The sequence below is a fragment of the Mustelus asterias genome, chromosome 11 (genome assembly GCF_964213995.1).
Source record: "Mustelus asterias chromosome 11, sMusAst1.hap1.1, whole genome shotgun sequence".
Lineage (NCBI taxonomy): Eukaryota > Metazoa > Chordata > Chondrichthyes > Carcharhiniformes > Triakidae > Mustelus > Mustelus asterias.
This window is the reverse complement of record NC_135811.1, coordinates 34,023,845-34,139,615: the sequence shown is the minus strand read 5'-3', so window position 1 is coordinate 34,139,615 and position 115,771 is coordinate 34,023,845. Positions and strand designations below refer to the sequence as shown.

The 115,771-nt window shown below is 40.9% G+C and overlaps 2 protein-coding genes across 3 annotated transcripts; one reads left to right on the top strand and one right to left on the bottom strand.

Moving 5' to 3' along the window:
• The first annotated feature begins 3,687 nt into the window (after nt 1-3,687).
• On the top strand, nt 3,688-25,113 carry mmp21 (matrix metallopeptidase 21). Its single transcript, XM_078222903.1, has 7 exons — nt 3,688-3,837; nt 4,629-5,325; nt 5,572-5,711; nt 8,788-8,929; nt 10,678-10,935; nt 11,015-11,187; nt 24,814-25,113. Exons 1-7 carry the CDS (start codon nt 3,688-3,690, stop codon nt 25,111-25,113), a joined length of 1,860 nt encoding a protein of 619 aa, XP_078079029.1.
• Nucleotides 25,114-25,561: 448 nt separating this feature from the next.
• On the bottom strand, nt 25,562-98,790 carry edrf1 (erythroid differentiation regulatory factor 1). Of its 2 annotated transcripts, XM_078223408.1 has the most exons (25): nt 98,443-98,706; nt 93,017-93,219; nt 91,157-91,223; nt 86,036-86,161; nt 83,413-83,537; nt 81,313-81,472; nt 80,023-80,124; nt 79,698-79,819; nt 76,092-76,203; nt 73,829-73,976; nt 72,092-72,203; nt 65,815-65,926; nt 64,863-65,129; nt 64,490-64,561; nt 62,891-63,041; nt 62,049-62,240; nt 57,070-57,270; nt 55,974-56,192; nt 52,517-52,743; nt 46,321-46,479; nt 45,448-45,597; nt 43,209-43,362; nt 36,565-36,680; nt 32,729-32,883; nt 25,562-28,220 (listed from the first exon to the last, which is right to left on the bottom strand). In XM_078223408.1, the coding sequence occupies exons 1-25, from the start codon at nt 98,536-98,538 to the stop codon at nt 28,049-28,051; spliced, it is 3,720 nt and encodes a 1,239-aa protein (XP_078079534.1). In that variant the 5' UTR covers nt 98,539-98,706; the 3' UTR covers nt 25,562-28,048. The 2 variants fall into 2 exon arrangements, with proteins under 2 accessions (XP_078079534.1, XP_078079533.1); XM_078223407.1 differs by lacking the exon at nt 80,023-80,124 and having other exon boundaries at nt 98,443-98,790.
• Nucleotides 98,791-115,771: the final 16,981 nt, after the last annotated feature.

Sequence of the window (115,771 nt, the reverse complement as noted above, 5' to 3'; positions counted from 1 at the left end):
ATTGGTCTATGGTTATACAGAATGATGAATTAAAGCCATATGGAAAGCAGAAAGATGGGCTGAGTGTGCAGGATGCTTGTATCCTTTGAGGGCCCAGGGTGGTCAACCCACTCCCTGGTCATTCACAAGTTTTGGATGAAGTTCATGAGACTCACCCGGGTGCCTCCCAAATGAAAAGTTCAGTAATGTCATACATTTGGTGGCCTAATATGGATCAGAGCTTGGTGGACAAGGTGTAATTCTGTTCTTGTGTCAGATCAACTAGAAAATGGCACCGCCAACACACTACATCTGTGGGAGTGACCTGATTGTCCATGGTCTAGATTTCATTTGGACTTTGCAGTGCCTTTTATGGGTCATATGCTTCTAGTCATCGTGGACATGCACTCTAAGTGGTCCAAAGTACACATCATGAGCAATATTAAGCTCCCATTATGATAGAGAAGCTATGCCAAGTTTTGGCAACTCATGGTTTTTCAGATTCTCTTGTTTCTGACACCGGTACAACATTTATGAGTGATTTGGTCCAAGAATTAATGCAAAGGAATCGAATATGCCATGTGCATAGTGAGCCTTTTCATCCAGCTTCAAATGGTTTAATAGAGCGTGCTGTTCAGAAACTGAAAGAAGGGTTGAGGAGAATGACTGGAGATAATTTGGGAACAAAGTTTTCACAGTTCTTGTTCCAGAATCGTATCACACCAGAAACAACAACAAGACTCTCACCAACTGAATTACTGATGGGTAGGAAGCCAAAGTCTCACCTTGATCTGTTACATCCAGATGTCAAAGTGAGTGAGAAGGAAACAGGAAAAACAGAAGGAGACACATGATTTGGAGACACCGAAAGTTCCAGATAACAGAGTAGAAGAGAATGCTGCTGTGGACATTTAACAGGAAATGGTTCCTGATGTACAAGGATTTCCAGTGGATTGTACTCCAGGAGAGGATGAGGGACATTCATGCAGATACTCAACCTACTCCTGTGCTGACAAGTCCAGGAGTCACCCATGGCACTGCGCAGATCACAGCATAGTTGCAAACCTCCTGAAAGATTGACATGGAGTTGAGAATGAGTTTCATTATTATTCTTTCCTATAAAGTACTCCTTAAAACCTAATTCTTTATCCAACCCTTTGGTCATCTATCCTGATATATCCTTATGTGGCTTTATGTCATGTTTTGTTTTATTCTGCTCCTGTGAAGCAACTCAGAACATTTCATTACATTAGGGGGTGGTTCATAATATAAGTTGTTGCTGTCATGGTTCAAGGTGCCGTCTTTGAGAAGTGATACTAAACTGTGGTATTCTCAGTATGCTTTCCTGTTTATGTGGATTTTAAAAACTCCACCGCACTACTTGAAGGCAAGTAGACCAGTTCCTTTGAGTTTCTCATCAACATTTATCCCTTATTTAATGGTATTGAATCAGATTCAAATCAAGTATCTCATTGCTGTTTTTGGGACCGTGCTCTTATAAAGAAAGACTTTGACTTTTATAATACCTTTCACAACCTCAGAACATCCCAAACCAGTTAACAGCTGATGAAACATTTTTGAAGAATAGTCAATATTGTCATTTAGAAAACACAACAACCAATTTGCACTCAGCAAGTTTCAGCAATGAAATGACAATGACTATTAAAAAAATGCTAAACAGTATTTACACTTCAAAGTGTTACGTTGGCTGTGAAATGCATATTTATTTTATGTTATCCTGGTTCATCAATATTTATTCATTCATTTTAGCTCTTTTTCCTTTTGTAAAATCAATTAACACCAACTTTCATTCAGCTATGTGTGTTTAAGTTAGAGGTATACAGTAAGGCCAAACTATTCTCCAGCAGTAGATTTTGGAGAGTACCAGGACAGCATGGCAAAAGTTACTGGTAAGCCCCAGAAAGAAGAAAAATAATGGAAATAGAAATTTCAAGGAAGTGGGAAAGAAAGGTAAATTCAAAATGGAAAGGAAGTTCAGGGCAGAGAAAGTAAATGATCTGAAGCTGGAATTGGCGGCACAGTGGCACGGTGGTTAGCACTGCTGCTTCACAGTGCCAGGGACCCAGATTCGATTCCCAGCTTGGGTCACTGTCTGTGTAGAGTATGCATGTTCTCCCTGCGTGGGTTTCCTCCGGGTGCTCTGGTTTCCTCCCACAGTCCAAAAGACGTGCTAGTGAGATGCATTGGCCATGCTAAATTCTCCCTCAGTGTACCTGAACAGGCATCGGAGTGTGGCAACTGGGTGATTTTCACAGTAACTGCATTGCAGTGTTAATGTAAGCCTACTTGCAACTAATAAATAAATTTTTAAAAATATCCACTATGGAAGCTCAGCCTTTATCATTAGGCAGTTAGACAACCTTTGTTGTTAGGGAGTCAGAAAGGAATATTAGAATAAGAATAAACATTTGTGATAGCATATCCATGCTCAAATCTTTTTTCCACGTTTTAAGTTATCATAGAAACTCTACAGTGCAGAAAGAGGCCATCTGGCCCATCGCGTCTGCACCGACCACAATCCCACCCAGGCCCTACCCCCATGTCCCTACACATTTACCCGCTAATCCCTCTAACCTACGCATCTCAGAACATTAAGGGGCAATTTTAGCATGGCCAATCAACCTAACCCGCACATCTTTGGACTGTGGGAGGAAACCGGAGCACCCGGAGGAAACCCACGCAAACACGAGGAGAATGTGCAAACTCCACACCGACAGTGACCCAAGCCGGGAATCGAACCCAGTTCCCTGGAGCTGTGAAGCAGCAGTGCTAACCACTGTGGTACCGTAAAGTTCTTTACTTAGAGCAATGATGTACCTCATTGATAATTCTACCCCCATAATTTTCCTATTCTCTTATTTTTCGAATATCTGAACTTTTGATTTAAAATCTCGCATTGTTGCCACACTGAGAAGCCTGAGAAGAAAATCACAATCTTGTAAGCGACTTTTACTGAAGGTGAAAAGTGAAATTGGATTGATTTCCTGACACCTGAATACTCTAACCTTTAAATTGCAGTCAACATTAAAAATTTACACGTTGCTTTTATCAACATCCTGAAATACTCTCTAGCTTTATTCAGGTGGCAGTAACGCTTTACCGAAAAATTGCCCTTCCTTCCGCTCTGCAATTTTGAAACCCCTTTTAGCTCCGTCTCACTGAAAGGCAAATTGAAAATTAAACTTAATTACTTCAAATTGTAATTATCAATTACTGCCAACAAGAACACGAACGGGGCAATTTTAATTGTTTTTGTTTAAAAGGACCGATTAAAATACATAAAATCATGAAAGTAGAAAATGCGAAATTTTATTGATTTCAATTAGGTTCAGAACCCATCAAATGGGTCCAAATGGCAATCAAATTTACATAACTTAAATATATGTTGTTTACCAACTGCAAAAGTATTAACAAGGGATTGATCTCAGCCTGGTTACAAATCTCAGCATGTCACCCTTGCAAATGCAGAAACGTCTGTGTGTTCTTTCTACGAAATTGTATTCCTGCAAATATAACATTGTTCTGTTAATAAACAAGCCCAGAACTCAAGAGGGTTGACAGTCTCTGCAGGTGTGATTGCCTAGACTTGAAGAGATCATTTGAAGTTCGTTGAACGTGGGTTGTGACAGGCCGTAGGTAGATAAATCTGGGCTAGAACGGTGTGACCGTGTACAACCCATCAGCAGCATGCCGCCCGTCTTACTTCTCACTCTGCTCTGGCTCATCGCCGTTGTCTGGGTGGATGGCGAGAAACTCTTCCATAACCGCGATCACTCGGATATCGCCTCGTCCGCAAAGCGTTGGGCACGCCCCATCCTTGACCAGATCGCAGCCGAGGTAGGAAAACACTTCTGTCAGCTGTAGGTAGTTGAAGGTTTATTTTAGCTCCATTGCTCATGCTGAAGTGTATTGGAGGAAAGAGCGTTTCTTTACTTGGAGAATAGTCCCATTTATAGAAACCCTATAGTACAGAAAGAGGCCATTCGGCCCATCGAGTCTGCACCGACCACAATCCCACCCAGGCCCTATCCCCATATCCCTACATATATACCCACTAATCCCTCTAACCTAAGCATCTCAGGACACCAAGGGCAATTTTTAGCATGACCAATCAACCTAACCCGCACATCTTTGGATTCCTCTGGGACCTGTGCTATTCCTATTGACCTGTAGGCAAAGCTGCAATTTGGGGTCAGATGTATAGAGATAGACGTTTTAAAGTTTGTTTATTAGTGTCACAAGTAGGCTTACATTAACACTGCAATGGGGTTATCGTGAAAATTCCCCAGTCGCCACACTCTGGCGCCTATTTGGGTACACTGAGGGAGAATTTAGCATAGCCAATGCACCTAACCAGAGAAGTGATGAAGAATAGGTAACTTGACTATAGTTTAAGTCCAGTCATCTACAGGAAATGCTGTACAATGTGATTTTTAGTATTTTGTGAATCTTACCAGCCAGTTCTGACAAAGGGTCATCGACCCCGAAAATATTTCTCTTCACAGATGCTGCCCGACTTACTGAATATTTCTAACATTTTCTGTTTGTATTTTATCTGCAAGTTTGTCTGTTAAACTTCTGCATTTAATATTTCTTGAACCTGGGGAATTATTTTGCGTTTTTTAAAGCAATATCTGTCTAAATATGGATGGACAGAAGAAATAAACTGGGAGAACATCCAACACCAGAAAGTGGAGAACATTATCGGTGACCATCCAGCTCCTAAAGACTTGTTGCAACTTATCAGAGAAGGGTCCTCGAATTCCAGGCAAAAGGGACCACCCCAGGCTGAACCCACTAGAAGCATAGCCTATATTGAAGCATTAAAACAGTTCCAGAAAGCCAATGACATACCTGTGACAGGAGAACTAGACACAGCCACTAAAGGAGCCATGGACAAGCCACGATGTGGGGTCCCAGATAAAGTTTTGTCGGAAGAGACCTTGATGGATAATGAGACAAATGATATTGCCAACCAAACAACTGGCTTCAGCAACACAACGGCTGATAACAGCGGTGATACCAATGTAACTGTAAGTTCCAAAAGTCGCAAGAAGCGTTTTTTGCAATTGTTGTTTGCTCCCGGGAGACAGGTGTCTGCTAACCCTGACTTGTTTAATAAGCTACCAAAAATGGCCTTTTCCAAAGCGAAGCTAACGTGGCGCTTAATGGGAGAAGGTTATAGCAATCAGCTCTCGATCGAAGACCAGAAACATGTGCTGAGAATGGCTTTAAGGATGTGGAGTGAAGTCATACCTTTAGAGTTTGAAGAGAATACGCAATCTCCTGCAACAATGGTTGACATCAAAATTGGCTTTGGAACAGGTAATGGTGACGGCTGTACAAACGTGTGTCAAGTTTTACAAGTGCAGACTATTCAGAACTTAATTTAGTGCAGAACATGAAATATCCTATTTATGTGTCAGTAAAATAGTGATTTGATGAACAAAGATGAAAGTTTGATTTTTTTTTTGCCATACAAAAATATAACTTGTTTTATGTACATCAATTGCTACACAAATTATTAAATCAACTAGCATGCTGGGCTGTATATCGTTACTTTTGCTCTAGGTCGACACATGGGCTGCACTCGAACATTTGATGGCAATGGACACGAGTTTGCTCATGCTTGGCAATTAGGTGACATTCATTTTGATGATGATGACCATTTTACCACCCCAAGCAATGGAAATGGAATCAGTCTGCTGAAAGTAAGAATCTAAACGAGCATCTCTTAATCTCACTTAATTCTTCCTTTTGCTTTCTATTCTTGTTGTTGAGAACAACTAATTCCAAATGAACCAAGCAGTAAGATTTTGTAGAATATTGTGTTACAGTTATTGCATGATCCTTTGACTTTCACCCACTATTCTCCCACTCCCGAAACCATTGATTTGCATGGGGAGCAGAATCAGTTCTCCAATACCATGTCCAAATGGCATTGCCACATGCTACAATTATTTGACACCGGTGCCTCCTTTTAGAGTGGTACAGAGAGCAGGGAAAACTGTGTTGCATACTCACATTATTCTCTAGTCAGGGGAAGCTGAACTCCATCTACTCAAAATGGAGGGAGCTGATCAAGAAAATTGACAAAGAAGCTTTGCGAATCAATATCCGTGGTGTTGCTAATAGTGTTGGTGAGCTGCAGGTACAAAATGCCCCATAGGATTTTGATGTGGCCTGGAATAAAGCCAGGAACTGATTCTTAATATTTCAGGTTGCCAACTATTCAGGGATAATTAGTGAAGCAAAGAACAAATGTTGTGTGGCAGTATTGATTATGAATGATGTTACAGTTCAAATTAGAATGGATATGCTAGATGGATCTCGGACTGAATCTATTTAGCACCAATTAAGAACAGAGTGGGATGAGTTACATTGCTGGGAGTATTTTTCTTAATGCCCCAAATATCGAGATAATCAGTCATGCTAACACTGGTGGCTGGGAAGTTATTGGAATCCATTATTAGGGACATAGAAACAAAGTAAATGGGAGCAGGAGTAGACTATTCGGCCCCTAGAACCTGCTCCACCATTCAATATGATCAGAACTGATCATCTATCTCAACATCTTGTGTTTCTCAAAATCTATTTCCTTCTTAAATATATTCAGTACTTGCCCTTCATAGCCTTCTGTAGTAGAGAATTCTGAGTAAAGATGTTTCCCCTCATCTCAGTCCTAAATGGCCTAGCCATATCCTGAGACTGTGAACCCTTGTTTTAGACACCCCAGTGAGAGCAACAGTCTGCATACAGTCTGTCCAGCCCTGTTAGAATTTTATACATTTCAATTAGATGTTAGATGTCTGATGTCAGATGTCTGACTCCTATTTATTGACTACAATTCAGCCTTCAACATGATTATCCCAATGAACCTCATCTCCATACTCAGATAAAACAAAATATTGCAGATGCTGGAATCCGAAACAAAAACAGAAACAGAGCTCTGATGAAGGGTCTAGACTCGAAACTATTCTCTATTCTCTGCCAAACAGATGCTGTCAGAACTGCTGAGATTTTCCAGCATTTTCTGTTTTTGTTTCATCTCCATATTCTGTGGCCTAGGGTTTGGCTCCTCCCTCTGTGACTGGATGCTAGACTTCCTAACTCATAGACCGCAATCAGTAAAGATAGGCAACAACATCTCCTCCATGGTTATCCTCAACACCGGTACCCCACAAGGTTGTGTCCTCAGCCCCTTATTATACTTCTTATACACTTATGGCTGTGTGGCCAAATTCCCCTCCAACTCCATTTTCAAGTTTGCTGATGACACCACCGTAATGGGTCGGATATCAAACAATGACGAGTCAGAGTACAGGAAAGTGATAGAGAATCTGGTGAAATGGTGTGACAACAATAATCTCTCCCTCAATGTCAGTAGAACAAAGAAGATAGTCATTGACTTCAGGAAACACAGTGGAGAATATACCCTGTCTACATCAATGAGGATGAAATGGAAATGGTCGAGAGCTTCAAGGTTCTACATGTCCAGATCACCAGCAACCTGTTCAGATCACTAACAATCTGTCCTGGTCCCTCCACGCTGACACTATAGTTAAGAAAGCCCACCAATGCCTCTACTTTCTCAGCAAGCTACAGAAATTTGGCATATCTGCTACGACTCTCATCAATTTTTACAGGTGCACCATAGAAAGCATCCTTTCTGGATGTATCTCAGCTTGGTATGGCTCCTGCTCTGACCAAGACTGCAAGAAATTATAAAGGGTTGTGAACATAGTCCAGTCAATCACGCAAACTAGCCTTCCATCCATTGACTCTGTCTACTCTTCCTGCTGCCTTGGAAAAGCAGCCAGCATAATCAAGGACTCCACACACCCCAGACATATTCTCTTTCTCCTTCTGTCAGGAAAAAGATACAAAAGTCTGAGATCACGTACTAACTGATTCAAGAACAGCTTGTTCCCTGCTGCCATCAGACTCTTGAATGGACTTACCTTATCTTAAGCTGATCTTTCCCTACACCTTAGCCATGATTGTAACACTATATTTTGCACCCTCTCCTTTCCTTCTCCCCTATGTAATCTATGAACAGTATGTTTTGTATAGAACGCAAGAAACAATACTTTTCACTGTATCCCAATACATGAGATAATAATAAATCAAATCAAAGATCCCCTTTTCATTCTTCTAAATTCCAGAGGTTCACTTGACACAAATGGCCTCCTTCTGCTCTGTAGGGATTCTATGATTCTAATGCAGTATATATGGACTTTCATAAGGTATTTGACAAAGTATCACATGGCCACTTAAGAAGATGGAAGCCCATGAATTTAAGCGAAAAAATTATGATATGGAATTGGTTCAGTGTCAGGAAGCAAATGGTGGATGGATATCTTTTAGATTAGGAGGTTAGCAGTGGTGTTCCATCCAGGCTGATTTTAGATTTGATTTATTACAGTCAAGTCGAATCCGTTCCTTTTTCAATATTCAGTCGCATTTACCATCAGGGACAGTTAAAGAGCGGAAACTGAATTTTCCACTTACCTCAGGATGACTCCACTGTCAGGTATTTGAATCAGCTAACGGAACAGATCAAGCACTTTCCTGGTTTAGGTACCAGGTATTGCACCCACCCACTTTTCTGGATTTTATAGCACCAGGGAATTTATTAAAGCAACTCAGAAAAATGCTGCACCTTATTTTAAAATAATTTAGCCAGTCAGTAATGAAATATTAAAGGAAACCAGTACAGTACGTGAATGGCAAATTGTCCTTTGGTTAGTTCATTTCATGAGTTTTTCAATCTGCCCAATTGTATAGGTGGCTGTCCACGAACTAGGTCACGTATTGGGTTTGCCTCATATCTACAGAACCGGTTCAGTAATGCAGCCCAGCTACATTCCACAAGATTCAACATTTGAGCTGGATTGGCTTGACAGGAAAGCTATTCAGCAACTCTATGGTAAGAACAAAACATCCAAATTTAATTCCAGCAAAATCTGATTCATGCTTTATGAATAATTAAAACATTCCAAGGCATTTTCCTTGTAAGATGAATAATTGCAGCATGCCCTGTTATAACGCAGCCAGTGATCAGTAAGGAGTGATTGATAAGTTATACTAATATTGCAGCTGGCATTAAGGACTGTTTTTTAAAGTGATGTGGCCAAACATCATGGAAACTTCTACACCTTAGTCTCTCCACCATCTAGTCTGGGAAAACAGAACTCTGTATAACAAAATACTGTATAATAATACTCTGTATAATGAAATAGTTGTATCCTTGGTATGATTGACAACAGAAGGTCTGACTTTAGGGAAGAGCTGATTAAACAAACTATTTCTAGGATTAGAAGCTAAAGGGCAAATCAACATTTAAAGTTTTTTTATTAAAGTTTATTAGTCACAAGTAAGGCTTACATTAACACTGCAACTAAGTTACTGTGAAATTCCCCTAGTCGCCACACTTTGGCGCCTGTTCAGGTCGATGCACCTAACCAGCACGTCTTTCAGACTGTGGGAGGAAACTGGAGCACCCGGAGGAAACCCACGCAGACACAGGGAGGATGTGCAAACTTCACAAAGCCAGTGACCCAAGCTGGGAATCGAATCCAGCTCCCTGGTGCTGTGAGGCAGCACTGCTAACCACTGTGCCATCAGAATTAAAATGAAAAACTTTGAGCTATGATGTTTATTTTTCTACCATCACAACAAAAGGCAGTTGTAAAGTACTTTAATATAGAAACAATGCTCCCCCCACACACACGCAATAAGAATAAACAGATGCCAAGTCAAAAGAGGCAATATTAGGTAGAGTAACATAGAGATGGGTATTAGGGAGGCTCTTAAGTGAGAGAATGGGAGAAATGCACAGAGGTAATTCTATTCAGCTGAAGGCAATACTCCCAATAATGGGGTGAAGGGAGGGAGGATGCAAACATACAAAAACAATTGCCAGGGGAAAAAAAGCTGCTTCATCCATCCTGTCCCCCACAGTTACAACACCATTAACATTGTGATTCATCGCACTGCACCACAATCAAGAACCTTCTGGAAAAGACCGAAAAAAAATTTAATTATGCATTGGCAACTGGGAGGTGGGAAAGAGAGATACATTTTGGGGAGGAGTTAAATGAGATATCTTCAGTTTTCCCAATCCTCAACTGGAGGAAGCTCTGGCTTATCTACAAAAACAATCTGACAACACAAATGTAATTATGCAAATTGAAGGTCGTCATTAACAAAAGGAATGGTTTTATAATGCTGAAAATGAGACGGTATATTCCTTCTTTGTGAATGCAATCTCTTGTTGACCAAATGTGAAGATAAATGCTGGCGTAGAGCAGGTGAACCGAATGGTTCTATGCTGTAAAATTCTATTTAATTCTACACAGCAATGCTGATGACAAAATCAATTCAAGGACTAAAATGATCCAAGGGCCAATGTCTGGTAACAAGCAAGCTAGAATTGAAGCAAGCAAGGGTGTAGGAAAAGAAGTAAGAGTTAAAAATACTTTAAAAGAAAGCTATCAAAATACACACTTTGCATTTGGATGTGGAAGTTTTGGAAAGGATGCAGAATAAAATCCACCATTGCATGAACATGCGACCCAGTGGTCATATTTTGAAGTATGATGACTTGTAATCTATGATTATAACTGAACATTTTTTGTAAAATAGCAACTGATTGATTTTGATTATTCTTTTTAGGTGTATGCGAAAGTCCTTTTGACACAGTATTTGACTGGATTCATAGGGAGAAAAACCAATATGGGGAGACGATGATTCAATTTAACACATATTTCTTCAGAAATGAATTGTATTGGCTTTATGAAAATCGTAACAATCGAACACGCTATGGAGATCCCATTGCGATCACAGTTGGATGGCAAGGAATCCCAAGTGGTAGCATTGATGCTTTTGTACATATATGGACGTGGACAAAAGATGTCATCTATTTCTTCAAAGGTGATTTGATGTTCAACAAATTTAAAAGCAGTTAATTAGTAGAATGTTACCTTCATTGTGAACTTGTTTGCTTATACAGGTACTCAGTTTTGGAGATACGACAACGAAAATGATCAAACATACACAGAGGACATAGAGGGAAACAAATATCCCAAACTAATTTCTGAAGGTTTTCCAGGTGTTCAGGGTCCAATTGATACAGCTTTCTATCATAACAGAGACCAAAACATATATTTCTTCAAAGGTTCAAATGTAAGTTTTTCTTTGTTCTTGGGTGACAAAAAACAAGGCATTTTCACTTGTTTCTAGTTAAGTTTCGGCTACATAGGGCAGGGTTTTCCTGTGGCAGGCCAGCTAAAAGTTCACTGACCTTCAACGGAATGGGAAGATCCTGGCAGCAGGTTGGGCTGGAAAATCTCGGCCATAGTGTGGGACTAGACTTGCATTGCAAGCCAGATCAGTTAAAGGTAACAGATTCCCTGACTGATGTTAGGGAAATATTGAGAAACAATGATCGAGGATAACACTTTGGAAGGATGCCGACACTTTTCAAGGGGTTCAGAAAGGATTTATGACAATAATTCATGGAATGAGACACTTCTATTATATGATTAGATTAGAAAAGGTGGGGTTGTTCTCAAAGAGGTGTGGCCGGTGGTTGAAAGGAGATTCAACAGAGGTGTTCAGCATAATGAAGGGTCTAGATTGAACAGATATGAACTATTCCCATTTGGTGGAAGGATCAAGAACCAGAGGATGCAGATAGAAGGTGAATAGAAAAAAACTAACGGCAAAATGAGAAAAATCTTTTTCATGTGGTGAGCGGTTAAGACCTGGAGAATTTGGTAGAGAAGATTCAATTGAATCTTTCAAAAGGGAATCGGATACACTTGGATAGAAAGGCTATGAGGAAAGGGTGTGGGACTAGTTGCGTTGCTCTAGCATAGACCTGCATAGACACTCAGGCCAAATAGTGCCCTCCTATGATTATAACCATTCAATGAAAAATGACTTGGCTAATGAATGAAAGGCAACAAGAGAGAGAGTTGATGATGGAGGGTACTGTAATGTGATTGATGTGTAGATGGACATTGAAAAAGCATTTGACAAAGTATCACACAACCAATTTGTAAGCAAAATTGAAGTCAATGGGATTAAAAAGGACAGTGGCAGCATGGATACAAAATTGGTTGAGGGACAGATAGCAGAAAGTAGCTGTGAACATTTGTTTTTCAGACTATACAGTTGTGCTCCTTAGGGGTCAGTAATTAGGACCACTATTCTTTATGTATATAGGTTGTTTATGTATTTAAGGGTTGTGTTATACAAGGAATCATTTTAAAGTCTACAAATGAATTGAAACTCAAATGCAATAAACAATTAGGACAGTAACAGACCTCAGGAGGAAATAGGTTGGCGAAATAGGTGAGCATATAGCCAGTGCAGTTTAACACAGATATGTGAAGCTATACATTTTTGTTGGAAGAATGAAGAGACTAAGTATGAACTAAATGGTACAATTTTATAAGGGACGATCCAGACTTAAGAACTGGGAGCAGGAGCAATTTAGCTCCTCCAGCTTGCTCTGGCATTCAATACAATCATGGCTGATCTCATCTCAGTCTCAACTCCACTCTCTTGCCTGTTCTCCATAACCCTTCAACCCATTACTAGTTAAAAACCTGTCTCTCTCCTCAAATTTACTCAATGTCCTGGCATCCCGCACTCTAGGGTAATGAATTCCAACCCTTTGAGAGAAGTAATTTCTCCTCATCTTTGTTTTAAATCTGCTACATCTTATCTTAAAACCACGATCTCTTGTTCTAGATTGCCCTACAAGAGGGAACATCGTCTCCACGTCTACTTTGTCAATTCCCCTTATCATCTTGTACACCTCAATTCGATCTCCTCTCATTCTTCTAAACTCCAGTGACTATAATTCTATTCGTTTTAAGAAAGCTACGGAGATTGATAGGACTGTCCCAAAAATTAAAATTCTAAATTGGGGCAAAGCCAATTTTGATGGTATTAGACAGGAACTTTCAAAAGTTGATTGGGGGATTGTGTTGGCAGGTAAAGGGGCTCCTGGTAAGTGGGAGGCTTTCAAAAGTGTGTTAACCAGGGTTAAGGATAAGCACATCCCTTTAAGAGCGAAGGGCAAGATTGGTACAAGTAGGGAACCCTGGATGACTCGGGATATTGAGGTCCTGGTCAAGAAGGAGGAGGAAGCAGAGGCAGCTGGGATCAAGTGGATCCCTTGAAGAGTATAGATGGTGTTGGAGTAGAGTTAAGAAAGAAATCAGGAGGGAAAAAATGGGCATGACATTGCTTTGGCAGATAAGGCAAAGGAGAATCCAAAGAGCTTCTACAAATACATAAAAGGCAAAAGAGTAACTAGGGAGGGAATAGGGCCTCTTAAGGATCAACAAGGTCATCTATGTGCAGAGCCACACAAAATGGGTGAGATCCTAAATGAATATTTCTCATCAGTATTTACTGTTGAGAAAGGCATGGATGTTAGGGAACTTGGGGAAATAAAAAGTGATGTCTTGAGGAGTGTACATATAACAGAGAAAGTGGTGCTGGAGCGCATCAAGATAGATAAATCCCTGGGACCTGATGAAGTGTATCCCAGGATGCGTGGGAGCTAGGGAGGAAATTGCGGGTTCCCTAGCAAAGATATTTGATTAAAAAACAGCCACAGGTGAGGTGCCTGAAGATTGGAGGATGGCAAATATTGTGCCTTTGTTTAAGGCCTGCAGGGAAAAGCCTGGGAACTACAGGCTGGTGAGTCTAATGCCTGTAGTAAGTTGTTAGAAGGTATTCTGAGAGACAGGATCTACAGGCATTGAGAGAGGCAAGGACTGATTAGGGACAGTCAGCATGGCTTTGAGAGTAGAAAATTATGTCTCACGAATTTTAGAGTATTTTTGAAGGGGTAACTAAGAAGGCAGATGAGGGCAGTGCAGTTGACATTGTCTACGTGGACTTTTGCAAGGCACCACACGGTAGGTTGTTGCACAAGGTTAAATTTCACAGGATCCAGGGTGAGGTAACCAATTGGATACAAAATTGGCTTGATGACAGGGTGGTTGTAGAGGGTTATTTTTCAAACTGGAGGCCTGTGACCAGCGGTGTGCCTCAGGATTCGGTGCTGTGTCCACTGTTTGTCATTTATATTAATGATTTGGATGAGCATTTAGGAAGCATGGCTAGTACGTTTGCAACCGACACCAAGATTGGTGGCATAGTGGACAGTGAAGAAAGTTATCTAGGATTGCAATGGGATCTTGATCAATTGGGCCAATGGGCTGATGAATGGCAGATGGAGTTTAATTTAGATAAATGTGAGGTGATGCATTTTGCTAGATCGAATCAGGGCAGGACTTACTCAATTAATGGTAGAGCGTTGGGGAGAGTTATAGAACAAAGAGATCTAGAGGTACAGGTTCATAGTTCCTCAAAAGTGGAGTCACAGGTGGACAGGGTGGTGAAGAAGGCATTCGGCATGCTTGGTTTCATTGGTCAGAACATTGAATACAGGAGTTGGGATGGCTTGTTGAAATTGTACAAGACATTGATAAGGCCACACTTGGAATACTGTGTACAGTTCTGGTCACCTTATTATAGAAAGGGTATTATTAGACTAGAAAGAGTGCAAAAAAGATTTACTAGGATGCTACTAGGACTTGATTGTTTGAGTTGTAAGGAGGGGCTGGATAGACTGGGACTTTTTTCCCTGGAGCGTAGGAGGCTGAGGGGTGATTTTATAGAGGTCTATAAAATAAAGGGAGGCATAGATAAGGTAGATAGTCAACATCTTTTCCCAAAGGTAGGGGAGTCTAAAACTAGAGAGCATAGGTTTAAGGTGAGAAGGGAGAGATACAAAAAGGTCCAGAGGGGCAATTTTTTCACACAGAGGGTGGTGAGTGTCTGGAACAAGCTGACAGAGGTAGTCATAGAGGCAGGTATAATTTTGTCTTTTAAGCATTTAGACAGTTACATGGGTAAGATTGGTACAGAGGGATATGGGCCAAATACAGGCAATTGGGACTAACTTAATGGTAAAGGCTGGGCGGCATGGACAAGTTGGGCTGAAGGGCCTGTTTCCATGCTATAAACCTCTATGACTCTATGAATATAGGCCTAAACTGCCCAATCTCTCTTTCCAAGTTAAATCCCCTCATCTCTGGAATCAATCTCGTGAACATCCTCTGAACCGTCAACAATGCAACTACATCCCTCTTGAAGGGGACTAAAACTGCACACAATATTCTATGTCCAGTCTCATTAATGCTTTTGACAGTAGCAGCAACACTTCACTATATTTATATTCTATTCTTTCAGCAATAAATGCTAAGATTCCATTTGCCTTATTACCTGCTGTACCTGCATACTAGTTTTCTGCAAGGACACCCAGATACCTCTGCACCCCCCAAGACACTCTGAAGTTTCTCTCAATTTAGATAATTTGTCTTTTTCCGACCAAAATGGATAACCTCACACTTAATGACGTTAAACTCCATCTGCCAATTTTTTCCCCCATTCACTTAACATGTCCACATCCATTTGTAAATTTCTAATTTCATTATTGCAATTTACAATCCCACCTACTTTAGTGTCTTCTGCAAATTTGGCTATGGTACCTTCTATCCCTGTATTTAAGTCATTAATATAGATTGTAAATAGTTGGGGCCTGAGGACCAAACCCTGTGGCTCTCCACTAGTTACATTTAGCCAACCAGTAAAAGACCCATTTATCCTGACTCTGTTTTCTAATAGTTAGCTAATCCTTTATTCAATAAATTACCCTTAATCCCATGTGAACTAACCTTGTGTATTAACCTTTTTTGTGGCACCTTATCAAATGCCTTCTGGAAGTCCAGATATACTACATCTACAGGACCCCCATTATCCACCTCGCTTGTTTCATCTTTGAAAAACCCAAGCAAATTAGTTAAACATGATTTATCTTTCATAAAGCTATGCTGACTCTGATGGATTGCATTTTGACTTTTCAAATGTCCTGTTATTACTTCCTTAATAATGGACCCTAACAATTTCCCAATGACAGGCGTTAAACTAATGGGCCTATAGTTTCCCACATTTTGCCTCCTTCCCTTTTTAAATAAGGGTGTTATATTAGCATTTTTTCAATCCACTGGAACCTTTGCTACATCCAGGGAATTTTGGAATATTGTAACCAATGGATGCACTATCTCCAACACCACTTCCTTTAAGACCCTAGGATGCAGGCCATTAGGCCTTGAGGAGTTGCTTGCCTTCAATCCCAATAGTTTGCTCAATATTTTTCCCCTAGTGTAGATAGTTTTAAGATCCTCCCTTTCTATAACCTTTGCATTTTGTTACTATTGGGACAAAACTCGTTTCCTCCACTGTAAAAGCTGTGGTGGTCAGCAGTTTAGCGAGGATAGGTTTGAAGGAACAAGAGATTGGTCTCAGAGGGCATGAAGGGAGACAGGAGAGAAATTAGAGAAAGATGCAAGTTAGGGCCAATGGGACGGAGGAGTGCATCAGAGGTAGTTGATCAGATTGTCTCAATCTTGGTGACAAAGAAGTCCATGAGGTGCTTGTTCTTAGAAGCGAGGGTGGAAGGGCCAGGAGTGAGTTTAAGGCGGCAATTTGCACGAGAAAGAAGCCAGGAGTTATCATTTGCATTTCAGAATTATCCTCAAACAGTTTTTTTGTAGACAAGAGCAGGGCCTGATAGTATTTTAAGAGGTCCAGCAAGATTCGGAGGTGGGTAACCAAACAAGTTGTCCGCCGTATACTTTCAAGCCTCTGTCCTTGAACTGAAGGAAATAGAGTTGAGGACCATAACAGCTAAGGTAAGAGTATTTTTCTTGGAGATGACTAGGGCATGAAGGATGGAGGTGAGGGTACAGTTGAGTAAATAAATAGCTTTGGGAATGCTATCGCAAATGGAGGGTCAAAACTCAGTTGTGAATTGGAAGTGCAGTTGCAAGTGAATTGGGAGTTAGATTTTTCAGGTATGGATCCAGGAGGTGGTAGGGTTGGGGCACGAGGGGGGATGTGGGTGGCAAGTGATATCCAGAATGATCAGAGATACCATTTAATTGATACAATGGGACTAGCAAGTCCATATGAGATGGCACAGTCAGGAGGTGCCTGTGAATATGGGTTTGATAGTTTACATGGAGGGAGAGATTTAGGGAGGGTAAGAAAGCCATGTGCTCAAAGGAAAGAAAACATGATGAGTTGAGATGGAGATTGATAGCATCAAGAATGAGACGTCAGAGGGGTGGAACAAGATGAGATGTTCAAAGGAGGGGCAAAGTGCCAGAGGAGTGGGGGAGGGTCAGGCCAAGATGTGATCTGGAAGTAAGTGACGCAGCACCACTATGATAACCTTCATGAGGCATATTGTGGAAGATGTAGCCAGGTTGGGAGACTTCATTAAGGGGGAAAGGTATCATCATGCCCCAGGAAGATTTCCATTAAGCCCACTCACAATCCATTTAAGAACTGGGAGTTAGAAATATCATTGGTTTTGATCAGGTGTGACTGAGGGATAGCACTTCTTTCATTTAGCCACTTCACAGTCCCCCATGCTCAATTTAGCAATTTTGACCATAATCTTTGTCCCCTTTTTGTTTCATTTTCTTTATATGTTTCTTTTTTTCTCAAAGTTACTTTGATAGCATCACATCTGCTCTGGGCACATCAATTGTTTCTTTTCTTGCCTCATCACCATTCCCTTTGGCAGATTTAAAATGATTAATAAAAGAATCAGAGGTGACAATGAAACATTTAATTTTGATTCTTCTTCTTCATGGATGTGATCAGCACCTGGAAGAGTAGTGGAAACCGTTTCAATTGTAACTTTGTAAGAGAATTGGATAAATACTTGACGGGAAAAAAAATTAAGGACTGTGGGGAAAGGGTTATTTGGGTAGTTTTACCAAAGAGCTAGACCAGGCACATATGGGCCAAATGGTCTCCTACTGTGCTAAATCATCTTATGATTCTAAAAGGACAGATATAAATATAATTAATGCTGGACCAAATGGCCTCCTCCTTGGCTACAGCATTCAATGATTTTAGAAGGACAGAGTTAAATATAATTATCTTGGGAAAACACTCAACATGCCTTAAGAAAGGCTGGCACTTAACACAGAGAAGGAACACAGAGCAGGCACAGTTTTAAAGAGCAGGAAGACAGAGCAGCGACATTTAAAGGAGAAGGAACACAGAGCGGAGACAGGGTTTTTTTTGACTGCACAGGTGCCTGAAGTCAGCCAGTAGTGCGCGTGAGGTTTAAAGAGGAGGCAGCACTATCCAGCGGGCAGCATCGTTAGCGGGCAGCGGAGTGAGCAGGTAGCAGAGTGAAGGCTGTAGGGCTTTGGCTCAACGGGCTTAGGCGGGAACGGGCGAGTTTAATTCTTAGTTGTTTCCTGCGTTATTTGAAGAAAGGGGGAATTATGAGTGTGAGGCCAGTTTGTTGTTCTTAGTGTCGGATGTGGGAGGTTCTGGAGTCTCCCAGCCTCCCGGACGTCCATATCTGCGCCAGGTGCGTGGAATTGCAGCTCCTAAGGGACCACGTTAGGGAACTGGAGCTGCAGCTCGATGATCTTCGTTTGGTCAGGGAGAATGAGGAGGTGATAGAGAGGAGTTACAGGCAGGTGGTCACACCGGGGCCACGGAAGGCAGACAAGTGGGTCACGGTTAGGAAGGGGAAGGGGAAAGTTCAGTATTAGAGAGTACCCCAGTGGCTGTGCCCCTTAACAATAAGTACTCCTGTTTGAGTGCTGTTGGGGAGGACAGCCTACATGGGGGAAGCAACAGTGGCCGTGCCTCCGGCGCAGAGTCCGACCCTGTAGCTCCGAAGGGTAGGGAGAGGGGGAAGGCAGTACTAATAGGGGACTCTATAGTGAGGGGGTCGGACAGGCGATTCTGCGGACGCAGACAAGAAACTCGGATGGTAGTTTGCCTCCCTAGTGCCAGGATCCGGGATGTTTCTGATCGCGTCCAGGATATCCTGAAGTGGGAGGGAGAAGAGCCAGATGTCGTGGTACATATTGGTACCAATGACATAGGTAGGAAAAGGGAAGAGGTCCTGAAAGGAGAATATAGGGAGTTGGGAAGGGAGTTGAGAAGAAGGACCGCAAAGGTAGTAATCTCGGGATTGCTGCCTGTGCCACGCGACAGTGAGAGTAGGTATGGAATGGGGTGGACGATAAATGCATGGCTGAGGGATTGGAGCAGGGGGCAGGGATTCAGGTTTCTGGATCATTGGGACCTCTTTTAGGGCAGGTGTGACCTGTACAATAAGGACGGGTTGCACTTGAATCCCAGGGGGACCAATATCCTGGTGGGGAGGTTTGCTAAGGCTATTGGGGAGAGTTTAAACTAGTATGGTTGTGGGGTGGGAATCAAATTGAAGTGACTGGGAGAGAGGAGGTTAGCTCACAAATAGAGAAAGCTTGCCGACAGTGTGAGAGTACATAGAACATTACAGCGCAGTACAGGCCCTTCGGCCCTCGATGTTGCGCCGACCAGTGAAACCAGTCTAAAGCCCATCTAATCTACACTATTCCAATATCATCCATATGTTTATCCAATAACCATTTGAATGCTCTTAATGTTGACGAGTCCACTACTGCTGCAGGCAGGGCATTCCACGCCCTTACTATTCTCTGAGTAAAGAACCTACCTCTAACATCTGTCCTATATCTATCACCCCTCAATTTAAAGCTATGTCCCCTCATGTTAGCCATCACCATCTGAGGAAAAAGGCTCTCACTATCCACCCTATCTAATCCTCTGATCATCTTGTATGCCTCTATTAAGTCACCTCTTAATCTTCTTCTCTCTAACGAAAACAACCTCAAGCCCCTCAGCCTTTCCTCATACGATTTTCCCACCATACCAGGCAACATCCTGGTAAATCTCCTCTGCACCCTTTCCAACACTTCCCACATCCTTCCTATAACGTGGCGACCAGAATTGTACGCAATACTCCAAGTGCGGCCGCACCAGAGTTTTGTACAGTTGCAACATGACCTCCTGGCTCCGAAACTCAATCTCTCTCCCAATAAAAGCTAACACACCGTACGCCTTCTTAACAACCCTATCAACCTGGGTGCCAACTTTCAGGGATCTATGCACATGGACACCCAGATCCCTCTGTTCACTCATACTACCAAGTATCTTACCATTAGCCCAGTACTCTGTATTCCTGTTACTCCTTCCAAAGTGAATCACGTCGCACTTTTCCGCATTAAACTCCATTTGCCACCTCTCAGCCCAGCTCTGCAGCTTATCTATGTCCCTCTGTAACCTGCCACTTCCCTCCGCACTGTCTACAACTCCACCGACTTTAGTGTCATCCGCAAATTTACTAACCCATCCTTCTACACCCTCATCCAGGTCATTAATAAAAATGACAAAACAGCAGTGGCCCTAAAACAGATCCTTGCGGTATACCACTAGTAACTGAACTCCAGGATGAATATTTCCCATCAACCACCACCCTCTGTTTTCTTCCAGCTAGCCAATTCCTGATCCAAACCACTAAATCACCCTCAATCCCATGTGTCTGTATTTTCTGCAAAAGCTTACCATGGGGAACCTTATCAAATGCTTTGCTGAAATCCATATACACCACATCAACCACTTTACCCTCATCCACCTCTTTGGTCACCTTCTCAAAGAACTCAATAAGGTTTGTGAGGCACAACCTACCCTTCACAAAACCGTGCTGACTATCCCTAATCAAATTATTCCTTTCCAGCTGATTATAAATCCTATCTCTTATAATCCTTTCCAATACTTTGCCCACAACAGAAGTAAGGCTCACCGGTCTATAATTACCAGGGTTGTCCCCACTCCCCTTTTTGAACAAGGGGACAACATTTGCTATCCTCCAGTCTTCTGGCACTGTTCCAGTAGACAATGACGACCCAAAGATCAAAGCCAAAGGCTCTGCAATCTCCTCTCTAGCCTCCCAGAGAATCCTAGGATAAATCCCTTCCGGCCCAGGGAGGATAGGCGGGAGATAGAGAAGGGGAGCGTTCAGACCGAAGGTTTGAGATGTGTCTATTTTAACGCAAGGAGTGTTGTGAACAAAGTGGATGAGCTTAGAGCGTGGATCACTACTTGGAAATATGATGTGGTGGCCATTACAGAGACTTGGATGACTCAGGGACAGGACTGGTTACTTCAAGTGCTGGGTTTCAGAAGGGACAGGGAGGGAGGCAAAAGAGGTGGGGGAGTGGCACTGTTGATCAGAGATAGTGTCACGGTTGCAGAAAAGATGGACACCATGGAGGGATTGTCCACGGAGTCTCTGTGAGTGGAGGTTATGAACAGGAAGGTGTCAATAACTTTACTGGGTGTTTTCTATCGGCCGCCCAATAGTGACAGGGATGTTGAGGAGCAGATAGGGAATCAGATCCTGGAAAGGTGTAATAATAACAGAATTGTAGTGATGGGAGATTTTAATTTCACAAATGTCAATTGGAATCTCCCTAGAGTAAGGGGTGTAGATGGGGAGGAGTTTGTTAGGTGTGTTCAGGAGGGTTTCTTGACACAGTATGTAGATAAGCCTACAAGAGGAGAGGCCGTACTTGATTTGGTATTGGGAAATGAACCTGGTCAGGTGTCAGATCTCAGTGGGAGAGCATCTTGGAGATAGTGATCATAATTCTATCTCCTTTACAATAGCGTTGGAGAGAAGTAGGATCAGACAAATTAGAAAAGTGGTTAATTGGAGTAAGGGGAATTATGAGGCTATCAGGCAGGAAATTGGAGGCTTAAATTGGAAAGAGGTTTTCTCAGAGAAATGTACGGAAGAAATGTGGCAAATTTTCAGGAAATATTTGTCTGGAGTTCTGCAGAGCAACGTTCCAATGAGATAGGGAAGTTATGGTAGGTTACAGGAACCGTGGTATACAAAGGCTGAAATGAATCTAGTCAAGAAAAGAAAAGCTTACAAGAGGTTTAGAGAGCTAGGTAATGTTAGAGATCTAGAAGAGTATACGGCTAATAGGAAGGATCTTAAGGAGGAAATTAGGAGAGCCAGGAGGGGTCATGAGAAGGCCTTGACAGGCAGGATTAAAGAAAACCCCAAGGCATTCTACAAGTATGTGAAGAGCAAGAGGATAAGACATGAAAGAATAGGACCTATCAAGTGTGACGGTGGGAAAGTTTGTATGGAACTGGAAGAAATGGCAGAGGTACTTAATGAATACTTTACTTCAGTATTCACTATGGAAAAGGATCTTGGTGGTTGTAGTGCACACTTGCAGTGGACTGAAAAGCTTGAGCATGTAGATATTAAAAAAGAGGATGTGTTGGAGCTTTTGAATAGCATGAGATAAGTCGCCGGGAGGCGAGGGAGGAGATTGCTGAGCCTCTGGCGATGATCTTTGCATCATCAATGGAGACGGGAAAGGTTCCGGAGGATTGCGGATGTTGTTCCTTTATTCAAGAAAGGGAGTAGAGATAGCCCTGGAAATTATAGACCAGTGAGTCTAACTTCAGTGGTTGGTAAGTTGATGGAGAAGATCCTGAGAGGCAGGATTTATGAACATTTGGAGAGGAATAATATGATTAAGAATGGTCAGCATGGCTGTGTCAAAGGCAGATTATGCCTCACGAGCCTGATTGAATTTTTTGAGGATGTGACTAAACACATTGATGAAGGGCAGTAGATGTAGTATATATGGACTTCAGCAAGGCATTTAATAAGGTGCCCCATGCAAGGCTTATTGAGAAAGTGAGGGGGCATGGGATCCGAGGGGACATTGCTTTGTGGATCCGGAACTGGCTTGCCCACAGAAGGCAAAGAGTGGTTATAGATGGGTCATATTCTGCATGGAGGTCGGTCACCAGTGGAGTGCTCCAGGGATCTGTTCTGGGACCCTTACTCTTTGTGATTTTTATAAATGATCTGGATGAGGAAGTGGAGGGATGAGTTGGTAAGTTTGCTGATGACACAAAGGTTGGCGGTGTTGTGGATAGTGTGGAGGGATGTCAGAAGTTGCAGCGAGACATTGATAGGATGCAAGACTGGGCGGAGAAGTGGCAGATGGAGTTCAACCCAGACAAGTGTGAGGTGGTTCATTTTGGCAGGTCAAATAGGATGGCTGAATATAATAATGGTAGGACTCTTGGCAGTGTGAAAGATCAGAAGGATCTTGGGGTCCGAATTCATAGGACGCTCAAAGCAGCTGTGCAGTTTGAGGCTGTGGTTAAGAAGGCGTATGGTGTACTGGTCTTCATCAATCGAGGAATTGAGATAATGTTGCAGCTGCATAAGACCCTGGTCAGACCCCACTTGGAGTACTATGCTCAGTTCTGGTCGCCTCATTACAGGAAGGATGTGGAAGCCATAGAAAGGGTGCAGAGGAGATTTACAAGGATGTTGCCTGGGTTGAGGAGCATGAGCTCGGCCTTTTCTCCTTGGAGAATGAGGGGTGACCTGACAGAGGTGTATAAGATGTTGGGAGGTATTGATCGAGTGGACAGTCAGAGGCTTTTTCCTAGGGCTGAAATGGTTGCCACAAGAGGACACAGGTTTAAGGTGCTGGGGAGTAGGTACAGAGATGTCAGGGGTAAGTTTTTCACTCAGAGGGTGGTGGGTGCGTGGAATGGGCTGCCAGCAATGGTGGTGGAGGCGGATTCGATAGGGTCTTTTAAGAGACTTTTAGATAAGTACATGGAACTTAGTAAGATAGAGGGTTATAGGTAAGCCTAGTAATCGCTAAGGTAGGGACATGTTCGGCACAACTTTGTGGGCTGAAGGGCCTGTATTGTGCTGTAGTTTTTCTATGTTTAACAGTTGAATGACCATTTCAATAGATATTTGTTTTCCTGCAATGTCAATTGAAATTGCAGGAAAATTGTTGAGGTTTTAAAATTTCTCTTTTTTTTGCTCTTTGCCCAATCATGCTTTGCATGTGCTATCTCACACTCTGTGCCTAATTGGAGTGCAAATTAGCTCATTCCCTTCACTTTTGTTCTTGTTTCTTTCCTATTTAATCTCATTGGTTAAGGACATAGGCCTGCCCACCTGTTCACTAAAGTCTCAGGGACTGATTACAGATGGCAAATCAATATTAATGTAGTTGCTTGATTGGATCTATTTTAAGTTTAACATCGCTAGTCATGTGTGGCTACATGCACTTACTAATACAAAACATCTACTAGTACTGAATTAGTACATTATTGTATTATGATCTTATGTACAATTTCTCAAAGGCAATTATTGGATGAGCAATAAATGCTGGCCTTGCCAGCAGCTCTCATTCTTAAAACAGATAAAAACACTTGAACCACTTGACAGATGTTCAAGTGACCAATTTTCATTATAAAATTTAAGTCACATTTTGTAACAGATGTTTTTTTAAATTACAAGTTTGTGAATTGGCAAAGTGGTCAAAATAAACTGTAAGCAGGAGACAGTAATTTAAAATTTGATGGAAACTTGAATGAAATAGTAACTTTGGCAATGGTAATAGAGGTTCTCAAAGATATTCATTAGCCTGGTCCAATTATTTTTCCTCTCCCTGGAGATCACATGGTCTGGAATGGGGGGGTGGGGGTAAGTTAATAGGTTGTAATGAACAAAGCATCGTAGCTGTGAGGGACAGCTCGGTGGATAGGATATTGGTATGTAGATAGGCTGGAAAATTGGGCGGGGATCCTGGATTCAGGATTCAATCCTGGACCGGGGAGCGGCGCGGGCTTGGAGGGCCGAAGGGCCTGTTCCTGTGCTGTATTGTTCTTTGTTCTTTGTTAATTATAGTATAGGAATACAGAAACAAAAAGTGAAGTTGTTCAATATCTGAAATGGTCACATCCTTTGTCTTACTACATTCATTTTCTTTATAGGTGATCATTTTCAATGTGAATACTAATCAGATAAATGGACATCCAAAAAGAATTATAGATGTATTTCCACCAGTGGTGCAAAATGATCATCCCATTGAAAATCTAAATGCTGTATACTACTCATATCACTACCAATCCATTTTTTTCTTCAAAAACAATTTGTTTTGGAAAGTGGTCAATGATTGGGATAAAAGGCAGAATTCTTTATTGCCATCGAATGGACTAATGTCCAAGAGAAAGATATCAGATCAATGGTTTGACATATGTGAAGTTCATTATTCAATGTTGAACAAGAACTAAATTTGTTTCAAACATTTTTATACACAAGTTTCTAATTTCTGAAAGAGACATTATTAAAGCATATATGACAAAGGCTATTGGATTGCAAATACATAAATAGCCTGCTTTTTATGTTTAATGGTACAAGACTTTATCCTAGCCACATGCAAAAATTAAGTGACTGGATTTTAAAGTCAAAAACATTTGCAACAAAATCTGTGCCAGACTGTTAATTCCATATATGTAAAGATTATTTTTATTTGCTAAATTATAATACTGCATATGAAGGTTGATATACTTGTAATACTGAGTAAACGGTAATAAAATAGTAAACATATGTGGTCAAAAAGATTTGTCTTTTTTCCCCCTCATCCTACAGGTATAATACCTGTCTCTAATGTTCTAGGTTATACATATTTGCTCATATCATGTACACGGACACTGATTGACCAAAGGACAACACATGCCAGATGGTTACTTTCATTTTTTATTAAATATATTTTAAAAAAGTCACATGGTATTTGTTTGTTGGCATCAGGTGGAACATTCTCCCAAATGAAATGTAATGTTTCTGAACAAACTCTGCAGAGCTCTCAGATATAGATGTCTTTTTTATTAGGAAGGAATTGTGAAAAATCAGACTTTCAATTATAAAAGTCACAAGAATTCAAATTTTAGATGTTGAAACATTTTTCTAGTATACTATAAATAAAATATCCAGCTTCATTTAGCTTTCAATATTTCTAATAAGGCTCCCTTTATCCTGTGAAAGCTAAGTTTTTAAAGCTGTCTTCCACTTAACATTTTTTAAAAACCTGACAAATCTTGAGGTGGATTTATAACTGTTTTCTCTAAACAAAATTCTCTCATTGAAGCACAAAACTTTACAGAAAGACAAAGGGATAAAAGTTGACCTAAATTGAACTGTCAGAATCTTCATTACCAGACAAACACTCTAGACCCAGATTCTGCACGTGTTTACATATTTTCCATTCTGTACACACAGTTTAAATTTACAGTACATAAACCAATCTCTAAATTGAACCCTGATTTTTAATACAACTCCAACTTACCTGGAGAACATTGCACACTTTGTTTCAAAATATACACACAATTATAGTTACAAAACTTTTGAGTTGTTAGCAAAAATCCTGCAATTCCATTATATAATATACACACTTGTAAATTTTGAAAGGTTTGAATTCATGCTATTGAATTCACTTTATTAAAATGCAATCTGGTTCTTGTGGAACTGTAGATCCTTAACCTTCCGGAGTGTGGCGACTAGGGGTTTTTCACAGTAACTTCATTGCAGTGTGAATGTAAGCATACTTGTGACTAATAAATAAACTTTACTGACCATTGAAAAGATGTTTTCATGTGTATCCTGTGTAACACAATGTTTTCCTATCATTTGCAGTCGTAAAATAAGCTAAATAATTTAAAAAATCTCATCCAAATGGTGTGTTAACTGCATGTTTCTTTCACTAAGTTATCAATAGTAAAGAGCATGAAAAATGTGTACCTTGAAAATATACTCAGAATTCCTACCTTCCATCAGAGGATTCTTTGAATGTCAAAGCAGCATTTCATTCACTATCTCAAACATGCACCAATCTCCACTTCCAGAATTCAGTATATACTACCTACAGGATGCACTGCAGCAACTCATCAAGTCATCTTTGCCAGTCTCCCAAAGTTGATGACCTCCAACTAAAAGGACACCAAGTGCACGGAAGTATCACCTTGAAATTCCCTGCCAGGTCATACATTCCTATTCCTTCATTCTTGCTGAATCAAAACCCTTGTTAATATTGCTGTGGGAGAAGCTGCACCACAGCAACTTCAAATGAGAAAGAAGGCACCCCACCATTGCCTACCCTTAGTTGCCCATGAGAAGGCAATAAATGATGACTTTTCCAAAAATACCCACATTGTAAGAAAAATGAAAAAAATTATTCCAACGTCTAATTAGCTAGTCAAGATCATAGACCTTCAAAGATCTAGATTACTTGGAACTTTGAAACTAGTCTCATAACATTTTGTTCACTTTGCTCAGATAGATGAGTTTAAAGTGAATTTTTACCATTCATTCACTGTAAACAGAGGGAAAATGCTGGCTAACCTATTCATGTATGAATATTCTGTTTAATAAATAACTAAAATGTAACTCCAAATCCCAACTTCTGATGGGCTGTTTAACAGGGCCATTAAAAAGATACTATCTTTTTAAATCAATAATCACTTTAACCTAAAAAGTGTCATCCATATTGCCAGTATTTACAACAGAGTATTTCATGTATCAATTCATTGACAAACATGTGAATGTAATTTGAATACATATCGCAATTCACAAAAAATAAACAATATCATTACCAACTTAAACCAAAGTTTATTTTGGTTACCAATTTTGTCCTCTTTTGTCTTGATAGCAGTGACTGCTGATGATTTCCACAGTTCCTCATCAAGTAGCCATTCAAGCTGAGGTAGAGTGTTTGAAGAAATTATTTAAATCTGAAGATACCACAGCCCTTGCCAGACAATGCACAATTCTACCCCCCCTTCCGAGTGAAGGTAACTATCAGAAGCAAGGGTGATGAATAATCTTCTTCCCCTTTAACTCAGGGATGCTAAAGTTGCAGCATCTTTACTGTACTTAGCATAGAGTTTGAATCTGGGAAATTTTTAGTTTTTATGCCTCAGTATGACATTCACTGTTAAATTATTGCTTTAAAAAACTGGCTTTTAATTAGTGCTAGTTATTAATTCCTGAAGTAAAGTCCATGCTGATAACTCTTAAGATTTATGCACCTGCAGATGATGAAAGCCATTTGAAGTATGCCACTTTACCTTTGAACAGGTTACTTTAACTGTCTCAAAGACGACTATAGTCAGCACAAATAGCCCAAATTTTATAACAGTGCTTTCAGTATAACAGTGGGCGGACATCTGGTGGTCACACAGATCCAGTTTCATCAACTGATGATTTAGATGATAATTGTTTCAGTAAGTTCAGTATCACTTCCACTCTTTGTATTAGAGGGATGTCCTTATCTGCTGTTGCCCGCAGTAATGTTGAATAAGCATGCTTGTAGTTTTTCAATATCATTCGATCATCACTAACGCTGCTGTAAAAACACACAGCAAAAACATTACTTTAAGAAAGGCAAAGTTAAAACAGAATTTGATTAAAATCTTTGCTTTTACAATGATTCCCACAACACTTTCACCTTCAACTGGAATATCACTTTTTTTTTGCCATTTGATAAAAGCCAGCAGCATTGGGACAAAAGCTGCCAAAATTAAAGTTAGATCTCATCTCCAAGTTTACAATAAGTAGACGAGGAGACAGGGAACAGAATAGCTCATTCAGGAGTTCACCCTTTCCATTCCAGCAGCAGACAGAATTAAACTCAGTCCTAAAAGGCATTTAAATTTTGACAGCATAAAATACCCCCAAACATACCCCCAAACTGCAGATGGATTGTAGCACGAGAAATTCACTTTGGTAGTAAGAATAGAGAAACAGAATTTTTTGAAAATCCATGAAACTTGTAAATATTAATGTTCAGAGAGACTTGGAAAAAATACAAAAAGTTAGTATGCAGACACAACAAGCAATTAAGAAAGAAAATGGCATATTAACCTTCACTGCAAGGGGATTGGAATGGACATAGACATTTACAGCATGGAATCAGGCCCTTCGGCCCAACTTGTCCATGTCACCCTTTCTTTTTTAAAACCCCTAAACTAATCCCAATTGCCCGCATTTGGCCCATATCCCTCTATACCCATCGTACCCATGCAACTATCTAAATGCTTTTTAAAAGACAAAATTGTACCCGCCTCTACTACAACCTCTGGCAGCTTGTTCCAGACACTCACCACCCTGTGTGAGAAATAATTGCCCCTCTGGACACTTTTGTATCTCTCCCCTCTCACCTTAAACCTATGCCCTCTAGTTTTAGACTCCCCTACCTTTGGGAAAAGATATTGACTATCTAGCTGATCTGTGACCCTCATTATTTTATAGACCTCTATAAGATCACCCCTCAGCCTCCTACACTCGAGAGAAAAAAGTCCCAGTCTATCCAGTCTCTCCTTATAACTCAATCCCTTAAGTCCTGGCAGCATCCTAGTAAATCTTTTCTGCACTCTTTCTAGTTTAATAATATCCTTTCTACAATAGGGTGACCAGAATTGCACACAGTATTCCAAGTGTGGCCGTACAAGACATTCCAACTCCTGTATTCAATGTTCTGACCGATGAAACCAAGCATGCCGAATGCCTTCTTCACCACTCTGTCCACCTGTGACTCCACTTTCAAGGAGCTATGAACATGTACCCCTAGATCTCCTTGTTCTGTAACTCTCCCCAACACCCTATCAATAACTGAGTAAGTCCTGCCCTGGTTCAATCTACCAAAATGCATCACCTTGCATTTGTCTAAATTAAACTCCAGCTGCCATTCATCAGCCCACTGGCCCAATTGATCAAGATCGCGTTGCAATTGGAGATAACCTTCTTCACTGTCCACTATGCCACCAATCTTAGTGTCATCTGCAAACTTACTAACCATGCCTCCTATACTCTCATCCAAATCATTAATATAAATTACAAATAACAGTGGACCCAGCACTGATCCCTGAGGCACACCGCTGTGTATATAAAATAGAAGTGTGTCACTCGGCCCTTCGAGCCAGCTCTGCTATTCAAAACGATCATGGCTGATCCTCTATCTTAACACCCTACTCCTGCACTCTCCCCATACCCCTGGACACCCTTAGTGTCTAGAAATCTATTTCCTTCTTGTATGTATTCAGTCACTTGGCCCCAAGAGCCTTCGGTGGTAGAGTATTCCACAAGATCACCACCCTCAGTGTAGATGTTTCTCCTGGTCTCAGTCCTAAATGGCCTACTCCATTATCCCGTATCCTGAGACAGTGACCGCTTGTTCTAGACCCCTAGCCACAGGAGACAACATCCCTGCATCCAGTCTGTCCAGCCATGTCAGAATTTTATATGTTTCAATTAGATGCCCTCTCATTCTTCTAAATACCAGTGAATACAGGTGCAATCTGAAAATCCTCTAATCCCGGGTATCAGTCTGGTGAAACTTCGCTGCACTCCATCCATGGCAAGTACATCCTTTCTTAGATAAGGAGACCAAAACTGCACACAGTACTCCAGATATGGTTACAGGTGCGGTAAGACATCCTTGCTCCTATACTCAAGTCCTCTTGCAATGAAGGCCAACATGCCATTTGCCTTCCTCACTGCTTGTTGTACCTGCATGTTTGCTTTCAGTGACTGGTGTACAATGACACCAAGGCCCTTTTACATCAACATTTCCCAATCTACCACTATGTAAATAATATTCTGCCATTCTGTTTCTCTATCCAAAGTGGATAATTTCACATTTATCCACATTATACTGCATCTGCCATGTATTTGCCCACTCACTCAACTTGTCAAAATCACCATGAAACCTCTTAACATCCTCCTCATCACTCACATTCCCACCTAGATTTGTGACGTCAGCAAACCTGGAAATATTACTTTTGGTTCACTCAGCTAAATCATTGATGTACATTGAAGATAGTTGGGGCCGAAGCACTGATTTCTCTGGGATTTCACTCATCACCGCCTGCCACGTTGAAGAAGATCCATTTATTTCTACTCCGTATTTCCTGTCTGCTAACCAATTCCCAATCCATGCCAACATATTACACCAAATCTCATGTGCTTTAATTTCGCACACTAACCTCTTATGTGGAACTTTATCAAATCTTTCTGAAAATTCAGATACATCACATCCACTGGTTCTCCCTCATCAACTCTACCATGTCCTCAAAAAACTTCAATTGGTTTGTGAAACACAATTTCCCTTTCAAAAATCTATGTTTACTTGTCTAATCCCGTTGAAATTTTCTAAGTGCCTTGCTATAATCTCCTCTGTAATAGACTTTAGCATTTTCCCTGCTACTGATTTTAGGCTAATCAGTCTGTAACTTCCTGTTTTTTCCCTACCTCTTATGTGGGATATGTTTTCCATCTTCCGATCTGCCAGTACTGTTCCAGAATCTACAGAGTTTCGGAAGATGACAATCAATGCATCCATGATTTCCATGGCCACCTCCTTTAGTACCCTAGGTGGTAGATTTTCAGGCCCTGGGGATTTATCAGCTTTCAGTCCTATTAATTTCTCCAGCACCACTTTCTTAGTAATACTAATTTCCTTCAATTCCTCCTTCTCACTTGACCCATGATTCCGTAGCATTTCTGGGAAGTTATTTGTATCTTCCTTCATAAAGGCAGAACCATGCAATTGTTTAATTGCTCTGCCATTTCCTTATTCTCCATTATACATTTACCCGTTTCAGGTTGCAAGGGACCTACATTTGTCTTCACTAATCTTTTTCTCTTAATATACTTAGAGGTTTTTACAGTTCACTATTATGTTACTTGAGAGTTTACTCTCATACTCTATATTTCCCCTCTTAATCAATGTCCAGACCCTCCTTTGCTGAATTCTGAACTGCTCCCTATCCTCAAGCTTGCTATTTTTCTAGCAACTTTATATGACTCTTCTTTGGATCTAATGCAACCTTCATTTATCTTGTAAAAAATAGATTGGGCTGCTTTTGTTGTGATTTTGTGTCAGAAATGAATGTAAAACTGTTGGAATGCATACGTTTGTTCCTTAAATATTAGCCATTATCTATCCACCTCCATGCCTTTATGAGAATAAGGAAGTCTTGCTACAACTGTAAATTAACTGTACAATGTCAGGAGAAGGGGTAAGCTATTTAAGACTGTTTTGAGGAGCAATTTATTCACTAAGAGAGTGGTGAATCTTTGGGATTCTCTATTCAGAAGGTTGTGGAAGCTGAATCGTTTAGCTGGTTTAAGACAGAAATTGAGACATTTCTGGAGACTAACGACATTAAGGGATATGGAAGTAGTGCAAAAAAATGGCACTGAGGTAGCTGATCATCCACGTTCTAAATGAATGCATAAATATGTGAGCTACTCCTATTCCTATGTACAGGTTTTGTTGACGAAAGCACTGTTTTAATCTCCTTATTGAAGGAAGGATATACTTGCCTTGAGAGGATGGTCCTGAGACGAAGGGCTGAGTTAATTGGGCCGATACTCTTCAGAGTTTAGAAAAATGACAGTTCTTCTGAAACATAAAAGATCCTGAAGGAACCTGATAGGGTAAACAGAGATTGTATTCCCTGGTTGGGGATTCTAGAACACAAGGACATAGTCTCAGTGTAAAGGCCCAATCATCTGCAACTGAGATGAGGAAAATCTTTTTCATAGTTGATTCTGAATCCTTGGAACTCTATCTCACAGGGTTGTGGATACTCCATCATTGAACACAATTGAAATAAGGCTGAAATGGACTCACTTTTGGTCTCCCTAGGAAGCAATGGGGAAAGGGCAGAAAAATGGAGTTGAGGTAGATTAGCCACAATCATATTGAATTGAGCAGCATGGTCTACTCCTTTTTTCTATAGCCTTAGGCGCACATTTGTGTTTTACAGATGTCAACATAACAATGCAAATCTACCTGGGAGAATGGGTACAAACTAGTATACTGATGGATAAAGAAAGGAAATGCATTACCTGCTTTTCCGTTTTGAGGTCAGTAGTTTGATAAGTTGAAACAACAGAAAAGAAAGTCGAGCTTCAAACATGTTGACAAGGTTTATGATCTCTTCTTCATTAAGGCTGGATGAATCATTTTCAGGCATGCCATGAAGTGCTTGACAATTTCCTTGCTAGATGAATCAATATGAATTTTAGCTTGAGATCACTTCTGAATACTTGTTACAATATTTGTCAATTATTTATATAATGAAATTAAAAATATGTCAACAGACAAAATGGGCTAATAGAGAACATGATCATGATTTTAAAATGGGCCAGTTTTCAGTAAATGAGTTTCAAGTGTCGGTTCAAAACCAGCATACTGCATTCAAAAACTGTATTTTAATGCCTGAACTTACCTGCGGAGTTTTCACCAAACTTGCTGACCCAGCAGTAAGCACACTCAGTGTGCAGCTTCCAGCAGAGTCTACTTAAAGCAGGAATGCACGTCAAAGTGAGTTGTATTCACTTCTGTAAGTCTTTACTGTTGGAAATGGGTAGCAAGAAACTGAAACAGCATGTGCCTAAGGCAAAACTCCATATTCTCTGATCTCCCTGGAGATTCTGCTGGAAAAGGTTAAGTTCAAGTGCTTTTCACTATTTTGTGCGACCTGTTGTAGTGTAGTGTAGTTCAGAGGATATGAGGATAGTGAGGAAAAATGGCGTAGAGGATGATGATCAGCCATGATTTATTTATTTGAATGGCAGAGCCGGCTCAACAGGCCAAATGGGACACGCCTGCTCCTATGTTCCGAACAATGGAACTGATAAGCCTCAGCCCTACAGGAGTGGAAGCAGCAAACAGTGAGATACATGCTATTGTCTCAGGTTGTCAACATAGGCATTGCTCCACACCCTGTCGACTAAAATCAGCAATGATGCCAGAAATTCAGATGGGCCAGACCTCCCCAGTAGCAGATAAAGTGCTGCAGTGTGTGCAGCTGGACTCTCATAGGCCTGGGCATCCAGATGTCACTGGCCCCAAGAGCTACCTGAGAGCTCACACAAGTAACTGTAGTGGTCCACCAGCTCTGCTGAAGACACTTGAACAGCACCTCTCTGGAGTAATGGAGTTTGTAAATTTTGATGAAATTACTTGGGTAACTAAAGAAGGGCGGCAAAATGGTTTCAATTTTTAAAAATGCAAAATCAAGGGATTGATATTTCTAAATGAGCCTTTGCAACTTTTCAGACAAAGGATTGAGGAAGTTGCCAACGTGCTATCTATCAGCTGCACCCTATCCTGCTCAGCTGCAATGAGCTCTGCTGCTTTTCCTTCTTATGGTTCTCCATTTTCAAATAATTGCTTGTCTAAGGCAACCTTTTTTCCTTATGTTATGCCTTCTTCAACTCCCATCACTTTGCATTGTAAGTTGTGCTGAATGCAGCAGACCATTCATGTGCATCCTACTTTATTCTGGACATTTTGGGGGGGGGGGGGGGGGGGGGTGAAGAAAATAGATAGGTCTCACAAAATGAAGGAATCTTGGTAGCTACCAACAAGAATGTGCAGATTTGCATTACCCTTTAGGTTTGATCACATACAACACCTATGTGGTGAAAGGCCTTCTTGTTTTAATCACTCCATTTGCTATGTCTTTACTTGCTTAGGCCCCAAGCTCTGGAATTCCCTCCCTAAACCTCTCCGGTTCCTTACCTTATTTTTCTTCCTCCTTTTCAACAATCAACGTTAAGGGAGAGAAAAGTCAAAAAGAGGCAAATTTAGAATTTTAGAACAGGTGTAGAAATGCAGCGCTCATTGCCACACAGATCCTAATGACCTTAGTGGCTGTAGGTGAGTGCCTGCTTAAATGAAGCGTAGAAGTCAGTTTGACTCCGTGTGTTTGCCACGAGACTAGGTCTGTCCAGTTAAAGTCTTGGTGTCCATATGGCAACATCAAACACATATCTGAATACATCATTCATACAATTTGCATGTCAAAGAAACTATAGCACAACTCTGCAATTGTTCATAATGCTGACTCCAACAGTCAACTGGGGAATCTGAAACTGACACTTTCAAAATCTGGAATGCATTCAAGCAAGGCTATCTCATAGCTCCCAATCTACCCGATAGTGGCTATTCATCTTATCAAAGGTCAACTGCCCTCTAGTGTCACTATTAAATACCATATAGATGGAAAACTCTAACCTCAGTTGCCTCCATGCTAAACTGACCATCACCAATATATATGATCAAGAGTCTGTGGATGACTGCAGTGTTGTTACTCACTCTGCACCAGATCTGCAATTCACCCTCAAATCTTTCAATTCTACATACAAGAAACTTGGCCTGTCCTTTAATGTTGCCCAAACAAAATTTATCAGCCCACACCATGTCAGGCAAACATTCCAACTTTTAAACATATTGAAGGTGAGACTCTGGAATATATTGAGCACTTCCCATACCTTGGCAACTACCTCTCTCAAAAGGCCATGACTGACGAGGAGATCCAATACTGAATCAAATGGATCAGTTCAGTCTTCTACAAACTACAACAGCGAATGTTTGACAACAAAGACATTCCATAAGTCAACAAAAGCCTTAGGTGTCACTTGTTGTCACCAAGCTCCTATACTGCATTGAGACTTGGACTATGCATCAATAACATGAGAACTCGAGAAATTCCATCAGCAATGTCACCACCTAATCCTCCAGATTCAATGGGAGGACTGTTGAACAAATACAAATGTCCTTCTTGAAGTCAGGCCCACAAGTACTTGGGCAAAATTGCTACAAAATCAACTTTGACGGACTGGCCACTGCCCACATGGCTGAAGCTCAAATCCCCACCAGATCATGTTCTCAAACTTTTGAACAGTCAACCTTTCAGGGATGGCAAGAAAAAAAACGCTTCAAAGACACACTAAAGCCATCCTTGAAGTGGGATAGCATCAACCTTAATAACTTTGGGGAGCTTGCTACCAAGTGCTCAGAATGTTAACAACTTGTCTATCACGTGTCCCAACACTTCAATGATGAATCAGAGTGATGGCAGAGAAGGAAAAAAAGAGGAAACAAATCCTGCACTCTGGATCCCATTATTGCATGGGAATGCTTGCCCCATGTACTCAAACATCTGTGGCTTGAAATTGGTCTACTCAGTCACAGCAAGACCCAAGGCAGAAACTAGTGACCCCAAGTTACCACCCTTGAATTGAGGGATAGCCAACGGATACATCATGAGACACCCACTACATTTTCAACCTCAGTCAATTACATGCCAAAATAGTGGTCAGTGTGTTTCACATGCCACGCTCAGAACTGAAATCAGGACAATAATTGATTATTTGATAATTTGAAGCCTGAAATTTAATTTGTAAAAAAAGATAATATTTTAATGGAATTAAGATTCTGATTTATTTATGGGGATAGGGAGGTGAGTGATGGTTGGATGTTGAGGATTGTCAGACAAGAGAATGAAACACTTGTACTTTTATACCCAATGTCATCACTTTAGAATTCCCAAGTCAGGTACAAAATTAAGCACATATGCAGAATAAAGCTTCACATTGGTCTCCATCCTGATTGCACCAGTGTGATGTTTGCTTTGCTTGCATCTGTTTTTCTTTAGTAGCTCTTCTGTAATATTGTCAATTGTGATCAGTGTAGTGCTGTCAACTAACCTTACTAGCTAAAGTCATTTCATACAGTGATGTTTCAGTTAGCAGAAGGAAGGCCTCCTTCATCCTTAATTTTAGCCATTTTGTCAGTCTAAGATGATTTATGTCACAGTTGAAGAATATGCTACCTGCTGCATTACTCGGTCCTTTCTGCCCTTGCACTACTAAAATAGTTTAAAAACAGTTACCAGTGATTGGGCACATGAAAGTTCACTCTGGATAAGCTGAAACGAATATTCTGAATTGATGATTATATCCAGTGCACCAGAAAGAGTCTTCAGCTTTGATGCATTGCTGATCTGATCTGTGACGCAAGGGAACAAAAATATCACTTTTTATTTAAACTAGGATATATTTTAAAAGGGATCATATAACAACACAAAAATGAATTAAATACTGAACAAGCCGGTCAGGTTTGTATTTTCCAATCTTCTTCTATGAGAAATTAAAATTTTAAGTATTGTTTAAAAGTAACATGTTTTCATTTTAAAATTAACAATGGCCTATTATTTGAAAGCAACCTTGGAAACATTACATAAACATCACCCTGCAAGTTATTCTGCATGCTAAGACTGAGAAAAATAGCCGAACTGAAAATATTGGGATGAAAAATGGCTTTGACTCTAAAACCTTTAAAGACTCTTTCTACAACTTACCCATTGTGTGGGGTATAATGAATAATAAGGAAATGAGCCTAGAGCTTCCAGTCAATTGTGTTTCCCACCCTCAACCCCTTTTGGCACAATTCCTGTTGATATTGGTATAAACAGGCGAAAGATCACAGAATTTTAAGTGCAATTTATGCACAACTGGAGTTTCTGCAATATTTGCACTGATGTTATTTGTGTTAGATGTACTGTCCCCAGGGTGAATTAATCACCAGTTGGGTGTTTCCACTAATGGCACTCATTTGCAAGCCCTATGGAGGCTCCAAAAATTAAGCTGGATCTCATGAGTGCCCGAGTACTAATGGGAACATTTTGAAAGGTTTTGTTTCTGTACCCCAAATTAACTAGAGAATAGCTTTGTAATTTTTTTGTCATTTTCAGTAGTAACTTAAGATCGGGTTACTCAGATGGAGAATTGATGCTGTGAATCAAAATCCTTGTTTCTTTTGTGTTTTCAGCTGTATTAATAAAACTTTAGCAAATTACTGCACTCAAATATATCAAGGAATATTTTTTAAAGCAAGCTTTTAATTTTCTAAAAATTGCATTTAAATGCTGTTTCATGGAAAACATGCAATGAATTTGAGCAGAAATACAGGAGGAAAAATACTTTTCAAAACTGGTGCAATGTGCGCTGAAATCATCATTGATTACACGCCAAGTGAAACTCTACCCTGTGATTTTTATGATGAATAATAAAAGTAATTTTATGAATAATAAAAGTAAAAGTATTCTCAGTACAGAGGCTTTGGCTACCCCCTCTGGAACAGACATTCAGTTTTTGTACCATAGCTTCAGAAAACATTTACTTGCTTTGGATGAGGTGAAATAGAGAGACATTAAAATTATGACAGGGTTTCAAGGGTAAAATTATATGAGCAGGTTACATAAATGGTTTGGATTCCTTCACATGTTAGTGAATATTAATTAATACTCACATTTTAATGACTGGGGGGTGATCTAATTTAGGTGTTTACAGTGGTAAAAGGATTCACCAAGACAGATACAGAGAAGTTATTTCTTCTGATATGGGAATCCAGAACAAGGGCGCACAATCATAAAGTTAGATCACCTGATTGGGGTGTAAATATTATGGGGACAGAGAGAGATTGACACCAATACCTGATGCCAAAATTTGACACGTTCAATCCCCAACAGCATCTCTTGGGTGGTTGTGTCAAAGCAAAAAAAATCTCCAAAATCATGGGAGGGGTTTAAGAAAATCCTTATATCCTTATTACCTGGCGGTGATCTTTGCGTCGTCAATGGAGATGGGAGAGGTGCCGGAGGATTGCGGATGTGGTTCCTATTTTCAAGAAGGGGAATAGGAATAGCCCAGGTAATTACCGACCGGTAAGTCTAACCTCAGTGGTTGGTAAACTGATGGAGAAGATCCTGAGGGACAGGATATATGAGCATTTAGAGAGGTTTAGTATGCTCAAGAATACTCAGCATGGCTTTGTCAAGGGCAGATCGTGCCTTACGAACCTGGTGGAGTTCTTCGAAAATGCGACTAAACACATTGACGAAGGGAAGGCGGTAGATGTGGTTTATATGGATTTTAGCAAGGCGTTCGATAAGGTCCCCCATGCAAGGCTTCTAGAAAAAGTGAGAGGGCATGGGATCCAAGGGGCTGCTGCCCGGTGGATCCAGAACTGGCTTGCCCAAAGGAGGCAGAGAGTGGGTATAGATGGGTCTTTTTCTAAATGGAGGTCGGTCACCAGTGGTGTGCCCCAGGGATCTGTTCTGGGACCCTTGCTGTTTGTCATTTTCATAAATGACCTGGATGAGGAAGCGGAGGGATGGGTTGGTAAGTTTGCCGACGACACGAAGGTTGGTGGGGTTGTGGATAGTCTGGAGGGATGTCAGAAGTTACAGAGGGACATAGATAGGATGCAAGACTGGGCGGAGAAGTGGCAGATGGACTTCAACCCAGATAAATGCGTCGTGGTCCATTTTGGTAGGACAAATGGGATGAAGGAGTACAATAAGGTGGCACGGTAGCACAGTGGTTAGCACTGCTGCTTCACAGCTCCAGGGTCCCGGGTTCGATTCCTGGCTCGGGTCACTGTCTCTGTGGAGTTTGCACATTCTCCTCGTGTCTGCCTGGGTTTCCTCCGGTTTCCTCCCACAGTCCAAAGACGTGCGGGTTAGGTTGATTGGCCAGGTTAAAAATTGTCCCTTAGAATCCTGAGATGCGTAGGTTAGAGGAATTAGCGGGTAAATATGTGGGGGTAGGGCCTGGGTGGGATTGTGGTCGGTGCAGACTCGATGGGCCGAATGGCCTCCTTCTGCACTGTAGGATTTCTATGATAATATAAAGGGAAAGACTCTTAGTACGGTAGAGGATCAGAAGGACCTTGGGGTCCGGGTCTATAGGACTCTAAAATCGGCCCCGCAGGTGGAGGAGGTGGTCAAGAAGGCGTATGATGTGCTGGCCTTTATCAATCGAGGGATTGAGTTTAGGAGTCCGGGGATAATGATGCAGCTATATAAGACCCTCGTCAGACCCCACTTGGAGTACTGTGCTCAGTTCTGGTCGCCTCACTATAAGAAGGATGTGGAAAAGATTGAAAGGGTGCAGAGGAGATTTACAAGGATGTTGCCTGGATTGAGTGGCATGCCTTATGAGGATAGGCTGAGGGAGCTCGGTCTTTTCTCCTTGGAGAGACGAAGGATGAGAGGAGACCTAATAGAGGTGTATAAGATGTTGAGAGGCATAGATCGGGTGGACTCTCAGAGGCTTTTTCCCAGAGTGGAAATGTCTGCTACGAGAGGACACAGGTTTAAGGTGCTGGGGGGTAGGTACAGGGGAGATGTTAGGGGTAAGTTTTTCACACAGAGGGTGGTGGGCAAGCGGAATCGGCTGCCATCAGTGGTGGTGGAGACAAACTCAATAGGGTCTTTTAAGAGACTCCTGGATGAGTACATGGAGCTTAATAGGATGGAGGGTTATAGGTAGGTCTAGAAAGTAGGGATGTGTTCGGCACAACTTGTGGGCCGAAGGGCCTGTTTGTGCTGTAGTTTTTCTATGTTTCTATGTTAAAACAAAAGCAAAAGAACATCCAAACCAAATATGCAAACTGTATAATGTTTCCTATGGGCTCCCCACTGAAATTAAAATCCCCAAGTAGATCTGTGATTTAGAGTCAAGATATAGCATGTCCAAATTGTTCCTCATTTTCACTTTTACAGCTTATCATTACTTGAATCAACTTTTCACATTTGTTTAATTTGTTGGTTATTATATTCCTCTTGGTTTTCCTTCTGTCAATGTTCTTATATAATTCTAGTGTTGTAACTTAAATTCCACCTGTTCAAACAATTTGCACAAGCTTGCCCTAGGATATTTGTTGCTCTCTTGCTACCTCTAAGGTTGAAGTTGTGTTAACAGAGACAGAATTCACCAATATTCATAACAACGATAGTTCAATCATGATAATCACCACAGTTTAGACACAAACATTAATACTTCATTATGTTGATCTCTATTAGTATTAACAGGCACTCTTTCAGTCTGTAGTGGGTAGTGGAAGTACTAGAATTGTGTCTGGAGTTACAAAGAGGATGCCTTTAATTAGGGTGCTGTGTTTGCAGCCACAAAGTTGGGAAACAAATAGTATAAGATTTTTGGGATGTATAGTGATGCGCAACAGATAGCTGACCTAGCGCTTTGAAAAGTAGTTACCACAATAAAATTGTAAGAACAGAAAAAAGTCAAGGTATAGCATATTCAAATAGGAACAGAAAGCAAATTATAGCCAGGTTTTGCCCAGTTTAAATGGTGCCTGGAAAGGCTAACTTAGAGCAGGGGAGGCTTTCTACAGGCCCAATAGTAAAGGGTTAGGCTACTAAAAACTACAGCAGTGAGCAAATGTCAGAGATGCCAACTAAGTAATTTTCCTCAGTTTTCAGAGGGGTGGATACTCTAACTCTGGACTGAAAAATGGGAGCTGAACTGTTACGGAGGTCACTACTTAAAAGAGAATTGTTACTTTTTGCTTGTTGAAACTGCTCACTATTCCAGGATCATTTTGGAATGCAATGACAACCCCTGACTTCTTATCTCCACTATAAATTGTCTTCTTAAATCCCTCTCCTGTTTCCTACATCCTCACCCACAACAATAAGTGCAAGAAGCTCATGGACTTCTTTGTCATTAAGATCAGAACCATCAGCACCCTCAATGTCTCTTCATTCCACTAATCCAACACAGTGGCTTTGAACATTTTTAAGGCAAAGGTAGATAGATTCTTGATAAGCAAGGGGGTGAAAGGTTATCGGGGTAGATTGGAATGTCATGTTGAAGTTACAATCAGATCTGCCATAATCTTAATGAATGGCAGAGCAGGAGCGAGGGGCCGAATGGCCTGCTCCTAATTTGTATTTTCCTCTAAAAATCCCCTCTGAACTTGCATCTTTCTCTCGTTTCTCTCCAATCTCCCCCTCCTGCTCTTTGAACTCAGCTTGCCCATCTACCTCCTGCACCCTCAAGCCTATTCTCACTAAAATGCTGACCACCCTACTTCCCTTCTTGGTCCCCATGTTAGCCAATAGTGTAACAGTCTCTATCTTCAGGTATGGATTGTCCCTCTCTCCATCATCTCTGCCTTAATAAATCCTCAAAGATCCAACCCTGCTCCTGAACTCCCACCCACAATGATCCCATTGCTCTTGCAAGCCACTTCCCCATCTCCAACCTCCCTTTCCTCTCTAAAGTCCTCGAAGACATCATAGAATCATAGAAACCCTACAGTGCAGAAGGAGGCCATTCGGCCCATCGAGTCTGCACCGACCAGAATCCCACCCCACATATTTACCCGCTAATCCCTCTAACCTACACATCCCAGGACTCTAAGGGGCAATTTCTAACCTGGCCAATCAACCTAACCCGCACATCTTTGGACTGTGGGAGGAAACCGGAGCACCCGGAGGAAACCCACGCAGACACGAGGAGAATGTGCAAACTCCACACAGACAGTGACCCGAGCCGGGAATCGAACCCGGGACCCTGGAGCTGTGAAGCAGCAGTGCTAACCACTGTGCTACCGTGCCGCCCATCTTTTCTGGAACTCCAAGTTTAAATCTCTCCAACCAGATTTCTATCCCAATACCAAAATGACTCCTTTTCAAAGTCACAAATATACCCAGTGTGACAAAGGTGTGCGATCCCTTCTCAACCTGTCTGCAACCTTTAACATGGTTGACCACATCATCCTCCTCTACATTTTCTCCATTGTCACCTAGCTGGGTCAGACTGCTCTCACTTGGTTCTGTTCTTATCTACCAAATTGTGGCCAGAGTCCCACTTACAATAACTTATCGTCCTAACCTAGCGCCATTACCTCTTTCTCCCAAAGGAGCCATCCTTGCCTTCCTCCTATTTTTCATCTATGTTGCTTCTCAGTGACTTGATACAAAAGCATACATCACCACCACCTCTCGAGACTCCTCCAATGTTGTTAAATTATCAAAATACTTTTCGAACATCCAGTTTTGGAGGAGCAGAAATTTCCTCCAATAAAGTACTGGGAAGACTGAATCCATTGGGTCCCACCGAAGTTAGCAGACATTTGGCTGGCTCCCCACATTTTCTATCCCAGCCTCACCGTGTCGGGGCCAGAAAATTCCAGCCATTGTTTTCAATCCACAATACAATCTTAATTCTATAACAACCGACTCTATCCCTCTCCTAGGTAACAGTCTGAAACAAAACCAGTCTGTTCAACCTTGGTGTCACATCAGAGCCCGAGATGATCTTCGGACTACACTTTTAACAATTTCCACCTCTGTAATATCACCTGTATTGAGGCAACTCAGCTCATCTGCTACTGAAACCCTTATTTGATACTTTATTACCTTTAAGCTTATTGCAGTACACTTCTGGCTAATCTCTGCCATTCTACACTCTGTGAACTTAAGGCCATTCGAACTTTGTTGGCTGTGTATTAACTTGTCCCGAGGCACATTCACCCATCAACTGTAATCTCTGATCTACATTACTTCCTGGTCCAGCAACATCCTGATTTTAAATTTTTCAATTGTTCTCCATTATTACTCCAGTTCTTTTAAAAATCTTTATGTTAGGCATTGCATCCACCACTTAGACAATTTCTTATTTGTTAAAAGGCCAGTTCATTTCTGAACCTTATATATTTACTTACTTGCCATCTGAAACTCTGAAAACGCAACCCGTTCTAACTGAACTCTCAGCAGCTCGCAAGGTGCATCTTTCAGCAACAGAAACAATTTCACAGCCTTGTTGTAATGGAGATCAGCCAAACTACGGTGTTGCTTACGAAAATGGTCATCACCAACCTGTATTTAAATGAAAGAAACTGCATATCTTTTACCAGTTAATCAAAACATTATTCTCACCTTTGTAAGGATGTGTTAACTAAATCAACAAAATGGTTTTTGCCAGGCTCCTTCACCCATTATTTATGAAGATAGTTTTTTGGATTAAATTGTCCATGTTAGCATTTAGGCAGATTAGATTAAATAATCTAATCCAGTTGACTAGAGCTTGCTGTTTGGCTTTTAATTGACAAAACTAGAACGTTAATTTCAGCAAAGTGAAACAGGCTCAAGTTTTAATACAAGAGTTTTCAGAACCATGAATTACCATGAAGTGTAATCACTGTTATGCTGTATAGGGATGGGGCATCCAATTTGCAGACAAACAGAAATTAGATAACCAGTGGCAGAGATAGAATAGCCAACTTGTTATGGGGCATGTTCAAGCTCAGATTTGGCTCAAAGAGCAGGCCAGAAGCTGCACAGACTTTCAAATCATCGAGAGGACAACAATAGGTGGCAGAAGTTCACAGGAGAAAAATGGAGGTACTTTAATCTTAAAATGATTGAGGGGTCCAGCTGGAGATATGACCAGATAATCTGTTGAATGTGATATTGGTTGAGGGATACATGTTGGTAGGGCACCAGGAGAACTCCCCCACTATTGTTCGATCAATATCATGGGACCCTGCACTTCCACCTGAGGTGAATAGAACTTCTGTTTTGTGTCATCTGAAAGAAAGCACCTTCAAGTGTGTAGCACTCTTTAGGTATTACATCAAAGTGCCATTTGAGATTATATCCTTGAGTTTCTAATGTGGGGTTTCAACCCACAATCTTCTGACTCCTAAGGTGAGTGTGATCACTCAGTCAAAGCTAAAATTCAGTATATTCAACTAATGCATAGCAAAGCCTGTTGTTTGGACTGTATAACCACGTAGTCCAAACAACAGAATAAAAGTCAGACGACAATAGGAGAGGAAATTATGCTCAAATTATATAGTACTCTATATGGACCACATTGTAAGAATGGTCTCAGTTGTGGTCACCAACAAACACAAAGGCTCGTGTTAAGAAACGAGTTGTGAAGAAAGACCAGAAAAACTTGAATTATTCAGTTTCAAAAAGCACCAAGCAGGAGTGTTGATCTTAAATATACAAGATACTAAACAATATGTAAAAGTCAATTTGAAAAATACTGAGTGGGATAAGAGACCAAAGATTCAAATGAGTAAAAAGTACATTTAGGATTCAAGATTTCCTTCGCAAATAGAATGGATTCCCTAAAACCAAGGGCCATTAACAAGCCCAATAGTTTCTGCAATGGAGGGACATTAGGATAGTTATGGATGGATGAACAAATTTGGGATAAAATATCATGCCTCACCGGGATTATTTTGCAGTGCCTTTTTTTTAGATGATTTGAGAACATTATTATGCCACTTTTGTGAAACCGCTTTTGATTCCCACTAGCATTAAGAAATGCAAAATATACAATATGATACAAATTCCATATTTCATAGAGATTCTAGGATGACAGGGAGTCTTTTAATCTTGAGCAATCCCAAATAAAGATTATTACATTGCAATGGTTTTTCTGGAGAACACAACATAGTAAATACATGCACATAAATATAATATAAAAATACGTATGAATTGTACAAATATAAAATACACTAAAAGGAAAAGAAAAACCCAATACAAAGATTGTAATGCTTCATATTTTTCCAGTCAGCTACACAGATCTCCCTGAAAATTTCCCCTTCAAAAAAATTCAATCATGCAGGTATAGTATAAGATTGATTCAATTGATGCAAGTTATTTTACTTTTGCATATTTAATTGGTGCAATAGACAAATCATATCCTCTGTATTAAAACTGTCAGAGATATGAACATAAATTACAAAAATTTAAAAATCTTAATTTTCAAAGTGACTTTTAAGAGGAGTATCTTCCAATTATTTTGTCTTTTCTAAACATAAATTTATAAAATACTATGATATTTCAGGAGATAAAATGGCTTTGACAGGTTGCAACCCAAATTTACTGTTGTTTATGTCAGGTGTACGGCTTTAAATCAATGCAAGTATCAAAGTTTCAGATTACCTGGTTTCTAAGAGAATTATGATACATGGAGGCAAGTCTATGATGAATTGTTGCAGCCCGATACTGACATAAGGGCTGTCTTGCAGATTCTGTATGTATATCACAGTATTTAAGCGATTTCATCATAGAATCAGCAACTTCTCTCTCAATCTGAAAAATGATAATACAATTACTTGGTATTATTTAACAAGATATAATTTAACCTCAAAGTGGCAAGTAAATAGTTTACTGAATACATGCCAGCATAGGCAAAATCAAACTGGAAAAACAGAAGCTATGTGGAACTTCTGACGTATCAAATAAAATCATGATTCCTTGTATTAAAAGGAAGTGGCATTTGTCTTTTACTAATACACTATTTTAAATGGCTTTTGAAACAATGACAATAGGGTTTGGTGTTGAAAAATGTTCCTCCGCTTCTCAGCAGGTTACATTTGGTTGTACTTGTAATATGCTCATGTAAGTGTTTATGCTCCACTCAGCTTGTCTCACTTCCCGTTAAATGCATCTATGCTATTGGTTTCAATCACTCCCTGTGGTAGTGAGCTTCATATTCGCACCACTCAATGAAGACATTTCTTCGGAATTCCCCGTTGGATTTCTTGGTGACTTATTGTATTGATGGTCTCTAATTATGTCCTTCCCACAGGTGCTAACTTTCTCAATCTCCACCAACTTGCAGTAATGATATAAAATTGGGCTCAATTTTCTGAAATAGGCTGCGGGAGGCAATTCAGCAAAGATTCTTACTCCTATACAGTAGCCCCTGGTGGAAATCCTTTGATAAACTAATCACACCTTCCAAAATGTGGAAAATGCATCATTTACCTTCATGCGAACGGAATACAAAACAGAATGAATCTTATGCAATACCTGTTCCTGAGCTTTTCTTGATAATGGAGCATAATCCTGCTCCAATGTTGCCATAGTAAAATAAGTTGTTGATAGCTCCCATTTCACAGAATCCCAAACAGCTGGATGTTTCTCCCATTCGGTAAGTGATCTCATTGCCTTTAGATAATAATCCACAGCCTATATGTAAAATAAAGACTTTTTAGGTAAGTCCTAAGCTCACAAACTCTGCAATTCCTGAAACTGCTTAAATGCTAACTTAAGAGTCACAGAGCAATACAGCACGGAAACAGGCCCATATCCCTCTAATCCTATAGAATCAATTTGTATCAGGAGAAATGGAGTTTAAGTGTTAAAAGTGCTTGCTACGACAGTTGCATGAATATGAAGTATTTTATTAATTTAGAAGAATCTTACAAATGTTGCAAACAGAAGAATGTCTGAACATCCCATCCCACATGCTCAAATCAAATAACAAACTAGCTTTATGCATTTAATATGAACTCGTTACCATGGCCCTTCTGGCCATTCCCATGGGTGTTATGGTGCCAGTGACGGCAGGTTTCAAACTTTTGCACAAGCCAAACACATACCCACCTTCTCCTTGATTCTGCTATGGAGCGCTGGCCACCAAAAATAGTTTCTATCTCCCTCATTCTTATGATTCCACAATTACTTTCATGAGGTTGGTTTAGGCCACGTTTCCTTAGCAATGGTGGAATGATGACCCTCGTTCCCAGAGAAGACAACCAGCCTATACAGATAGTTTGAGACTTCAGATAACATAACATTCGTTCCTGCAGTCTTGCCAAAAAATACCATGTCCATAGCTTCCCACAGTAGTGGATCATTTCTGGTATAATTCTCAACTTGCCCTGCGGTTACAGGAGTATTATTGACTTCTTTGAAATGGAAAATATTGCCACTCAAGCTATTCATTGACAACCCATTAGGTAAAGATAATCTGGAGAGTCCATCAGCATTCCCGTGATTTGATTGATGATATTTTATCATGAATGTATGTCCTAACAACAACAAAGCCCATCTCCTCATCTAGCTCGTTTCTAATGATGGATTACCAGCATAAAGCTGGAGTATTGTTGTTCAGTGGTGGATAATCCATTAGTAAAGTAGATTTCCTTCCATGTAGGTATTGGTAAAAACGTTGGGTACCAAAAGTAAAGCTTCCTTCTCTATCTGTGCATAGTTCATTTCTGCTTTTTCAAGGATCTTGGTGCAAATGCTATTGGCTTCTCTTCACCATTGGGCATTATGTGAGAAATGACTTCTCCCACCCCATAAGTGATGCATCGCAAGCCAGTTGCAAGGGTAACTTCGGATCAAAGTGCGTCAGTACTTCCAGCTTTAATAATACATCCTTGATATGGTTACACTTGTCACATGTACTAATATACAATTAAAAGTATTGTTTCTTGCGTGCTATACAGACAAAGCATACCGTATATAGAGAAGGAAACAAGAGAGTGCAGAATGTAGTGTTACAGTCGTAGCTAGGGTGTAGACAAAGATCAACTTAATACGAGGTAGGTCCATTCAAAAGTCTCGAGCCTTTGCACAACTTATTGCATCAGAACAGGAAATGTAAATTGGTGGATCAGTGCAAGATGGTCTTCATACAAGTTAAGGTCGTGAATGAAGCCCAGTCCATCACTCAAACCAGCCTCCCATCCATTGACACTGTCTATACTTCCCGCTGCCTCGAAAAAGCAGCCAGCATAATCAAAGTCTGATGGCAGCAGGGAAGAGGCTGTTTTTGAGTTGGATGGTACATGATCTCAGACTTTTGTATCTTTTTCTCCGATGGAAGAAGGTGGAACAGAGTCCAGGGTGCGTGGGGTCCTTGATTATGCTGGCTGCTTTTCCGAGGCAGCGGGAAGTGTGGACCGTGTCAACGGACGGGAGGTTGGTTTGAGTGATGGACTGAGCTTTATTCACGACCTTAACTTGAATGAAGACCGTCTTGCACTGATCCACCAATTTCCATTTCCTGTTTTGATGCAATAAGTTGTGCAAAGGCTCGAGAATAGTTGCTAGACTAGGGACAAACCTTCCATAATAATTCAATAAGTCCAAAAGTTAACAAAGTTGATTTATGTTTTAAGGTGCACACAGTACCAGATTGATAGTGACTTTAAAATTGACACATATGCATACCAAACTATCTTCAACATGGTTACTATCGGCGTGGCCAATCACTTGCGTAAACGGGTTCGAGGAGCCCATCTTAACCAGGTTCTCTAATTCTGCCTCGCCCTTAGGTCTGATGGCGTGCAGCACTGACATGGCCTTGAAGCATCTTGCTTGGCTTTTGTCCTTAATCTCTAGCTTGACGGAGATCTCTTTCCTGCTTCCCAACTCTCTAGTAAAGACAATAGCATTTTTCTTTAAAATCTTCAGTAGACCTGCTTTGGACTCCGATATGAGATTCACCGTGGCCTAATTAAGCTTGATTTTCTCCAGAAGGTTTCCCCATAAGGGCGTGCAAGGACAAGTCTGCAGTCTGTCTTTTTACTGCATATTTACATAAGGCCCCTCAACTGAACCACTTCCCCAGTATAGGTTTTTAGTATTATCTTTGAGGGTTTTAAGGCGATATGTCGTAGTTTCACTTGGTAAACTGTTTCTGGTGCCAACGAAACTGCAGCTTTGGCGTACACCGCCATTTTCACTGGTTGTCTGTCCAGTAAAGGAGTAACCTAGTATCGGTTTGTTGCACCAATGACAGCTCGTCATCCAACTGTGACTCTGGTCTTTTTTGGAGTCCTTTTTGTATCCTGTGGATCCTTCTCCCTCTATTCAGTTTTCCATTTGATACACTTGGTTTTTGTTGTTTATAATTCTTGCTTGGAACTTGTTGCTTCCTTCTCCAACACCCACGCTCGATCCACCCCTTTTTAGCCACAATTCCTGCATTTTGCATCTTTGCACCAGCAATCAGTTGCTGTGTGCCCATTTTTTGCACATTGGTGGCAATTTTGAACCTATGTCCGATATGTCAAAAACCTTATAGGTCCCAATCTTGGTCACCTTTTAGGTATGTCTCTGCAATACCTACCAGGTTATAAATATCCTTTACATATGAGTCCACTTATCCCCTTTGCAGTCCTTCTCCCCATCTACACAGGTAGCAAGCACCATGTATCTGCAGGACAAAGTCAGGGGCTGAGGTTTCTCCATCGCTACATACTGGTCCCCCTTACTTACCTGCCTGATTCTCAGCCACACTCTCCTGTCCCTGACCAACTCTGTTCTGCCTATCCTAAGGGGAGTGATTGCTTCCTGGAGCAAAGTGTCCAGATAACTCTCCCCCTTCTTGATGCCCCGCAATGTCCAAAATTCAGACTGGTTCAGCAACTCAGAGCCGAAGTAGCCCAAGGCACTTACTGCAGATGTGGTTGTTTGGGATTGCAGTGCAGTCTACAGATTCTTACATGCTGCAGTCACAGTACATCAGCACTGCCATTTCTATCCAATTCATCAATTAGTTAATAATTTACACAGATAAATAGGAAGGTGCACTCACCTAGCTTGGAGACAAGCAAACAAGCTCATCAACCAGTGGAGGCTGATATAAATAGAAAAAAGGAGCACCTTTTTGCCCCTCTGCACTGAATTTTCCACCTGAACCAAATTCCCAACTCCTCACTTAATCTACATCCCACTCAGGCTTAGTCTTGTGTCCACTCACCGCTTTCTACCTTGGTATTAGAAAGCACCTAGGTCTTCAATAGCCATAACCTAGGTCTTCAATAGCCATAACCTAGCTCAAACCTGAAGAAAAGATTAGCATAAAAGGGTAAGTAAATGTGGAACAAATGTAAACCTCAACGTTCCTGGGATGTGGATGATGCCAAGAAAGTCATATTTATTGTCCATCTCAGAGCAACTGGGGATGGGCAATATATATATAAATATATATCTCCTTGCTGGTGTTAAATAACACTCAAGAACAAATTAGAAAAATGTGCTTTCACAATAAAAGTGTACACAAAATGCTTTGCAGTATCTTCTAGAAATCAGCTAGATTTCAAACATGAAACCGGTGATGCTTCAGAGGTTTTCAGAGTTGAGGACCATAAATGTTTATTGAAACTCAACTCCATTGCTTTCATTAGGCCTTTAAAGGAAGATCTTCACCTCAGAGAGAAATAAAATGCAGCATTAACTGTATTTCATTTCCAAAACACACTTCTATGAACTCCTCCCACAGTCCAAAGATGTGCGGATTAGGTTGATTGGCCAGGTTAAAAAAAATTGCCCCTTAGAGTCCTGGGATGCGTAGGTTAGAGAGATTAGCGGGTGGATGTGTGGGGGTGGGGCCTGGGTGGGATTGTGGTCGGTGCAGACTCGATGGGCCGAATGGCCTCCTTCTGCACTGTGGGGTTTCTATGATTCTATGAGATTAACACTGTGTAGCAGTCTAAGATTTGGACTACTCTATCCTGATGCTCTGCTGTTCAGAGAGATGAGAAACATGTTGAAAGAAAGCAAATCAAAAATAGATTGCCCTGGATTTTGCTATCAATAGCAAACAAATGGTGCCAATCATAACACTTATATTTGACCACTGATTCTCCAAGCTTTGCACTGCGAATTGTAGCTACTGACAATAAAATAAGACAATGCCCTTTACAGGCATCTAGGACCTGGGTGAACCAAGCAAGCAACAACCTACATGTCCTTAACCACAGATCAAACAGTCCTTACTTGGGACATGCTGGGTCTAAATCAGAAAATGCAAGGTAGAATATTTAATTCAGTGCCAAATGATATACAAGAGCAAAATAAAGTGTACATGAAAGATGGGATTGAGAGAGGGGTAAAGAAATAAAATAAAATAAAATGTACCATGAACAATTAAAAAGAAATTAGGTTTAAAAATCTCTGATGATGAAAGTCTGAAGGAATGAGAACCCAATGCTTTCTAAAGTAAATTAAGACTTAAAACTTCACTGCTAATTAAATGGAAAGCTGATTTTTTTATTGGGCATGTTTAGTGTGGCTATCTAGTGGGCAGGTACTGAAACTAACATCCTTTGTGCACATGAATGATGATTGACTCGGTGAGGTACTAGTTTAGTGATGATACTAGAGGATTATATCAACTCAGATAGCAACTTCATGATTTCCACCGTGCCTGCGCTGACACTGGAGGTTGTTGTCCAAGATACTTCCAAATTGATAAAACCCTCACCATTATTCCTACACGCCAGAATCCACGGCATTAAGAATATTAAATGGAGCTAAATCTGGATAACACAAATACTTTCCTCATTTGTTACATGTGAATCAAAATTTCTACTTTCCGGTTCAATTGCCTAATAATTATTGCATGCACAACTTAAAAATTTTAACCAAGAATATTTAGTCTTTAACTTTAGAAATTTATGTAAAAGAAGTTGGAGGTGATTATTTGTATTAAACAGATGGATTAGTAAAGGATTAATAATAATGGAAATAAGCTGTAGGTGAAGCTAGTGAAAGTTGGATGCTAGCCAGTCAAGAATGTGGGATAGAGCAGAGCAAAATGTGTATAGATATTGGATTGGAATGTGTTAAACAGAAAAAGGGGAGTTATCTCCTGAGACAGCAGATAGATAGATGCCTCTCAGTGACTGGAAATTTTACAACATCTTGGAAGGGTTGTTTAGACATAGCTTTCTGATGACAGCCAAATTGACAAAAACATGAGGTGTAGCAGGTCATATGTGACATCTTTATGATTTGATGACAGGATTTTGGTTGCAAGTCGATTTAGTTTCTGATCTCCAACGAAGGTATAAAAATAGGCGTGTGTGTACGGGATTTTGTAGCCACCTAATCTCTGCATGAGGTTATGTATGTTGGATAGGCTCTGTACTCTGAAGAAATAAAGACTTTTGAAATAAAAATATTGCGCGGTGTACTTCAATGCATTTGTCCCAGCATGTGAGGTGGTTATCTGGAGCTGTGTGGCAGGACAACTTGCAATACTGAATATATAATTACAACATTCCAGATATGGATCAGAATTTTACATGCATGCGTCATAGCTCAACTACAACTATAATTGAATGCGGCCTGCTACATTAAGATTATACTTGTTCATACATGCCTTCAACTGACATCAATGACTGAATAATTTTAAAAATATAATTAATGACTTTGAAAGAACAGTCACAGATATAGGTAGAAAAGTAAAGCATAGAATACACGCCTTGTTATAATACATGGCTTCCTCCAGTGAAAATTCTCCCCTTTTCAAATCACTTCCAGTTGGAGCGTGTGCCTGAGCACAAAGTCTCATCAATCTCCCAGTGTTGCAAAGTAGTAAAGCAGCATTAGTTTCATCATCTATAGTCTCAAAGTCTTGAATACCCTTTTCAAAGTAAGAAAAGCTTTTCTTCCACAATTCTTGTTCGACCATTGTTATACCTTTGCTTGCTGCAGAGAAGAGAAACAAGCACATTAGTCTTTCATGTTACTAAATTTATCACATTAATTTCCAAAGATCTTTACATAGAAACTAGAAGCAGGAGTAGGCCATTCAGCCCTTCGAACCTGCTCCACCATTCTTTTTGATCATGGCTGATCGTTGAATTCACATCCTGATCCCCCTTCCTCCCATATAAGAACATAAGAATGTAAGAACTAGGAGCAGGAGTAGGCCATTTGGCCCCTCAAGCCTGCTCCACCATTCAATAAGATCACGGCTGATCTTTTCATGGACTCAGCTCCACTTACCCGCCCGCTCACCATAACCCCTAATTCCTTTACTGTTCAAAAATCTATCTTTACCTTAAAAACATTCAACAAGGTAAGCCTCAACTGCTTCACTGGGCAGGGAATTCCACAGATTCACAACTCTTTGGGTGAAGAAGTTCCTCCTCAACTCAGTCCTAAATCTGGTGCCCCTTATGTTTGAGCCTTTGCCCCCTAGTTCTGCCAATGGAAACAACTTTCCTGCTTCTGTCTTATCTATTCCTTTCACAATTTTGTTTGTTTCTATAAGATCCACCCTCATTCTTCTAAATTCCAATGAGTATAGTCCCAGTCAACTCAGTCTCTCCTATAGGCCAACCCTCTCAATTCCAGAATCAACCTAGTGAATCTCCTCTGCAGCCCCTCCAATGCCAGTACCTCCTTTCTCAAGTAAGGAGACCAAAACCGTACACAGTACTCCAGGTGTCACCTCACCAGCACCTTATACAGCTGCAACATAACCTCCCTGTTTTTAAACTCCATCCCTTTAGCAATGAAGGACAACATTCCATTTGCCTTCTTAATTACCTGCTGTACCTGCAAATCAACTTTTTGCGATTCATGTACAAGGACACCCAGGTCCCTCTGCACAGCAGCATGCTGCAATTTTTTACCATTTAAATAATAGTCCATTTTGCTGTTAATCCTACCAAAATGGATGACCTCATATTTATCAACATTATACTCCATCTGCCAGACCCTTGTCCACTCATTTAAACTATCTATATCCCTTTGCAGAAGTTCAGTGTCCTCTGCACACTTTGCTCTACCACTCATCTTAGTGTCATCTGCGAACTTTGACACACTACACTTGGTCTCCAACTCATCTATGTAAATTGTAAACAATTGTGGTCCCAACACTGATCCCTGAGGTACATCACTAGTCACTGATTGCAAACCAGAAAAATACCCATTGTTTGCTTTCTGTTAGTTAACCAATCTGCTATCCATGCTAATACATTACTGTAACACTGTGCACCTTTATCTTATGCAGCAGCCTTTTGTGCAGCACCTTGTTGAATGCCTTTTGGAAATCCAGGTACACCACATCCACCGGTTCCCCGTTGTCCACCATGCTCGTAATGTCCTCAAACCTCTCAGCGCCAGGGACCTGGGTTCGATTCCTGGCTTGGGTCACTGTCTGTGTGGGAGTTTGCACGTTCTCCCCATGTCTGCATGGGTTTCCTCTGGGTGCTTCAGTTTCCTCCCACAATTCGAAAAATGTGCTCGTTAGGTGGACTGGCCGTGCTAAATTCTTCCTCGGTGTACTGAACAGGCACTGGAGTGTGGCGACTAGGGGATTTTCACAGTAACTTCATTGCAGTGTTAATGTAAGCCTACTTGTGACTAATGAATAAACTTTTTTTTTCCAAAGAATTCCACGAAGTTAGTTAAACATGACCTGCCTTTCATGAACCCATGCTGTGTCTTCCCAATGAGACAAATTCTATCCAGATGTCTCGCTATTTCTTCCTTGATGATAGATTCAAGCATCTTCCCCACTACAGAAGTTAAGCTAACAGGCCTATAGTTACCCACCTTTTGTCTACCTCCTTTTTAAATATCTCTTGAACACTTTAGCCCCAAGAGCTATATCTAATTTCTTCTTGTAATCAGACAATGTTTTGGCCTCAACTACATTTGGTGGTAGTGAATTCCACACGTTCACCACCCTCTGGGTGAAGAAATTTCTTCTCACCTCAGTTCTAAAAGGTTTACCCCTTATCCTCAAACTATGACCCATAGTTTTGGAACCCCACACCATTGGGAACATTCTTTCTGAATCTACCCTGTCTAACCATGTTAGAATTTTATAAGTTTCTATGAGATCCCTTCTCACTCTTCTAAACTCCAGTAAATATAATCCTAATCGACTTAGTCCCTCCTCAAATGACAGACCTACCATCCCAGGAATCAGCCTGGTAAACCTTCGCTGTACTCCCTCTATAGCAAGGGCATCCTTCCTCAGATAAGGACACCAAAATTGCACACAATACTCCAGGTGTGACCTCACCTACATCCTATAAAATTGCAGCAAAACATCTCCATCACCATACTCAAATCCTCTTGCTATGAAGGCCAACGTACCATTTGCCCTTTTTACTGCCTGCTGTACCTGCATGCTTACTTTCAGTGACTGATGCATGAGGACTCCAAGGTCTCATTGAGTATCGATCTCTCTCAATTTACACCCATTCAAGTAATAATCTGTCTTCCTATTATTGCTATCAAAGTGGATAGAATCATAGAATCCTACAGTGTAGAAGGAGGCCATTCAGCCCATCGAGTCTGCACTGATCACAATCTCACCCAGGCCCTATCCCCATAACCCCATGCATTTGCCCAAGCTAGCCCCCCTGACATTAAGGGTTAGGTTGATTGGCCATGCTAAATTGACCTTACTGTCAGGGGATTAGCAGGGTAAATATATATGGTTACGGGAATAGGGCTTGGGTGGGTTGTGGATGGCCGAATGGCCTCCTTCTGCACTGTAGGGATTCTATGATTCTATGAATTTAACATGACCAATCCACCCAACCCGCACATTTTGGACTGTGGGAGGAAACCAGAACACCCGGAGGAAACCCACGGAGACACAAGGAGAACGTGCAAACTCCACACAGTCAGTGACCCAAGCCGGGAATCATACCCGGGTTCCAAGAGCTATGAGGCAGCAGTGCTAACCACTATGTCACCATGCCGCCCTCACATTTATCCGCATTATACTGCATCTGCCATGCAGATGTTCACACATACAACCTCAACTTCCCCAAGAACTTTTAAATTTTTTGCTGTATTTTCCTATTGCCCGAGGAAGCAACAAGTTTGTTTCAGATAATTTGGAGTTCATCAGAAAGGTTTACAGAACAAGAACAGATAGTAAACAAGCTTCTTAGGTTAAAAGTCCTTACCTGCTCCCTCAGTCTGTACAGCAGCAGCCTGATTCATATAGAAAACTCCAACCTCATTTCTGCTGTTGCCTAATCGTTTTAACACTTGTGTTTGTTGCTCTATAACATGAACATTCTGATCACAAGAACGTAGCAATTCATTTGCTGCCTCGTAGCATTTGCAACTAACTGAAAGTTGGTATTCCAAGTCCATATAAAGCTCTGTGGCCCAGCTGAAAGCTAAAATAATGACACTGTTACCACTCAGATTGGGGAGAAGGGGAGGGCATGTAAGAAATTAGACAAAAGACAATCAAATATTATCAGTTTTAGAAACATTCTTCCCCACCTTGCTACAGATTATGGTTTGGATCAGATATTTGTTTGTTCCCGCAGTTCTCTCCACATTCTCCAACCCTCTTCAGCCAACAATGGTGAAATATTGAGCTATGATTCTAAGCTCCTTCCAGTATGTGTCTTGACAGAGTAGAAGAGCAAAAAAATAATCTTGGCCCAATTACATTCTGAGGAGAGGCTACGGGATGATAATCCAAGTGGAAATATCCTCGCCCAGCCCTGTAGTCAACAGTAGTACTAATATTACTGTCAACATGGAGATCCAAAAGAGCAAAGACCAGGAATACAACCTGGGCCTTTCTGGGTCAACGCTATGCCATATGGTGGATTTATCCACTACACAGAGAGCCCAAATTACATTTCATGAGAACGTTGGAAGTATCAACTTATTCTTGACAAATCCAAATCTATGCAAGATAGAATACTGCAATTTGACAGTCAATATTTGCAAGTCATTTGCTCTAAGGCCAAAGGTTTGAAAGTCTCAAGGGTGGCTTCAAAAGTGAAAACTTGACTGAATTTCTGGTCAATGAAAGGAATGATGGTGTAAGTCATGCTCTCACTGACACGCCATTGTTTAGAGGCACACGTAATGGAGGAACAACAGGTACTGCAGTGATTTGCAATTGCACAGGTTTTGCTGCAGAGGGATGCAAAAGCCATCCTATCTGCTGCTTTGCCTGGGAGAAATGATTGCATGCTGACTTGAATTATTCAGTGCACAATTTTGCAATACAAAAAAGTAAAGATGAAAACTAACCTTGGCAACTGGACTCTCTGTGGAGGCTATGCAAAATTTCTTGATCCTCTCTCGTTTGATAGCTATATTCCTCTTGATAAGCTGCTCTATTATTGGCATTTTGAGCTAACATTAACTGAATGTCACCATTAAGTGTCAAACATTGACTAAGAAAGAACAGGACTTCAGGTGACAAATTGTTAATAAGGCAGCAATAGGCATCTGTCAACAGGGAGGGAAAAACACAAGTTAAGACAATATGCTCGTATTAGAAATACTATTGTTAGTGCATTGCACCGGAGTATGGTGACATGGGGAATTTCACAGTAACTTCATTGCATTGTTAATGTAAGCCTTACTTGTGACTAATAAATAAACTTTACTTTTACTACATATCCTAGAAGATTTGCTGTGACATGGTTCATAGGTAGTCCAGCACGTGGGGTGAAATACAGAAAATTATGTTCTAACATTTACCATCATTCCCATTGTAGTCCAATTTCCCATTGCTGCATGATAGCAAAATCACTGAAACACTGCATCCATGACAGATTTGCAATATTTGCTTGAAGCACAAATAGTTAGTGAGTAACTTGCTTACTTTTCAAAATCCCACTAGAAGACTTCCTTTTTAGCTCTATTTATTATGAAAGGTTGATTTTCTTTTTTCTCCCAGAAACCTCTTTAGAAGAATTACAGCTCATGTTAAAGCTATCATTGTTAGCCAAGCAGGCTTATCCCATTGTTGAATCGCCACTGTTCAACGTGTCAACCAGGAGACCGTTTGTCATTATCCAAACCTGAATGATGCATCTAGCTGTAAAGCCTGATCTCAGCATCAAAGTATCTCACAAACACACCCTCAGATTGCATATCAAATATCAGTACCCTTAGCGGAGAAAAATCTAATCTCAAACATATTCAGCACAATTATTATTTTACATTTTAAAACATGAGTATTTAAACTATGATGTATTTACCCTGCTAATCCCCCTGACATTAAGAGGCAATTTTTCATAGCCACCACACATCTTTGGGAGGAAACCAGAGCATCCACAGGAAACCCACAGAAAAATGGGAAGGATGTGCAAACTCCACACAGGCAGTCGCCCAAGGCTGGAATCAAACCTGGGTCCCTGGTGCTGTGAGGCAGCAGTGTTAACCACTGTGCCACCCATGTTTAGTTTTTTTTTGCATGTTAGAATCGAATTTCCTAGGATTTGTATATTAGAAAAGGTTATTTGCTCATTAGATAAAAAAGGCTGTTCCCTTAGTGATGACTTGGAGACTGAAATCAAATGGGGAGAAACCTTTTTCAGGTTAAGTTTAAAAAAAGCTGAAACTTAACAGGGGGAGAACTGGTACTGAATTAATACAAAGTTAGAGAGCACCATTTCAGTTTAATCTAAGAAAAGGTGAGTAAACAGCACCACTGGAGCAGGGAAATGAAGAGAAGTGGTCTTCAATCATTAAATAGTTGATAATTGAGCTGGCAGCTACATATGTTTAAATATGTTAACTAAATGTCTAGTCCCAATGATCAGGAACAGTGCACAAGGAAACCTATGACTATATGGCCAAATTCCCCTCCAACTCGATTTTCAAGTTTGCTGATGAACCACCGTAGTGGGTCGGATCTCAAACAATGATTAGACAGAGTACAGGAATGAGATAGAGAATCTGATGAACTGGTGCGGCAACAATAATCTCTCCCTCAATGTCAACAAAACAAAGGAGATTGTCAAGGACTTCAGGCAGCGTAGAGGAGAACATACCCCTGTCTACATCAATGGGGACGAAGTAGAAAGGGTCAAAGAGCTTCAAGTTTTTAGGTGTTGAGATCACCAACAACCTGTCCTGGTCCCCCCGTGCCGACACTATAGTTAAGAAAGCCCACCAACGCCTCTACTTTCTCAGGAGACTAAGGTAATTTGGCACGTTAGCTACGACTCTCACCAACATTTACAGATGCATCATAGAAAGCATTCCTTCTGGTTGCATCACAACTTGGTATGGTTCCTGCTCTGCCCAAGACCACAAGAAACTACAAAAGGTCGTGAATGTAGTCCAATCCATCAGGCAAACCAGCCTCCCATCCATTGACTCTGTCTACGCTTCCCGTTGCCTCAGCAAAGCAGCCTGCATAATTAAGGACCCCACGCACCCCGGACATGGTCTCTTCCACCTTCTTCCGTCGGGAAAAAGATACAAAAGTCTGAGGTCGCGTACTAACCAACTCAAGAACAGCTTCTTCCCTGCTGCCATCAGACTTTTGAATGGACCTACCTTGCATTAAGTTGATCTTTCTCTACACCCTAGCTATGACTGTAACACTACATTCTTCACTCTCTTGTTTCCTTCTTTATGAACGGTATGCTTTGTCTGTATAGCGTTCAAGAAACAATACTTTTCACTGTATGTTAATACATGTGACAATAACAAATCAAATCAAAAGGTCAGCACTGTCAAATTATGCAATGGAAGTATTTATTTAAAACATATGAGAAATTAAACATAACTATAGTTTAAATTTATTCCATGAATTGTGAATTTAAATCCAACAATCCAGCATTGCCAATATTTGACCTTTGTTGCTATCAGCAATCTATTATCTATGAAAATGGCAACAGGGCAAGAAACAGTAGAGGCTTCCTTTTTCAACACGGTGGGCAGATCAGTATCTTTTAGTGGAACATATGGGAATGCCCTCTGTCCTGTCCATCACAAACAACATACAATTTTATTGTACATTCATTGGCATCACTGTACTGAAACAGCTCTTACCAAAGTCACAAATTACATCCTACGTGGCTGTGACAAAAGTAAACATTCCCTTGTCCTTCTTGACCTATCTGCAGGTTTTGACATGGATGACCACACCCTCTCCAATAACCATCCAGCTGGTTGGGACTTCACTATCTGGTTTCATTCTTAACATCTAACAGCAGCTGGAGAAGCACTTTCAATGGTTTATCTTCCTGCTTCATCATTGTTACCTCTAGTATCCCCAAGAACCTATCCCTGGCCCCCTCTTATTTCTCATTTACATGGTGCTGCTCATCAACATCACCCAGAAGCACAGTTAGTTTTCACGTTTACTAACAACATGCAACTCCACCTCAGACTGCCAATCCAGTATTAGATGATAAATTTCCTCCAATTAAAATGGGTATGTCTGAAGTTCCATCCTTCATTCCCTTACTGCCTACACCATTCCTCTCTCTGGCAAACAGTCTGAAGGCAAGCCAGTCTGTTCGCAACCTTAGTGTCACATTTGATTCAGAAATGAGTTTCCAACATCATATTTGTACCACGACCGCCTATTGCCACCTCTGTAACATCACCTGACTTTGCCCACCTCTGTTCATTAGCTGTTGAAACCTTACTTTATGCCTTTTTTAAAAATTCTCTGACTATTTTAGTGCACTCCTGGCTGGTCTCCCACATTCTACCTTTTATCCAAAACTCTACTGCCCATGTCTTAACTCACAGCAAGTCTCCTGTGCTCGCTGTCCTATAATGGCTCCTGGTCAAGCAATGTCTTGATTTTTAATTTTTCACCCTTTTTTTCAAATCCCTCCATGCACTCCCATGTCTTTAATCTCCTCCAGCCCGATAATACTCACAAGATGTGTGTGCTCCTCTAATTCTGACTGTTTAATCACTCTACTATTGTTGGCTGAGACTTCAATTACCTATATCTGGAATAACCCCATACATCTCTCGGCATTGTTACCTCACTTTCCTTCTTTAAGGCACTCCTTCAAACTTTTTCCTTCAAGTTTTTGATCACCTAATCTAATAGTGTGACTTAATGTAATGCTGTGTTTTATAATGTTCTTGCGAACAGCCTTTGGATCTTTTTTTACTACAATAAGGGTGCTATATAGATCCTAATAGTCAAAATTAAAGATGAAGTTTAAATATTCCAATCCTGCCCAATCACACCATATTTTCTCAAATCTCTCTCAAATAAAATATTATGTTTTAATTTAATAGTTTTAGTTAACATAATTTAACTTTATCTATAAAGAGAAAGATTGACTTTTTAGCACTTCACTTTAATTCTCAAGATCAAGAAGTTTCAAGTTAAAAATTGTAAGAAAAAAACACTTCTTGTCCATCAGATTTGTAATCCTAGAATGAATTTTCTAACGTATGCAATGAATATCCCTGCATAACACATTCTGGCATAAGGGATTTCAAATGCTCTGTCACGGTAGCACAGGTGGCCCATCTAGACTATGCCGGTTTTCTGAAGAGCAATCCAGTGAATCTTTTTCTCCCCCTCCACTTTACTCCCATAGCTCTAGGAGTTTATTTCCCTTAAATACTGATGCAATTTTCTTTTGAAATCGTTAACTGTTCTGCTTACACCATCCTCAATAAGCAGCAAGGATTAATTGTATAAACTGAGGTCAAATACAGGTAAAGGGCATTGAGTATTTAGTCTTTTTAGGAAGACCATTCATAAGACGGTCCGGTCTGTATTGAATAAGCAAAGGGCACCTGATCCCTTGGCAGAAATCTTAACAATTCATCAGTGTCCATTTTAAACAAATAGAAAACAGTTCCAGAAGCTTCCACATGAGCTCAGTTCATATGCAAAGTTGCATATGAACTGACACGTCTTTGCAGGAAATGAGAAAAGCCCTTCTGTTATCTCCCTGCTGCTTCCCTTTGCACCCTGGGATGCAAGTAATCCAAACCAATTAACTTATCCACTCTAAGCACAGCCAACCTTCCCAGTACATCCTATCAATTTTTACCCATCCATTACCTCTACTGATATTTTGTCAACAACCAACTCCTCAGCAGTACAAATTACTCTATATATCCTACCTTGCCCTGAACCTCCAAGTATATATCACCATCTTTATCCCCAATGGGATCCACCAATCTCTTGCTACCCACTTACTGAAGTAGTTACATTAATTCTTTAAAAAAATCATTTTCCAACAGAGCAGAACATGTGCAACAATAAATATGTAACCACTTACCAAGAGACTGTAGAGCAAGTTTAATATATCTTAGTGCTCTACCATACTTTTGCAAAGTTGTAGCTGCATCAGATAGAACAAAGTAGGCTCTTGAAGCTTTAAAGATTAGATTCAATTTCATTTGATATTGCCATGTATCTGGGATCATCCCAGATTGACTCGGCAGCTTAACTGTTTTATGAGTTGGACCCACTGTGAAAAGTAAAAACATTCAGATCAAATTATTAGCAGAAGTTAAGAATTTTAAAAGCAAAAAAAAAATCATTTAATTAAGCAGGTCACAGGAGAAACTATCTGGATTTGAAACAAATTAATTTAAATGGGTGCATTACTTCCCCGCCACAAAAATATGAATTTTTCCCAATTTGAAAACACATTCTAATGGCAGCAAGAAAGTGCGTAAACTTGCGCAAGAAAGCAGTCTGCAATGGAGCATGATCTAAGCACGATATTTATTGCTAAATTTAAATTGTTCACATGCATATAAGTAACATGTACTCAAATGTAACACTCCACACAAGTACATATTAAACATAAAAATGCAACATTTTGCATGCAATATTAATATATTTGTATGAACTATGACAATAATGTTGAATTCCATTTCAACAGTGGATTTGGAATTATAGGAAGATAATACTGTGCAATGATACAGCTTTTAAAACAACATTGGCTTGTCATAAATGTTGCAAGGATTGTCTTTTTAAAATATTTTCAATAAGGTTTAGGAATCAGTAGATGACAGGGCTAAATATATGACCACGCAACTGAGAAAATGTGAAACAAACTGAGCAATTTAAGTATTGCAGGTGGTATTCAGGCTGGAGGTTCTTAACAATTACCTTTATCTAAAAACAAAGCAATCTGCTTCTTAAGAGTTTTGTGGCCTGTGCATTCAGATTCATCCGCATACTTCAGAGGTATTGGAATACTGGGATCAGCAGCTGGGAGATCACTCTCTTTTTTAATACTCCCATCAACAGCCTTCAACCCCTGAAGGAAACAACTAACATAATTAAATTGAGCATAACCACAGTTCTTGTAGTGAAGACAAATCACAAAGGTCATATAAAGATCTTTAATAATTTGCCTTTATTTTTATGTTGAAATAGTTACAGACAAAATGCAACATTCAGACAAAATATACCTTTTCCTAGGCACCTCACTAATCACAATCAATGTCAATCAGAGTTTGCAGCATTCATTCAATCTAGAATAATACCTAATAGGCATATACAAATAATTTAATAACAGAAAGGTCCAGATATTCAGTAAGTCAGTCAGCATTTAAAAAACAGTGAGCAGCATATGATTCCGGGTTTCCTGCCCCTATCTCCAGCTGGTAATTTTCGCTGGCCTGCATCCTTCCCCCGCTGACCAACTGGCAGCTTTTGCTAGCCTGCACCCCTCACTCCTGACTGGCTCCATTGTGGAGCCACCAATTCCCCCACAATTTTTGTGGAGTCAGGTCAGCTTCTAAATGACTCTCGTTTCACAGTCAGAGGTGTTGTGAACCACAGCCTGGATTTGGGAAAAATGTGAAAGGTAAGTTTAAAAATTCTTACCCATGACCCCATGCCCCTTCTGTTGTTCTCTCACCCACTTCCACATGTTAAAGCAGAACCCCTTCTGAGTTAATCCATTTGAATGTCTTACCTTATTCTGCCTGTCAATGTCTGTACCTTTACTTGGACACGATTAAGTGGTGTGATGTGAGGGAAAGCTTCTATTATTGATACAATGAGTGGCTTGGTTTGTTTGACACTTTTGTAGATTCAAGAAATGCATCACTTTTCAAGGAAGATTTCTGAATTGCTGTTTTTATTGCCATTTATTATCAGGCTCATAGGCTCTGTACATAGTGTATACTGGGTGAGGGGCATGAGATGGGGGATGTGAGGGTGTGAAGAGTGAGGGCCAGAGGGTCTAACAGCTTTTAAAATTACAATGGCTACTGTGGCCACCTCCAAACTGCTTCTGGGATTGGCAGGTCTGATTCGATGTGCCGTGTCCCCACCCTAGGACGAATACTACGTATGATGGGGCTCTTTACATCGACGGGTTCTACTTCCTGGAAGCTTCCCAACTTCATGCTACCTGCCTCAGTAACAAAGATCCTGCCTAAAATGTTCAAATTTATTGCTGTACTTGTGATTTTTAAAAAAGAAAACATAAGACATAAAATATCAATTGGCAAAATTATAAAAAAGTACACATCTTAATGACAAATTTTAATCCATACATCATACAAGTAACAGTTCATACCAGTACAGCTCCCTGACGGGACAATATAGGCCCGATCAAGAACCTCATTTTAAAGGTATATATAATCTGCTGCAATATTGCAAAATGTGTAGCATAGGCTATGTAAAAACAATTGTGAGAATATGTTAATGTTTGTACAAAATAAAATCATGAACTAATGCATATTAATGGATTACCTCCAGAGCGTAATTGAGAACAACTCTACATCGCTCCTCTGTATCATGACAAACTGGAAAAGCACAGCTGGGCTTTAAAAAAAAAAGTTGAGTGTAAGACATTCATATTTTATTTAAGTTCAGTTACTCAAAGCAATCTCCCTTAATTTTCCCAGCTTCAGATTACTGTCCCCACTGTAAACAAATCTATTCTGAGAACACCCAAGCCTGCTGATATAAATTTCTATACTTAAATCGAGAATGGGATACAAATGTAGATTATTGACAAACTTAACTGAACAATTTGACAAATCTATCATTTATATTATATAACATTTATTAGACTTGGAATATACATTTGCCAAGACCAAACTTGATAAAGATGAACTCATACCCTTATCTGGTGTATCGACTTATACTTTTCAGGTTCAGACAACTCTCCAACAGATTTAATGACAGCAACTGCTTTGCTATCATCGGAAGGATCAGAGCCATTGCTGAAAGAACCATTTTCATCACTGTCCTCTGGAAGATCCTCATCTTCACTATAACTATCAGAATTCTCATTCAGATTTGATCCGTTTTCATCTTGTTTTGGTGGTTCATCTAGTTGGAAAAGTTCTGAGATCATGTAGTTGGCTGAAGCAATAATCTGCACAAACTGTAAGATTGCAATTGCACAATTAGTTAGTGATGAACTTGTACAGAAATGTGTTTGCGTATTAAGCAAAGTACTCAAATCTAGGATAAATATCAATTATTTGCAACCCATCATCCAGAATATTTTGTAAATGGCACTACATACCACTCTACAGCTTTTTGACAATTTTTTTAAATTACAAGAGTATAAGGAAGTGTAATTCATCAAAAATATCAACATGTGTAAATATTTAGAACTTGTAAAATAATTATTTTAGAAAAGGAAATAATGACACTAGCCATCTGTGAGTAGTTCCAAGGTACAATCAAACTTTAGCTAGCCAATTTCTTATTTTCTAGGGTTATAACATAGATTAGTGAGTACTGGACTCAATCATGTTTAAACTTCCAAATAAAGGTTTTAATAAAGATTTTGGGGTTTGATAATTAAGAGTATGACCATCAACCAAATTATATCAGAAATCTGGAATTTCCACGCAACTGCATAATGAAAATAAAGCTTACTATACGTAATGGACCAAGAAAATTTAAACATTTGGCAGTTTTTCTGTGAAAATATAAAGGTGTTAAATTAATTCATGTGATAAATAATTAGAAATTGCAAAATACAATTTAAGAGCTTGCAATGCCCAATTACTGCTGCTCCTGCATAGAATGAAACAATCCATAACCGATGTAGTTTGTACCTGGGGATGCCTTTCTTTGTCCAGTATTTTAATACAATTTAACAAGAGGGTCCTTATGATCCCATAATGTTTCCTATTCTGAACTTTCTTCATCATCATGTTGCTAGCAACCCTGTAAAACACAGCACATATCAACACAAGGATGTGAGGACTTTATATATAACCAGATATAAACTTTAAATTATTTCAATATTGTCTTAAGTATTTTGCAACAAATCTTTTTTCCTTCAGTACTGCACACGGGTTTGAGATTATGGACATACCTTTGTCTGTATCTCTCCCCTTCTCTCCTATTTCTATATTCCTTCCAAAATTACTCTATCTTTTACCTTTTGTTCCCCTTTTGTGTGCAAGATGTTGAACAACAGGGCAAAGTAGGGGAAGGGGCCACCAAAGGCGGCAAGCAGCATTTTCCCTTGGAGACTTGTGGGAAGAAAATAGGAAGAGCTTGATTCTCAGCAAATCTTTCCCATATGGCTCATGTGCCACTTAATTACTGGCTACCTTTGCAATATCTGCCCTTCAATTTCCCACTATCTATCCTTTCTACTACCTATTCAAACCTTACATTCACCCCTCCCCACCATTACTCAACTCACTTTTAATCTTCATCCACTCCCTCTTCTTTTTTCCCACAGAGACTTTATTTTTGCCTTTAAATTCAAATAACTTGACCTTTTAAGTAAAAGACATTACCCATTTGAGGAGTCAGTATTTAGCTTTGCATTTTAGGGCAGCACGGTAGCGCAGTGGTTAGCACTGCTGCTTCACAGCTCCAGGGACCTGGGTTCGATTCCCGGCTTGGGTCACTGTCTGTGCGGAGTTTGCACATTCTCCTCGTGTCTACGTGGGTTTCCTCCGGGTGCTCCGGTTTCCTCCCACAGTCCAAAGATGTGCGGGTTAGGTTGATTGGCCATGCTAAAATTGCCCCTTAGTGTCCTGGGATGTGTAGATTAGAGGGATTAGCGGGTAAAATATGTAGGGATATGGGGGTAGGGCCTGGGTGGGATTGTGGTCGGTGCAGACTCGATGGGCCGAATGGCCTCTTTCTGTACTGTAGGGTTTCTATGATTTTAAAGGCATCAACAAACCAGATGAGATAACTGGAAGCTGCTTTAGATGAGGAAAGATACGATATTCTCTCCAAAATGTAGAAACCAAATCAAAAGCTACAAATATATACATTTGATTTGCATCTTTGCAATGTTATTAAAGTTTACAAGCTAAATTGTTGTGGTGAACCCGAATATCTGTGCTGTCCAAAACCAAAACTGACTCCGGAGATGTTCCCTGTATAGATTTTCATAAGGAACACAATTGGGGGCAATTCTTCCAGCCTGCTGAGTTCCTCTATCAGCGCAGCGGGCCAGGAGACATAAGCGGAGGCTGTTTAGCGGGCTCCCTGCTGGGCGCCACAGACTCCGTGCATCTCCAGCCGCCGGATTTCAGGCATTGTCAGCTCCCGATCGGGAGATCTGCACTGCGGGGGAGGGGTGTGTGTGTGTGTGTCTGCCTGTCTGTGTGTGTGCCTGGCAGTGCGGGGCTACTGCATATGCACCGATCTCCACTCTGACAGATCGGTGCATGTTCAGTGGTCCACTCAGCACTATGCTGCTGGCCTCTCCAGCGGAAATAGGCCCTGGATTTTTATCATGATTCACGCTGAGGCACTCTGTACTGCACAGAGAGAGGGAGATACATTTTGAAAATCTCGCTAAAAAACCAATGGGATTTACTCCAGTTTTTATGCAAATTCAGCACTTAGAATTTTTGGGGGAGAATCCCGGCCAATTTCTTTTTCTAACGCAACTAAAAAATTGATATTAACAAGCACAAGGGTGTAGTTGGTTACAATCAAGATTTCCATAGTGAAGTGCAAGACAACTTGTTTGGTGAACAGTCATCAAAACTTACAAGATTTATGTTAATGTTTCTAAATGTGTAGTTCAAAGATTTTAAACACACTGATTAGGATATTTAGGTAATATAAACTAGTGATGAGAACAATGGAGCAATATTTTAAATTTGAAAAGCTCATTTTCTCAAATGCTTCAGAGGAGTTGACAATGACCTCGAATTCGGTTTTTCAGTGAGCACACACACAAGTGTCATCTACACACAAACTCATTCGAGTTTGGAAATATAGAAACATTAATAAGTGCAAGAGTCGGTCATTCAGCCCTTCAAATATGACCATGGCTGGTCCACTATTTCAAATACCACGTTCCTGCTCTCCCCACACCCTTTGATGCATTTAGTCCAAAAATCTATTTTCTTCTTACATATATTCAGTGACTTGACCTCCACAGCCTTCTGTGGTAGAGAATTTAATACAGGTTTAACTCCCTCAGTGAAGATGTTTCTCCTCATCTCACTTGCACATGGCCTATCCTGTAAAGTAAGACAGTGACCCTTTGCTCTAAGCCCTGTCAGAATTTCATAAATTTCATGAGATACCCTCTCATTTTTCTAAACTCCAGTGAATACATGCCTGGCCATTGCACTCCCTCCATCATAAGTATATCCTTTCTTAGATAAGGAAAACAAAGCTGCACACACTACTCCAGGTGTGAGCTCACCAAGGCCCTGTACAGCCACTGTAAGACATCCTTGCTCCTGTACTGACGTCCTCTTGCTATAAGGATTAACATATGATTTGTCTTCTTAACATGCTTGTTTTTAGTGATTCGTGTACAAGGACACCCAGGTCCCTTTGTACTTTAACATTTCCCCAATTTATCACCATTTAAATAATACACTGCCATCCTACCAAAGTGGATAACTTCACACTTATCCACATCACATACGAACATACAAACATATGAATTAGGCCACTCAGAACCTCAAGCCTGATCCACCATTCAATATGATTGTAGCTGATCTGATTGGAACCTCAACTCCACATTCCTGCCTAACCATGATACCTTTTCACACCCTTGTTAACCAAGAATCTCTCCAGCTCTGTCTTAAAAATATTCAAAGGCTCTGCTTCCACTGCCTTATGAGGAAGAGAGTTCCAAAGACTCATGAATCTCACAGAAAAAAATTCTCCTCATCTCGGTCTTAAATGAGTGACCCCTTATTTCTAAACAATGACCCCTAGTTTTAGATTCTCCAAAAAGAAGAAACATCCTTTCCATGTTCACCCACCAAGAGTTCGCAGGATCTTAAAGATGATAATCAAGTTGCCTCTTCCTCTTTTAAACTGCAGTGGCTACAAACCTAACCTCTATAACCTTTCCTCATAAGACAACCTGCCCACTACTAAACCTTCTCTGAACTACTAATGCATTTATATATTTCCTTAAATAATCAGACCAATACTGTATACGATACTCCAGATTTGGTTTCACCATTGCCCTGTACAAGCGAAACATAACCTCCCTACTTTTGTAATCAATTCTTCTCAATAAAAAACATTCTATGAGCTTTCCTAATTAATTGCTCTACCTGCATATTAGTCTTTTGAGATTCATGCTCTAGAACACCCAGACCTCCGGAATCTTTCTGCAATCACTCACCATTTAGATAATAAGCTTCTTTCTTATTCTTCCGGCCAAAATGAATAATTTTGCATTTTCCCACAATGTTTGCCAGATCTTTGCCCATTCACTTAACCTATATCTCTTTGTAGTCTCCTTATGTCCTCTTCAGTTTACTTTCCGACCTATCTTTGTCATCAGCAAATTTAGCAACCAAAATTCCAATCCCTTCATTACAGCATGTTATACTGTAACTGCCATTTATCTGCTCACTCACATAATTTGTCTAAGTCATCTTGAAGCCTCTTAACATTGTCCTCACCACTCATTCCCACTAAGCACTCACATTCGCACCAAATTGTGTCGTCAGCAAACTTGGAAGTCTATGTGGGACTCTATCAAAAACTTTCAGACAGTCAAAGTACACTACATCCACTGCTTCTCCCTCACATATTTTACTCATTACATCCTCAAAAATCTTAACAGTAGATTTGATTTCCCTTTCATAAATCCATGTCAAAATCCCATTGATATTTTCAAATTTCCTGTCATCAGATCCTTTCTAATAGCCGCTAGCATTTTCCCTACCCCTGATGTTAGGCTAACTGGTCTGCAATTCCTTGTTTTCACACTCCCTCCTTTTACAAATACTGGGGTTACATTTACCACCCTCCAACCTGCCGCGGGGGGGCAGCTTTCAAATCCCATTAATTTCTCCAGCAATTTTTTTAAAAAGTCATACTAATTTCTTTCAATTCATCCTTCTCAGTAGACTCTTACTTGTCTAGTATTTCTGAAAGTTATTTGCATCTTTCGTGAAGGTAGAACGAGAGTAATTTTATTTTTTGTGTACTCATGGAAGTTTATACAATCTGCTTTTATGTTCCTTGCAAGTATACTCTCATATTCTATTTTTCCCATTTTAATCAATTTCTTGGTCCTCCTTTGCTGGACTCTAAACTACTCCTAATCCTCAGGCTTTCTACTTTTTCCAGCAACTTTATTCCTCTTTTGATCTATTATCTTTAATTTACTTTGTTAGTCATGATTGAATTGCTTGGAGTGGATTTAGTTTTGGATAGGTTGCAGTTTCCCATCTGTTCTGTAGATTAATGCCACACATGTAGACAAGTTGCTGGAGGTGAGATGCAGTATTGCGAGGATAATGGAGAAGAAAATTGATGCAATGACATGGCCTTGTTTGACCCCAATTTTCATTGAGATAGGGTTGTGGTGATTCTGTTGGTGAAGATCACAGCTTGCATTTAATTGTGCGGTGGGCAGGGGATGCTGCCAAATTTGAGAAGGATACTCTATAAGCCTTTGCAATTCACGGAATCAAGGTTTTTGCAAGATCAAAAAAGCCATGTAGGGCAGTTGCTGCTTTTCTTAACACTTTTCTTGAATTATCCACGCAGTGAAGATCCTGTCCATGGTGCCTTTCAATGAACAAAATCTGCTCTGCAACTGTGAAAAAATTCTTCGGCCAAGGGGAGGAGGCAATTGAGAAGAATTGTTTCAATGATATTCCCTGGGGTAGACATCAAGGAAGCAGCTCTGTAACCCCAGTGACCTGATCTCCCTTTTGAATTTAGTCACAATCACAGCCTCTCTGAGGTTTCATTGCATATGCTCTTCTTCCCTGATGAGGGATTATGAGGAATTACATCAGACACCTCAAAGCACCAGAAAAGTACCACCTGTGATGCCTTTGCACAATCATCCAAATCCAGAGGCAAGAAAGACTGTCCAACAGTAGCATCTTCTCCCAGATCAATTTGCCCAGTATCGAGGCAGTAATCATTCAAAATCAGTGGCCAGGATATATAGTTTGTACGCCTGACAGCAGACTCCCGAAGCAACTCCTCCACTTGAAACTCGGTCCCAGGAGGACAGCAGAAACACTTTTAGGGATGTCCTCAAAGCATTTTCAGCAACAAAATATGATGACACGAGGTGGCCAGGTGACAAGTGAGAGATATGGCAGCACAATGGTAGTGTCATTGGACTAGTATTCCAGAGATCCAGACAAATGCTCTGGGGACAAGGGTTCAAATCACATCTTGGCAGCTGATGGAATTTGAATCAATTAATAAATCTGCAATATAAAGCTGGTCTCAGTAATGGTGACTGAAATTATTATTGATTGTCATAAAAGCCATCTGGTTTACTAAGATCCTTTATGGAAGGAAATCTACCATCCTTACCTGGTCTGGCCTACATGTAACTCCAGACCCACAGCAATGTGGTTGTCTCTGAAATGTTCAATTCAAGGGCAATTAGGGATGGGTAACACATGTAGGCCTTGCCAGTGACACAAAGAATAAAAAAAAACACTGGCAACATTTTAATTAACTAGATCCATGCCTGACGGAACAGACTTTTTTTGTTAATAATGATGGGTTGCTCTGCCAGAGTCAAAAAGAAATCACGGTATATAAAAAAACACATTCTGGCTGAAAGGATAAACACAATTTTAAACATTAGTTCATTATCTCCATAAATATAAAATGATATTGTTTATATATAAATAAATATGGTCATAGAATTCAATTTAAAAGAGCTAGGAGAGAAACAATGGGCCACATTACCCTCTTGTATGCTGTAAACTTGTTATGGTCACTTCACCTACTATTTCATACATGTATAAAAGGGGGATAATTTACATGACGGTTGCTGATCCAAGTTACCATCCTTCTAATTCCTCCTATTGGCTATCTTAGTTGTATACTACTGGGAAAAAATGCGAAAAAAGAGAAAACGATTCTCTCTACTGATTTGTTTAGAAAACTTACTTATACAGTAGGACAGCAACAGGCATCGTGAAAGGGTTTTGGTATTTGTCTTCAGTTGCTTCTTCACAAAGTGTTGTCAGATCATAGAGTTTTACAATATCACTTCCACTTGCTGGAAGAAACAAAGACAGTAACCATTGTAGAATCATAAGCCGCATGTGTTAGGAATTTGGAAATTAATAAGGTTAACAGTGAACTTGAGATGAAAACAAAATAACAACAAGAAACAGGATTTAGCAGGTGTCTAGAGGAATTGAGGTGAGAATTGTCATATCAGAAACTTTCTTTACCAGAAATCAGTGGGGCTATATACAAATGATAAATTCCAACGGTAAGGAATTTGATAGTTAGATGGCCAAATCTACAGAATGGCATATCAAAGTGGCTGAATAGTACACTATCCACCAAATTCTGTCGTCAGCAAACTTGGAAATCTATGCGGGATTCTATCAAAAACTTTCACACAGTCAAAATACACTACATGAATAGTGCTAGCATCCTCATTTGGGAAGGAGGCTGGCTTTCCATACAACAGTCAGACAGGACAAAATCTTCAGAGAGGCCAGTTCCATCTATGATCAGAGCCCTGTTCCATCTAACATTTAGAGCCAGCAAAGAAGGCAGATATCCTCCTCTAAAAGATATAGTTTCATACCTTCTCTGAACCAGCAAGACTTTTTCCAGACTTGGTCATCTAAACTGTATTGTGTGATAACCATGAGCTGGATTTGACTTATGGGGGTACTAAAGTGGATGTTGTTTGGGAAACGGGGTGTCTTAGGTGCGTTCAGGGAATGTGGGTATATTTTGGGAACGAGAGATCATCTCAGATAAAATGAGGTTTTTAGTTATTAATATACTTAATTGTCATAGTGTATGTTAGTTCTTCCTGTCGTGTCTTTTTCTTAGCTTTTTTATTAATTGTTTACACAAGATTGGGCTGGTTCCTCACTGGGTTGTACATTGGTCTTCACATTTACCAAACAAATATACAGCACTAAGAACCAGTTTTTCAAGCTATCCTTCGGGTTTTGAGACATTCTTGCAGATAGCATCAGCAGAGTTCTTAACACATAAGATATAAAAAGACAACTACACCTGTAACAATTTTAAAGTACTGCAAACCAGACTTTGAAGAGGGGCCTTAACTGGCTTGTGAATCTGGCATGACTAAAATTCAATTTTTAAAAATCCAATCTTAAATCTAACTAACAAATCCAAGGTCATTTTTCTAAAAATGGAAGAAATAAATTTAGTGTTAATGTTAAAAGCAATTTTTCAGAGCCAGATGAAGTAGTTGTGAGGTAGATAAAACTATGTCTTCTCATCCACCAACTTGAAAAAAAGGTGCAATTATTATACAATAAAATGCGAATGCAACTTAACAGCAGTAAGAAACAACTGCATTATAAAATAAAGTGAAGAATAGTCAGGGATGCAAGTTAAAACATGAATTATTCACTGACAACAGGATAGCATTATTTACAAAAGACCATAATTGATTTGTGTGGTTGGTCGTGGAGGTTTCCCTCCTTATTTTTTCCCTTTATGCAGAATGATGCCTCTGAAGCAATCTAACCACACTCTAACGTGTGGACTATTGTTAATGACCAATACAGCTGAAAAGCAGTTAAATAAAAGGCAACTGTACTATATAAATCAGTATATCTCTTGAAATAAACCTACTTTCATAACATTGCTTTAAAGATCAGAATTCTAATGCAATATATTGCTTACCTTTAAAAAGCCAATATGTATGTCCTTCTTTAGTACAGTTTGCCTTTAAAAATGAAAGAATATTCTGAGCAATATCCTTTACCACTTTTGTGGAGAAACTGGAATTATCCAAATTAGGGATGTCTTCTGTCTTTATCATTTCATATCGCTATGTAAAACATGTCAATTACAACAAAAATTGTAAATTGGAATAGCAAATTGAACCTTTGATGTTACTACATTATATTGAAAATACTAATTTTAAACAGAAATGCATTTAAGCTGACTACTGTATAATTTTATCTACAAGGAGAAACATGCATTCATGCATCCATCTGTTTTTGACAATCAGCAATTTTGGAGGCATTGTACCCATCTCCAGATGAAAATCAGCATGCACTACATTCATCCTCTGTCATCCTATTTCTTTTCTGTCCCAACACAGTTAAAAACAGCCATACACTGCGCAAGAACTCACAGAAGAATGAGGATTCTAATCCAGTGTACATCAATGTGAATCACAAAGAACAGCAGATAAAATAAATAGCTGTCAGAAACAGTGTTTTTGGTGATGAAGAGGAAAGTATGTATGCCAGCATTAATAGGGTGAGGGAGATAGAAATAAGACAAGAGCATGAGTGGAAGAGGAGATGGGGTAAAAATGTTAGCTTGAAGTGGGGTGAATGCATGGGAACTGGAAATGCAAATTACACGAATGATGGGAAGAGACAAGAATCACATTTGGGAAAAAGGGAGAGAAGACTGCCAGCACAAACTGACAGGAGCAGGTCAACAGTGGGGTAAAGTTTCCACTTCAAACACAGAGTGCAAATTGCACTCAAAGCTAGTTTTCCAAATTGCCTTTATGACTTAAGTTTCTGCTCACTTATATGCATAAAAGATTTTCCATGAACCAGTGCAATTGGGCAATGTCTTATAATGTAACTATTGTTTTCTTTCTCCTTTCATTAAAAAATATTCCTTGAATATTTGAATGATTTTATTAATGCAACTGAAAATGGATTTATTACAAAAAATAAACATTTTTAATAGGTCAGGCTGACATGTTAACTGTGTTTTTCTCTCCATAGATGCTGCCTGAGCAAATGAGATTTTCCAGCATTTTCCTTTATTTCATTTTTAATGAATGTTTAGTTCATCACTTGTGATGATTTTTAAAGAATGAAAATGACTTAGAAAAACTATCTGAACTAATGAAAAGTTCTATTGGTGTATAGTATTTTTAGCAAATTAAATATATTTTAATATTTAAAATCTATTGAATCTATTAGTGCCTTTCAAACCAAGAGAGTTTTTTTTTAAAAAGAGCCTTCTTAAACAGAAGTGTAAACTTGAAATACTTAGTGGAAACTCGCGATGACGATTAATTAGATTTGGGGAGCGTGGCCAATTTTGCGACCTCGACCAGCTTCCAGTGAAATTCTTTTTAAAAACAAGTACAAAAATCGTGGGAACTATTTGCATTGACAGAACATACATTTGAAATTATTTGATCTTTTGTGCAGCCTACTTTGGACAAATTAACGTACCCCAGAGCATTTAACGGTGGATTGAATGCCTTTATAAGCCATTTGGGTTGGATGGGGTGGTATTTCCGAACTGAGTCTTGATAGGGCGTGGTGTTTCTATGAACCAGGGCAGGAGGATGAGTTTGAAGAAGGTCGATTAACCTTTGATGTAGCCTTTCAGGAAGCTGGGACGAGCTAGTTTATTGTAAATCTAAATGTCATCTAGATCTTTCCCTTTTGGTTATTAAACAAATAAGAAAAAATACAAAAATTTCATAATTTCCCAAAGGAGTCCATATCTGAACATCCCAATGCCTGAGAAAATGTATTAATTTGGAATGAGAGGGGAAGGAACATTTCGAAGATGCGCCTAGAATTCTAAATTTGCTTTCAAGCCCTGTGATCAATAATTCAGGGTTTAAAATCCCCATTTGTTATCAATCACTTAAACAACTAAAGGTAGTGGGAGAAGTTTCAAAATCTGCAGATAAATAATTCCCAAATGCTAGAGTGCCAAAGTTCATGACAAAATGCAACGCTTATGTTTGGAGAGCTCAAATCACCATAAATAAAGGTTATTAGAATTTTAAGATCCTCATCGGCCTGACTAGTAGGAAGGTAAATAACTGCATTTCTGCTTTTTAAAGTTGATTAGATTAAACAATAAAATGAACATATATTAAGGAGTTGAGCTACTAAAAAGGTTTTTTTTAAAAAATCAAACCCAAAACATTAAAAACTAAACATCTTTTTACCTGTACAATTCCATTAACATGAAAGCACATGACAAGTTCTGGAACATTGCACATTAGATTGTCTAGCCAATAGTCAATTCCTGTCAATATGTTAATTGGTTTGTTGCTATCTCTAAAAAAAAGAAACAAAATGTCAGAAGTTTGCAAGACTGAACAATTTTTGCTCACAAAGTCAATGGCAATTGATAAAAACTGAAATGCAGTGCACAGCAAGTTTATCTTTTAAGGCAGATAAGGTGATAGATTTCATGGGTTAACAGGACTTTATAAATGCTTATATCAGATCATGGATGAACCAGAACATTCTCTAGCATAAGCTCTCCTATTTGGTTCCTGCCAGAGACTTTGCACCTTGGTTCCTAATTCCAACTTCCTCCCTAGGTTTTTCATTTGGGTTAAACCGAATGAAACATAAATCTGGTGTTCTGTTTAACCCTAAACTTTAAACTTACAAAGCTTAAATACTTGCAGTGACAGTAGCCCTCACTTCAAAAAAAGGTCACCAATGAAAACGATACACAGCTTTATCTCTCGTCAAGTACTCACTTAGCCAATCTCCTCCAACTCTGATGACCCAATTTGTGCCTATTTTTTAAACTGTCTACTGTGCTCTAGCTCTGCTGCTCTAGATCTGCCAGCAAAGCCTTCAACCATCATACCCCCACACTCAGGAATTCTCTTCTGAAACATGTGTGCTTGCTACATTTTTCCTATTGTCAAACCTTTCATAAGCCTTTTCAGAATCTGTGTGTTTTCAGCGAAGCTTCTGGCTATGTTTCAATTCTTCCAACAACTTTTCAGTACAATTTCCTCCCTCTCTCCCCAGCCATCAAAACATTAAAACTCTGGAACTAAAGTAAGCATTACATAAATTCTAACTTTTTTGTTTAACTGTATGAGCAGTACCTCACTCTACTTCTCTGTTACCACTACTGACTTCAAGCCTTTGCCATACTACCAACCTATCCAAAATCAGCCCATGATGACTCTTAATTTACAAATTCAAAGTCTTTCTATTCAGCTCCCGTCAGCAACTAAATGCTTCTGGCTCTGATTCATTAACTTTCTTGGTTGCTTCCTCAGGCTAAATTCAATGATGCATCATCTAGGCATTCTGTTGAACTAAGCTAACATTTTGCACTCTGTGCAGTTCATTGCCAAAACCAAACATCCACATCTAGCATACTGCTCATCTTTCAGCATATCACCGATTGTTTTTGTAAATGCTTCCTTCACTAGCTTCCCATTTCATAAATCATCATACAACCGAGAACTCTGACTCAACTTCCATCCGATTATAAATATAAAGTCCCACATAACTATCATTTCCATGCTTGGCTAACTGCACTATCCCCCGAATTCATATCAAAGTTATTGCACTTGCCTTCAAATCTCCCCATGACCGCACATTCAAAAGATTTTCTCCAACCATACATTCTGCTTCACTGACTCCTACGAACTGCATGTTCACTATTCCCTCTGCTTTAACATCTAAAGCTCATATAAAGAGAGCTTTAAAGTCAATATTTACCAGTTTCCACAAGTAAATAAACAGAAAGGTGTTTCTGATTTCCCCTTTAAGTGATGGCGTATTTTCTCCAACCCTTCAGTTTTGGAGAGATCTAATCCTCTATTAATAACCTTACAGCAAACTCGAGATATGGTAAAATCAGTGTTAGTTTATCTTACATGTTCGAAACACAAGAGGGGTATCAAACATTCACACAATAAAAAGGATAGGGGAAAGAAGTACAGAGCAATCATCACAGACAAAATAAGAATTATTGTTTCACGCGTGCCCAGAATCAAAAATCCAATGGTGTATTCCTTCAGAGAGGTTAGCCGACTTAAACTGATGTGGGGTAATCCACTTTTCCAGTGGTGCTGACTTCCATGATGCTTAGAAGCAAGGATGAATTAGCCTTGGAGTAGGTACTGGTACTCCAGTAGAAACTGTGTGGCTGAGAGGCAAGCAATTTAAAGCTGGACGGAGGTCTGGTTCTGCTGTTTGGCTGGTGGAAGATAGCAGACTGACTCTCAGCATCACAAGGCAATATTACAGGCACGAGCACCTTGGAAGGGGTCATATGACATGAAAACAACTACTTCCCCTTGGTTTGGGCAAAGGAAGTATATTCCTGATGTTACATCCATTAACAGGTTCGCCAAAGGTTTCAGGATTCTTTTGTCCTCGCAGACAGATACCCTCCATTGGCCAGGGACCTTTTTGCATTTCCTTGGAATTTGATTTCTGCCATCAGTACGTCTTTAGAGATGACGAGATGCTGTGGTTTTCTAACAGCTACAAATACCTTTTGTGAGAGCTATAGCCAGTCATGGCTTCAGGCATTGCAAAGTCTTTGTTGGAAAACAGAACTAAGTAGCCAGGATGATTATTTATATTCGTGTAGGTCATCTTGGCATGAAAATATTTTTAGCAGGAAAGAAAAAAATATTTAATTTGGATTTTTTTTTTAAAGAAATGGCTTTCATTCCTAGTTACATATGGAGCAAGGACAACAGTACACTGACATAGTTACCATACTGTTAGATCCTGAACCTTACAAGACCATACTAATTTCTTCAGTAACAAAAAAGGCTTGTGGATTTAAACACAGTCGAAGCTGACATTTCAACGACATACTCCCTCTGTTGGATGTACCATCTTTTGAATGAAACATTAAACCTGTCTGCAAGTGCACATGTGAAGTAAAAGAGCTCACTGTGTTAGATGCTGGAATTTGTGTGTGTCCAAGTCACCGTTCGCCTTGCAACAACAGAAGTATTATGTGGCCATTCATTCATGTGCTCTTTGCAGGATCTTAGATAATAGTAATGTACGTTTCACAGTAGAAATTTGTCCCTTGGAAACCACAAATTTAAAGTCTAGAACATAAGCCATGTTTTTCAGAAGTAACTTTTACATATGAGTAGTTCTTGTACATTTTGCTTTTAACCGATACCGAATGCACTAGTTTTAACTTGGATTTTTTTGTGAATGGTTACAGCTCCTTAAAATATCTCTGAAAATAATTATGGAACTAGATAGATTTACTGTCAGTCAAGATCAAGTATAGTTGGCAATCACGCACACAACAGAACAAATTAAAATCTGTTTTTGTTTAAAAGTAATTCAACATTCCCTCAAACTTTGCAGTTAACCAACGTAGTAACATTTGTATTAAATTGCACTTGGGACAAAGTTTTGACTGTGCTAGATTGTCTTAATCTGTTTATGTCTAGTGACTTAATACATACAAATAACTGCTTACAAGTCTTGCTGGAAAGTCCAAGAAGGTTCGAGGCCCAAACTTCAATTAGCAGTTTCCAGTTATGGCTCTAGTTGAGCCATTACAATCACCCTCAGCAGATGTGATTGTGGTGGGTGGGTGAGGGGGGGGATGCAGTCACTGACTCAAAAGAGTCACTGGAGTGAATAGCCTGCTACCATAACACTGAATCACAAACAAAAACACCACCGGGGCAAGGTAACAAATACAACCTATGAAATTATAGTCAGCAAGGAACCAATGCCTTCAGAACAGGAAGAGGGCACAAAACGTATATAAGAAAGCACCTTTGAGACTGCACAAAGAAAAGGCTTACCTGAGTCTTAAGCTTACAGCTGGATATTTTCCGCCACCAAAAATAGGCATATTCGAACCCACAAGCATGTGAATATCTTCAAAAGTCCAAAGAATATTCCTGACAAAATCATTTTTAAGTCCCTTTGGAAAGAGAGACAAATTATTAAAGATATTTATTATTAAAATAGAGTAGTGAAGAAAGGAACTTGAACATAAGCAGATATCAAGGAAAATTGCAACAAACTTAACAATACCAATTTGATTTATTAAAAAGCCAATTGGGGCCTATTATAAAAGTTTTCTTCGTTTAGGGAATTACTTGGAAATGGTCATCTTCACCATACCTGACTGTTTTCCCCTTCATTCAAAAAAGTAGTCAGGTTTTGTTCTTTCGGGGTAGAGGCCACCTGCTCTAATACATATGTGGCTTCCAGAGGAACATTCCCCTGCAAAAGGTGCAAGCATGTATATTTTTACCCAATGCACACTATTTTATCATTTGAAAAGAGCGTTAAAACATTAATACAGCAGAGCCTACTTAAGATCGGGTCCCACTGATTAACTTTCCCTCTTTACCTCATGTATAAAATCAATGCAATGCAATTATATTAAAATATAATTTCTGGCTCATCAAGACCTGCTTCTGATTAAAATTTAGACAGTAATTTCATGCTTAGGTTAATTGCTCTGCCTACTTGTTCGGCAATGGCTTGATAATGTCATTATCTTCGAGAGTTTAGCTTGAGAAATAAAATTCATCAAGCTCTTACCACCAGATGTTTAACCAATACAACAGTTTGCATTATAGAAATTAAACACATTGAGAGGTTAAATAGTGCATTAATGTTTTGTAGAAACTACATAAAATTCCATTTAAAATCATTGAAACTGATCTTGGAAGACTCCACTGTAATGGATTAACAAAGTGTAATAATTTACTTTTCTCAGAACTATAGCAGATATCAGAGCATTGAGCTTCTTTGAAAAAAATCCTCCTTCGTTAGTATATTATGCGAAGGGAGGACTTTTAATGTAACAACAATTCGGGGAAAAAAGCACGAATGAATCTGCACATTTAATCTATGGTTGTGGACTTGTATCCCAACAAATGTACTAATTTCCCACGAAATTATGCTTGGATCATGATTTGTTAAAAAATCCTTTCTCTCTATATCAAGAGATGTTCAACAAATGTTCAACTTTTTGCATTTCAAATATACAACTTTCAGCTCCATCCAAAGAAATACATTTATTTAGCACAAAAGTGATCAGATTTCTAAAATGTGTTAGTTGGATTTAAAAGTTGTCTGTGAACTTATATACTCAAAACATTAAAAAAAGTAATGAGATGAAAACTGGCAAGCAATTTATGCTTGATTCAATAATTCTACATTGAGAACAGATATGACAGGTTTTTAATCAAATATTTGCCTAGTGTTGACTATATTTCCAAACCAAATGCTACAGAAAGCCACTAGGTGTCATTCCAAACTATGAGAATAAATATCATCGGTGGCAGAACAGTTTGCACTGGACGAGTAAATATGTAATTAACACTTAAAAGAGTTTTAAAATTTAACTTCATTTTTAGAAGCTATGAGATATGTAAATTTCTCACAGGTTACATCATTTACCTGTTCCTGAGGGTTTCCATCGTCAGGGACAGAAGTAGGCGTTCTCAGAGGCGCAGGCCAGGAGGATTCCTCTACTGCTATTGGGTTTTCCTGGGGCTGAGTGTCACCAGGTTGTGCTATAGGAGTTGGAACTGGTTCTGCTCCACAATCTCCATTGATGCTAAAAGTAGAAGAAAAAGATCAATACCATGTTTGTAACTAGAAAAATCTAATACCTGGTGAAACTTAAAAGAAAAATGAAGAATAAATACTGTAACAAATTGCAAAATATTTCTGCTATTTGAAGGTCAAAAATGTGATTTTGATTGAAAAGAATAGAACATCTTAATATAACTTTCCTAATATAAATTCAGTGCCAAATATAAACGATTGTAATTTTGCTACAAACGGTGCATGTGAAATCATCTACATCTTAAGTATTGTAGCACAGTTTGTAATGGAATTAAAAGAATAAATAAAAGTTCTGTTTCAAACTTTTAACTAAATCAATCAAGATAGTTCTGAGTTGTGTACATAGGCTACCTTCTCCAGTCACTCAATCAGCAACTACAAAACAAGACTAATATATAATTAGAAAAGCCATGCTCTTCACATTTTGGCAGCAACTTCTATAAATTCTGAACAAAATTACTTCAGCTTAAGAGCTGGATTTGTGTTTTTCCATGCTGCAGAATTTTTGTTCTGAATTACAACAGCACCCCTTTGAACGGTCTAGGGTTTTACCAATGAATTACTGGGATTCTCATTCAATTGACTTTAGCTTCAGTGATAAAATGCAATAATGGTTACGCGGTGCCAACAAGATAGGAGGTTACCTGGCAGGTGTGAAACCTGCGAGGGGATGAGGCTAGCCCATTGCACTGGGGTGTGCTGGTGCCTGCAATTGTGGTTTGCCTTGATTAGGGTAGAGTAAAGAATCAGGGTAGCCAACGGTTAAACTAAGGCTTTTCCTAATGCAATTTTTCAAAGCCATCCCAGCCTTTTGGCTACGATGAAGCATCGGATCAAGCCCGGGATGGGGTGCAATGCCTCATCCTGTCAGCTTGGAACTTGCTCGATCGAGCTGAAGATGGGATGCAATGTTTTGTTAGCTTGGATCAGGTTTGTCCCTCACGAGGGGACCATGATAGGACTTAACTTGAATTGGCTTTTTTGATTGGAATTTAGGTACTGAAACGTACCAATACAAAAAGATAAGGGAATTGATTTGGGTATAATGAGACGACACATAGAGGATCAGTTGTGGTTCAGTTGGTAGCACTCTCACCTTTTCAGGAGAGTTCTACATTCAAGCATCATTCCCGGATTTGAGCATAAAAATTAAGGTGTGGTATTGAGGGAATACTGGATGAGAAGCTGTCTTTTGAAAGAAATGCTAAACCAAGGCCCTGCCTTCCCCCTCAAGTGGATGGAAAAGCTTTCATGCCACTATTTTGAAGAGGGGCAGGAGAATTATCCCTTATGACTTGGTCAATAATTATCCCTCAGTCCACATCACAAAAACAAATTATTTTACATTTCTATTTGTTGGAGTTTGCTTATGGAAATTGGCAGCTGCAATTTTTTAAAGAGACTACACTTCGGAAGAACTTAATTGGCTTGGGATGCTTTTGTGGTCATGATAGGCACCATATAAATGTAAGTATTAATTTATATTTGTTGGTTTGAAACTGGTCCATTCTGGTCCTTCCAAACCAATGCAGAGTTCTGTGGAAAATTCAAAATGCTCTGAAGCCTTTTCTGTTTTGTGGTCATAAGCATATCATTAATATTATGACACAGGCACACACAGAAATGGTAGCAGAAGTAATGTTGGACTTGACCAATCAACCAATCATTAGCCCTAAAAGGGACAGCGTAATCAAACTTTTCTTGGAATAAATCATTTTCAACTGGAAAATAGAATCCCCAGACCAGATTATATTCATTCTCGCAAATCCAATTTCTGTACAATATTGAAAAACATCATGAAATAGTTTGTGAAAATTTGTCAAGTATAAACATATACATTAACTTGATTTATGTCATACAACAGGATTGATAGTGTCCAAGTTGTCAACTCAATTACTGATGGATCTTAAATTAAAAATGTATACTCACCTGTAGTATAGAAATTTGGAAAGAATCGCTTTCTGGTAAAACTGCTCTCTGCTCTTCTTTTTTCTTTGCCATTTTGGATCCACAAGTCTTTGGTATAATTCCTTTAACCAATTCCAGTCTCCTGTCTAAAAGGAAAAAGGTTTATTCATAAACAAAAAATTGTATTTAGAACAATTAACTGTACAAGCAAAATTTGACCCTGGTTTATTAAAAACTTAAGAGAGCATGTTGTCTAGTCTCTGATCGTCAGAGATCAGACTTATGACTGAAGTTATGCATTGGGAACCTGCAGAAGCCCTGCCACTAAGTACTAAGTGGGAATTGTCCAGGAAATTTCAACTTCCAATGGGAAATTCCCTTGCACCCCAGGACCCTCTGTGAATGTCTCCGACTCGAGTTAAAATCGGAGACTTGAGAAAGTTCCACGGTGCTAACCTGAATACTTAACTAGGAAATGTTAGACAGATTAAAACCTAGCCTACAACCTGAGTAATGACATAGCTGTTTCCCCAATCACTCTTCCCAACCACTTCTCAAACCAGATCCAACTCGACTAACATCTCCCATTATCCCCACCATAACCAGACCACACTTGACCTAACTAGCCCTCCTGACCACCTCCCAACCTGACCATCCCTCCTCATCATCTGTCCATACGACCCTGACCAGCAGATGAACCCCCAGATTTGACTCAACTGCCCCCCGCCCCTCCCCCACAAACAGCAACTACCTGACTAACCTTTCTGACCATCCGACTAACCCATTACCCAACCAGACTACATACTTCTACCATCTCTCATCCACTAGGATATTAAAGGAAGTAGCTACAGAGATAGTGAATGCACTGGTGTAATCTTCCAAAAATCCTTAAATTCTGGAACAGGCCCAGAATATTGGAAAACTGCCAATGTAACACCTTTATTCAAAAAGGGAGACAAAAAAACAGTTAACTATATGCCAGATAGCTTAACATCTGCCATCGGGAAAATGTGACAGTCAATTATAAAGCATGTAACAGCAGAGCATTTAGGAATAAATAAAATCAAGCAGAGACAGCATGGCTTCATGTATTCTTTGAAGTGGTAACAAGCAGGATAGATGTAATGTATTTGGATTTCTGCGACAGCCTGGATCAGAAGGTCCCAAAACAAAAAGCACATCAACGTTGAGTTGGGCGAATTCGAGTACAGCTCATGTTCCAGGTTCCCAACCATAACACCTCCTTCGTAATTGCACCTTGATCAATATTGGGGCCATTAGAACTGCACACTTTGTCTGGAGGTACAGAACTGAAGCTAAATACCTGCATGTTAAAGTAAACGTTTCTGCTTCACATGCACTGCACTTGTTACTTAACAATGCCTTTGTTCCAGCCATACACACTCCTCCCACAGATCCTACTCAACAACTACAGAAACATTTGCTAATCGATCAATCTCCAGTCCATAGGTATATCAAGCAAATGACATATAACAATACTTACAGGGCAGTTAAGGATGCAGGGAAGGTCAAACGGCAAAAGAAACTGATATGCCGGGAATTCAGAGATCCTGCTGAGTTTAATGGCAGAACTTGAACGTTTTAAATTTTGTTCCATCCTGGCAGCCAATTTGATAACCTAGCTAGTTGTCAGGCAGGAAGACAAATGGCAGTAGGTAGGGATTTGAGAGAGGGGCAATTGAGTCTGGAGATGCAGTTGGGGATTGCAGCATGGAGGAGCAAGACCAGAATAATGGTAGATGGGAATATGGGGAGGCCACAATCCGTAGAGGAAGGCCAAAAAACTTCAGAGGTCAGGGCAAACATTCCTTAACTTTCAGACTCATGATGAGAGCTGTAAAAGACATTTACCTTGAACAGACAGCAGTTCCCACCTCCTTTTAACTGCCAGGTTTCCTGACTCCTGCGCAACTGTACAGCAATTACAAAATTTAAATTGGGCTTCCATGTGCACTGCGGGAGCCCAACTTAAACAGTTCAATGAAGCAATGCATTAAACATTAGATAAGCATTAAGTAAAGCTAGTTTTTAATCCAACTGATACATAATTAAAGTAGTCAATAACAGGACAAATGGGTCACCAAATTTGCTTCCTTTGTGTTAACCTGGAAGGTCCATACTGAATAAGTTATGTCAGTAAGTTTTAGGACACTCAACTGCTTAGATGAATCACTCTTGGTCCATTTAGAAAAATCATCAATTAAAATCAGAGTACTTTAACAAAGCAAGAAAGTTGGAAATGGAGGAGGGAATAAAAAACAATCCAGGCCATCTTTGTACTGATTTGTGCAACCAGTTACTGAGTTGTATAAGAAGGAAAGCTACAAAGTGATTCAAATGTGTGTGTGCAAAGGTTAGAAAATCTAAGTGTAAAAAGTGCTTCCTGAAATGTTTCGACCAAATCAGCATCAATGTCACAAAAGTATTTTGTGACTTAATTGAAAATGCAAATAAATGAGATGTCCAATTACTGCCAAATTCAGCAGATAAGCCATAGTCAACAACCATAGTTTTTTTTCCCCTTTGTTCACCCATTAAGTTAAGAACTCTCTCAATATGGCACCAATATATGGTCTTATAGGAAAGCAAATTCATAGTGCAAACAATGTTAGCTTTCACTTACTTGGGATGAGGTCATAAAGAGTTCCTGAATATCCAATTCATCAAGTAGGAGGGTCCTTCCAACACGATGAACACCCATGCTGACATGTGATTTGCTATATGGTATCTTCAGCAACTTCTTTATATTCTAATTTTAACAAAATGTATATCATTACAATTCATTGTCACCATAAAATAAAATAGTGAGTACATTTAATTAATCTATCCAAAAGATAAAGCTGTTGACACATCACTGATCTAATTTATGAAATAATTTGCCAACTTTAAACATTATACAAAATAAATTGAACATGGTGGTTTTAGAAATGTTTTATCAGGCTGCAAATCACAATATTAAGAACAAAGAACCTAACAGCACAGGAACAGGCCCTTCGCCCCACCATATCTGTGCCAACACTGATGTCTCTCTAATCTAATATTTTCTTGCCTCTATGTGGTCTATATTCTCTGCCTATTCATGTATCTACAAAGAAGGCTTTGAACATTGCTGTAGAATCTTCTTCCACCATCTCCTCCAGCAGCAGGTTCCAGGCATTCACCACCTCCTGCGAGAAAAACTTGCCCCATATGTCTCTTTTAAACTTTCCCCCTCTCATTTTCAACCTGTGCCCCCGAGTAATTGACTCTTTGACCCTGGGAAAGAGAGTCTGACTATCCACTCTATCTAAGCCTGTCATAATCTTGTAAACCTCTATCAGGTTCCCCCTCATCCTCCAATGAAAACAATCCAAGTTTGTTCAACCTTTCATGGTCCATATCCTCCAAATCAGGCAACATCCTGGTAAATCTCTTCTGCACCCTTTGCAATGCATCAACATCCTTCCGGTAGTGTGGCGATCAAAATTGTACACAATACTCCAAATGCAGCCTAACCAAAGTCTTGTACAGCTGCAACATGATTTTCCAATTGCTATACTCAACGCCCCAACCGATGGAAGACCAGCATGCCATACGCCTTCTTAGCCACCTTGTCCACCTGAGTTGCCACCTTCAGGGAACTGTGGATCTACATGCCTACATCCCTCTGTTTGCCAATATTTCTAAAGGCTTTACCATTTACTGCATACTTTCCATCTGCAGTAGACCTCACCTCACATTTGTGCAGATTAAATTCCATCTGCCACCTTTGACCCCCAGGTCTCCAGCTGATTTATATCCTGCTGTATCCTCTGACAATCCTCTGGACAAATTTTTGTATCATCTGCAAATTTACTAATCAGATCGCCTACATTTTCCTCCAAATCATTTATATATATTACAAACAGCAGAGGCCCCAGCACTGATCCTTGTGGATGCTTGTCACAGATCTCCAGTTAGAAAAGTACCCTTCCACTGCTACTCTGCTTTCTATGCCCAAGCCAGTTTTGTATCCATCTTACCAGCTCACCTTGGATCCCATATGACTTCATCTTCTGTATCGGCCTGCCATGAGGAACCTTATCAAAGGCTTTACTATAAAGTCCATGTGTACACCATCCACTGTCCTGTCCAACTTTTCTTGTCATTTCCTCAAAGAAGTAAACCAATTTTGTGTGACACGACCTCCCCTTCACAAAACCATGTTGCCTATCGCTAATATGCCTATTCTCTTCCAGATGTGAGTACATCCTGTCCCTAAGAATCTTCTCCAATTATTTCCCCACTGTTGATGAGGGGCTCACAGGTCTGTAGTTTCCCGGATTGTCCCTTCTGCTCTTGAGAAAAGAAGAAGAATAGGGGAACAATGTTACCTACTCTCCAATCCTCTGGTACCTCGCCCATGGCTAAAGAGGATACAAAGATTTTGGCCAAGGCCTCGGCAATTTCTTCCCTCGCCCCTTCAGTATTCTGGAATAGACCCTGTCTGGCCCTGGGGGCTTGTCCATCTTAATGTTTTTCAAAACCTCCAATACCTCCTCCCTTTTTATCTCAACATGTCCTAGAATGTCAGCATCCTCCTTTCTACACTCACCATGCACCACATCCTTCTCCTTTTTGAATACTGATGCAAAGTACTCATTACAGGCCGCACCCACCTCAGCTGGCTCCACACACACATTCTCTCCACTGTCCAGGAGTGGACTCACCCTTTCCTTAGCCACCCTCTTCCTCCTTATATATGCATAAAAGGTCTTGGGATTCTCCTTAATTCTGCCTGCCAAGGACATTTCATGGCCTCTTTTCGCGCCCCCGCCCCCCAGTCCCTGTTTTTCTTTCCTGCTCTCTTTGTACTCCGAGAGCCTTATCTGTTTTCAATTGCAATTTCCTGAAATTTATGTACGCCTCCTTCTTCTTTTTCACTAAGCTCACAATCTCTCTTGTCATCCAGGGTTCCCGAATCTTGTCATCTTTATCCTTCATTTTTGCAGGGACATACTTGTCCTGAATTGTTAACAACTGACTTTTAAAAGACTCCCATATGTTGGATGTGGATTTACCCTCAAACAGCCGCCCCCAATCTACATTCCCCAGCTCCTGCCTAGTATTGTTATAGTTAGCCTTTCCCCCCATTTAGCACTTTCACTGTGGGACTACCTCTTATCCTTTTCCACAAGTATTTTTATAACTTATAGAATTGTGATCACTGTTCCCAAAATGGTCCATTTCCAAGTAATAAGTGACCTCCATATTCTATCTATGAAATGTCCAACTGTACATTTATCTGTGTTGAACTTCATTTGCCAATTAGTTGCCCATTCTGCAAGTTCACTAATGCATTCCTGTAGTTCACAGTCCTCCTTAGTATTGACTAACCCTGCAATTTATCATCAGCAAATATAGAAATTGTGGTTTTGATTCTGAAGTCCAATTCATTAATGTAAATCACGAACAGCAATGGTCCTAGCTCTGATACTTGTGGAACACCTCTTCCCATATTATGTCACTGTAAATAACTATCCTTTATTTCCACACTCTGCTTTGTGTTTTGAAGCCAGCTAGCAATCCATTTTGCCACGTCTGCTTACTCCACATTATTTTATCTTATTCATTAGTCTATTATGAAGTACCTTATCAAAGGCCTTTTAAAAATCAGATATATTATAACTAAATTGTCCCACTATCCAGTAATTTTCTCAAAAAATTCAATATGGTTGGTCAAGCGATCCTTTCCCTTTTGAAATCCAGGCTGACTATTCATTATTGTATTTCTCATATCTAGATGTTCTTCTATTTTCCCCTTTAGCAAGGCTTTCATTAATTTTCCTGCCACTGATGTTAGGCTGACTGGTCTATAATTGCATAGGTATGTTCTGTTCCCCCTTCCTCAATAACAGAGATCAACTATCCGCTAGCACTGCAAGCTTTTCTAATGACTTAATAAATGAATACTAATTATTTTAAAATACATGGACACAATCCATCCACACTGGAGTTTATATTCCTCTGAATTCATTCAAAAATCTTCCTTTTAAAAAATTTTAAATGCACTTATATCATTACTTAACTCATCATTTAGTGTAAGTTTACCTGTTCTTTCACCCTGGTACACATGCTGAAAGAAGATTATTTAATATTTCTGCTATTCTGCCCATGGGATTATCCTGTCTACCCCTTAATGGCCCTATTCCCATTGCCACCTTCCTTTTTCATTGATGTCCCAGTAAAATATCTTACTAAAATTTTACTAAAATATTTTACTATTTTGTTTTATGCTCCTTGATAATCTAATTTCACAATTTCTCTGTGTCTTAAACTTTTTTTTATTTCTCTATCTTTTTACATGCAATCATGCATTCCTCTTCCTCTGCTGCCCATATACTTATTGTATGCCTTTTTCATAAACCTCAGTTCTTCCTTTCTGTCTTTATTCATCTATATGTCCCACTGTCATTCACGCTGGTGGTCTCTGCAATGCAGAGTGTGGGAGATTTTTCTCTGAACTCCCATTGAAAAAAAGTGTGAATTACTCCAGTTTTCACACGAATTCGACACTTAGAATTTTTTGGGGAAAATTCCGCCCAATAGTTACAACACAGAAATATCATCATGCAAATACATCAAGCCTCTAGTAAAGCACAGCTTGTCAAGCAGTTACTCATCACCAGTTAGCAGCAATTCCAAGAGAAGTATCAACGGTCACTACATTTGTTTCACAACCTCTTTTCATAAGGTTTCCTGAAGTAGATATCTATAGATAATAAATGCAAGGCAGTGTGGGATAATCCACACAGTTTTGATACATCATGGTTGGTGATTAGCATTGTAGAAATGGGAATATAGAATCGCTAAAATTCCTCACACCTGACCATTACCCTTTACTGAAAAGCGTGCTTGTGAAAACATCAAACAAAGATTACTCAGGTGCAAAGTACATTAGCACACATTGTCAGAGTTCACACATGGAACAGCTACTGGGGAAAGACAACAGAGGTGCTGCAGTGTCCATTTAGTTGTAAACAAGCATGAATAGCCATATTTTACGAGGAAAGACATTGGGGGAATAAAATTACAATTTTTTTTCAAAGTATCTGCAAAATATCTAGACAGCACGTTGGCTTGAAGCAGTGTTATTAAGGGCATACAAGTTTAGCATTGGTGCAAAGTGATTTCAGCACCATAATAAAGTATGTTGTGCCTGTAGTATTAGGATTCATACTACATCTAGACTATAACTGTGACATTAGTGCAAATCAACATCATTATGCACCAATAGCACAATTGTCATTTAAATGGACACTTAAATGAATGGCGAGTGGGAATTCTGTTCACAAACAGGGCATATAAAGACACAAACTCAATTTACATGAATAATGGTTGGAATGTGAATACTTACAGCTAATCAAGTCTTTAAGATACAAACAATGTTTGTGTCTTTATATGCCCTGTTTGTGAACAGAATTCCCACTCACCTGAGGAAGGGGCTTAAGGCTCCGAAAGCTTGTGTGGCTTTTGCTACCAAATAAACCTGTTGGACTTTAGCCTGGTGCTGTTAAACTTCTTACTGTGTTTACCCCAGTCCAACGTCGGCATCTCCACATCATGGATATCAATTAAGTCAGAATTGCATCAAACTATATTTAAATAGAGTATTGATGGAGGGATTCTCAAGTTTTGGAGAATTTTCAAAATTGGGAAACTGGTTAGACAAGCTGTGGCTTTACACAAATAAGTCATTAAATGTGTATCAATATGAATGCAGTACCTCAGAATCAGAAACAACGTCAACATCATTCCCAATGCAGTCAATGAAGTCATATGCCATTCCAAAGCTTAAGGAAAAATAAATTCAGTTTAAAATCTTAATAAATCAAAAAATGCTAAATCCTCGAACTAATTATATCAAACAGGAATAATTCTGATGAAACGTTGTACTCTTTTCATAAAGTATATCTCCAACATTATATTTGCAAGAACTCCTCTCAAAGACATTTTTACATTTTGTTCACAGAAATCAAAACAATGGTACATTTTAAATAGTAAGAAGTCTCACAACACCAGGTTAAAGTCCAACAGGTTTATTTGGTAGCAAATACCATAAGCTTTCGGAGCGCTGCTCCTTCGTCAGATGGAGTGGAAATGTAACCTGGTGTTGTGAGACTTCTTACTGTGTTCACCCCAGTCCAACGACGGCATCTCCACATCATGACTACATTTTAAATAGCCATACCTGCAGCAACTGATCATAAATCATTCAACAATTCGTATCTCAAAAGGAGCACATGTGCAGTGTGGTAAGGAGGGAACATTTTGCAGTAAATGGATTGCCAATAGTTAGAAAACTTAGTAGATACAGCTAGGGAGAGCCTTAGGAAGCAAATACATGCACAGCTTCTTCCCTGCTGACATCAGACTTTTGAATGGACCTACCTCGCATTAAGTTGATCTTTCTCTCCACCCTAGCTATGACTGTAACACTACATTCTCCACTCTTTCCTTTCCTATGTATGGTATGCCTTGTCTATATATTGCGCAAGAAACAATACTTTTCACTGTATACTAATACGTGACAATAAAAAATCAAATCAAAAGTTTTGAACTAAGGAAGTCTTCAAATAAATACATTATACATTGAGTAACACTTCCAAATGGTACACCAAGTAATTATTTTAAAATATCAATCTAAATTCATTACTCCCTTCAATTAGATGGAGTGATGTGGATGAACAAACCATCATTTTTCCCATCTGTCAGCGATCCACTGCTCCCGATAAAATCACATATATGCATTGGGAAATAACAAAATTGGGCTCAGTTGTGAATGCTGATACTGACTGCATGTGTCAATGCAGTGAGAACAGAACATTGTAGTAGTGGAATGTTGAAAGAACAAGATTGATTGAAGTAATACAAACACTGACCATCTCTTAGCTTGCACAAGTCTCATTCACTTCCACTGACACCCTGTCAAGCAATGTCTGGATTTTAAAATTCTCATCCTTGTTTTCAAATCCATCATGGGCTCACCCTTCCCTACCTCTAATCTTTTCCAGCCCCCACAATCCTGAGATATCTGCGTTCCTCTAAATGTGACCCCTTGAGTAGACCAGATTTTAATAACTCCACCACTGGTGGCCGTGCCTCCCGTTGCCTAGGCTTTAACCTTCCATACAATTCTCCATTCTTTATCTCAGTTTCCACCTTTAAGATGCTCCTTAAATCCTCTTTGACCAAAGTGTGTATACGACTTCTTATGTAACTCTGTCATATTGTCTGTTACAATGCTCCAGTGAAGCACCTTCCAATGTTTCATTGCTCTATATAAATAAAATTTGTGGTTATGCATACAGATTGCCAGCTGACTTGTTGCAGAAAAACTTTACTTGAAATTGTTTTACATTGAAATATCAGTGACCCAAGAATATTATCTGTGTGCTGAGATCATTCTGCTCATAAAAAAACAAATTTCATTGCTTTGTGAATGTTTGTATGGATTAAACCCATCAGGAAAATGTCAATCCAATTACTTTATAAATCGCAGAAAGGATGTACATCAATAAAATACAAATGAGCATTCACACCACAAGTAAACCTGCACTTCTTAACATTTATATAAATAACTCACCTGGAAAATGGCTTGCTCTTTTTGCTGGTCCCAAGAGACGTTGCACCCATTTGCCCAAGCTGACTAATCCCACGTAACCAATTTGCAGGTGGCAATTTAAGGTCTGTTTTCTCTTGAAGTCGTGCATAAGCTGCAGGAGGTGGGGCAGCGGAGTATTTTACCACTGCTGTGCTTTTCACCTCATTACCTCCAAAAATGCTTTCCTATTTTAAAATGAAGCATTTAATCAAATGAACACAAAACAGCAGTAACAATTGATGAGCAGCTTTGTTACTCTTTCACTAGGAAAACTATTTGAAATAAATTGATAAAACTATATCCCACACAATCATAGAATAGAATCATAGAATCCCTACAGTGCAGAAGGAGGCCATTCGGCCCATCGAGTCTGCACCGACCACAATCCCACCCCGGCCCTACCCCCACATATTTTACCCGCTAATCCCTCTAACCTACGCATCTCAGGACTCTAAGGGGCAATTTTTAACCTGGCCAATCAACCTAACCCGCACATCTTTGGACTGTGGGAGGAAACCGGAGCACCCGGAGGAAACCCACGCAGACACGAGGAGAATGTGCAAACTCCACACAGACAGTGACCCGAGCCGGGAATCGAACCCGGGACCCTGGAGCTGTGAAGCAGCAGTGCTAACCACTGTGCTACCGTGCCACCCTTAATCTTAATCACTCTTAATCACAATTATACAATAGCTTTATGATTACTATTCTACAATTATGACATTCTTCCCGATAGTATCCTGATCACAAAGCATGGGCTAAATTGCAAGACCTGAGCACATAATCCTGGTTGGCACTTCAATGTAATATTGAGAGGGGCACTAAACTGAGGTCCTATCTGCCCTCATGTGGACTTAAAACTCTCCATTGCACTATTCAAAGAGGAGAGTTCTCCTGGTGGCTTGGCCAACATTTATCCCGTTTTCCTTACATTATAACAGCCACTACACTTCAAAGTAATTAATTGGCTGTGAAGCACTTTAGTACAGCTTGAGGTCATGCAAGGTACTATGGAAATAAAAGTTATTTTACTTCTTCATGGAATCAATTTATGAGCATTTTAATTTTCTGCTCCAATTGATTGAATAGATATTGTTCATGATCATTAAAGTTTGAAAATCAGATTTAAACATAACACTGACATAAAAGTAAAATACTGCAGATGCTGGATGCAGAATGTGTATTTTTGTATATATTGCTATGACCTGTACATAGAAAATAACATGTCGGTAGCATGGGGATTCTCTCCAATATGGCTACAGGCCTGGTATGTAAGAGCTGTTGGAGATCCTACAGTAGTCCTTTGTCATCATTCCTATACAACCTAGCAGCTTTACATGGTGAAAGGAGCTGGCCAAGATGGCACAAGAATTTTGGCACATCAACCAGTGCATCTTTGATGAGATCACAAACAACTGGAAAAAGTTTGAAAAGGAATGTCTCTCCAATAAATCAAAGTACAATCATACACGCTGTTGAAACTAGTGGGTCCAAAGGCTGTCAAAAGATCTGAATCCTTTGTCTTCCAAAGGGGAAAGATGACCAAGAGGACCCAGAGGTACTATTAAAAAAATTTAAACAGATATGCATGCACATAAAACTTATCATCATGGACAGATTTTCTTTAACACTACCAACCAGAAGCTGGATGAATTGGTATAATCATATGCCTCGATATTGAAATTTCTGGCACTTTCTTCATGAACTCGTAAGAGACCACATCATGTGGAATACACAGTGGTTCTGTGCACAAACAGTTTTTCCGTGAATGAAACTTAACATTAGAATCTGTCAATAGTATCGGCATGCTTTATGAGCTGTCTGAGAGGAGCACCAAGGACAACCAACAAAGAACAAAGAAAATTATAGCACAGGATCAGGCCGTTCGGCCCTCCAAGCCTGCACCGACCATGCTGCCCGACTTAACTAAAACCCCCTACGCTTCTGGAGACCATATCCCTCTTTTTCCATCCTATTCATGTACTTGTCAAGACGCCCCTTAAAAGTCACTACCGTATCCGCTTCCACTACCTCTCCCGGCAACGTGTTCCAGGCACCCACTACTCTTTGTGTAAAAAATCTGCCTCGTACAGCTCCTTTAAACCTTGCCCCTCGCACCTTAAACCTATGCCCCCCAGTAATTGATTCTTCCAGGAATTGAGAGAAATTAAGTTTCCTTGGTACAGAACATGCCTTGCCTGAACTGCAGCCGCCAGCACCCATAAAAACATGCATGCTTCACATTTAATAAGCGTTGTGATAACTGTGGCAAATGAAATCACTTTGCCAAGTGTTGAAGGTCAAAGCCACAACAACTTGCCACTACCACAAGTCATACTGCAGACAGCTACCCCTCCGAGGTTCAGAACATGAAGAAAGTGGGCTGGAAGTAAATCAAAACAACCGAAGCATCAAACACCTGAAAACATTCTACTGCAAAAGCGCTGACTTTATCATGGGAAAAGGTGACACCTTCACAATGTTAAACATTGCTCACAGCAGTGCCAAATTTAAAGTCAAAATCAACACCGTAGCAAAATGCAATGTATTGTCGAAGCCGCGGTTACAGGAAATCAAGCCCTGTGTTGCATTCGATTCCACCAAAGTAAATCTTGTTGCATGTGGTGGACAAACCATACACAATGAAGGCATAGTCACCCTGCACTACAATGCAAGAACATGATGCGCGTCTGCATGCTTGGTCCTCGATAGAATCAGGACCATACAGTTGAAACTCAACCTGACTAAATGCAGATTCAGGGTCAGCCAAGTCCCCTACAAGGGCCACCTGTTTATTGCCAAGTGTGTGAAGCCAGACCCAGATAAGACAATGGCTATATGGCAAGTGTCCACTCCTGAGGACAAGAATACCTTGCAGCATTTCCTCGGCATGACAAATTGTCTATCAAAGTTAGTGTGTTAGAGTGAATTAATTGTCAATATCTCCACCAGGATATAGAATGCTGCTGGCAGAAGCACCACAATGCTGCAAACTCAAGGATCTGCTGTCAGCCCCTCCAGTGTTACAATATTTCAACATCCAAGCACCTGTACTCTTATCAGCAAATACCTCTCAGCAAGGCTTGGAATAGTGTGCATCCAGAATGACAGACCAATGGCTTTTGTACCAAGGGCTCTCACTGTCACGGAACCACACTATGCCCAACTTAAGAAGAAATTTCTTGCCCTTGTCTTCACACATCAGAAATTCCATGATTTTGTCTCGCTGTCCTGTCAACATTGAAACGGATCAGCAAAAGCTCATCACCATTCTTAAAAAGGCCCTCCATACTGCACGCTCCAACACTACAACCTCAGTGTGACCTACAAGCACAGTAAGGAACTATACCTTGCCAATGCCCTCTCCAGGGCTTATTTACCCACCACGAAGCATGTAGATCATGAGGAGAACATGACATCATCATGAAAGGATGGCCCTGACATCAAAAGAGCTTCGCCATGAGCTCCGCACTTTTTTTATGTCATGACAAAGGGGTTAACCAAGCAAGATGAACTGATAACTGCATGGCCAGAGGTTCATGAGCCCCAGCTCCCTGCAGAGGTACTACACCGGGGGGGGGGGGGGTACAAGGATGGGGGGGGGGAGGGTACAAGGATGGGGGGGAACACCGCGAGGGGGTGTGGGGATGGGTGGGGGGGGGGGGGGGAACTCCGCGGAGGGGTGTGGGGATGGGGGGGGAACTCCACAGATGGGTGTGGGGATGGGGGGAGGAACTCCATGGGGGATGTGGGGGTGGGGGGAACTCCGCGGGGGGCGTAGGGGTGGGGGGAACTCCGCGGGGGTCGTGGGGGGAACTCCGCGGGGGGCGTGGGGGTGGGGGTAACTCCGTGGGTGGTAACTCCATGGGGGGCGTGGGGGGGAACTCCGCAGGGGGGGTGGGGGGGAACTCCGCAGGGGGGGTGGGGGGGAACTCCGCAGGGGGGGTGGGCGTGGGGGGGAACTCCGCAGGGGGGGTGGGCGTGGGGGGGAACTCCGCAGGGGGAGTGGGCATGGGGGGGAACTTCACAGGGGGAGTGGGCGTGGGGGGAGCTCCACAGGAGATGTGGGGGTGGAGGGAGGAACTCTGCTGGGGCGTGGGGGTGGGGAGAGGAACTCCGCGGGAGGAGTGGAGGTGGGGTGGAACACCGCAGGGGGCATGGGGGTGGGGTGGAATACCGCAGGGGGCACGGGGGTGGGGTGGAACTTGGCGTGGAACTTGGCGTGCGGCATGGGGGTGTGGGGGAGAAACACTGCAGGGGGCAGAGTGGTGTGGGGGGAACACTGCAGGGGGCGTGGTGGAACTCCACAGGGAGCATGGAGGTTTTTGGGGGGGGGGGGGGAGAGAGAACTCCAAGGGGGCGTCAGTGCGGGGGGGAACTCCGCAGGAAATATGGCAGCAGTTGGAGAACTACTCCTCGGGGGGTGGGGGGGGTGGGGGAGTCTGCAGGGGGGGAAACTCCACGGGAGGGCAGAACTCCGCAGGGGTGGCGGGAGGGTGGTGGGCAACTCCGCAGGAGTGGCGGGGGGCAACTCCGCAGGGGTGGCGGGAGGGTGGGGGGCAACTCCACAGGGGTGGCGGGAGGGCGGGGGGGCAACTCCGCAGGGGTGGCGGGGGGGCAACTCTGCAGGGGTGGCGGGAGGGTGGGGGGCAGCTCCGCAGGGGTGGCGGGAGGGCAACTCTGCAGGGGTGGCGGGAGGGCAACTCTGCAGGGGTGGCGGGAGGGTGGGGGGGGGAACTCCGCAGGGGTGGCGGGAGGGTGGGGGGTGGAACTCCGCAGTGGTGGCGGGAGGGTGGGGGGGGAGAACTCCGCAGGGGTGGCGGGAGGGTGGGGGGGGGGGAACTCCGCAGGGGTGGCGGGAGGGTGGGGGGGGGGGGGAAACTCCGCACGGGTGGCGGGAGGGTGGGGGGGGGGGGGGAACTCCGCAGGGGTGGCGGGAGGGTGGGGGAACTCCGCAGGGGTGGCGGGAGGGGGGGGGGGAACTCCGCAGGGGTGGCGGGAGGGGGGGGGAACTCCGCAGGGGTGGCGGGAGGGTGAGGGGCAACTCCACGAGGGGGTAGGGGGGGGGGCGAGAACTCCACGGCGGTGGCAGGGAGTAACTCCGCAGGGGTGGGCGTGGGGGGGGGGCAGGGGAGCACTGCGGGGGTGGCATGGGGGTGGGGGGGGGAAGCTCTGCGGGGGTGGCATGGGGGTGGGGGTTGGGGAGGGAACTCCGCGGGGGTGGCGCGGGGGTGGCGCAACTCCTTGTGGGGGTGGCGGGGGCGGGAGCGGGCGAGGCAGCCTGGACCTATGGCTATGAGGGTGACATCCAGGTGAGCGGCAGCGCTGGAGTCTCAGGATCAACAAGAGCTGCGCCTTAATTTAGAAAGAAAGTTAGAGGAGGCAAAACAGGAGCTGCTGACACTCACCTGCTTCAGGTCACAAGCTTCCCTGCTGCTCTCCGTGCTCTCGGTGCTCCGGGGGGGAGAGCCGCTGCTCTCTGCCGCACACTCCCTGCCCTCCATCCTTACCGGGGCGGTGCGGGGCAATCGGACTAAACTGTCCCCTATCCAGAAGCTTCTAGAAAGGTGATGACAAAACAAGGGCACATGGGAGAAGCGGGGGAGGGGGTGTTGGACAGCGAGGTGGGGACTGGGAGCTGGGCCCCCTGTGTCTGCAATCGGCGGTGCCGGGCTGAGCAGCACAAACTGTCACTTGGTCCCCGCCGCTCCGCCACCGCATCGGGGCTGTCACCAGAAACTTCTGCCGCGCGAGCCGCTGCCCGGAAGTGGGGCCGGCTACTTCCGGCGCGGCACCATCTGTCAGTAACGGTCGGAGGCGGCTCGGGGAGGAGGAGTCAGGCGGCTCTGCTCAGCTCCGGCTCAAGGTGCTCATATCCATCACTTATACATCCTTTATTTAAATCCCACTCCCTTCAACGGCCTTGCAGATCCGCGCGCCGATTTGTTTTTTTAATATTTTGGTTAGTGTCACAAGTAGGCTTACATTAACACTGCAATGAAGTTACTGTGAAAATTCCCAAGTCGTCACACTCCGGCGCCTGTTCGGGGACACTGAGGGAGAATCTAGCACGGCCAGTGCACCTAACCAGCACGTCTTTCGGACTGTGGGAGGAAACCCACATAGACACTGGGAGGACGTGCAGAGTCTGTGCAGACGCGGGGAAAAACGTGCAGTCTCTGCACAGACAGTGACCTTTGCCAAGAATTAAACCCGGATCCCTGGTGCTGTGAGGCAGCAATGCTAACCACTGTGCCACCATGCTGCCAGAGCAGAGGAACCCACTGCAAAGAGCTGAGAGTAGGTTCCCGCTCCCTCCACCCCCTCTGCCCCCTCCCCCCCTCACCCCCCTCACCCACTCCCCCCTCGCCCCCTCCCCCCTCAAAAAGCAAACTGGATGGGAAACACATTGCAGAGCTACGGGGAAAGAGCAAGTAGGATGGGCTGAAGAACTGTATTTTCATCTTGTAGGGCCAACTCACTGTTGCAATTTAGGAAAGCACAATCAAGGTTCCACGAACAACAGATAATGACCTTGGGCAGGATTCTCTGATCTCGTCCATGGCCGTCCCACTGCAAGTGTGAATGGAGAATTTGGCGTTCTAGCCAAAATTCTATTAATTTTCAGAGAATCCCAGCCGCGAATGAGGATGAACATTTTCAAAGCAATAAATTGATTTTATAGATGTTTGTTGCAGGATAAATATTGGCCTGGAGGCACCAAGTGCTCATAGAGCCATAGGCCAGAATTTTAACAGACTGCCGGGAATTGGAGCGGGCGAGGGACGGAGCATGGAAAGGTCCATTGACCTCGGGTGGGATTTTATGGTTTAAGGATGAGCGAGGCCATAAAATCCGCCCATAGAATTTTCTTCAAGAAGTGGCACAGGATTTTTAGGTATCTCCTTAGAGGACAGGTGCTTTGACATCCCATTGGAAAGATGCCACCCCTATATTGAAGCTTCCCTCTGTTCTGCACTGAAGTGTCAGAACATAAAAGTAGAGCATTTGCCCCTTCAATCAGATCAAGGCTAATCTGATCATAGCCTCAACTCTACTTTCCTGTCTGCCTTCTGTAATCCTACACACTTGTAGATCAAAAAATCTTTCAGCCTTAAATATATTCAAATGACCCAGCCTCCACTGCTTTCCAGGCAGATGATTCCAAAGATTAATGACCCTGTGAGAAGAGAAATTCCTAATTTCTGTCTTAAATGGGAGATCCCCGATTCAGAAACTGTGTCCCCTAGTTCTAGCTTTCGTCACGGGGAGAAACATTCTCTCAGCAACAATCTTGTCAAGCACCCCATTTTTCTTATTCACTCATGGGATGTGGTGTCGCTGGCTAGAACAGCATTTATTGCCCATCCCTAACTGTCCTTGCGAAGGTGGTTGTGAGCTGCTTTATTGAACCGCTGTTGTTTAGGTACACCCACAGTGCTGTCAGCAAAGGGGTTCCAGCATTTTGGTCCATATATTTCGATTGAATCTCCTTTCATTCTTCTAAATTCCAATCAGTTTAGCGAAACCTGCTCAACTTTTCCTCATAAAACAGCCCCTTTATCCCAGGAATCGAATATAGTGAACCTTCTCTAAACTACCTCTGATGGAAGTATAGCCTTCTTTAAAAAAGGAGACCAAAATTATACACAGTACTCTAGGTGTGGTCTCACCTACACCCTGAGGATATTCAAGATGTGTTGAAAGGAATGGAACAAGATGAAGGTGCCAATGGAGTGGAAGAGACCTGGTTATAAGGGCTACATCAGCACTATGGTAAATGGATCATCTCAGTCTTTGGAAAGTGTAGCCAGGCAGAGAATCTTCAATGAGGATAACAATGTGGTCACCCATGAGACAAGCTTCTGTTAAAGCCAGATTGTTAATGCAATAATCTATACGAGCATGGAGATTATGATGGAGCCGTATAAAGCGCTTGTTAGGCCACAGTTAGAGTACTGTGTGCAGTTCTGGTCATCACATTTTAGGAAAGATGTGATTGAACTAGAAAGGGTGCAGAGGAGATGCACCAGGGTGTTGCCTGGTCTGGAGCATTTCAGCTATGAAGAGAGGTTGGTTCGGCTGGGGTTGTTCTTCGTAGAGCAGAGAAGGCTCGGGGGAGACCTCATTGAGGTGCACAAAATTATGAGGGACATATATAGGGTAGATAGGAAGAAACCTTTCCCCTTATTAGAGGGGTCAATAACCAGAGGGCATAGATTTATGTAAGGAACAGGAGACTTAAAGGGGATTTGAGGAAAAACTTTTTCACCCAGAGGGTGGTGGAAATCTGGAACTCACTGCCTAAAAGTATGGTTGAGGCAAGAACCCTCATAACATTTAAGAAGCATTTGGATGAGCACTTGAAACGTCATAGCAAACAAGATTACAAGTGCTGGAAAATGGGTGTATGATGGCTGGCACATACACGATTTGCTGAAGGGCCTCTTTCTGTGCTGTAAAACTCTGTGATGAAAAAAGATAATTGATGGCAATGGCCTTGTGTACAGGTGTTCTCAAAGGAAATGTGAAGGGATAGTGATTGTTTATCCACGGCAGAATCAATGAATGAAAAGATGAGTGAGGTAATTGGTAAGGAAAGGAAGTTGGAAAGGTCATCTTCCAATGTTTGTACTGGGCAGGATGGACTGGAGAAGTAAAGCCATAGGGAAGTTGGGATTGCTACTCATAAAAAACTCGTATACGGTCAATGAGCTCTTTGGAGAGAGCAAAAAGAGATACAGAGGATTGCTGTCAGTTCATTCTTCAGCTTGCAAACTTAGGATACCATTACGAAAGTGGGAAGATATTGGAGGAATCAAAGGACCAAATGGAAAAAAAAAATTTCATGACTGGTTGACAGGAAAGGAAGGGAACAAGAGAAAAGTGCTTGAACATATTAACATACAGAAAGATGAAGGAAATGCTAGTGTAGTTTATAGCATGACCTGTTGCTTTCCTTAACCTATTTAAAGAAACACTTGTCATTATATAACTTCAATAATTTCAAGGCATCACAAAGCACCATTGCCTATTAATTACTTTTTGATGTCTAGTCACTTGTAATTCAAATAGTCTGTTCAAACAGAGTTTAGTCCAATTATTGTTTGAAATATTTCAATTAAGAATATATATTTTACACTCACACCTCTCTCTGTTGCTCGTGGTTGCTTCCACTCTGTTGCTAAAAGAGAAAATGCTGGAAAATCTCAGTAGGTCTGGAAGCATCTGTAAGGAGAGAAAAGAGCTGACGTTTCGAGTCCAGATGACCCTTTGTCAAAGCTATGGAACCCAGTTTGGGAAATACTGACCTAGAGTAGGAAGAAGGGTTCTCCAACTTCTAATCTCTAACAAGCCCATATAACCTGGATTCCCAGTGCCCAATTGCATGTGCATTTTGGGGGCTGCTGCAATACTCAAGTCGGCTTACATTAACACTGCAATGAAGTTACTGTGAAAATCCTCTAGTCGCCACACTCCAGCGCCTGTTCGGGTACACTGAAGGAAAATTTAACAGAGCCAATCCACCTGACCAGCACATTTTTTTGGACTCTGAGAGCACCAAATCCATCATGATAACTAAGGCGTTTTTAGCTCGGGATCCTCCTAGTTGTTCTCCTATGAACCTTTTCCAAGACCCCAATATTTCACAACAGCAGCAGCCTTCTCTCAGTAGCCGAGGAAACTCTGTTCTTCCTCCATTTGAAAATCAGGCATCTCCCTGAAGAGGACTGCGCCCTACGTTGGAGTACCCATTATATACTTCACTTATAAGGACTGGATGTTCACTCTGTGTCAATAAGGGCGATGTGGAGATGCCGGCGTTGTAAGGGTGACACAGTGGTTGGCACTGCTGCCTCGCTGTGCCAGGGACCCGGGTTCAATTCCCAACTTGGGTCACTGTCTGTGGAGTTTGCATGTTCTCCCTGTGTCTGCATGTGTTTTCTCCAGGTGCTCCGGTTTCCACCCAGAATCCAAAAAAATGTGCTGGTCAGGTGGATTGGCTCTGCTAAATTCTCTTTCAGTGTATCCGAACAGGCACTGGAGTGTGGCGACTAGGGGATTTTCACAATAACTTCATTGCAGTGTTAATGTAAGCCAACTTGAATATTGCAGCAGCACCCAAAATGCACATGCAATTGGGCACTGGGAATCCAGGTTATATGGGCTTGTTAGAGACTAGAAGTTGGAGAACCCTTCTTCCTACTCTAGGTCAGTATTTCCCAAACTGGGTTCCGTAGCTTTGACAAAGGGTCATCTGGATTCGAAACGTCAGCTCTTTTCTCTCCTTACAGATGCTGCCAGACTTGCTGAGATTTTCCAGCATTTTCTCTTTTAGCAACAGAGTGGAAGCAACTACGCGCAACAGAGAGAGGTGTGAGTGTGTATATATATGCGAGAGGAGGGGGGGGGGGCGGCAGTGTGAGTGTGCATGAGAGAAAGGGAAAGTCTGTGAGTGAGGAAGAGGTGAAAATGTTTATGTAAGAGAGGTGTGTGTGAGAGAAGGAGATGCGAGTGTGTTTGTGAGAGGTGAGAGTGTATTTTGTGTGAGGGTGTGTGTGTATGAGAAAGTGTGAGAGAGGTGTGAGAAAGGGAGGTGTGAGAATTGAATGTGTGTGCTTCTTTTGCATGTGCATAAGTGTCTGATTTGAGAATCCAGCTCTCCAACAGCACTCTTAATATTAAACAAATTTGTGAGCAAAAGAAGCAGCATCACTCCTCCCATTAAAAATGACAAAAAGGTAAGAATTAAGCATTAGTTGAATAAGAAAACCTTTTCATTATAATAAATGTATACATGTAAGAAATAGAAAATACTTTTATAAATTTGTTTTTGTATATTATATTTGTACCTATCGCGCAAAGCAAACAGTTTTTTGTAGTTTAGCTCTTCAGCATAATTAGAATGTTTCTCAGGGGTTCCACCAGTATTTTTGGGAGGTCAAAAGGGTTTTGTGGCTGGAAAAGTTTGAGAAACCCTATTCTAAATTAATGCATCCCAAACTATTTTCTAATACGCCCCCATTTTAACACTTGAAAATTAACATAGACCCAGATGCCAACAAAAATAAAATGGCTTAAAGTATAGTATAGTAACTATAGTAACGGCATAGTAACATTCGATATATAATTATTAAAGTTTGCATATTAAAGCGCAATAAATAATACATCAAATATGAAAATGTGTTTTTAAAGTAAAATTCTATTATTGTATACATTCACCAGGCCGAATGACCCTAACAATTGTGTATGGTGTTCGAAGCACGTTGTCCTCGATTATTAAAATGATCTACATTTACACCGGTTGAGTAGGTGTGGCTTTTGAAAGACTTTAGTTTGGCTGCAAACATAATGAGAGAAAAAAAGCAATCCACAGAAATCAGCATCAAGACACGTGGCGTGTTTGTCGTCACGTCTTGCTCTTTGACCGGCAATCACCGCAATTTGAACACCATAAAATTAAAGTGATTTGATTTCTCACAGCCCTACTAGCTGTTTCTGCGACCCCAATTGGAGTCACAACCCACAATTTGCGAACCCTTGTTGCTTTGTATCAGATGGATCAAAATGCTTCATGCGGTATCTTAATAAATAAATGCTGCAATATCTCATTGAAAGTTCAATACTTCATTGGACCAACGCCCCGGTACTGCCGTGACAGTCTCTGATTCACTGTATTTCTGTAACTCTTGGTTTCCAGGACACATTTTCCAATCCAATACTATTCCGAATGTTGATCACAACAACTGGTAATTATAATAAATGTACTACAAATAGTAGCGATAATACTTGAATGAAAACTTTTCAAGGGCAATAATTGACATATTTCACGTCACAGCCAACTGTGAGAATTGAGCGTACTTCCATCACACAGGAGTTGCCTATATTTATCTTAAATTATGTTTTTAATGTCACATTCTCAAAACTATAAAATAATGAAAGTAACGAGTCTTTTTTGACATCACGATGTACCTAATCACACCTTTTAGGCTTACTATCCTGAAAGGACGAGGCAGCACATAGATTAATTTTAGCAACAGAATAAGACATTGTTGCAAAGCACTCATATTCGCACCATAAGCATCACCGGCACAGGACTCCCACTGCAAATTTTCTAAAGCTTCAGAGTTGTAAATGCACCGCTTCAGATCCAAATTTTAAATAATTCAAAAACAAGAGTGTCGGACATAATTGAGGATAGCATTGTTCAATCTGCACTCAATTATGGCATGCAGTCATCGATTTTTCAAATAAAAAAATTAGTTCGATGGGACGGTTCAGAAAGGAATGTTTCTTTCCTGGGAGCGCTCTCCAGAAAGAAGTTAGATCTGGATGGTGCTCGTTGTGGAGGGCGTGTCTTGGGTTTCTATGGTTTCTGTAAACTATTCAAGCTGAACCCTAAGTTCAAGTCAAAGCAAACGGTAGGACTGAGCAGGGTGAGCTTAGGGGCATTAGTATCTAAGCTGATTACATTTTGCTACTTATTGTTTATATTACTGTAACATTTGTTTACCATTATTTGATCTGTTTGTTACGAGCCGAAGGAAGCGATGTTGCCTTGAAAAGTATTTCAACTATTATCTAAACTAGCGACGGGTTCTGGAAGAGAATGCCTAAAGGAAGGAACTGTAACCCAAGCACGGGAAACGATGGTCAATGGGTAAGAGAATTGATCGAAATAAGTAAACAAAAATATATTAGAAAATGAAGTTACAATCCATTTCATTTTAAGATGGGCGTTTTTAGCGCAGATTTTAGTCGCTTCACCTACATTTTGATTTTGATTTGATTTATTATTGTCACATGTATTAGCATACAGTGAAAAGTATTGTTTCTTGTGCGCGCTATACAGACAAAGCATACCGTACATAGAGAAGGAAAGGAGAGAGCGCAGAATGTCGTGTTACAGTCATAGCTCGGATGTAGGGGAAGACCAACTTAATATGAGATAGGTCCATTCAAAAGTCAGATGGCAGCAGGGAAGAAGCTGTTCTCGATCCTTGGTATGTGTCTTCAGACTTTTGTACCGTTTTCCCAATGGAAGAAGGTGGAAGAGAGTATGTCCAGGGTGCATGGGGTCCTTGATTATGCTGGCTGCTTTTTGGAGGCAGTGGGAAGTGTAGACGGTGTCAATGGATGGGAGGCTGGTTTGTGTGATGGACTAGGCTTTGTTCACGACCCTTTGTTTCTTGCGGTCTTGGACAGAGCAGGAGCCATACCAAACTGTGATACACCAGAGAATGCTTTCTATGGTTCATCTAAAAAGTTGGTGAGACAGGTCAAATTTCCTTTGCTTCCTGAGAAAGTAGAGGCATTAATCTTCTGTGAAACACCACAATGGTTTTAGTGAAAATTTTCAGTCTTTCTTTCTTAAATCACAAGTTCAAGAATCCAATGTCTCCAAAACTAACTGCTAAATTACCAAAGTCAACTCTACTGAAATCACTCAACTTAACGGCTGCAATCCAAGCCTCACGGACAACCCAAGAACTGATTTGTGTACTTATTTAAATCCTATTTGGACTCTTAATTTCTAATCAGTGTGTGCATGTATCTGTTGCATTTTTATTATTTTCCTCAGGTTTTTAGTAACTCATAAAGTTACACTTTCTTTGACTCAAGAAAGCTTGGTTAAATTGGCTGCTTCTAAAAAATCAATACATTTGGACTGGGAAAGGGTAACCACGGAGTGGGGGGATCCATTTTAAATTAATCTTGTTGCAACCAACTGAGGGAGTTGAATAAAACTCATTCCTTTTTACACGGGAGCTTAATAGAATTGGGGTCTCTTTCAGGAAGTTAACAAATTAGGGGATTTTGTCCAGGTGCTGGTCATAACAGCTTGGTTTCATTCTTGTTTGTAGCAGTTTGATAAAACTGAATGGTTTGCTAGGCCATTTTAGAGGGCGTTTAAAAATCAATCACTGTGGGTCTGGAGTTACATGTAGACCAGACCAGGTCAGGTAAGGACAACAGATTTCCTCCCCTAGAAAACATTAGTGAACCAGATGAGTTTTAATGACAATTGACAATGGTTTCATGGTCAATATCACTGAGACGAGCTATTATTTAAATTTCAGATTTGTTAACTGAATTTAAATTCCATTAACTGCTATGGTGGGATTCAAACCCACATGCTCAGAGAGTTAGCCTTGGCTTTTGGATTACTCGTTGGGTGACATTGTCACTATCTCACCACCTTTCCTTTCGCACTGCAGGCATCATACTGCAGGGTGACTTCATTTTTGGCATGACAGTACCACACTGGCATTGTCATCAGTAGTTGTTGCGATTGAAAGCTACTTCTTATTCTGTGTCTCAATTCCACTGAACATCTTTGTAGTGAGCTTGTATAGAGCTTCACACTCTGATGACAAATTGGGCAAAACTTTGCTAGGTAGTTCACAAATCCAACAAATCATTGCACTGCCTTTACATCTGTTGCTTGCTGCATCTCTCCATTGTTCTCACCTTACCAGGATTGGAATAAACTCTTTTTGCTGTTAACACATGACCTGTGACTTCAGTCATCTTGAGTTGCAGTTTTTCTTTTTCAGCTTCAGGTTCATCTGGCAACCTCTCTCCAACACTCTGCCTACACTTTGATCGTGCTCTACGGTGTCTCCTTTCATCATCTTTTGACAGCCATAGACTATCGAGTAGAAGCTAATTTATTTTATCATGTCACTCGCTCTTTAAGAAGGATGACAGTGGGAAATCAGGGAATTACAGACCAGTCAGCCCAACATCTGTGGTGGGGAAATTATTGGAGTCATTAATTAAAGATAGGATAATTGATCACCTCGAGAAATTTCAGTTAATCAGGGAGAGTCAGCATGGATTCGTGAAGTGTAGGTCATTCCTGACAAAACTCATAGAATTCTTTGAAGAGGTGACAAAGACGGTGGACAGAGGCAAGTCGATGGATGTCATTTATATGGACTTCCAGGAGGCTTTTGATAAAGTCCCGCACAAGAAAATGTTCGCTAAGGTGTAAGCCCATGGTAGATTGCTGACATGGATAGGAAATTGATTGAGCAACTGGAAACAGAGAGTTGTAGTAATGAGTAAGTACTCAAATTGGGAAGATGTGACTAGTGGAATCCTGCAGGGATCTGTTTTGAGGCCTCAATTATTTACAATATTCCTTAGGACCTAGCATTTGAAACAAGGTAAATGAGTTGACGGCACAAATCATCGCAAATGAGTATGATTTAGTGGCCAATACAGAGACATGGTTGCAGGGTGGTCATGACTGGGAGTTAAATATCAAGGAGTATCAGACTATTCAGAAGGACAGACGGGAAGGTAAGGTAAGAGATGGCAGGAAAAATAGCAAATGCGCTCATGGTAATTTACGAAAATTTGCTGGACTCTGGAGTGGTTCCGGCAGATTGGGAAACAGCAAATGTGATGCCATTGTTTAAAAAAGGAGATAAACAAAAGGCAGGTAACTATAGGCCAGTTAACTTAACTTCTGTAGGGGGAAAGTACTTGAATCTATCATCGAGGAAGAAATAGCAAGACTTCTGGATAGAAATTGTCCCATTGGGCAAACACAGCATGGGTTTGTGAAAGGCAGGTCATGTTTAACTAATTTACTGGAACTCTTTGAGGACATTACAAGCGCGGTGGACAACGGGGAACTGGTGGATGTGGTGTATCTGGATTTCCAGGAGGCATTCAACAAGGTGCCGCACAAAAGGCTGCTGCATAAAATAAAGGTGCACAGTGTTACGGGTAATGTATTAGCATGGATAGAGGATTGGTTAACCAACAGAAAGCAAAGAGTTGGGATAGATGGGTGTTTTTCTGGTAGGTGATCAGTGACTCGTGGTGTACCTCAGGGATCAGTGTTGGGACCACAACTGTTTACAATTTACATAGATGATTTGGAGTTGGGGACCAAGTGTAGTGTGTCAAAGTTCGCAGATGACACTAAGATGAGTGTCATCTTAGTGACCAGATGAGTGGTAGAGCAAAGTGTGCAGAGGATACTGAAAGTCTGCAGAGGGATATAGATAGTTTAAATGAGTGGGCAAGGGTCTGGCAGATGGAGTACAATGTTGGTAAATGTGAAGTCATCCATTTTGGTAGGAATGACAGCAAAATGGACTATTATTTAAATGGTTAAAATATTGCAGCATGCTGCTGTGCAGAGGGACCTGGATGTCCTTGTGCATGAAACGCAAAAAGTTGGAGGTGCAGCAGGTAATTGAGAAGGCAAATGGAAGTTTGTCCTTCATTGCTAGAGGGGTGGACTTTAAAAACAGGGAGGTTATGTTGCAGCTGTATAAGGTGCTGGTAAGGCCACACCTGAAGTACTGTGAATAGTTTTGGTCTTACTTGAGAAAGGATGTGCTGGCACTGGAGAGGGTGCAGAGGAGATTCACTAGGTTGATTCCAGTTGATTGAGAGGGTTGGCTTATGAAGAGAGACTGAGTAGATCGGGACGATGCTCATTGGAATTTAGGAGAATGAGGGGGGATCTTCTAGAAACATAAAATATTGAAGGGAATAGATAAGACAGAAGCAGGAAAGTTGTTTCCACTGGCGGGTGAAACCATAATATGTGGGCATAGCCTCAAAATAAGAGGGAGCAGATTTAGGACTGAGTTGAGGAGGAACCTCTTCACCCAAAGGATTGTGAATCTGTGGAATTCCCTGCCCAGTGAGACAGTTGAAGCTACCTCATTGAATGTTTTTAAGGCAAAAGTAGATAGATTTTTGAACAGTAAAGGAATTAAGGGTTATAGTGAGCGGGCGGGTAAGTGGAGCTCAGTACGTGAAAAGATCAACCATGATCTTATTGAATGGCGGTGCAAGCTCGAGGGGCCAGATGGCCTATTCCTGCTCCTAGTTTTTATATTCTTATGTTCTTATATTAAGATTTAGGGGTTCAGGTGCACAGCTCCTTAAAATGCCATGAACAGGTGCAGAGAATAGTCAAGAAGGCCAACAAAATGCTGGCCTTCATATCTAAAGGCCTGGAGAATAGGGATGCAGACGTTATGCTGCAGTTGCACAAAAGTTAGACCCCACTTAGAGTACTGTGAGCAGGTATTGGCACCCCACCCGAGGAAGAATGTTTTGGCCCTGGAGGAAGTTCAATGCAGGTTTACAAGAATGATATTGGACTTCAGGGGTTAAGTTACAAGGAGTGATGAGACAAATTAGGCCTTTATTCTCTCGAATTCAGAAGGTTGAGAGGTGATCTGATAGAAATCTACAAAATATTAACAGGGAAGGACAGGGTGGATAAGGATAAACTGTTTCCACTAGTTACAAATTAGGGCCAAGCTGTTCAGGAGAGATGTTAGAAAACACTTCTATGTGCAGAGAGTGGTGGAGAGTGGTGTATTCAGCAAGTCGAAACCCTTCCAGTTGACAAAGACCCTTGGTTGCTCTGCGGAAATCTTTATGACAACATGCATAAAGCTTATTGCCCCCTGCACTTGTGGGAAGTCAGCAATGGTCCCAAATCCAACCACCATCTTGGCCTGACTGCTCCGATCCGCACCTTGGTCAGCTAGACGCAGCTATGAGGCACTGACTAGGAGATCCCACTGATGTCACCAGAGGATCCCTGGAATGATTGAGGCACAAAAATTGAGGACTGTGGTTATTCTTACTGCCACAGGCAATGGATGGCCACCACATCCCAGTGGCCTCATTTTTTTTGCAGCATTGCGTACAGCTCCAACACTACTTACCTGGACAGCTGCTGTTTTCCATTGACACAAATGCTGAGATGGCTGCAACACCTCTGTGCCAAAAAGTCATTACAGCACAGAGGTAAGCCTTCTTAGTCTTTGCCAATAGGCCCTTTTGACAGGATAGTGTCTTCTACAACCATGAGTTTTCAACCAGGGTTGTTTCAATCTTTCTCACCCGTGTCCCCTTTCACCTTCATAAGCCTGCTACTCCTCAGAGTGTTTCAGTGCTCTCCCAGTGCCTCTTCCTCCTGTCTCTTTCTCATTCATTTCCTCACTAAGGGAGTCAAAATCTGAGTACATGAGATCATTGCTAATTGCTGGACTCATATTTGATAGCCTCTTATAGGCAGTTAGTTGTTCCCACTGACCCGGCCTTCTTGAAAATGGCTTGACAGCGGGGTGGCAATGGCAAACCAGTATTCCAACTGGAAGCATGAAATTCCAGGCCCACCTTCGACCTGCCCACCCCCATTTGCCTTTAAAACCCCTGCCTGATATTTGCTGAGACAATTAAAAATGTTGTGACCAACTACTGACTATCTCCCATCATGGGGTTAGGTCACACCGAGATTACAGTGCCTCCATGCTGATTGAAGTACCTGGGTTTTGGCTCTGCCGTCCAATTATGTTGTTGATCTTAGGTAATTTAGGTACTCCCAAGGAGAGAATTGTGCATCCCAATCTGGCAATCAGAAACTCTGCCTGTGTAGCTTTTCCCAGGAACTTGGTCCGGAAACCCTTAAACTTAGTGATGGGTTTTCAAATTTGTCATAAACCCCACTGACCAAAAAAATGTTATTCTTAACAGCTCGCTGATAGCCAAAATGAAACATTTCCACATTATGTGGGACCTTAGCTTAATAGAACTTCACAGTTTCCTTCATGTTATCCTAGTGGAGACAAATCCAGTCTTCCTTCCCAACCTAATTCCATAGTTGCCCATTTCCAAATGTTGAAAAATTGTGGGAAAGTTTTCTTCACTCAGTTCCCAATACACTTATTGCAGACCTTGCACCTCCCCGCAACCACCCCCCACCATACCACCCCTGCAAATAAAATTCTATGTCCCAGTCTTTTGAAGCATTTTCACTCATTACCTGAAAAAAAGACTTACTTGCATTTAAATGGTGCTTTCCATGACCACAGGACACCTCAATGTGCTTGACAGCCAGTGAAGTACTATTTGAAGTGTAGTCAGTTTCGTAAAGTAAGACACATGGCAGCCAATTTGCATTCAGCAAACTCCCTTAGCTGACCCGCTTGCAGTCCACTCAAATCACTCAACCTCATCCTGGGACTTCCAAGATCAGTCTCCCACCCAGTGTCTTAGAAATATGGGACAAAAGGTGTACCTGACGGGATATGGAACAGTCCCTATCCCCTTAGGGGATACAGGCCGATTGATCACCCTCTGCTCCATTTGAAGGAGTCAGGATTTTCCTAGCATACCTTTTGTAACAGTGAATAGTAGTGAACCTCAGAGGATTGAGCAAGTTGAATAATCTAGTCCATATGACAGAATTAAGTTCCTGAAGCCACATAGCAAGCTGCCCATTTGACAAATTATATTGACTTTATCTTCATAAATAGGATTTTTCAGAGCCAATATTGTAAGCTGGTCCTTATAATCTACTACCAATTAATTCCATTAATTGGTTAGCCTCACTCATGAAAGAAGAACATTTTACTTTCACATTACCTTTGGCTCAAAAAAATAGGTTATTTGACTTTATTTTTAAACGAATAGAACAAATATTGAACCTCTATGATTTGAAACTATGGGGGTCTTGTACGGACACTGCTGCATATAGGCTTATCTTGTATCAAAGTAAAACATTCATAATTTTGAAATGTCAGTTATAAAATTTTACTGAGTTTTGGTGTAAGCTATGCCCTATTTCACATTTTGTATATTGACTAGGAAGTGATTAGTTATCAAGAGAAGTCATACATGTTTATTTTTTCAGTTTTACCACCCAAATATGCAAGAATCCCGATTTTGTAGCGAGCCTGAATCTACCATAAACAAATATAACACAAGACAAAACCAGAATTTTTCTCCAAGCAAGTTAAATGTTAAATTACCATCATTGTATAATGCCAATGAGAAGGTAAGAAAGCATGTCATAATAACAGATGCAACATTTTTTGCACCAAGGTCAACCTGTTCAAGCAGTTCTTCTGGATTAGTGGGTGAATTTTATACAGTGGTGACGGCTTCACCTCCAGCTCAAAAATCAGGAACGAGCCTGCCTCTGTTTGACTGGGAAACCTGAGCCGATTTAACAACTTTTGGGCTATGAATTGGCTAGGGGTACAACTTCTGCCCCCATCTGGGAGGAAGTCCTGTTTCTGGGAGCTGCTAGCCAGTCAAATGACCGGCAAATTTCTAGTCCCAGCTGGCCATGAGGCGAGATGGCCACTATTGAAAAGGTGCATTAAATTGTCACCCTAAAAAGGTTCTGTTCAACCAACAGGATTTTTAAAAAATGTTCTTTCATGGGATATGGGTGTCACTGGCAAAACCAGCATTTGTTATCCATCCCTAAGTGAATGGCCTGTTAGGCCATTTCAGAGGACAGTTAAGGGTCAACCACATTGTTGTGGGTCTGGAGTCAGATGTGGGCCAGGCCAGTTAAGGAGGGCAAATTTCTTTCTTTAAAGGATAAAGAATCAGATGGATTTTTTCTGACAATTGCTGGTAGTTTCATAGCTACTGTCACTGAGACTTTCAATTCCAAAGTTATTCATTGAATTCAAATTCCACCAGAAGCCATGGTGGGATTTGAACCCAAATGCCCGGGGAATTATCCTGAGTCTGTGGATTACTTGTCCAGGATCTTCCCAACTCCAAACAACCATGGAGCCCTGGCAAGCCCTCATACCAGTAATCCAGAAATCAGGCTTATTCTCTGGACACATGGGTTCAAATTCCACCATGGCCCCTGGTGGAATTTGAAGTCAGTGAATAAATCTGAAATTGAAAATTTCACTGAGTGACCATGAAACTACCAGTGATTGCTGTAAAAAAAACACCTTGTTCACCAATGTTCTTTATCGGAGGAAATCTGCCATTCTTGCCTGTTCTGGCCTCCAGGTGACTCCAGATTCACAGCAATATGGTTGACTCTTAACTGTCCTCTGAAATGGCGTGGCAGGCCACTCACTTAAGAATGGGTAACAAATGCTGACCTTGCCAGTGACCCCCATATCCCCATTCGGGCTTGGGCTGAGTTGTAACAAGTAACAGACTCACACCACACATATGCCAGGCATTGACCAACTCTAATGAGAAAGTCAAACCGATTCCCCTTGTTATCAGTGATATTGCCATTGCTGAATCCCCACCATCAGCATCCTAGGAGTCACCTTTGACCACAAACTTAACTGGACTAGTCATATAAATATTGTGGTTGCAAGAGCAGGTGAAAAGTTAGGTATTTTACAGTGAGAGATTAACCTCCTCAAACCTCAAAGCCTTTCCACCATTTACAAGGCAAAATCAGGAGTATGTTGGAATACTTTTCACTTACTTGGATGAGTGCAGTTTCAACTCACAAAATTCAATGGCCGAAATGTTACAGCTGTTCACGCTGGTGAGATTTTCCCATCCCGCTGCAGTGAATGGAGGTTTGGTTGGACGCCAAATTCTTTGACTTCACTGCAGCGGGAGCATGGCATGAGCGGCCAGTCAGATCGCGCCCAATACAACCAGAATAAAACAGCTTGCTTGATTTGGTGTATTGAGGCTGTAGTGTGTACCATCTACAAGATGCACCATAGCAATGTGCTGCGGCTTTCTCGCCTGCACCTTCGAATCTTATAACTTCCACTGCTTATAAGGACAGCAGCAGCAAGGGTACACCACCAGTTCCAATGTTTCCCTTCAAGTCACACAACATTCTGACTTGGAAATATATCTCATTCCTTCATCCTTGTTGGGTCAAAATCCTGCATCTCCTTTCCTCACTCCACTGTGGGAGTTTCTCCATCACACAGACTGCACTACTTTGAACTGGCGGTATACCATCACCTGTTCAAGTGCAATTAAGGATGGGTAATAATCGATAGCCTTGCTCGCCATGCCTTCAGGAATGCCAGCAGGAAGTCTCTTTGCTATGAGTTATTTACTGAGACTAATATAGGATAGTTATATACTCCAGGTTTCTTCTGTTAAATCCAATTTATTGTATTTGTACCTGAAAAAAAAGGTCAACAGTGAGGCTGACTCTATTTGTGACAAGTCAGAAAGATTTATTAAGTATAAACTTATTAAAACTTAATAAACTAGGCAGTCACTCACCATCCTGACTTTGAAATATATCACCATTCATTCACTGTCATTGAATTATAGAATCCTATTGTGCAGAAGGAGGCTATTCAACCCATCGAGTTCGCACTGACCACAATCCCACCCAGGCCCTATCCCCACAACCCACACACTCACCTAGCTAGTCCCCCTGACACCAAGGGGCAATCTAGCACGGTCAATCCAGCTAACCCGCACATCTTTGGACTGTGGGAGGAAACCGAAACACCCAGAGGATACCCTCGCAGACAGTGACCCAAGCCGGGAATCGAACCCAGGCCCCTGGCACCATGAGCCAGATCGCTCTCTGGTGGGGGGAGGCCAAATCATTCTCTGGTCAGGGGGTGGGCAGGAGCAGGGGGGTGTCCGCTGCCACTACCGGCGATCGTGGGGGGGAAGGGGGGGTCTGCTGCCATTCTGCGGGCGATCGGTGGGGGGGGGGGAGTTGTTTTTCACTACGCATGCATAGTTGAAGGCTCTGATTGGAGCAGCAGCGTTTTGGGCGTGATAAGCTCCACCCACAGTGTGATTCAGACTCGCGATTTTTTTTTCAGGCTAAGTGCATATGGGGGCCTGAGAACAGATTTCCAAGTCGGATCTGAATTGCGCCCAGATTCAGCACTTAGAATCAAAATGGTAAAATTGCCCCCAAATAATAGGTAACGGTAACTTTCCTTCGAGCCTAGAATTCCATGCAAAAGAATATCCCTT

What these genes read in the sequence shown, in the direction of transcription:
- mmp21 (XM_078222903.1), top strand. Translation starts at nt 3,688, where the DNA reads ATGCCGCCCGTCTTACTTCTCACTCTGCTCTGGCTCATCGCCGTTGTC. An exon ending in TTGACCAGATCGCAGCCGAG is followed by an intron (nt 3,838 to 4,628) that starts GTAGGAAAACAC and finishes CGTTTTTTAAAG; the next exon opens with CAATATCTGTCTAAATATGG. An exon ending in ATTTCTTCAAAGGTTCAAAT is followed by an intron (nt 11,188 to 24,813) that starts GTAAGTTTTTCT and finishes TTTTCTTTATAG; the next exon opens with GTGATCATTTTCAATGTGAA.
- edrf1 (XM_078223408.1), bottom strand. Translation starts at nt 98,538, where the DNA reads ATGGAGGGCAGGGAGTGTGCGGCAGAGAGCAGCGGCTCTCCCCCCCGG. An exon ending in AAGAGCAAGCCATTTTCCAG is followed by an intron (nt 91,224 to 93,016) that starts GTGAGTTATTTA and finishes TTTTTCCTTAAG; the next exon opens with CTTTGGAATGGCATATGACT. An exon ending in TGTACAGACTGAGGGAGCAG is followed by an intron (nt 52,744 to 55,973) that starts GTAAGGACTTTT and finishes TCTTCTCTGCAG; the next exon opens with CAAGCAAAGGTATAACAATG.